A 136,921-nucleotide genomic window follows, 5' to 3' on the forward strand; every position below is an offset into this window, starting at 1 on the left:
TGAAACTCTGATTGCAAATTATTATAATTATAATTAAGGCATGATTAGTATAAAGAGGCGAGTTCAAATTTTCTGAACCCAAAACTATCTTCTTATGCTGCCGTCATATTGTGTGGTGTGTGGTGGTAGAGAAACTTATTTATTGTGACATTTTAAGTCAATAACGCACTAGAACAAGTCTAGACATACTTCCTATGGCGGTAGGTTCCATTTTCTACACACGCTCGCCAATATGCCTCTCTCCGCTTTTACTAGAGAAGATATATGTACTTATGAAGTGTTGAGGTCATTTTAAATAACTCATGCAATGTTATGTGTTATTGACTTAAGATCCAATCACAATAACCGTTCTGGAAGTTGTGAGATCAAATATTCTGGACCCAAAACATAGGTGTGGCCTCCCTATGACCCCAATCTTTTATTTATTGACGCATACTAAGTTTATGACAATAAAGTTAAAAAAAATTAAGTTTATAAACACGTATCAATTAATGATTGAAGGTTAAGAAGAAACCATACCAATTTTAGGTGCATAATATTTAGTCTCGCAAGTCGTACTTGTGGAGGTAGGTTTCCACTGTGGAGATCCCACTCGAGCGCCTAAAAGGGCGCATAGAAGTTGGAGCGTTGTTAATGGTTGTATGCTGTCTTTGGGCCAGACAAAGAGGAAGAGGAAGGCATGTTGGTAGGGTTTTGGCTTTTGCCTTTGGAATTTGAATTTCTTCTTTGTGTTTGGATTTGGCATCTCATTCGGTCAATCCCAAGTGCAGTTTGCATAACATGATAAACTTTTGCTTTACAACTATATATGTCATTTGTTTGGGACCCTAAAAAAAGCAACTTGGAGATTCCACATCCACAACAGTGTATGTTAATTTAAAGGATTTTTTTTAAGAAGCTGGGAAGACTCACATATGCATTTCAGCTTTCTCCTGACTATTATTGTGTGGAGCTGGGAAGACTCGCTGAGGCATTTAGCCTTCCTCTGGCTACTATCGTGCGATCCACGTACGCTAGAAATCGAACCCATAATATATCGTGTAAAATACGAGTCTGGAATTCGTTCAGAACTACGGAATAGCCAGTGGTTAATTTAAAGGATGATTTGTGCAAAATATAATGCATAAAGCAGTTCCATGGAAAGCAAATAACCATATCTGTATATTTTGGAACAAGACCAACTTTTGAACTTTTGACCAAGTTTATCTTAAAAGACGATTCCTTGAGATGTTGTGAACTTGTGATTATCCGTGAGGGTAGAACAATGCACCATCCCTTTACAGCCCTGTTGCTCTTCGTGAACCAAAGTAATATAAATTATCGTTTTGATACCAAATAATGTAAGGCTCGTTTGGAAATACTTTTAAAATAACTGAAAATATTTTTAAAAAAAGTTAAGAAATATTTCCAAAATCACTTGAAGTGTTTCATGCAAGAAACATATATTACATTATATGCTTCTTGCACGAATTTTTTCAAGTGTTTTTCTAGAATTTACTTGCATTTTTATTAATGATTGGTTTGAAAGAAAAAAAAAATCACTAAAACCGCTTTCAACCATTTTAAAAACACTTCCAAACGAACTTACAAAGTTTGTGGACATTTGGCATAATTAGCATATTAATGTTCTGGTGCTTCTTGCAGGAAGTATTTCAGGTGTTTTTCCATGATTCACTTGCATTTTTACAAATGATTGGTTCACAAAAACATTTTCACCAAAAACGTTTTCAAATACTTTAAAAACACTTCCAAACGAATCTGTAGAATTCTCGGACATTTGGCATGATTAGCAAATTAATGTGACTTTTGAGAAATGATTTGTCAATTTGTCACTACCTCCTCATACAACTAATCATATGCATATTAGTCCAAAGTAAAAAGACTTATTCCGTTCCATTTATGGGCACAAGGTGTGACAAAAACAATAATTATAATTACAAAAACAGTAAGGGAACTCACTTCATGTGAAGGTGAGGCAACAACAATTTTATTTATTTATTTTTAAGGAAAAATCCGCAAAAACCAAAAAAAGTATAATAATTAATGTGAAAATGATAGATTTTGAAAAGCACGAAGGGAAGACTAAGTGCCAAGACATTCAGGCAGGAGGGGGACCAGATTGGAAGCCATCGATGAACGGACGGAAGTGGCCACTATGCTCCCATACCCAATACAACCATACTAATCAACCCGAATTTTTTGTTTTTCTAGCATACACCGGAGCATTATATGCATTGGAATCTTTGATCGTTGGATTATTAGTTGTTGGATTTTTGACCACACATTCAAAGGTTGGTGACGTTTAGTCACATGAGCATATTATGACGTGGTTCATTCTAAACTTTTTGTAAATTTCATGCATCAATTGAATTGTAAGCCCATCTTCCCAAATGCTAAGGTAACACTGTTTTAAGTACATCATGCAATGCTATATGAAAAACTCAAAACATATGAAGTCGGATTATTGGTTCAACATGTCACGGTCGCATTCTAAATAATGTTGATAGAGGACTATCATAGCTCTACATTAGGGAAAGGGATCCTCTCTAGATCCCTTCCTCCTAATCCACAAAATCAGGAAATCCGTATTATTGAAATTTGATTTAACGACTACAAACAGGAGCCCACTTTAAAAGTTATAATAACTTTAACCGTTAGATCAAATTTTAATATCACAGATCCCCTGCTTTAGTGGATTAAGAGAAAGGGATCTGGCATTAGGAGAAGTTCTTGCATAGGACGCTCACATGGAACCCATGTGTGGGGGCCCACCTTACACATGGAAGTGCTGCAAACATACATTTGTATTCTTGAATTTATTCTCATTAGAATAATTTACATGACACGGGTACACTGCTATATAGCATCCCATGCTAATGAAATAAAAACATGTAAACAAAAATGTTACACGTCTTTATTTCTCGGCGCGGGACGTGACTGTGGTATTGTACCCGTACCATGTATAAACAGATGAAGTTGAAAACGAAATCCACGAAAGCATGCATTTTACATCAGAAAGCTCAAATGTAGTATGTTAGACATTTACAACTAAAAACTCTGCCAGCATAAGTCATAAACCAGTATTGGATCCTACATCCAAGAGCAAAGGATGCACCTTCTGTTTCTAAAACAATCATCATTCCTGACGCGTCTTCTCATCCGGCGGAGATTCCAGATAGGCGATTACAAGTTCAGCTGCTTTGCATCCAGAAGCTATTGCATTGTCAACTGAGAGTCCGCCCCGATGGTTCCCTGCAATATTCATAATTTGTACATCAACATATACCAAAGGAAAATAATTAACCAACATAAGGACACCATCACTCATCCAGATCTTGAGTTACTGCATCCGCAACACCCAGTTGGTGAGTAATTTACCTGCATAGAAGAACCCGGGGAGATTTTTCTCCATCTTCTCAATTGCTTCTATAACTGAATCATAGTTATGCCCATACAATGGACATGCTTTGCTCCAGTGGTAATGGCTGCCATTAAGTGTACTTCAAGCTATAAGATGACTATTCAAATTAATGGTAAATACGTAGGCTCTAAAAATATTCATTTCCATTATTTGATTTTCTTAAACCACTAGATCGAAAAGAGAGAGGATTACATACTTCACGGATGTAGGCTCGCCTTCTGCTCCTAGCCAGTGCCTAATGTCAGAGGTAACAATCTTCTTCAATTCATCCCTAGAGAAATAGTTAGAAGTAGAAGAGTATTAGCTGTGTAAAGTTATATCGTCCTTCTATGTGTATTAATGTGTGCATAAATAATATAGAACCAATCGCACAATATCAAGGACAGAGAACATGGCTGTTTTGAAAAATTATTGAGATTTCCCATACGTTGAAGCTTTTGCTAGTTCCTTGTTTTGACTTCCCCCAACAAAGGTAGTATACAGATGCAGGCCACTAGGTGCACGATCTGGAAACATCATGGATGAAAAAAGAGTGCCTGTGCAGCAGTAGTAAGCATATTAGGAGAATATATTAGTTACTCAGTGTGACCGGGCCATGCCAAGCATTACCAAGAGTTTTTAAGCCATTTTTCTGCTCTTTAGAGGGCACAAGAACTCCAAATCCCTCAAGGGGTCTCTTAACATCTTCCTTCTTGAAGGTCGTTATTATCACTGACACTGGTACATAAGTCACCTGCAATAGACAGCAAAAAATAAGATGTTGCTAATACTTCAACAACTTCTTTTTTGGGTAGAGAACCAAAATGTCACAAATACCTCAGGAAAAAAATCAAGAGGGAAGAGAGTTCCTCTTTTCGTGATATTCATTTCTTTGATGTTACACAGTGGAGCCTATGGCAGAGAAGAACCTTGTCAGTTAATATTAGTATTCCTTCCAATATAGTAAACAATATATGAAGTACGGGAGGGCAGGTGTGTGTATGCATAGACTAGACAGAAAGAGCAGTTACAGTTCAACTCGAATAAATGGTAAAGCTAAATTTCACTTGCATGTCAAAATGTAGAACACGGTGAACCATGCGAAATATATTTCTTCTATTGGTACCACTTGGTCATGGCACCTGTGCAAGCATCTAACAACTGCAATGAAGCAGTTGAAGGACATATGTTTCTTTTAATCTACTAGCTCTATCTTGATCTTCCCAAAACATAAACATTTTCGGACAGTAACCATGCTAGATGCAGAGAAGGCACACTTTGTGAAGCAAAACGATATGGTAACCACCAGGTGCCCCAATGAGAAAGTAAATAAACCACCAAAGCCATGTTTTTAGAGTACTAAAATATACTAACCGTCATGACTACAGCATCGACAGATAAACTTTGTGAATGCTTGTCATCCTTAGCAGCAGAGGAAACAGACCAATTTTCAAATGCAGACTTCCCATCATGACTATAAGATAACGACAAAACCCTTGAGTTCAGTTTAAGCTCATCTTTGCCAAGCTGGTTGCACAAGGTATCGGTGAGTGTCTGCACAGAAAACAGAACACAGGGTAAAACATTTAGTTTTGAAAATAGACTCTGCCTCTATGATCTGAACCAAATGTTATTGCAATTGAAGTTGTAAATTTAATAGGGAAAACATAACAGAATACGAGGAACATTCTACATAAGGTATCAAAAAGAAAACATGAACTACAAAAGTAGTCATGAGTCATGAACCATGAATAAGAAAAGCAACCAATAAATTGAAACCTGCATTCCACCATGAAAGGAAAATGAACCCCGCTGACGCTTCCCTTTTTCTACAGAACCCTTTGTTTGTCCACTTTTTTCCTTTTTGGCAGATAGTTTTGATTTAATTGCCCCAGATATAACGGAACCAAACCTGACAAAATAGCAAATGTGTTGCTTAACATCAAACATAGATCATGCGACAAGCATCAACTACACAAGAAAAGAAGTCAAACAGGCTAAATAAATTATGTCTTATTTGAAGGATAAGAAAACTTGACACAGAAGTTTCCTATTTAACCTTCAACTTTCAAAAACGCCAATCTTTTTTTTAGCTAGTAGCATAGGCTTGTGACTAAATAGGGCATTAAAGTGATTGGTTGATTGAAACCTAACCAGGTTGAATGTGGAGCTTGTTCTGTTCACTTCTGAAAATTCATTGAAAGCACGACTCTAAACCCTTGGGTTAGTACGGATTTCTATCCACAATGAGTGGGTAATGAAAACACCGGCCTATGTTCCAAATGAACATAAATTTATGAAAGAAAAAGGTGTCAACTAATCTAATTAAAAGAATCACAATGCCTATTCTAGTCCTAAGCAATAATTTGGAAAATTTCCCACAACCTACACTAAAAGTAGGATAGGCAAGGAAAATAATAAGCAAAAATGATCTTTGTTAACAAAGAAAAAAGAAAACTTGGATACCTTTTTTCCATGTTCCATAAATCCGGAAAAGAATGGCGCATCTTCAAACAGAATCACATGGCAACACAAAAGAATTATTGAAAACATAAGAAGATTCATGAGATAAATGCATGGAAAAGGTATAAATACAGATTCTGGGTAACAATTGACTAGTTAAGAAACAATCCCATTAGCCACTCAGTGTAAAATATGGACAAAGATTGAGACATTACTCACAGAAAGTGATTCGGGATATCCACACCTTGTGAAGGCAACAAAGGGGTCAATGAGATAATCAACAACCTTCCAAGCAAAAATGATAAGATAATATCAAGAACACACATAATATAAGGATATTCAAAAGATTTATTGTTTACTCTAATATTGCAATGCAGTATATACCTCTTGCCCAAAATGACGCTGAAAGAACCCACCCACGCTGCAAACGATAGGTTGAAAAGAAGAATTCTAAGGAAATCACTCCTTAAAAAGTTAACAAAGAAAGAGGAGACGGTTGTTGTCCTAAGACAGAGAAGACTACTACCTTTCTTGGGTGTCATCATCGGAAACTCCTTTTTTCTTCCATAAATATGGCTCCAGAATAATCAGAAGCTGCAATACAGAAATGCATATCAAAGTTGATGCCAATGTAAATGGTTTATGCACGTGCACAGACACGATATTTTGCATTGATACTGGTCATTACTAAATAGCATTGCAACATGATTAAATAACTAGGAAATTAACTTGTCCGACATGCCATGTGTTGTAGAAAACAAACCTTTGATTGTGCTGAAAGAAAATTGCTCTTGATCAGCGCGATTGGATTGGTAGGTAACTGATGTGAAAATGGAGCAAAAGTGATAGTCACAATCAGGAACATTCAACTACGTAAGGAAGTAAAAACCAAAAAGAAAAAACTGAAAACGAACGAAAATGTATTTCATATGCTTTCCTATATAACTATAACAAGATGCAACTGGCAAGACATACCAGCACAGGCGTCCCGTTCCTTACAATATAACGCTTGGTCTGTGAAATCGGCTGCAACATCGGAAAACAATGAATTCAATTATTACACTAAAAGAAGCATCAGCCACTTCCATCCATAAATTCCGAGCTAAGTTTGAAGTTAAAAGCACATTGCTTTATAACGGAAAGCACAGCCGACGCTAGCACAGCACAAAAAACTATAATACACATGAAACTATTACAAACGAAATCCTTACAAATTGTTGCTTTTCTCTTAGTCCAAGATTATCAAGCAAAGTTTGGACCTCCGTTTCGCTCTCGGTCTGCGAAAAAACCTTATGTCAGCATAAAATCATAACGAAAATTCAGAACTGCCCGGCATTGATTCAAACTATTTGGTTACAAAACTCACCATTAAGTTTGCTCCTTCATCCCAAATAAGATCATCACGCGAAACGCTTCTGAGGTTCCCTCCAGCTCTTCCCTCAGCTTCGAACACCGCGACGTCAAAACCATGTGATTTCAGCTTGTAGGCTGCAGCAAGCCCGCTTGAGCAATTGCAACACAAAATCAAAGTCAAATTCTCGGAAAAAAAATCAACCAAAAATAAACAGACAAATCACATCTGAGAATTAATCATGCTTAGCATAATCTGCATGCAAATGTTGAACAAGATTACCTTACACCACCACCAACAACAGCTACTCTTTTAACAGAGCCTGAAAAGTGAAAATTCCACAAAATAAATAAAAAATGCAAAGAAATTCCTAATAATTTTGCATTTATATATATACACACACATACAGATATATATATACACACACACAGGGAGAAAGGGAGAGGTTACTGACTCTGTTGATCTTGTTTGGTTGGTGAGCTCATTATTTGCGGTGATGCTCTCTGAGACTGAGGCTCCAGATCTGAAAGAAGAAGAAGAGTTGTGCACTTATCGTGGGATTTAAACACACTTAGCCGATCTCCAACTAAAGGAGTTAAACACAGTTACGTCCAGAATTATAGTTCTCTAAAAATTTATTTTTTTTAATGAACAGTATCACGCCACAATCATATACTAATCGCGAACCGAAAGGACTAAACATGGTCCCTCAATAATTTATTAGTTTAGATTTATTCTTTAGATTTCTTTGTTATATTAATTAAACTACTGCTATCGAAAGGACTAAAACTACAATTGTTCCCTCAAATAGTGTTAGGATTCTAATGGGATTACTAGTAAATAAGATGGTTGTGATTGTGCCCGATGGCATCATCTGAGCGATTGAGCTGTAATACTTGTAATAAGGTTGCTATATAGCTTGGTTTTGTAAGTAACAGAACAGTTATGAAATAATATTGGAATTCCTTTTGTTACTCTCTCTCTCTCTCTCTCTCTCTCTCTTCGAGTTCTCTCGTGGCTTGTCTGAGTTAAGGTCGATCGAGGATCTATCATTGGTATCGAGCCAGTCTTGTCTCCTTCATCCCTTCTCTGCTGCCGTACGACTCGTACGTCGACGAAGAAAGCTATGGAATCGAAGAATCAGCTTGATGCGATAAACAACACTCTCAACATGCTACTCCAAAGGTTTGACACCATGGAAGGGCATCAAGATTCATCAGATGCTCGAATCGAAAAGCTTCATCGCGATTTTCTGGAAAAATGTGTAATGGGTTGTCCGGGAGATTCATCGGAAGCAGCTCAATCTGACCCCAATTTGCGTGGCGATTCAAGAACTCAACATCTCAACCTCCATGAATTGGGATTTCAACCAAGACCCCATTTGGTTAAACTTGATTTTCCTCGCTTCCAGGAAGGGGATGATCATCTTGGGTGGATTTACAAGGCAGAGCATTACTTTGATATTCCGGCCGACGAGAAGGTTATTATGGCTTCCTTTCATATGGAAAATGAAGCACTTCAATGGTTTCAATGGGTGAACTGCGTCAAGAACTACCCTAAATGGGAAGACTTTACAAAGATTTTTTGCAAGGTATTCGGTTTTTCTGACCTTATGGATTGCACTGAAAATTCGGTGAAACTTCGCCAATCTGGATTGCTCAGGGACTACATCATGGAATTCCGACGGTTGGCAAATCGCACTATGGAAATGACCCTTGGACTCTTGAAAAGCTGTTTCATTGGAGGTTTGAAGCCAGAAATTTGCCACAATGTCAAAATTCTGAGACCATTCGATGTTCATGAAGCCATTGCTTATTCTCAACAAGTGGATGCCAAATTGGCTGAATTAAAGGTTCGATCTTTTCCAAGAAGCCTTCCCTCGGCATCTCAATTCAAGCCTACACAGTTATTTGATATCACCAACACGCAAAAGACTGAGCCTTCTTCAAGAAATGAAAGTTTTAGGCGCTTAACAGCAGCAGAAATTGAATTTCGAAGGAAGAACATGTTGTGTTTTAATTGTGATGAAATTTTTTCCAGAGAGCATGTGTGTGCGGGTCCAAAACGTCAAGTACTACTCATGGATTTGTACGAAAATGGAGACCTTATTGAGCATCATTCTAATGACAATGAAGAGCCTGAGGTAACTGCTTGTGCAGTTTATGGAATGCCTGCTCCAAAATCCATCAGAACAATGAAAGTCAGTGGGTTAGTACTCAATTGTCCTGCTATTTTTCTAACAGATTCATGTAGCTCACATAATTTCATTGACATCTTACTCGTCAAACAACTAAAGGGTCATTTAGATACCACACACCCATTAGCTGTGAAGATTGCAAATGGGGGATCCCTTATTAGTCCTGGATGTTTAGCTCATGTTTCTATTTGCCTACAAAATTATGCAACTGTGCCTGATTTCTATGCTCTTCCTTTGGGTGGATGTGATATTGTTTTGGGTATACAATGGTTAAGAACATTGGGACCAATAGTATGGGACTTTGACAAGATGATTATGCAGTTTGTAGTTGGCAACACCACTTTTTCCATATCAAGTCCTCAGTCTCAAGAACCTCAATCCATTTCTTCCTTACAAATGGATTAGTTGCTCAACCATGAACATTGCTTAGGGGCTGCTTTATTTGTTTTGCAAGTTAGTGCAGACAACACACCTCCATCTACTCATTCTCAGTTGGATTCTTATCAAGATAATGAGGCAACAACAATTTTATTTATTTATTTTTAAGGAAAATCCGCAAAAACCAAAAAAAAGTATAATAATTAATGTGAAAATGATAGATTTTGAAAAGCACGAATGGAAAACAAAGTGCCAAGACATTCAGGCAGGAGGGGGACCAGATTGGAAGCCATCGATGAACGGACGAAAGTGGCCACTATGCTCCCATACCCAATACAACCATACTAATCGACCCAAATTTCATGTTGTTTCTACCATACACCGGAGCATTAGATGCACCGAGATCTTTAATCGTTGGATTATTAGTTGTTGGATCTTTGACTGCACATTCAACAATTGATGGCGGTTAGTCACATGAGCATATTATGACGTGGTTCATTCTAAATTTTTGTAAATTTCATGCATCAATTGAATTGTAAGCTCATCTGCCTAGCTCCACTGCCTTATTTTTCAATTGATGAAATGCTACTGTTTCAAATACATCATGCAACGCTACATGAAAAAACTTAAAATACGTGAAGTTATGTTATTGGTTCGACATGTCACGGTTACATCCTAAAGAAAGTTGATAGAGGACTATCTTAGCTCTACACTAGGTGAAGTTCTTGCATAGGATGCTCGCATGGGACCCATGTGTGGGGGCCCACCTTACACGTGGAAGTGCTGCAAACATACATTTGTATGCTAGAATTTATTCTCATTAGAATAATTTACATGACATGGGTACACAATTATGTGGCATCCCGTGCTAATGAAATACAAACATGTAAACAAAAATGTTACACGTCTTTATTTCTGGGCGCAGGACATGACCATGGCATTGTACCCGTACCATGTAAGTCCTCGTACCTATATTATATGCCTAACATTAAAAGAAAGCCGAGTCTTGGTAGTCGCATGGACAGATGAAGTTGAAAACGAAATCCACGAAAGCATGCATTTTACATCAGAAAGCTCAAATGTAGTATGTTCGCCATTTACAACTAAAACTCTGCCAGCATAATTCATAAACCAGTATTGGATCCTACATCCAAGAGCAAAGGATACACCTTCTGTTTCTAAAACAATCATCATTCCTGACGCGTCTTCTCATCCGGCGGAGATTCCAGATAGGCGATTACAAGTTCAGCTGCTTTGCATCCAGAAGCTATTGCTTTGCCAACTGAGAGTCCGCCCCGATGGTTACCTGCAATATTCATAATTTGTACACCAACATATACCAAAGGAAAATAATTAACCACCATAAGGACACCATCATTCATCAAGATCTCGAGTTACTGCGTCCACAACACCCAGTTGGTGAGTAATTTACCTGCATAGAAGAACCCGGGGAGATTTTTCTCCATCTTCTCAATTGCTTCGATAACTGAATCATAGTTACGCCCGTACAATGGAAATGCTTTGCTCCAGTGGTAATGGCTGCCATTAAGTGTACTTCAAGCTATAAGATGACTATTCAAATCAACGGTAAATACGTAGGCTCTAAATATATTCGTTTCCATTATTTGCTTTGTTTAAACCACTAGATGCGAAAAGAGAGAGAATTACATACTTCACGGATGTAGGCTCGCCTTCTGCTCCTAGCAAGTGCCTAATGTCAGAGGTAACAATCTTCTTCAATTCATCCCTAGAGAAATAGTTAGAAGTAGAAGAGTATTAGCTGTGCAAAGTTATATCGTCCTTCCATGAGTATGAATGTGTGCATAAATAATAAGGAAAACTAACGAAAAATCCAAAAAAACTTCACTTTTAACGAAAAGCCCTTTTTAAAGGTATAGTGAATAGTGCCAGTTAAAGGTAAAAATATGGTTTTTCGTTAAAAGTGAACAGTACCAGAAGTGTTTTGTTAAAACTCCCATAATAATATAGAACCAATCGCACAATATCAAAGGACAGAGAACATGGCTGTTTTGAAAAATTATTAAGATTTCACATACGTTGAAGCTTTTGCTAGTTCCTTGTTTCGACTTCCCCCAACAAAGGTAGTATAAAGATGCAGGTCACTAGGTGCACGATCTGGAAACATCATGGATGAAAAGAGAGTGCCTGTGCAGCAGTAGTAAGCATATTAGGAGAATGTGTTAGTAACTCAATGTCACCGGGCCATGCCAAGCATTACCAAGAGTTTTTAAGCCATTTTTCTGCTCTTTAGAGGGCACAAGAACTCCAAATCCCTCAAGGGGTCTCTTAACATCTTCCTTCTTGAAGGTCGTTATTATCACTGATAGTGGTATATAAGTAACCTGCAATAGACAGCAAAAAATAAGATGATGCTAGTACTTCAGCAACTTCTTTTTCGGGTAGAGAACCAAAATGTCACAAATACCTCAGGAAAAAAATCAAGAGGGAAGAGAGTTCCTCTTTTCGTGATATTCATTTCTTTGACGTTACACAGTGGAGCCTATGGCAGAGAAGAACTTTGTCAGTTAATATTAGTATTCCTTCCAATATAGTAAACATTATATGAAGTACGGGAGGGCAGGTGTGTGTATGCATAGACTAGACAGAAAGAGCAGTTACAGTTCAACTCGAATAAATGGTAAAGCTAAAGTTCACTTGCATGTCAAAATGTAGAACACGGTGAACCATGCGAAATATATTTCTTCTATTGGTACCACTTGGTCATGGCACCTAACAATTGCAAGCATCTAACAATTGCAATGAAGCAGTTGAAGCATATATGTTTCTTTTAATCTACTAGTTCTATCTTGATCTTCCCAAAACATAACATTTTCGGACAGTAACCATGTCAGATGCAGAGAAGGCACACTTTGTGCAGCAAAACGACATGGTAACCACCAGGTGCCCCAATAAGAAAGTAAATAAACCACCAAAGCCATGTTTTTAGAGTACTAAAATATACTAACCGTCATGACTACAGCGTCGACAGATAAACTTTGTGAATGCTTGTCATCCTTAGCAGCAGAGGAAACAGACCAATTTTCAAACGCAGACTTCCCATCATGACTATAAGATAATGACAAAACCTTTGAGTTCAGTTTAACCTCATCTTTGCCAAGCTCATTGCATAAGGTATCGGTGAGTGTCTGCACAGAAAACAGAACACAAGGGTAAAACATTTAGTTTTGAAAATAGACTCTGCCTCTAAGATCTGAACCAAATGTTATTGCAACTGAAGTTGTAAATTTAATAGGGAAAACATAACAGAATACGAGGAACATTCTACATAAGGTATCAAAAAGAAAACATGAACTACAAAAGTAGTCATGAGTCATGAACCATGAATAAGAAAAGCAACCAATAAATTGAAACCTGCATTCCACCATGAAAGGAAAATGAACCCCGCTGACGCTTCCCTTTTTCTACAGAACCCTTTGTTTGTCCACTTTTTTCCTTTTTGGCAGATAATTTTGATTTAATTGCCCCAGATATAACGGAACCAAACCTGACATAATAGCATAGTGTTACTTAACATCAAACGTAGATCATGCAACAAGCATCAACTACACAAGAAAAGAAGTCAAACAGGCTAAACAAATTATGTCTTATTTGAAGGATGAGAAAACTTGACACAGAAGTTTCCTATTTAACCTTCAACTTTCAAAAACGCCAATCCTTTTTTTAGCTAGTGACATAGGCTTGTGACTAAACAGGGCATTAAAGTGATTCGTTGATTGAAGCCTAACCAGGTTGAATGTGGAGCTTTTTCTGTTCACTTCGGAAAAGTCATAGAAAGCACGACTCTAAACCCTTGGGTTAGTGTGGATTTCTATCCACAATGAGTAGATAACGAAAACACTGGCCTATTTTCCAAATGAACATAAACTTATGAAAGAAAAAGGTGTCAACTAATCTAATTAACAGAATCACAATGCCTATTCTAGTCCTAAGCAATAATTTGGAAAATTTCCCACAACCTACACTAAAAGTAGGATAGGCAAGGAAAATAATAAGCAAAAATGATCTTTGTTAACAAATGAAAAAAGAAAACTTAGATACCTTTTTTCCATGTTCCATAAATCCGGAAAAGAATGGCGCATCTTCAAACAGAATCACATGGCAACACAAAAGAATTATTGAAAACATAAGAAGATTCATGAGATAAATGCATGGAAAAGGCATAAATACAGATTTTGGGTAACAATTGACTAGTTAAGAAACAATCCCATTAGCCACTCAGTGTGAAATATGCACAAAGATTGAGACATTACTCACAGAAAGTGATTCGGGATCTCCACCACTTGTGCCGGCAACAAAGGGGTCAATGAGATAATCAACAACCTTCCAAGCAAAAATGATAAGATAATATCAAGAAAACGCATAATATAAGGATTTTGATATTCAAAAGATTTATTGTTTACTAGAATATTGCAATGCAATATATACCTCTGGCCCAAAATGACGCTGAAAGAACCCACCCACACTGCAAACGATAGGTTGAAAAGAAGAATTCTAAGGAAATCACTTCTTAAAAAGTTAACAAAGAAAGAGGAGACAGTGGTTGTCCTAAGACAGAGAAGACTACTACCTTTCTTGGGTGTCATCATCGGAAACTCCTTTTTTCTTCCATGAATATGGCTCCAGAATAATCTGAAGCTGCAATACAGAAATGCATATCAAAGTTGATGCCAATGTAAATGGTTTATGCACGTGCACAAACACGATATTTTGCATTGATACTGGTCATTACTAAATAGCATTGCAACATGATTAAATAACTAGGAAATTAACTCGTCAGACATGTAGAAAGCAAACCTTTGATTGTGCTGAAAGAAAATTGCTCGTGATCAGTGCGATTGGATTAGTAGGTAACTGATGTGAAAAATGGAGCAAAAGTGACAGTCACCACAATCAGAAACATTCAACTACGTAAGGAAGTAAAAACCAAAAAGAAAAAACAGAAAACGAACGAAAATGCATTTCATATGCTTTCCTATATAACTATAACAAGATGCAACTAGCAAGACATACCAGCACGGGCATCCCGTTCCTTACAATATAACGCTTGGTCTGTGAAATCGGCTGCAACATCGGAAAACAATCAATTCAATCATTACACTGATAGAAGCATCAGCCACTTCCATCCATTAAATTCCAAGCTAAATTTTGAAGCTAAAAGCACATTGCTTTATAACGGAAAGCACAGCCGACACTAGCACAGCACAAGAAAAACTAAAATACATGTGAAACTATTACAAATGAAATCCTTACAAATTGCTGTTTTTCTCTTAGTCCAAGATTATCAAGCAAAGTTTGGACCTCCGTTTCACTCTCAGTCTGCGAAAAAAACCTTATGTCAGCATCAAATCATAACGAAAATTCAGAATTGCCCGGCATTGATTCAAACTATTTGGTTACAAGACTCACCATTGTGTTTGCTCCTTCATCCCAAACAAGACCATCACGCGAAACGCTTCTGAGCTTCCCTCCAGCTCTTCCCTCAGCTTCGAACACCGCGACGTCGAAACCATGTGATTTCAGCTTGTAGGCCGCAGCAAGCCCGCTTGAGCAATTGCAACACAAAATCAAAGTCAAAATCTCGGAAAAAAAAAAATCAACCAAAAATAAACAAACAAATTATATATGAGAATCAATCATGCTTAGCAAAATCTGCATGCAAATATTGAACAAGATTACCTTACACCAGCACCAACAACAGCTACTCTTTTAACAGAGCCTGAAAAGTGATAATTCCACAAAATAAATAAAAAATGCAAAGAAATTCCGAATAATTCTGCATATATATATATATATATATATACAGATATATATATACGCACACAGAGAGGGAGAGAGGAAGAGGTTACTTACTCTGTTTATCTTGTTTGGTTGGTGAGCTCATTGTTTGGGGTGATGCTCTCTGAGACTGGCACTCCAGGAATGAAAGAAGAAGAGTTGGGCACTTATCGACGATCGTAGAGAGAGAAAATAAATGAACCGGACTGGGCTGGCTAATGGTTTTTTTTATTGAATAGAATATACCTGGACTGGGCTGGACTGGGCAAATCGCAGACCTGGACCGCTGACTCCTGCCGCCTCTCTGTTTCCACGAAATGAAGTGCTTTCTCAATTGCAGCCCAAAACCAATTTAAACACACTTAGCCTATCTCCAACCCTGGCCTATAACCTAAATTTCCACTTCTATTCCCAAACCCAATTTAAGTTAAATGTGTGACCTAAAACCTAAAACTCAAATGAAAGTCAAATAACGGCTTGTTTTTAGCCTAAGATTCGGTGTGGGCCACACTAGTGAGAGTGAAAACGGAGCTGTGAAGCCCACATGCCCAAAACAACTCGCCCAACGCACTAGGCCGAATTGCAACAAGACCCCACCCATGTGGGCTTGTCTCCCGCGTGTCAGGCTGAGCTGTTAGCCTAACGGCTACTTTTGATGATCCAACGGCCAGATTTAAATGGGCCGTTGGTTGATCCAATGGCCTAGATTCAAACCTTTTTTTTTTTAGTTTTATATTTATATATTTATTGAATCCAACTTTTGTATGTGCTTCATATGTGTTTTGTGTGTCTTATATGTTTCATGTATTTTGTGTTTATACATCTCTATCATGATTTTCATATTCTTCCATAGTGTTTCATGAGTTTCATTTATCGATTTAGTGATTTTTCAATATTTATCGGGATTTAAATATTTTTAGGTTAAAATGTTCGTAAAATTAATTTAGGATAGTCTGCATATTTTTTTTTAAATAGCCTAAATTCTTTCTTTAATAATCTGGGGCTTAAATTTTAGGCCATAAGGGAAAAACTATTAGAGATGGTCTAAAAGAGTTGAACACAGTTCCGTCCAGAATTATTGTCCTATAAAAAAATATTTTTTTAATGAATAATGTCATTCCACAATCATATACTAATCGCGAACCGAAAGAACTAAACATAGTCCCTTAATGATTTATTAGTTTTAAATTTATTCTTTAGATTTCTTTGTTAATTTAATTAAATTACTGCTATTGAGAGGACTAAAACCACAATTGTTCCCTCAAATAGTACTTAAAGCGAAAGCCCAGATCAAAAAGGAACAAATTCATATCAAAAACACGTGCTATGAAAAATCTGATAAGAATAGCATTTTTTTAATTTCAAAATTTGTACGTGGTTGTTGTATTGATTGTAGTAGTTGGCCAATGTATTTGTTGTGTGTTGATAGTACTAGTTGGCCAATGTGGTTGCTGTATTGATTTTGGTACTCTATATTCCTCTCACTTTCCGTGGTAGAAACCCATTATATCTTCCCATCCTCCACCATTGTCTTCTTTTTATCTCTCACTGTAAACTTTTGTTCCCTCACATCTCTTTCTCTCATCTTTCATCTTTCAGATCTCTTCAAACCCTAAACACGCTCTTACTACCGTTTAGCCAACAACATTTTGTTCTTCTCTCGACCCCTCTATATCGGCTCTCTTACTTTTGACACAAAAGAATTCTTTCTCTGTCAGCTACCACTATGGCAACCACCGTTGAAAATGACAACGAAGATGACGATGAAGACATATAGTGGCAAAATTTATCAGACACTCGACAATATATTGGCCTTGGTGGTTTTAAGAAATGGATTAACAGGTAAAAATATTAGTATGCTTATGTGCTTTTATTCTTCATTTGGTGGATACAAAATTTGTTGGAAAATATTATACCTTCGTCATATATAAGAAAGGTTAAATAATGTTTTGGAGATGTGTGGTTAGAGTTAGAGATAACTATAATTTCTTTCAAATACGCTAATGCATAACAGTTTGTGTGTTGGGACTGTTTGGATAAATCAGTGCTGGAACATTGGGGATTTTTTCGCAAGTATATGCAAGTATTATAGCCGAGTGGTATTATCAGCATGGAGAGATTAATGTCACATGGAATTTTGTGCGACAAAATGTGGCAGAAGTGCAAGCAATTTCGAAAACTGACATGCCTTAGATACGAAACGAATCGTCGCTGGAGACGTAATTTAATATTTTCGATGGGATACTCACAACTGCAAATTGAAATTCTGCGCAAACGACGACCAACAACCCTGTGCCAATCATGTCGTGTCACCACCAGTTGAAATTCTCCCCATCTAGATCCTCTAAACCCTATCGTCTGGATTGACAGGATTTTCAACCTGAAACCTATAAACTACATTTCTCGCATCGAGGTCACTTAACCAAAATTAATAACTATCATTTGACCTCAGGTCGCATTCCTTAGATAAGCATTCAGGGCATGTATGTTCCAGAGAAGCTTTTGTTTTACATGCACACGTGTACAACATTATTCTCTGCAAACGGCTCCATACTCGAAGGTTGAGCACCCATACTCGAAGGTTGAGCACGTGCTTGTAAAACGTGAGATCTTATGGAATATACAAGCCCTGAATGATTATCTAAGGAATGTGACATGAAAGCCAAATGATAGTCGACGCGAGAAACATAGTTCATAGGTTTCATGTTGACAATCCTGCCAATGGGTTTTAGAGGATTTAGATACGGACAATTTCAACAACTAGGTGGCAACACGAGACGATAGGTATGAGGTGTTGACCGAAGTTTGCGCACAATTTCAACGGTGGTACACCATCAATCCATATATCTGTCATTAATTCCTACTCTAGTACTCTCTGTTTTGCCCACCTCATTCGATCGAATAGAATTCAAGTTTATTTAGTCTGCAGTTTGCGAATATCGCATAGTTATCTTCAAACTCATTATCTTATCATGTAATTATCTATATCAAAGATAGGTTTCAATTTTGTAACACTCATAAATCATCGAATTGAACAAAGTTGTTTTTATGAAAAGCAGGTGGTTGAACTTGTTTTTATGAGAAGCAGGGTGGCCTAGTGTTTAAGGACAAATTATAGGCTCGAATTTTACACGGCACGTCCTAATTTATTCCTGACACTTAAGAACTACACGATGATGACTAGGGGAGGCTGGCCTCTAGAAGAGTGGATGCTATTCTTAACGCTGGTGAATCACACAATGATGACTAAGGAAGGTTGACTTCCAGAATGGATTGTCGTGACGAAACCACCAGCTTGTCTTCTTTTAAAAAAAAAAAAAAAGCATTATGAATATCTCCAAGTCAAAATGTTATTATTCTTTTCCTAGTTTTATTTAAGTTTTCTTGTTATTTCTTAAAGGATTGGTCTAACTTCCTTTTTTTGAATTAGGACACCTTTCTCACGTTGGATCACTTTCTTATTTGTATTCAGCACTCAAAGACTTGTTTGACAAAAGCGTATGTATGGTATTTCCGAATGAAAACCTTTTTAGCAGAGAATTGGCTTTCCATTTTAGGCTGACCCTCCCTTTTCCACCCTTTTATCCCTCAAAACGAACTACCTGTAGGCTGTATTTGCGACTTTGTGTTAGCCCCAAACTAATTAGCTTCCAATTTGCTAATGACGAATAATTAAACAAGCTTAAATATAAGACTTTGTATAATACAAGCTCGAGACTTGTTTAGCGGAAAATTGATACCAATTCTCTGCTATTTCGAGCTCGAGATTTGTTTAGCAGAGAAACGAGACCGATTCTCTGGTATCCTTAAGTTATCTGTCAAACCAACAAAGTCGAAGAAGTTTCCGCTCGACCACGCCTTCATTCGCCCCATCCGCAACGACACCATCGCCTAGCTTTCCTTATCTACTTAATATTCCAATATATCAATAGCATACATTTTAAGACTGATTTGGATGCGTACTGTTGTTGTCATCATTACAAGTTGAAAGAAAACTTGGAAGAGACGGAAATTGATATCATTGCGTTAGTATAGATGAAACGATTGCTACTTGGATGTTGCAATCAAACTTTAGTCACAGTAACATAAAAGTTTAATAAACGCTCGTCACATATTCAAAACGTTGCTACTCGTGCAATAGACAATTGACAGAATCTCTCCTTTATCAAACATTTTCCCCACCAAAACAATCATTATCCATTCATTCCCACTTTTTGGACCACTCATTAAGGATTTCGGCTCCTTCAAGCATCCCTTTTTGCTATTGCTTCTAAGATTGTGTATAGAAAACGATATGTGGGCCATAGAAAATAAACAAGCATGGTAATTCAATTAGTGAATGATTTGGTGGTAATTGGTCCCAATATTATTTTCTTAAAAGAAGACAAAGATGCTCTCCCGGAGATGATTACATTTGAGATTAGAAGTGAACTTTGAACCATAAGCAAAGCAAAGCAAAAGGACTTATAACATAATTTACATAGTTATGATTGATTAGTAATTAGAGACTTTAAGCAAATATATGTGGCTTCAAGACAACTCTTACTTATGAATCACATGATGTGGTTAGGCAGAGGATGAAAGGCATCTGTGAGTTTTTTTGGTCCTCATAAGAGTGGACTGCCGTAGTAAAACCACTAGCTGATCTCCCTTTTAGTTTTTTTTTTTTTTTTTTTTAACTCTTTCTTATGCAAAGTTGTAGGTGATTGTCGTTTCGTATTTAAATTGGATTGCGCCCTTTAGTTGATTCAAATTTTTTGCTTTTTTTTTTCTTTCCTTTGATCGATTTGATATATCAAAATTATAGTTCCTTGCAAATTGATTAATTATAACTCTAGGAAAGGGAAAAAGAAGCTGCATTTGGTGGCTTGCCATGGTGGATAGAATATTCATCTTCAATATACTGCATTTCAAGTTCAATATTTCCTCTTTGTAGTGTAGCACATCGTTTGTAATTGAAAAGGAAAAGCACAAACACTAAACTCGTTATTTGAAAGAGAAATTACTATAACAAACATTATTTGCTTCTCTTACATATTCATGTTTATTTATAGTTACTAAATTAAATAATTAAATGGAAACAACAGACAAAATTAAAGTGAATGTGTAAAAGAAAAGAATAGTGCTATTCACAAACTCATTTTTACATCTCACACACCCTTGTTAATTTTTTGTCATTGATATTCTCAAGTTCATTCGATAATGACAGTAAAAATTTGAGAGAGATGTGTGAAAAGTAAAAATAGGTGTGTTAGATAGCACTACCGAGAAAAAAATGTAGTTATCATTTGGCATTTTAAAAGGTCACAAAGAGTTTGTATTGTATGATATTTATTTGTGCCTTTTTGGCAAGTGAGATGATGTACACACCAAGAACAAAATGGTCCCCAAAAAGTTTGGCGCGATGATCTTTTGAAAACTAATGTTTTGAATTCAGAAATTGAATTGTTGTTAACACTCTAAAATTCTCATTCTACACTCCAAACTTTCTATATTTAGAAAAAAAAATACACTTGTGAGAAGTGTAGAATGAGATTTTTAGAGTGTTAATAACACTTCCCTTCAGAAATCCGCACTGAGAAAAATGTTAGATTAAGACTGATTTGTCCAGGTGGACAGTGGTTAGGCTTAATTAGGAAGAAAGAGAAATTAAAAAGGAGCAAAGCTAGGGATTATGAATTGGTAAAGAAGCAAAACATTAGTTGTCCCAATTGTGGAAGACAACTTGAATGATCTCCAGCCTCCACCACCAACACACTGGCCGGCCCAGGATTTTGAGGGCCGAAGCAAACTAGTGCAGAATTGAATTTTGAAAAGTTTCATGTTGTAATAACACAAAGTCATGACTCATTTGAAAATACTTTTAAAATGACTGAAATTATTTTTGGTGAAAGTCTTTTTGGTTTTCTAAAATTACTTAAAGTACTTCCTAAAAGAAACACTAGTTATGTGCTTCTTGAAGGAAGTACTTTAAGTGTTTTTTCATAATTTACTTACATAAGGAAGCACTTAAGTGTTTTTTCATGATTTACTTATATTTTTATTAAAGATTGGTTCAAAAAACATGATTTACTTGTATTTTTATTAAAGATTGGTTCCAAAAACACTCTCATAAAAAATGATTTCAGTTATTTTAAAAGTACTTCCAAATAAGGTGGTTGATTACCCCAGTAATTAGAACCTTTGTATTAATCCTACTTGAGTTTGAACACTTCTTCCTCCCGTTAGTGTGGTTTACATCGGAGTTGTCTCTTATGCCCAAATTCAATTAGCAAAGCTTAACATCTTAATCTCAAAATTGGCTTTGAATTAATTTACTCGAAAACTAAAAAGAAATACTTATTTGCAGACTTGGACAAAAATTGTAAGCTTATAGACGAGTCGATTAAAATATTGTAAGTTAGGGTTTCACCGTGAAAACAATTAGCAATATGCAGAGTAGTTTCATCATACTTATAAGCTCATGCAAAGTTTTTCCTTTTACTGATATGAGCTTTTTTACTTTCACAACTTTAAACTCCCCCTCAAGTGTGGAGAATTTTCGAGCCAAACACATGAACAACACGAATTGATTGACATAGAACATGTGTAGCCGTTGAGCTTCACACTTAGGTCAACTTGTTCTAATATCATGAAAAAAGTATAGGTTAAATCCTAAAACCAATTAGTAATATGAGAAATAACTCAACTTACTTATAAAATTTTGTAAAGTTTTTATTTTTACTGATGTGAGACTCTTTTACTTTTACACTCTTACACTCCATGCTCTGCACCCGAATTTCAAATTTCCGTTCTTTTAGTTTATCCATCGAATAAATAAAAGGTCTCTGCCTATTGAATAGCACTCAATGTGCATTTATAAGGTGGACAGAAAAGATTTGTTTTATTTATGCTACAGCTATTAAGTTGGCAGTCCATGCACGCAACAAGTATGTTATATAACATCCGTACGTCCCTTCGACGAAATTCGGAGGGAGAGAATTAAGGAGCCATTGATACGAGAGATTCTACAGTGTATTTGAAATATAGAACATCATGTCGTATATTATTATACAAGTACAAAAAAGTTTTTTTTTTTCAACGTTCTTCAACTTGTATAATGATGCAAGTTCAAGGAAACGTAGGTTCACGTGCATGAAAATCTATGGATATATGCACATAATCAGACCCGTTCTATACCCTATAGTTTAAGGAAATTGTAGTCATCCCTTGTTTGATTTTAGTTCAACAATAAGTGGTCATTTTAACTTTGATTTTGTACTTTCTTTTCCACCATTTGATTAAAATCGAATTGTAGTTGATCAAAATAGTTTTGGACCATAGTATTTAAGAAAAATTGAACTCGTAATGTGACAAAATTCGAACATATACAGGAAACTTCGTACTACCATTAATCCTTCCATCCACATGTATTATCACATATTTCAACTATCTGCGTCGATCTTCATAAAAGAATTAGTGCTTCACATTAATTAGTTCACGCTTAATTTTATAAATTTTGTTCATAAATTATGGAATATTCAAACTATTTTAATTTATTTATGTTTTTTATTTCATACCCTTCATCGAGGATTTAAAATATCTAGATCGAATCATGCGGCTGCATTGTTGCGTATTTGGAGACACGACCGCCCAAAAATTTAGATTTTATATTTACTCTTAGTAGTCAAATGTCCCACATATATTGCATATGGGTCGACTTTGTTAAATAATTAATTTACTGTTTTAGCATGCATGGGTCGACTATGTTAACCCATCCTTTTTATTGAACAAGCTTTATCTTATTCTCCGGACAAAGTAAAAAAAAAAACACTATCCTGTTCCAACTTCCAAGTAAAAAACACTACCCTTGTATAATTGTATTGAATAAAGAAATCTCTACAGTCCCTCACAGTGATAGATCCAAAATTCAAATTTTGGGTGATCTCGGTGTTAATGATATAAGTTTTTTACATATGAATAGAACGCGAACCATGCAAATGAATTTCAGTTTATTCACTGAGGTATTTCATCAAACACTTGATGAGTGATATGAGAGAATTTATCGAATGCTGCCCACGAAATATATCGAGTATATGCTTAACAGATATTACATCAAACACTTAATATGCACAAACGAATCCATACAAAACTTTTAAAGGGTCTTCAAAAGACGTTCATATTTTCTGAACTTTTAAGACAAATGCACACTAGCACTTAGGTGATACAAAATGAACCGAATTGGTAGTTTTGTGTGTAGCCATATAGACACGTGATTGTGCGATGGACGCTAGAATTTTATACGGAATGAGCCTTATGCTTTAATCTGCTTTGTCAGGGAATCAGGGTTAATTAGGTTAAGTTAATTCAAAGAGGTGTACGAGTGATTATTGCTATTATATTAGTGTGGTACTGCATGCCACGCGAGTGGGCTCGGTTTTTGCTGCTCTCAACGTGATCAGTTGCTCCCTTCGCCGCGCGCGCGACCCATAATCTAATTTCTTTCTTTTTTAATTAAGATTAATTAAAAAGAAATTTATTTAATTCTATATAGTTGGTAACTTGGTACTATATAGTAGATCAGCTCAGCCGTAGACTGTTTTGTAACTGTCACCAGTACCAAGGAGGAGCTATGATTAACAACTATATAAAGACATTGTTGGATTCATTCGTGGAAGCATCTCTTTATCATATTTCGAGACTAATTAGATTATACTAATTGATAAATAATAACTAATTAGATTATACTAATTGATAAATAATAAGTTAATTGTTCTCAATAAATCAAATAAGATCATATGAGAAAGAGAGAGGAAGCTAGACGACGGTCCAAATAAGTTAGATCTTATTTTGGTGTAAAAAGAGAATAAAATTACAAAGAAAAGCCACGACGGCAACTCTCACTAAAACAGTTAAATTGTCAGGCATGCAAAGCTTCACGAGGCAAAACATTAAAACTTGCAAAATATTTGTAGGATGTCCTCCGATTGCAGTTGCATCTGCCACGAAATTCGCTTCACGAAAGATATGCTTGAACTGAATATCGTCAAAAGAGGGAGCAAGCGAATATGTAATTGCCAAGATCGTTTTAATACGCCAGCTAAATTGCACACCTCCTCATGATTTGAATCAATGAGAACTTTAGAGTCTCCCTTGTACGTGAAATCTTCCACCTCCTCCGATCAAAGTTATACCTTGTTGGTAGTAAATTAGTACGTAATTGCAGATCCTGGAATGTCCACAAGCAGCTGCATGACAGCCACGTCTGGTCTCGGATTTTGATTAATTCTTTAATTAAAGTATAACGTGTGTCAAAGTTGTATTTCTATTTTCCGAGTCTCTAATCTCGCGAGCAGTTGTGTATGCGACAAGGCGTTGAACATATATATATATATACACACACACACACATAGAGGAAGTCTTGAAGGGAAGATATTTCTATTTTTAAATTAGTTGTGGGATTCACACTATATTGAATTTTAAGGATCCGAACCGTCTATTTTTTAGGTTGCACCTCATAGATCATTGTTGCAAAATATTAACCAAATCTGAAATATTTAAGACATCTAATTGAGTTAAAAGAAATTAACGAATACTTTGTTATATAAAAAACAATGAATTTTTTATCTTGATAATTAAATAGTCAAATGGTTTCAGATTGAATTGAATTTTTGTAAGGATGATCTATGAATCGAAACTTACAAAATAAACGATTTGGATCGTTGAAGTTCAATGTGGACAGGACCCCATAAATAATCTCCATTTAAAAAAAAATGAAAATCCCTTTGTATAAATGGTCTGAATATATATATACTGCACGTTGCTTCGCACGTGTGTATACATGGAAACTACAAATAAACCCTCCTCCCTCATGTATCAGATCAAAGATGCCTCCAACGAAATTATCAAATATATATTCACAGAATTTTATCTTATTTAGTTTTCTTAATTTGCAGTTTTGAGTTCATGTCCCTTATGGAGGCAGATTGTCTGCCCTCCTGTTTGGATGTCCTTCTTATCTTCTCTTATTTGTGTGGTCACAGTTAAGTCACGTCAACATTTTATATTCTTATTGCTTTTTGTCTTATTATCTCTATAAAAGAATTAATATAAAATATTGACATGACTCAATCGTGACCGTACAAAATAGGAGGGGATGAGAAGGGCACCCATACAGCAGGGCAGACAATCGGCCTCCATCCCTTATTGACCTAAAAAAGAAAGAGTAACTTTAGTTTGTCAGGATTAATTTACAGTGCTTTTCCACGTAGACATAGAATGTAGTTTTTCTAAATTAACTAATTGGATGGTCTTGTACAAGAGTACAATTTACGTTAATGTATGAAGAGGCTCTTGTATGTAGCAGGGTCACTATTATTGTGGTGTTTTAATTCAACATCATGCATGTAAAAGACTTTTATACGTACATGCATGTAAAAGACTTTTATACGTACATATATCGCTGACCTAAAACACCACACTGGAGATGAACGTTTTTGGTTTAAGTTCTTCTCTAATGCATGACACATACATATCGGTTAGAATTATGCTGAATAATTCTAATAAATGTGGTGGTGAGCCTTCAAGGTTGATAAAGTGAAAATGTGACTCCAAACATAGAGAGAGTGAGAGGGGTGAACTAGGATTATCACAGCTCCAAATCACCTTTTTTTCTCCTCCTCTTTCACTTTTTTCTGTCTTTTTTTCTCTATAAAAAGTCATCATAAAATATTGACATGACTTAATCGTACAAAGAGGAGAGGAAAATTTGGCGGGGAGACAATTTTAATTGAGAGAGGTGGCTTCTCCAGTACTCGTATTGAATTGACTGCATGGGAGACATGCAGAACCATGCAGGCAGTAACTTTATTCTGCACTTTTGCTTTCACTCTCTTTTATACATGGCTTCAGATACGCCAAATTAAGGGAACCAGATCCTCCTTCGGATCTAAAAAATCTAAGCCCAAAGATCAAATGATCCGGACCATAGAAATTTGATCTAACGGTTATAATTATTATAACATTGAGAGGGGCTTCCTGTTTGTAATTATTGAATCAAATTTCGATGGTTCAGATCATTTGATCCTTAAGCTCAGAATTTTTAGATCCGGAAGGTATCCGGTTCCCAAATTAAGACCTCTGACCAGCTCGTCAACTACTCGGATGAGGAACCCAAGACCATGGACTGTCCAGTACTGATGCTGTTAAAGATCTTCTGGACATTGCATGGGCTGCCTGTAATGTATATATATATGTATATCTCTTCGTGTCCCGTACATAACGGCGTTAGTATGGACTGTGTGCGCCTTTGTCCCCGTATTAGACGACACCGACTTGTATTTTTATATTTCATATTTTTGGCATGTATATATTTACATGTTCAATTTTGCATCGGATACTCATACAAGGCCATGCGACCACACCAGCGATTTTTGTTTTCTTCACAGTATACAGTTTATTAATAAATTTAAGAGAATAATATAAATGGATATTAAATGTATGGGATCTGCCCTTCATATCTAATATCTATGGTGTTAATGTAGTTATGATTAAAGTCAAATAGTGTATCCTTCAGGGGCGGAGTCATAAATTTCTTCTAGTGGGGGCAACCGAAAACAACTAAGAAAATCTTATTATAGTATGATTATACGCAATATGATATTAAGGATGGTTTCAAATGATGATGTATCACAATTCTAATGTTACAAAAATTTCAATATAGTAGTGGAAAGTGACAAAGTGATGAGAAAAATATAAGTACATGATAGGCGGAAAATGGTTCTTTCGGTTTGAATGACAGAACAAGAGCACTATTTCTCATATAATATTTAATATGGAGTATAAGTATAATGAATGTTGTTAGATATTGGATACATATATTTTCTTCAAAAATAATCCATATATATTATATAATTGTAGTCTGCAACTAAACAAACGAATTACTTGAGTGGGGGCATTTGCCTCCAATGAACCTTCATTGGCTCCGTCCATGCTTCAACCCTAATGTAATGAGTAAATCTTCGATAAGGCTGTTTGATCAGAGCTGCTTACCTACTGTAAAGAACGTTTACTTATATTTTTAAGGTATGAGGGTGATATGATAATGGTACACAATATTTCATGTATAACATAAAGACGTTCCCTTTTGATAATGATACATGGTTGAATTATTGAGAATGAAATGCGGATTTTAATGTGAGATTCACTTAGATATGTGTGAAAGAAAGATATTCCTACCCTATATTCTCAATCATTGTAAGTAAGCAAGCTATAGTGGGATCACTATGGGGTTGAATAGAACAAAATATACAGTCTCATACTTTTGTAAGATATGCCTACAATATCTTGACTAGGTATAAGCACCGAAGTTTTATTTCTAGTAGCACCGACACAGTTTAAGAAAAGCAATTTTGTAAAACACAGATACACTGTCACCGTGACAACTATTACCAATGAAACCACCTTATAAAAGAAAACATGCGTTGGAATTTTTAGGCACAAGTCACCAACTGTGACTTTGTAACTGCGCCATAAAAATCATTCCCAACTCAAGTCTAAGTCCAAGAAGATTGGAATGAGATCCGCTCTATATTTTTGTGTTCGGAACCCGTGGAACGAGACATCCTCACCATTCAAGAGAGAGATAGAAATCCAGTTCGTTCAAGTTTTTAGATTTTTAGTAGGCCAGTGGAATGTACTAATAGGGATCGCAATACTGCAGTAGTCTTCGGACCCCACGACCCTTGAGTTAAATAATTTAACCCATTTCCTAACCATGGTTAAATAAAAATTTAAAGTTAAAACGGTCCAGATAAATTTGCAACCTCCACCTTTTCCCTCTAGCGCTCACTTATTTCAAGTTTTCTGTTCTCTTTCTCTCTCCCTCTCGAAACTCGCGTCTTATTTAAACGCATGCGAGCTCTCATTCGAGTTTGCAGCACCAGAGAAGAAGACCGCCACTCTCCAAGCTCAAATACCGCCACGTGTTCGCCGGAAATGGTATTCTCCGGCAAACAGGTGTTCCCGGTGGACTACGAGGCCGAGGTTTCGCAGCGACTGCTCGAAGCCTCGCTCTCCGGCGATCTGAAATCGGCGCTGGAGTGCGTCGCCGATCCGTTCGTGGACGTTAACTTCGTCGGCGCTGTGCTCCTCAAAGCGAGGAAGTGTGAGTTGTTGCTGCGCGACGAGTCGGCGAGCGAAGTCCGCGTCCACTACCAGGAGTTCAAAACCGACGTCACGGCTCTATTCCTCGCCGTTCATGCTGGAAACGTCGCTTTGGTGAAGAAATTACTGGTAATGTGTACTTCAATCTTTGATTTTAAACCGTGTGATGCCAAATCACCGTGTTTGAAGTTGAGATTTGAATGTTTTTTTGCTCACATCGTTGATCTTTCACCGAATTTGAAAGCATGCTGTGCTTAATTTGAATTATTTTGAACTGTTTATGCTTTTTTTACGATTATATTGTTTGATTTGAAGCTGTTTCTGTTTTCTTAGAATTAGAACTGATTTTGAAGTTGTATTAATACTTAATTAAAGAAGATTGAAGTGCTTTCGGCTTAATCACATTGTCGAGTTTTGATGATCTGCGAAGCATTTTTGATGTGTTTAGAAAGTGAAATGTTATCTACGTTTTCAAATTAGTTCATGATCCAGCATTTGTGAATTTTTGTTTCAACTGTAACTCTGTTTTCAGTACATTGCGGGAAGAAATTCACCTCGTTTTGTTTTCGCTATGCTTAATTGCTCGCCAAAAGGGAAGAAACTCAAGAAATTACTGCTAAACCATATTTTTTGTATTTAGGATTTATACAGCCGATCCCACTTAGTGGGATAAGGCTTTGTTGCTGTTGTTGTATGTTATTTTTTAGTACTACTTTATGGATTTTAACTTTAAATCACTGCTGATCCTGGATGTTTGGAGTGACTATTCATTCTCTACGTTTTGGAACCGAAAGTTTGTGATTTTCTTACTTCGGGCCTTGCTTTGCTGAAAATATAGGGCTCGTTTGGAAGTCCTTTCAAAATGACTAAAAGCAATGTTTTTTAAACCAATCATAGCATTATTTGGTGCTTCTTCCAAAAAGAACTATATTAGTTGTAACACTTACTTTTACTAAGGAATAGTTAAAAAAACATTTTCACCAAAACCGCTTTCAGTCATTTTAAAAGCACTTCCAAGCAAGCTCATATACCTTTATACGATAGCTTCCATTAATGAATGGTCTGGAGATCCCACATCACTTGTCTCAAATTATATGTTCTGAGCCTGAAGTACATAACACTATGCTAAAATTAAACATCCCCCCTTCCCCCAAATTAGTGAACTGCTTGTTGAATGTTCCATGCTTCTATGCCTATCACGTCAGATTTGTTGCCCCATTTCGTCTGTATGTGTTTTCTGACCTTTTGTCTCCGACGAAAAAAACAATGTACCTGCTAGTGTACTAGCTTCAATCTTTTCTTCCTAGCCTTTACAAAGTTTATGTGGAAATTAAAGTGAAGAAAAGAAGTGGTTGGTTGAATAGTATTATGTCTGTTTGCGGAATTACCACTGTTTCTGGCTTTATAACATACTAAGGATTGGCGTTTTCTTGAATTACAGAGCATTGGTGCTGATGTAAATCAGAAACTCTTCAGGGGCTTCGCGACAACAGCAGCAGTGAGAGAGGGCCACCTTGAGATTCTAGAGATCCTACTGAAAGCTGGAGCATCTCAACCAGCCTGTGAGGAAGCTCTATTGGAGGCAAGTTGTCATGGACATGCTAGGCTTGTTGACCGGCTTATGGCCTCTGATTTGATTCGGCCCCATATTGCCGTGCATGCTATTGTCACGGCCAGCTGCAGGGGGTTTGCTGATGTGGTGGACACTCTCATGAAGGTAGAGCGTCGTATTCATTTTCCAATAAGATCTGTTCAACAACTTTCTGAATCCCGTAGCAGATAGCATTAGAGTAAAATATGATTCAACAGTTAATAATTGCTTGTACTTGACATCAGTAAAAAAAGATAATCTGCCTGTTTAAGCTCAATGTGAGAAATATCCCATCATATCTTAATAATCATGGATAAACAGATCTAATATCCTTCGGAGCGGTCTGGTGAAATACTGAATTAGTTAGTTTTATTAGCACAATAACATTGTTCGTGTTGCTCAATTGCAGTGTGGTGTGGATGCAAGTGCCGCTGATAGGATGCTGCTTCAATCGTCTAAGCCAGCTCTTCACACTAATGTTGACTGTAGTGCACTTGTGGCTGCAGTTGTGAGTAGGCAGGTCCCAATCATACGTTTGCTGCTACAGGTGATTCCCACATCACTTACAATTTTGCTTAGCTTAAATCAATGGTGATGCAGACATATGGACAAGTTTGGGGGGAGCCCGGTTATTTTACTGTCAATTACCCTGCATTCTTAAGCCTAAAATGTACCATTAGATTGATCAGATACGAACTGTCAATTACCCTGCATTCCTAAGCCTAAAATGTATCATTAGATTGATCAGATACGACCCCGAAAGCCATAATTTAGGAATAGTAGAGAAGTAAATTTCAACTGAGATTCCAACTGTAGGTCCCCTCTAAGAGGTGCATTAAGCTGGACAGCTGGATTTGTACCCTTCCATAGGGATAGAGTGGTACACATCTCTATGATTGCAGTAAGATCTAAACAGAAAATGATTCTGATTCTATCTTTCTGACAGGAAATAATACTGTTACTGTTTCATCTTCTGAATTACTACTCTCCTTGTATCCTTTTACTTTTCACTCCACATGACTAACAACCTTCGTTTGTTCTTTGTTCCAAAATTGAAAAATTAGGCCGGTGTGAGGACGGATGTCAATGTGAGGTTGGGAGCATGGTCATGGGACCCAGCTACAGGGGAAGAGTTTCGGGTTGGGGCAGGGTTGGCGGAGCCATATCCCATTACCTGGTGTGCTGTGGAGTATTTTGAAGCAAGCGGTTCTGTCTTGCACATGCTACTCCAAGGCCTTTCTCCGGATACCCCTCATTGTGGAAGAACTCTCCTGCACCACGCTATTCTATGCGGTAATGCAGGAGCTGTCCGTGTGCTCTTAAGTTGTGGTGCCAATGTAGAATCACCCGTTAAAGCAACTGGTGGTACCAGGTTTAATCCGATACACATGGCTGCCTGCCTTGGTTTGCCAACAATCGTTCAATGTTTAACTGAATCTGGATGTGATATGAACTCCAAGACTGATTCTGGCGAGACAGCTGTAATGATCTGCGCAAAATACAAGCATGAAGAATGTCTCAGAGTATTGGCGGCTGCTGGTGCTGATTTTGGCTTGGTTAATGCGGCTGGTCAGTCTGTTAGTTCGATTGCCAGGGCAGCTAGGTGGTCACTTGGTTTTCAGCAGGCGTTGATGTGTATAATGAGTGACGGAAAGATGCCCAAATCCAGCAACTTTTCTGTTTTCTCTCCCCTGATGTTTGCAGCTCAAGCCGGCGATATTGAGGCCTTGAAAGCCGTAGTTGGTTTAGGAGAATTTGACATCGATTATCAAGATGATAAAGGTTTCACGGCCGTTATGATCACTGCTTTGAAGGGGCACGTTGAAGCATTCAGGTTTCTGGTTTATGCAGGGGCTGATGTAAAACTGTGTAACGAGTCTGGTGAGACTGCAATTACTCTATCAGAAATAAGCCAAAACCGTGACCTATTTGAGAAGGTAATGCTCGAATATGCACTAGAAAAGGGCAATCGTTACGCTGGAGGGTTCTACGCTCTGCATTGTGCAGCACGCCGTGGGGATGTGGATGCAGTCAAATTGTTAACAAGTAGGGGATATGATGTGAATGTCCCTGACGGAGATGGTTACACTCCGCTCATGTTAGCGGCTAGGGAAGGTTACAGTCTCATGTGTGAACTCTTGATATCTCACGGGGCAAACTTGGATGTCAAGAATGCCAAAGGCGAAACACCGCTTTTGCTTGCGAGGAAAAGCGGCGGTGGTTTGAAAAATGAGGCAGAGCGGGTGATACTAGATGAGCTTGCTCGCAAGCTGGTGCTAGGTGGGGCGCGTGTCTGGAAGCATACGAAGGGAGGGAAAGGCAGCCCTCATGGGAAAGAGATGAGGATGGTGGGAACTGTAGGGGTGCTCTGCTGGGGGAAATCAAACCGGAGAAATGTGATATGCCGGGAGGCAGAGGCGGGGCCTAGTCCAGCCTTTAGGAGGAATCGGAGGAGCAAGAGCGATGCAGATGAACCCGGAGTGTTTAGGGTGGTGACTACCAAGAACAAGGAGGTGCATTTTTCGTGTGAAGGCGGGGTTGAAAGCGCCGAGCTTTGGGTGAGGGGTATAAAGCTTGTGACCAAGGAGGCTCTTTCAGTGATCGGAGCGTCATGAACGTAGGTGACCGACGAGAATAACGTCGATGAAGTAGGATGGTGTATAGAGAGGTTTCCGGGAATACTTCGTCTTGAAGTATTTAGAAGTAGAGTCGGTTTCTTTTCGTTGTAAAGGTTTTGATCCCGCAGTTGTAAATCTGTTATCGTCAAACGGGACAACAAAAATTGAGCATTCGATAGCTTGCTTTGTTCGCCATATGGATTCCAAATTTTCAAAACGAAAACCAAAAATTTAAAACGAAATGAAATGATTACCAAGCGGACCATTAGCTGATTTTAATTGAAATGAGCTCACTTTATAAATATTTCCAGAACGGAGAATTAAGTTGTAATAAATACGAAAAACTAACGGACTCTTTAACAAAAGGGAACTCCGATAGAGCTCTTCGGAAAGGAGTGGGATCGAGCGCCAACCAGATTCGAAACACCACCTTTTAGCCAGAACTGATCTCCTTCTCCTTTGCCTTGCACAAGTCCTCTGCTGTCTTGACAAATTTTTTAGTCAACTCATCAACCTGGAAGATGTAGCCATTCCAAACAACCAATGAGCAATACAAAAACTTGCATCGTATCAATTGGGGCACTTGGAACCGTTAGATCCAAGTTGTGAACTGAAACTAACTGGATCTAACGGCTCTAGGTGCCAGAGTATGCCATACTCCGGTGTAGTACTGTAGCGAAACTTCATATCAATTTAAGAGCGGTTAGTTCTTAAGTTAGAGCTCACCTCTTTCTCCCATCTCTTTAAGTCGTCCTTCGGGTAGTTTTTGGTCAACTTTTTTATCGTATCCATTGCCTGTAAAAGAAACCAACAGTCTAGTTAATCGTGGTGCAAAGCTACCAAACTTAGAATCCGTACTCACATATCAAGCCCGGTGGATCGTTCTACACCCCTTGTTGTTTTGGTCTTCAGTACTACTAATGATACATTTCTTCCTGAGACCACGAGACTAGAAACCAGGAAACTAAAGATTTAACTTATCGTCCAATAGTACTGGTAAAATTGATATCATTATAATGAATCATATCTTACAAAAAAAGTATTTTGAGTTTTACCATAAATAAACTTGCAATTGAAGCATGTGACGGTAAATGTTCAGAAGATCGTCTGGTAAATTTGTTAGACGGATATCGTGCAATGGTTAGGAGAATCAATGACCTGACCTTACGGTTTTTACGACTAAATATAGAGTAAGAACCGTGCGGTCTAAACTTCTCTGACTTGATGGGTGGTGATTATCAAAACTAACAAAGCACAATCTTGCAGTCGCCTCAATCTCGATCATATATGCATATATTAAAAAATTGTTCTAAAAATCCCTGCCTAGCACCGCCCAGAGGGCCTAGGTGCTAGGCAGTTGGCCACCTCCCCGATTAATCCACCTAGGCCCCACCTAGCTGCCTAGGCGCTAGGTCCCAACCCGCCGCCTGACTAGTGCCTAGCGTCTTTTAGAATCTTAAAAAAAACAAAACTGACTTCTGTTACCTTTTGGCGACCTCTTCGAATACTTTGTTTGCCATCTTCAGCGGACTTGGTAACCACTTTACAAATAGCCTGGTGGAAAATGTTCATTGATAAGGTATGGTAATTATCAGGCAAGGCAAAAACGAAGAGGGGAAAAGCAGTTGTACGTCACCTGAACATGCTCTTTCGTCAATCTGGACATCATAAAAATTAAAAATAGATAAAATTAGTCAAGTAATGAAACACACGGCTGAATCCAAGTTAGCTTGGCGAGTATTTTCGAGTTATTATTAAGAACTAAGAAGCTAAAAAACTATGAAAACCAAAAATTCATGACAGCATAAGTGACAATCAGATGCGTGCTTACGGAGGAATTGCTGTAATCAGTCGGTCCCCATCAACTTTAGGATTTAACCCCAATGGAGATTCAACAATGGCAGTCTCCAAGTTCGATAAGGCCTGCACAAGATCGTCACGTTATTGGAATATTTTTACCAGAATTGAGTTAGATATATCACTGCAGACGATAGGTATGGTAAGGATCTCGCTTAATCCAACCCGAAGAACAGAAAATGTACTTAAGATTTACCAAAATCAAAGGTCACTACATACAAATACAACACAATGTTACTGAAACGCGCTTGCATTGCTTCATTACCGTGGGATCGAAAGGGTTGATGGATAAAGTTTTCGAATCAATGACCGAAACAGCGGCTATCTGATGCAAGGGCAACTTCACACCGCCGGTTTCCACAATGATGTGATCAAGCATTCCTGCACAAACATTTCAGACAACTTAGAACAATAAGAACCAAAATTGAGCAAATGAACATCGATTTGGCACCGGAGAGACTGCGAGTGTACCAGGAGATGCTCTTCCGGTGCGCAGTTTGCTTAATTCCGCCGTTAGCGCTGCGATCGCCGCCTCCATATGCGAGGTGGCATTTGCCTTGATCGTCGGCCCCATGTTTGGCAAAATTTCAACTGTACTCGCAGCCGATTCATCTTCTTTTTCTTTTTCAGAAAATGTGCAAAAAATTTGAAAGATCGTATCAAACGAGTGCAATTTTAGAAGTTACATTTGAGAGAGAGAGAGAGAGAGAGAGAGAAAGAGTGAGAAGGTACTTTTATTGCGGCCTTTGGCGAAGCCTCTGCGGCTTTCTCTGACGAATTCAAGGGCGGGAAGAGATAAAACCCTGTGCGGTGACGCGGAGTTGCATTGCCGGAGCTCGCGACTGAGCAGCGCGGAGCTACGGAGGAGAAGGACGTTCCGGAATGAGAGCGTGCGTCTCAGAAAGATCGCCATGGGCGGAGCTCTCTAGGGTTTTAGATTTTTGATAAACCCCCGCGCGCAGCGAGGCCTGAGATTTGGGCCTCCAAGCCTGGGATTTGGGCCTTAGAATATAGTAAGTTCATCTCCAACCGACTCGGCCAAATGGCTAAAAATAGCTCGTTTTGATACGAAAATCGTCTCCAACCAAGGACTAGACCAAAGGGCTCGTGGTTCCCACCTGGAAAAAAATGGGAGAACCGGCAAAAGGGATGGCCAAGAGCAGCCAGCCCACTAGCCTTATAGCCCAGCCCTCAAGTGCCAGACTGTCAAGCTTGACATTTTGCCAGCTCTCCAGCTTAGCCCATTTGAATGCCAACGGCTACCTAGCATCAGCATGACGACAGCTAGTAACGGCTAGCTGATGTCTTGCTGTAGTTAAGTTACCGTTGGAATTTGATTTTTTTTATGACGAAATTTAAATAAAAACAATTCTATTTTTTTTCCTATAAATACCTAAGTCATTAATACACTATTTCTCACATATTTTTCACCATTCCATACTATCTTACCTCATTTTATTTCAATTCTTCACATTCTATTCTCTTACCTCTTCCAATAATCTTTCCTTTATTTTTTTTCAATAATTTTCAAATGGCCACATCTGCAATGAAAGGAAGGGCTTGAACCCGAAAAGAAAATGAAGCTCTTTGTAGGGCTTATAGATGGGTCTCAGAAGATAGTGTCAATGGTAGTTCTCAAACAAGTGAAGGTATTTGGAGGTGTGTGAATTCTACCACAATATCTAGCCAATTTATTAACATTGGAAGTTGAAGATAAGAAGTACCACATAAATACGAATCCTATCTAGAATTTATCCGAAAAATTATTAAGATTACATAAAGATAAGAAATCTGGAGAGTTACTCACTTTAGAGACACATGTCACTCGAAATCTTATCCGAAAAGTTATTGAGATTATATAATGATAAGAAATCTAGAGAGTTATTCACTATAGCGACATGTTTTACTCGAAATCCAATAAAAAAAAATATTGAGATTATATAAAGATAAGAAATCCAGAGGTTTATTCATTTGGCGACAAGTGACACTCAAAATATGTTCGAAAATTTTATTTTAATCTGGTAGTTTAATTTAAGTAACCATATTAATTAAATTAAAATAATAAATTACTTTTGGCCTATGATCCTTTGGTCATCTCGGTTGGAGATGATTTTTTGTCAAATGGCTATGTTTGGCTTATGGCCCTTTGGCCATCTCGGTTAGAAATGATATAAAATATGGTCTGATAATGTTTATTAACATATAATTTCTTGCAAGACTATCGGGCTAAAAGGAGTCTTTTGACCCTCATTCAGTTACGTAGACTAATACGCCCTTCCTTAAGAGAAATGGTAAAGCATCAATATCTAACTTCTAAAGGGCAAAACAGTAGAAGGCAGAAGCTTACCAACTATCTAAAGAAGCGTTCGGCATAAATTACCGAAACCTAACGAAAGACATTCGGAATTGTTCTTCGAATATTGAAAGCATCATGAGGCTCGAACAGCGTCATATTGGTGGTTCGGTATGTTTTATTTTTTGTTTGTTTGAATACATCGATATTTTTTTGTTTGTTTGAATACATCGATATTTTTAATTAGGAGAAGAGAGAGTTCAGCTAAGTCAGAGCAATCTAATTTAGTATTATATTCATCATTCACGAAATTTAAACCTAAAATATCTCGTTTCTAAATGAAAATGAATACTACCAGATCGTAGTATTAACTGAATAATCAGGTTTTGAAAGCAAATCAGAGCAGATTTTGCACGTGGCAACAACACACACTACTCTCACATCATATCCAAACAACAAGAGAGGCCGATAAATCCCCTCGCCCCTCTCTGCTTCTTCTCTTGAGCTCAAATCCTCTAAATTCAATAATTTTGGTGATTTTTTTGTTGGATTTAAGCTGAAAAATGGAAACTTTCTGCGCTATCCGCTTCGCCCACTTCACAGCTCCACTGAAAGTATCGTTCATCAGCACCAGGTTTTCACTCCACTATCCCTCAGCTTATTTATGCTTAAATTTTGTGAGGTTAAAGCTTACTTTTTTATCTTCTTTGGGTTAATAAAGCTTAAATATTTGTTGAATATGTGAATTCAAAGCCTTGTAATGGGAAATGGGGTGGTGGAAAATTTGAAAATTAGAGTGACTAATTGCATGTTAAGACATTTTTAAGTGGATTTTGTTATGGATGATTGTGGTAATAGTGTGGTTGAAGTAGGCACGGGTTCGATTCGTGGAAACAACCTCTTTACAAAATAAGGGTAAGGCTGCATATGATAGATGTTTCTCCCGACCCTCGCAAAGCGGGAGCCTTGTTTGCTTGGGTTCGCCTTTAGTGTGGTTGAAAGGAGGATTAGAGGGATGGTTAGTGATTCTCGCATCAGTGAAGTGTTGTAATAATGCTAGCTGAGGAGAGAAGGGGAAGAAAAAAAAAAGTGAAAGTTTATTGGTAATGTATTGCTCGTTGCCTTGGTGAATTGGCGCACTACCAACTTAGATGTGGTTGAATGGAGACTAAGGAGTAAAAGATTTCATTGTGATTGTGAATTGCTATAATTTTGTGATGGGGAAACTAGAAACTAAAAACGAAATGGTCATAAAACGAGTCCTAAAGCTTAATCTTTGTTCATATGTCAACTCAAAGTCTCAAACCCTTTGTTATAGGGAACTAGGATGATGTAAAAATTAAAGTTACCTACTTGCAGACAGATGTTTTCAAGTGGATTATATAACGGAGATTGGGATAATTGTATAGTTGAAAGTAGGACTTGGGGGATGGTTAGTATATTGGCACCAGTAGAAAGAGGTGTCAAAATGCAAGCTGAGGATAGAGAGGAAGAAAAATGAAGATATATTGGTCATAAGTTAACACTAATGTGTTTGTTATTGGTGCTCGGTACCAACTTGTATATGGTGGAAGATTTCGATATTTCCAGATTGCTTTCTGGAAGCATCCAATGTGATTAAGCAGGTCATGATAGGCGGGAATTACGGTGTTATTTGTTAGATTAAGTAGATTTTGGTCGGCCGGAGTTATGGTGTTTTTTGGATTATTTTCTCTGTTCTCTTAAATAATTGTCATGATGGATACTGATTTTATTTACTTTTTCTCCAGGACCAGACTTGCTTTCCCTCAGAAACTCTTTTTCTGTCAAGCGAGGTTTGGTAAGCAACTGTTTATACACTCCTCTAATGCAGCCTTTGTAGTAACAACCATATAAGCAACCAGTTCTGCACACAGTTTATCTAGTTCTGTTTTTAACCAATACATATCAACATTTGTACAGCTGACTCGGGTGTAGATGGCTCGTTTAGCTTAAAATTGGTATCTCCAGCTCTATTGGCAGCTGAAAAAGAAGAAGCTAGGGCTGTCCTAACCTTGTTCCTAAAGAAACAAGGGCTTAGCCCTACAGTTGCTGCGAGAACCATCAACAAGTCAGAGCATTTCGTTGACCACCTGGTCGATAGACTTCATTCTGTGCATAAATCCCGGTATCTAGTAGGTTCGAATTCAACATGTTACTTCTTCTCCCTTGATCCAGCTTACGTATATATTGTAAACTCTAAATTGTTTGATCAAATATTCTTGTAGGACGAGAGCTAACAACTCTTGAGATTAGGGAGGCCCTAATCCCTTACCTTGAAGCCCTTCTTGAGGAGCATGAAATGTTTTTGGTAGATGTGGTGGAAAGCTTTCCAAATGAACCTGTAAAAGAAAAGCCCATTGTACCAGTTACTAAATCTCAACCGTCTGTGGATTTGAACTTGAAGAAGCTAAAGGCCATTTCTCGAGTAAGTGAGATAGGCACAGCTGGGACGCTCCCACCTCACATTGTCTACCTTTTAGAGCTTGGCATGGATCTTGATCAAATCAAGGGAATTGCACGCAGATTTCCATCTTTTGCGTATTACAGTTTGGAGGGGAAAATAAAACCGATTGTTGAGTTTCTTCTCGAACTTGGGGTCCCAAAATCTGATATCCCATCAATCCTTAACAAGAGGCCACAGTTGTGTGGAATCAGTCTATCCGAGAATATTATACCTACCATGAGTTTCTTGGAAGGCCTGGGTGTAGACAAGAAACAATGGGCAAAAGTGATTTACCGCTTTCCAGCGCTTCTCACTTACAGTAGGCAGAAGGTGAAGACAACTATAGATTTCCTATATGAAATGGGACTTTCAGCTGAGATGATAGGTAAGGTTTTGACGCGCTGTCCGAATATTATAAGTTACAGTGTAGAGGACAAGTTACGGCCAATGGCTCAGTACATTGTCTCATTGGGGGTGGATGTTGGTGTTCTGCTCCATCGATCTCCCACGGTTTTTGGTCTTAGTATTGAGGCCAACTTGAAGCCTGTAACACAATTTTTCGTTGAGAGGGGATACAGTATGGATGAAATTGGGATCATGCTTTCAAGATACGGAGCTCTGTATACTTTCAGCTTGGCAGAGAATCTGGTACCGAAATGGGAGTTCTTTTTGACCATGGATTATTCGAAATCAGAGCTGGTTAAATTTCCTCAGTATTTCGGTTACAGTTTGGAAGACAGGATCAAACCAAGATATGCACTTATGAAGGATTGTGGAGTGATGCTGCTGCTGAACCAGTTGTTATCGCTGTCCGGTAGTAACTTTGATAAGGCTCTTGCAAAGAAGATAAAGAAATTTCATGCCGGGAAAGATCCAAATACAAGCAGCGATGAATCGGAGGTTGAAGAATGAAACTCCTGAGCATGATATGGTAACAACACAGGGTGCACACGCGCAATATGAACGCAGATGCAGTTCAGTTGCCACATCGAAGCTACAAATGGATGCTTTCACCGAGCAATACAATCAGTGCATTGTTTCTAAAGCCGGATAATCTATGTGATTCTTCTCAGCTGCGTCTGCAGACCGGAGTTATTCCGGTGTTGTCAACTTTACGTTAAACTTGAGAGCAGATCATGCGTTGCTGATTGACATCCTCCAAATGAACCATCTGCCGCTGTAAAACGTTTCCCTTGCTTGCATATTTTATGTACATTGTACCCAGCAATATCTGTAGGAAGGCTGGTTCTGCATTGATGTCAATACATTTTGTAGTAACAGACTAACAGTTGCGTCGACACAGTTTCAACGGTCGTTCTTTAGATTCTCGTTTCATAGCGGGATTATTAACATCTAAATACCATTGTGTGTTATAGTTAACCAAGTACTTACATGATACATATCTTAATGTTTTCACGATGTTTCGTGTTTACAATTGTCATTGTGACTTTCCGTGCTTATAATATTATGAAAGGTGATGTCACGATGTAATTGATGAAATGTGTAAGTTCTTATATACGGAGAAAATTTTCAGTGTGTCGGAACATGTTTGGTATACAAAGTATCATAATACAATTGGTTGGAAATTAAGTTTTCAATTAATTATATTTTTACACTTAATATACCGATTAGTGTTTTAACACATTAAATTTTTCTTATTTTTTGCACACTGAAAAATCTCTTCCGTACTTTTTGTATGTTACTCGCGCCAATTAAGTTTGCTTTTCAAAAGGTCAGCGCACAAAGTTGCAGTCCTTTCCGGATTGGTCTGGTTAAAGTTGAAGGTGGAAAGACACGAAGTGCATGAGTTGGCATTTTCTGTCGGTTAATTCGGAAAAGATTCTTTTCGGATTTCTCACAGCTCTGAATCAAGTAATCCGAACTTTTAAAATTAGTTATAAAGGTTAAAAATTATTATAGCTTTTAAAATTTTTATACTAACTTCTTTGTTTTTAATTATTGAATTAATAGGGCTGTATTCAATTAGGACTTTGAGAGATTTTAAGGGATTTATAAATTTATGAATTTTTATGGAGTTTAATTGATTTGTAGAGATCTTATATGGGGGTGTATTAAATTAGGATTTTGAGAGATTTTAATTCTTTTAATGAATTCAAGAGTATTCAATCATGATTTTAAGATAGTTTATTAATAGGGAGTTTTAACGAAATGTCCATTGTACTGTTCACTTTAAAGAAAAACCACATTTTTACACTAAAAAGTCAAATCTGGTACTATTTACTTTACTCTTTATTTTATCCTTATCGTTAAAACTCAAAATTTTCAAGCATTTTTCATTAGTTTTCCTTTATTAAAATACTTAGAAATCTAGATGTATTCAATTAGAATTTTAAAGAAATTTATAAAGATATATTCAATTAGAATTTAAATTTAAAGAATTTGGAAAAGTTGAGGAATTATAGGGAATTGGAGATGTTTTGTAGTGTATTTTAAGCATCCATAAATCTCATATCTCACCATGAGATTTCGAGAGAATTAAATCAAAAGTTTATATGGAATATCTACAAATCAGTTAAACTCCATTAAAATCTCTCAAATTCCTAATTAAATACACTCTCCTAAATTTTAAAGGGAAAAAATTATTATAGCTTTTAAATTTTTTTTACTAACTTCTTTATTTTTAATTATTGAATTAAATTTTTAAGGTGCGAATCATATGATATGGACTTTGAAGTCTCTTTCCAATTCAAACAACTCTATCTATTTATCGTCTTGGTCCTGGCATTGTTTTGTCTTTTCCCATTTTTGCATAACGTTTTAACTTTGGATTTACAAATTCAAATAATTTCCCTTTTTGTTTAAAATGTGTTATTACTTAGTACACCTTTTTACTCCAAAAAGAAAAGAATCTACGTTGAATTTTTTAATTCTAAATATGGTATTGTCTTATCTAATTTATTTTTCACTCCATCATTTACTAGTTTCTTGTCAACGCATACATACTTGTGTATTAATTGAAAATTAAACGATTTAGATATTATAAAAATTTCGTAATTTTTTTTTAGCCTTCACTCTATAATTTTTTTTTAAGGAAAATCATTTATGTATTTGGAATGTAATGGTGTATCATATAAATTTGGAATCCCACCAAACATGGGAATTAGATTGTCACCTACCCAATTTGGCATCCCACCAAACTAATTACCAATGTAAATTATTTATTTTGTACAAGATATAAATTATTTAAATCAATTCAAATTACGAACATAAAGATTCAAACTCACGCGTTTTGGAGTGAACACATACGTCTTAACCAATAACGCTACGTCCACTGCTACACCGACGATTTCACAAATACGAATCCTAAACACCCATTTTTTGTCCAATAACTAAATGGGTAAATGTAAACAAATGATTTTAGTAATTTAAAATTTAAATTTTGAAAAATACAAAAAAAAATCAGTAATTTTGTTTTCTTTTGATCTGAAGGAAAACTAATGAAAAAAATTTAAAAACTTTAAATTTTAACGATAAGAAAAAATAAAAAATAAAATAAATAGTATCAGAATTAATTTTTTAATAAAAACGTATAATTTTTCATTAAAATAAATAGTATTAGAAGCTTTTTGTAGGTTACTTAGCCTGAGGGTTTATAAGGCACACAACACCGCCAGTCGACCGTTTCTTCACTTTTTAACTCCCTCCCTCCCTTCCTCCCGTGGCCGGTACATACATTTGTCAGCAGTTTGCTGACATAACCGCTGTCCTCTGTTTTCTTTCTCCTTTCTCTCTCCGACTCTCAGAGAGAAGCAAGTACAACAACAAATCGCAGAGACTGAAAAGCTTGAAGCTTTTCAAAGGCGACGATGTTCTACTCGCAGTGCTTGCTGTCGAGAAAAGGGCCGTTGGGCGCCATTTGGGTTGCCGCCTACTCTTTCAAAAAGCTCAAGAAGTCGCAGGTCAACCAGACCGACATCTCCTCCTCCGTCGGTTCGTTTTCGTTTCGTTTCCTCTCTCTCTTATTTTTTCCGTTTCTTTTATCTTCCGTCGGTTGGCATTTGATAACAAATGAGGGAAATTTAGAATTTGAAATTTGAAAATTTAATTTAATTTATGTTCTTGAAAGGGTGTTTCCTGTTCATGGGTACTTATATTTTGTTGCTTAATTATGTGTATTTGCATTGACGTTGATCAATTTTGTTATCTTGCTTCTGGGTTTCCCATTAGCCACGTTATCAACCATCTGGGAAAATTTTATTGCTCTAGTAATTGTTGTTGGTTGAAGAAATTGTAAAAAGATGGCAGAAAATTTGGGAAATTTTTTGACCTTTTGGTGTGTTTTAAATTTGAAATTTGAATTTAATTCGAAAAGAAAAGGTTTTGTTGGCTTTTTTGTTGGGAAAGATATTGGGTGGCTAGGATTAGTAGAGAAAACCAAATCATATATACAGAAGAGTAGGATTGGTTCACTTATTGGGAAAAGAAAAATTCGAATTGCTTTTTACTTGCGTTTTTCGGGTTTTTGTAATGCCAGGGGGAAGTGGATATGATATCTGGAATTTTGAAACCGAACTTGGATGACTAACAGATTACATTTTCTAAAGTAAAGTATTATTTCAACTTTATCATGTTTATTTAGAGTGTTATTTTTCGGATCGGATGCTGTCCGGATGGTTTCATATCGTTTTATTAGGTTTAAACGTTCATAAGGGTTGAGGACATTTGCTTCGAATTTATTAGGTTTAGACCGTTTAGTGTTGGGAAATATCCTAAACCGTATTGTGTTGCTGCAGATAAAATTTTGCAGGATGAATGGGATGCTGTTGCTTACAGGGTGCTGGCCTACCTTCTTCTTGGCGTTGTTCGAATATACTCAAAGAAAGTTGAATATCTGTATGATGACTGCAATGAAGTGCTGGTTAAAATCAACAAATTTGTAGTCAGTACAAAAAAGAATGCAGGCCCAGATAAGCTGCGTGCACCTTATTACACTGTTACCCTACCTGATAGGTTTGAACTCGATGCTTTCGATCTGGGGATCCTTGAATTTGAAGAAGTCAGTGGGTAAGCTGTGTAACTCATAAAACTGTGAGGATATTCCTGTATTTAGTATTCATATTTAACATGTGTGATTCCCTTAATTCACAGAGGCAATGTGGTGTCTCATGAAGATATCACACTTAAAGGTATTGTGTCTATGATCCCGAATACTATTTTACTTAGTCTATTTGTATAAGTTTACTTGATTCAGCATGATATGAAACAGATAGTGCATATGGAAGAGGACAATTTTATTCAGGAATGGTACGTCACTTAAAGATTCTAATGCTTATCTTTTTCATGTCATTCATTTTCTTATATAAGAATTAGTTGTTAATGATTGCAAAATTTCCTCATACGCATTTTCAAAGGCTTGATTAATTTGTATTCCGAACATGCATTTGAGATTGTGTTTGTGTTTGTGTTTGTGCAGTATGATTATGAGGAATTTGATGCCTGCGACACCCCAGTCAAAGAGTATGTAAAATCATTCCAGATGCTGAAATTTTAGATTAGTTTTGCAATATTATCCTTTAATCGTATGTTTGATAAGTATATCTTATTTCAGTGTACTTTCATCTCACTGGTTGGACTTTGACATGGAGCTACGAGCATCGAGTAGTGGAGCCAAGTCAGCACCAGTTATGGAGGAGTTTCATGAGAATAGGCTCTCTCAAGAAGAATGCGTTGACCTAGAAAGATTTTGTGGAGTTGAGGATGAACCTCCAAGACAAGTTAAATCATCTGGTGAAGGTAAAGAAACTAATGGAGAGCAGTTAAAGGTTCCAGATATAGCACTTCTTGGAGATGCTATTCGAGAAGAAGCAAACCTGGCAGAAAAACTTGAAGACCATAGGTTGTCTCATGAAGGTTTGAACCTTGAGACATTCGATGGGACTGAGAGAGAACCTTCCCACCATGTTAGAACATCCAGTGAAGATCATCAGATTGATCGTGAGGAGGTTATGGAACCAGAGTTGGTACAACCAGAAAGTCAGACATGTCCGAGTATAGTACAAGACCATAATCTAATCACTGTAGAAGCTGGCATGGAAAAGTTGCAGAGTTGTACAGTATCTCAAGAAGACTACATGGACATTGATACATTTAATGGGGTGAAGCAACCTAGAGAACTTGTTTGTCCATTTGGTGAAGCAAATCATAATGATGGAGAGCCAAAAAAACTACCCGAGATGATTTCACCAGATAGTAAAGAACGTCAAATTATTATGCAAGAAGATCCAGATCCTCTCTCTGTTTCATGTGATGGAACTCCTGGTGTCAAAATCCCCGATGCAGGTACAACACAGTCAATAAGGGAATTTAATGTTATGTTTCTTATAACTTCTTAATCCTTCAATTCCTATAGTTGTTTTCGTACTGGTAAGGGGCTACTTTTGCACTATAACATACACAGTTGGACATTATTTGGCGTAGTCTGTCACTTTTCGAAGTTCTTTCTTATACTTTGCAATATCTGTGAAATTAAAACCTTCATGTGTTCTTTTGTCCTAAATAAATTTCTCCTAATGCAGGTGTTACTGTACCAAAGTTTATGGTTGTTCATACACCAGCCTCTAAGGAGTTCGCTCGATTTTCTAAGAAAAGAAAATGTGTCATGGATGATATGACAGTCCTGCCTAATGAGTACGTGACAATTTACTTCCCCTTTACATGTGTTAGTTGAAGTGTTTCTGTTTCGCGTATTGATAGAAACCTAGGCTATGAATCATTTCTATTTTGTCTAAGATGCCTGCTCAAATGTTAGGAAGAACAATGTGTCAGGGATGGTATGACAGTGCTGTCATTGATGATAAAATCGTTCAGGATGCTTTGGACTTTAATTATGTTTTAATGGATTATAAGTTGACCATGGACTGTAAATTTGAAACAAAAATTTTTACAGGATAATCAGGAAAAGCATAAATGATGCAAGTGACTTGGTTTCTAAAAGAAAAAAAGTTCCTCAAACTGCCCTTGCTGTCTGGAAAGCCAGTCGAATTGCAAATCTTTGCTGTGATTTCTCAGAGCCATTGATACCTGGTAATTTTCTATCATTATTTACTTTACGGTTCACCAGTTGTCAAATCGTTGCTAACTATATATTTTCAGCTGCTGTTTCACGAGAACTTATATCCCTCGTCTGCAAAAAGAAATTAAAGATTACAGTACCTGCCAAACCAGTTGCCCCTCCAGAAAAGTTAGACGCTCCCGAATCTCCAAGTGTTGTTAGGTCAGAGCAAATAGAAATTGCACCAGAAACCCCCATTCTTCGCTCACAAGCAATGAAATCATTTGGGAGTCCAAAGAGCCCTGATGCTGCTGATATGGATATCGTAACACCTGAGACATCTGGAAGGGTAGAGAAGGAGGAGCCACCCCTTGACAGTGAGCAAGCTGCACCATCTGGATATGCAGAAGAAGTACCATTTATGGACAGGGATCAGGAACATGATTTCAATTTGTTGAATGAGGTATAGTAATGATTATTGTGTTGTGTTAGTACACCGCATAGCCATCCACCAAACCTTTCTGTTTGTGGTCCTCAAACATCTTTAGTGCACGTAACAAGCTCGCACATACCAAATTAAAAGGGCGGAAACAAGCATGTAGGATATTGATGCTGCCACACGTTATTATGTTGCATCTCATTTGGTTCCAGAATAGAACCAGTTCGTATCTTTCGTTGTTCCCTATTTTTCCTAACTTTTTTAGTTGTATCTTGCCTCAGGACATTGATTCGTACGAAGGAGTTAACCCACAACTGGGTAAGAGCCTCAAATTGATTTCATTAAGCTAAACTTCTGTTTGAGTTGTATATTTTTCTCAATAATTGAACCTTGAAACTTATTTTTGTTGCAGAGGGATTGTCAGCGAGAACAAGGTATGGTGGATCGCCCCCCCGGGGTTAAATTATTCTTGTACAAATTTTTCTTCAACATGTTGAACTTTGTGTATACAGAATTGTCGCAAGGTACTTGCATAGACACTTTCCAAACTGTAAAAATCGAGAAGAGGAGGAAGTGAACTTGTTGGAGGTTTCGGATGGAAGAACTAAGAAAGAAAGTGCAAGGCTGTTTTATGAGCTACTGGTATGATCTCTCTGTACTACATGGTTTAGAATGTTCGTGTCCATAAGCCAGCTTCTTTTCAGTTCTTTTAGAATTCATGAACCGAAATTGTAACTTCCAAACATGCCGATGCAAAACCAAGCGTAGCACATCATCATCTTTTCTTTTTTTTTGCAGGTGTTGAAAACTCAAGGGTATGTGAATGTGAAGCAAGATGATGCCTATGGTGATATACTGATCTCAAAACGTCAGAAATGGGACCAAACGTGGGGAGACGACGATATGGACAACAGAGGCACCTCGGAAACTATGTACTTGTGTGCGTAGCATACGGAGTCCTGCATACATTGTATATGGTGCAAGTTTTTGTAGTTGTATAGTCCCCTTGCAGCAAGTTTTTAGTTGTAAATTTAGTGTTTTTCGAAGTTTTCGTTGCAAGAATTTTAGATAGAAAGGGTACAGTCGTTGTTGATTCAAGTTTTAAAGCCTTCTGGTGGACTCTCAGCACCCACCATTGAGCATAGTTTTGTTGAATCTCCAATTCTGTAAACCCATCACCAATTTTTCGGATTTTGACAAATAATTGTTAATTCAATAGTTATGTGAATGTGTTCTTAATTCAGCACCAAATTTACTCTGTAAATCACTGCTTGAAGATTGTAACCCAAATCGAAACGGCCTGAACCGTGCCCAGCTAGGAAAAATCTTGAATGATTGTAACAAAAATGGAACCGGTTCGAACCGTGCTTAATCTGAAAAAGATCTTGGGTAGCCGGTTTTTCACTCCATTTATGGAATGAGACCCACTCTCGATCTGTGTTCGGAGCTCGCGGAATAAGGAATCTAGACCATTCAGGGAGAAAAAGATTTGAATCGTTCAACATTTTCTGTTATTGTAAAGTAAGATTGAAATTGAATGATTCGAATCTTTTAATCCGTAGACTCTGAACACAGAGATTCGGAGTGGATCTCAATTCTATTTAGCCTTACACAAACCTTTGTATTAAATTGAATAAATCAAATAAAAACAAAGATGCGTGAGAAGAAAAAAAACCGGCTTTCATTTTGGGTCCTATGCATTGTCCATTTGTTTTTTATTTTTATTTTTTTGAGTACATCGATATATTTTTACACTAGGGGAAAAGGGTATTCGGCTAAGTCATACAATATGCAATTTTATTTGGTATCGAATTCGCCATTCACGATATTCAAACCTAAAGCCTCTCACCTCCAAGTAAGGAAGAATACCACCAAACAGTAGTACTGAATGACAACGTACATTTGTTTTAAACTGGATGTATAATAAACCGTCAGATCAATCCAACGGCTGATATTAAGCTCCAGCAGCAATAGAGAAAAACCCGGTCGAAGCAACCCAACACCTTGTATTCATTTGCCCAAACCCTATACCTCCGCAGGGTTTTACAGGTCCATCTCTTTCTTTTCTTCTGAGAATTTGAAGTGATTAGATCTTCTCGAGCTTTCTGCTTGTTTGCTTAAATCTTTGATCTGCTTTCCCAGGTGGATGATTCGCGTTTGAAAAAAAGCCCCAATCGGAGAAAACGAAGGAGAGAAATGGCGGGCCAAGCAGCTGCCGCGTTTAGTGGCAACATGAAGGCAATGTTTTCTTCTAATTACGTTGATTAATCGTGTTTAAGTTGTGTTTAATTGTTATTTTCTTCTTAATATGTTGATTTTGTAACCTCGTCAGATTGTGAATTAGTATATCAATGAATGCCCGCCAACTGTTTGTGGAATGTCCTGAGAGAGACCTTGTGTTTAACGGAGTTTGTGCTTTGATTTTCATACAGAGAGCTCTTGCTGGCCTGAGACGCATTGATCTTGACGGTCTGCGGTGGAAAGTTTTCGATGCGAAGGGCCAGGTTGGTGGTTGATGTTTGTAGTTATTTCGATTTTTATGGTAGCATTACTTGTAGGCGTGGGATATAGTGTTGCATTTTTGTTTACGGAATTAATTTTGGTGAATTTTTCATTCAGTTTTTAATGAATTTGAATCAAATACTTGAAGTAATAGCCTTTGCAGCGGATAATGATAACGTAAGCGTACTTTTAGGTTCTTGGAAGACTAGCAGCTCAAATATCTACAGTGATTCAAGGAAAGGATAAACCAACATACGCTCCAAACCGAGATGATGGCGATATGTGCATTGTGCTTAACGCGAAGGATGTTTGTGTCACGGGGAGAAAAATGACCGATAAGGTTTATTATTGGCATACTGGGTAAGTGCCACTGTTTTAGCATTACCATTACTTATTGTGAAAATTTTTGGTTGCTAAAACTATGGAGGGACTTCATGGGATTAACGTCATTCAATTCTTGTGCACGGTCGATCGATCTGTCCTTCAATATGATAAATATATGTCTTCATTGTAGTTGTAAATTTATCACCAAAACAACCTTGAAATAAAAAATTTAGCCTTTTTAATTCTGTTCTGAGAATCTTCGAATCTACTCAGTTTTTCTATGAACGAGCGAAGGATATCAGTAGAATTGATTCCTGATGTTTCCTGAGACCCTCTAAATAAAGTCATATCCGTTGGTTTTGATACTGAATCATTTATGGCCTGTATAGGTATGTGGGTCACCTCAAGCAAAGGAATTTGAAGGATCAGTTTGCTAAAGATCCTACAGAAGTCATTCGCAAAGCTGTTATGCGCATGCTGCCGAGGAACAAACTGCGCGATGTGAGTTTTATAGTAGTAGATTTTCTTGTCTGTTATATTTAACTTTTATCATAGAATTCGTTGCTGGTGTACTGAATTCTCTCTCAATGATGCTTCAAATGGATGTAGGATAGAGATAGGAAGCTGAGGATATTTGCTGGCGATGAACATCCCTTCGCTGACAGGCCCCTTGAACCATACCTGATGCCCCCTCGGAATGTAAGGGAAATGCGACCCCGTGCAAGACGAGCCATGGTCCGTGCTCAGAAAAAGGCTGAACAGCAACAACTGGATGCCGGTGATCCACGGAGGGGGAGGAAGAAAGATAGAGCGGAAGTAACCGCATGAAGAGGTATTTGAGCTTATTTCCTGTTTCGAAAGCTGCCGGTGTATAGCTACCATATATGGGGCTTGATTCACGACTTATTTGGAGCACTTTTACTATAACTATGTTTGATGATCATTGTCTGGTCAGAATTTTAATTTTTGGTTAGAGCTGTCAAAAGTTTAGTTGTCTTGTGGAAATTGGCCGGCATTTTTCCAGTAATAATGTTTTTAGGTGATTCTTCGGATGCAGTTTCGAATTCTAATGATAAACGGTTCAGTTATTCGCCACGAATTTGTTGTCTCTTTGAAGCTTATTCTTTGATTTGTGCTCTGTCGTTGGATGAGTTTGATTTAATCTACCTGCTTAACGATTCTTAAAAATCAAATTCATTCAATTCTTCCACTCAAGTTAACACATCAGAATCATAACCTTTCACAAACAATGCAACCAAACACGCCGTACACGAACAAGAAAGAAGCACAAACGAGTGTCATCTGATTCACTTCTAAACTCAAAAACTCTTACAGAAACCAATTCAAAAAGTTCTAAACCAAAACTAGTACACAAACCAATATAAAGTTACTGGGGTTCTAATCGCTCGAGGACCCATCATCAACGTCTTCATGCTCTGTCACAACCTTCTCTATAAACCTCCTGCGAACTCCATCGATCACAGCTTGCCTCGACCGATCATTTCCACTCAGGCCATCATTAAGTACAGGATCTGATTGGCACAGAAGTAATGCCACACCTGATATATCAGCACAGCACAGAAAACTTCATCAAAAAGAGTTTTAAGCATTGCAATACAACAACGGTTCACATCAAGAGCCTCAACATACTAATCATGTACAGCAAAAGGCCACAACTTCCAGCGTATCTGCTCCAGTCACCCAAGTTCCAATCCCCCTCCCCGTAGATTAGAACAACACAAAGCCTTATCCCACTAGGCAGGGTTGGCTAGGCAGGGTTGGCTCTATGAATCCTAGAACGCCACTGCGCTCTTTTGCGCCAAGGATTTCTGTTGGCACCAAGTACTCAAACCAAAAATGTCCACTTCCTCACAGTCCATGTCATCTTGAATCCATTTCTCACAGTAATTCGTGTTCTAAACAACACATTATGTTAACTTAATCAAGTTAAAAGCTTAAAATTTCATCGCAGACATGAGCGTAACTACATAATATGTTTCTCTACGCACTCGAGTCCGAACTCTATCCTGCTGTTTAGATTGGTTTAAAGTAAATATCACTTGTATAAAGAAAAGAAATGTGAAATACCTTCAGGTGTGCATCTGCGGCCAAAGCTCTGCAAGCCGACGTAGTTAGCTTTGACATTCCCACTGTTGTATACTAAAACAGTCGGAACATTCCGATCAGGGTAGTTCGGAATGCAGTCCGTCGATATTATCTTGACGAATTTTGTAGCGGGATATTTCGTCGCCAAATCTTCCATACACTGCATCAAAACCCCGCACTCGGCGATTCCTTCTTTGTACAAAATCACAACCACCCAGACATCCGGCGGCGCCTGAGACACCTCCCGCACGAAATCCGATCCCGAAATCGGCACCACCGATCCGAACCTTGCAACTTTGGCTGCTTCTCTCAGCTCCGCCAGCCTCTTCTTCCTGTCCAACCCGCCAAATTTTTCACATTTACGGTCTCAATTTCAAGTAAATAAAGCAGTAATTCGGTAGAAAAACAAATTGAACTGTAAGGACCTGTATTCTTCGAGGAAGCGATCGTCGTCGAGATCGGGATTGTCCTCGAGGTCTTCGAGGTCCTGCTCGGATTTCTCATCGATCCAGGACTTGTCTTTGGGAAGGGAGGCTTCGTCCTGAGCCGGTGTGAACTTCGGCGGCTTGAACGGCGGTGGCTTCTCGGGAAGGTTCCCGAGCTTTCTCTGTATGTCGTCCCACTGAGTCGATGCTCCCTCCAAGTCCTTGTACACAAAGTGATAGTCCGCCATTTCTCTCTCTCACTCTCCGGTATTCGTCACCAAACAAGTAGATGAGAAAAACTCGAAATTGATATCTGTGGTTGTCAATGGCGTCGACCAATTTGGGAGTGAATTTCGAATTGGGGTTCAAATTCGAAGACAGAGAGAGAGCAAAACTATGAGGAGAGAAATAGGAGAGACAGCGAGAAGAGAAGGATCCAGTTCTTCCCAGTAAGAGAAAAAGAGAGAGATATCCCTTCACTTTGGGCCTACTTTTATTTTTAGGCCCCGAACAAATGGGCATTTTTTAATTACTGGGCTCTATTGAATGGGCTTAGTTTGGTAGGTGGTTTTTATAGGCTCAATTAAAGTGAGATAATCCGCCCTACTCTCTTGACTATATTTTGCGTCTCACTTTACGATAGCATGTGAATAACTTCTTTAAAACGTGACTCTAAGGCCTTGTTTGATAGGGGAGGATTAACTTGAATAGGAATATTCACTACATCGAAGATATTTTGAAAACATAAATGGATGAGAACTTCTATATTTTGTACAGCTTGAAGTTTAGTCATGAAGAAAATATATCTCTTTAGCTCCCACAAAAACTGATAGGATTAAAAGGGACAGTTTTTGTTTCCATGAGTAATCTTCAATTTGGACAAAGTAGAAAAGTTATCGGCCATTTCTGATTTCAAAATGTCTTCAATACAGTGAATCATAAATTTATGTCCACTTGAAGAGGGCAATGCGGGTTTTCTGTTGATAAGCAATGTAGTCTTTGAATATGAGTGGCGCCAATCAATGCAATCATTTTGTTAAAGTTCTGTCAAACTTCTATTCATGTGTTGACGTGTCATATATATGGACTCACAAGTCGGCTTTTTAGCCAAAATAGTCCATGAGATTTGCATAACTCCTCGCTTTGGTCCCTAAGATTTGAAATTAATAAAAGTGGTATATGAGAATGTCTATCATCAATCATTTCGGAAAAAAATTATGTTAAATAAGAATCAAAATGATAAATATATCCTCAATTTAATAAACAATAGGCCAAAAAAATTTGACAAAAAAAATAATTTAGGGTATTTTTGTTATTTTATGTTTATTTTATAGAGATTTTTCATGGAATGACCAAAATGATTGATTGTAGACAAACTCGGGACCAATTCTATTGATTTCAAGAACCAAAGTGAAGAGTTATGCAAACCTTATGAACCATTTTGGCTAAAAAACCCTCACAAGTCTAATCAAAATTTACCACGTCAACCTATTAACAGAAATTTTGACAAAATTTTAACATAAACGTATTAATTTGCGACATTCATGTTCAAATATTACATTGATAATTTCAATTTCAAATATCGGAGTAGCTCAATTTCAGGACCATTTGTCATAAAACTCCACCTTTCCTTTATTCAACCGAGTTTTACTTATCGAACCGCCCCCACTCAATTCAGCTAAATGGGCGAATCGATCCCCGTGTTTCATTGATCGTGTTTCGAATCGAATCGTACACTAAAAACACACACACGGGGAAACCGAGACCGAGCTCCCGAAGCTTTCTCTCTCGTCTCCGCTCCCGGGTCCTCAGCAATCGGAAACTCGACCGGAAACCATGGAGCCCGTGCAAGCTCTGGTGGCGAACACCCAAGGGCTTTCGAGCTCAGGCGACATCCTGCACCTTCACGCCCTTCTGAAGCAAGCGCAGGAGTTGCTCTACGCCGAGTCGACTCGGTTGCTTCCCGTTCTCGACCAGCTCGACCCTGCCAAGCACTCTCTCGGATACCTCTACATCCTGTGAGCCTCTTCGTCACTCTAACACTTCTGGTTTTCGAATTTTATTCGTGTATTTTTCGTTTTCGGTATTGGATGCAATATTATTGGGGTAGAGAGAGCGGGAACTGTGTGACCTAATCCACTGTTTGGTGATTGAGTAAACGATTTTGGATGCATCTTTTAATAAATTCTACGAACTCTGAATTAAGAACTCTGTCAGTGCTTGAAATTGCATTTGAGATCACAAGTTTGATTGTCGAAAGCATGTATAGCGTGTGAATCATTTGTTTATAATTCCGCGTGGTTACTAGTTACCAGCATTTGAAAATCGGTGAAACTGACTGTATCATGGGTTTGTGAATGCGGTGGCAGGGAGGCATGCTCATCTGGTTCGATTTCAAAGGAGCAGGCGAGTGCGTTGGTCTTGCCCATTGCCAGATTTATCAATTCCTGTGCTGCAGAGCAGATTCGTTTGCAGCCTGATAAATGTATGTATTCACTATTCATCTTTACTTATTTATTCGACTTGCCTAAATGCTGTTAAACTGCACCTGTCGTTTCTCTTTCCGTTGATTTGTTTGGTTTGCAGTCATATCTGTTTGCAAGAGGTTCAAAGATCAAGTTATGCTAATTGAAGCACCATTGCGAGGTGTGGCACCGATGCTGACAGCCATTCGGAAAATTCAGGCCTCCTCGGAACACTTGACTTCTTTGCATCCAGAGTTTCTTCTTCTTTGTTTGTTGTCAAAATCCTATAAAGCTGGATATTCTATTTTAGATGATGACATATTTGAGGTTGATCAGCCAAGGGATCTTTTTCTCTATTGCTATTACGGGTCGGTTGCTCTTTCTTCACAGTGTTTTCTTTGTTTCAGTTTGCTTTCACTTAAGTTAGCTGTTTTTAATTCTTGAGGAAATTACTTTCATTTTCTTCTTGGAAGTATCCTTGCTTTGTTAACATGTTTCACTTTGGGGATTTTGTGTTGCTCAGGAAATTTCTGACTCTATTTCATGTTTGACATCATTGTAGGGGGATGATATGCATAGGACAAAAGCGTTTTCGCAAAGCGTTGGAGCTTCTTCACAATGTCTGTGATCTATATTCAGTTTACCTTCTTATATATTTAAGTTATCTTCTATAAGAAGTTTGATTTACTTGTCCATTCTAATCGCAAATCATATTTCCCAGGTTGTAACGTCTCCAATGACTGTTGTTAATGCTATAGCTGTCGAAGCGTACAAAAAGCATATATTGGTTTCACTCATTCACAATTGGAATGTATGCCTTTTCTTCTCATAGATCCATCTACCTTTAGATTTAATTTGACATCATTTTGACTTGACGAGTTCATCTGTTTGCACTGTAAATTTATATGAGGAAAATTTGATGATTGTTCTTTTCCTGGTGACAGTTCTCTACCAGTCTTCCTAAATACACCTCTTCAGTAGCTCAGAGGAATCTAAAGAACTTTTGTCAGGTAATGCAAAAGTTGAGCGCTGCTCTTTGCTACATGTATTTTCATAAATGGATTGCTTTATTTAAATCCTGATATAATCGGTCATTCCATAGTGGGCTAGCATTTAAACTTACATGCTCTAATGACTTTATTTGGCTTTTAACTCCCTTTCGAGCAGCCCTACATTGAATTTGCAAACTGCTATGTCAGTGGAAAAATTGTAGATTTGGAGGCATTGGTTGACAAATACAGGGAAAAGTATGAAAATGTGAGTTTTTTATGATGATTTCATCCTGTTGTTTTTCACTTTAGTTGTTTGTTGAATCCATGGTGTCAAAGAAAAAAGATGATGCAACATGATCTCTCTGTAACCTACGAGTCTCTGACTCAAATTCTTCAGTCTTCTTAATTAGGCTTTGGAATTGTGTTTTTCCCTAGGACAACAATCTTGGACTGGTGAAGCAGGTTATATCTTCCATGTATAAGCGAAACATTCAGAGACTGACTCAGACATACTTGACTCTTTCCCTTCAAGACATAGCCAACAGCGTTCAACTAAACAGCGCTAAGGAAGCAGAAATGCATGTGCTACGAATGGTAAATCAAAAGTATTAGCAATAAAGTATTGGAATCGCAAATCTTTGTATTGTACCCTAATGTTATCTTTTATCAAAGTATAGATTGAAGATGGTGAGATATTCGCAACAATTAACCAGAAGGATGGAATGGTTAGATTTCTTGAGGATCCTGAGCAATATAAAACCTGTCACATGATTGAACATATTGACTCATCAATACAGAGGTAAATTGTTTGGATATCAATAACATTTTGCATTATTCTTTTCTTTTGTCTGTGGGAGAGGCGGTGGCACATCGTTTTTACCATTTTATTTTTCTCTCCACTCCATCCAGGATAATGGCACTATCAAGGAAGCTGACTGCTATTGATGAAACCATCACATCCGATCCTTTGTTCCTGTCAAAGGTGAGTGAACTGTTTCCGTTGTGTTACTAAACTAGTTAGTAGTTAATCAGACTAATACCTGCATACATGTTCAGACTGGAAGAGAGCGGCATAGATTTGACTTCGATGATTTTGATGGCGTCCCCCAGAAGTTTAACATATGAATCAAGCAGTATCACTCAACATATCGACTTGAAGTTGAGAATGGCGATGGACAAAGATGCTGCAGCACCGAAATTGTTATTTTTGGCTACTTATTGTGCAAAGAGACGGAAAGTTATGAGTCATTTTCTCCCAAACGAGTAGTAGATGTCTCTGGCTACCGTCTATTTATGGAACCAATTTTGAACATGCTTTATGTTAGCTTTTCTTTTGATGAGTTTTGAGCGAAGGCCGAAATTATGCATGTGCAGTGGCAAGGAAATCAACAGATTACATTTTACTCAAAAGGTATGCATATTCTGAACTCAGTAATGTACATTGAACGCAACTGGACTAAGAGACTGGTCATCCCAATTCGCATATACAGAGAATGACCAAGATTACATCTGCTACCAAAATCATCAAGGCATGCATCCTTCATACCATTTCCATTTCTCTTTGTTCTTTTTCCGTTCACAAGGCGGTTCTCAGTTGGCACCGCATTCATCTGAAGGGAGGAAGAAAATGAAATCGGGGGAATAGACGATGGGGGACTGTCGGGTGGAATCATATTGTATGCTGACAAGCAAGCGGAAAGGAATTTACAGGTTACTGAATACAAATATGCCTGATTCTCTCCTCGTTGATGCCTGATGGAGCGACGGACAAATATTACGGTTCTCCTTCGATCTATCTGCAAAAATAAATGGTTTTGGAAAGGAACTTAGTAGGCTGCAATCAGAAATTAACGTTAAAGCAAACGCAATAAGGGTAAAACTTCAGAAATCCCCTAACGACAACGGATTCAAACAGACAAACGCAGTAAAATATTGTCGAGGAAACTAACACAAGTAATGATCAGTTCTCAAGGAAACAAGACATCATATGTTGTGTACCAGAAAGATACGGATAAATAGAGTTCGAATAGTTTTTTAGCTTCCCCACGCTCGGTTGCAGATTATTCACTATGTTTGGATGAGGGAAATAAACTTGGAATTTGGGTAAAAGTCAGTAACATTTGTTCCCACGCGCACTCTCTTTGCCCGTATCCCAGCATTCACAAAATTCCGTCAACTTAACCGCGTTACGTTCTCCCACTTGAACTAATAAATCACGTAGTGCACAGAAGCTCCATAGTCTTGCACAAAAAAGAAACTAGTGGTTTTTGCACGCAGTTCGTCCATATCAAATATGGTTAGTTGCAAATGACAAATACATAAGCAACGTGCACACCTTTTTACTTCAAAGAAGGGGCATAAGGTGCCGGGCATGGTGATACAGTGTCATCTGGTAACCGGTCTATCAAATCAACTACCACCTTCAGGCATGCATGGAGCATTTTCTTTTCGAGTCTGATAAGCTGTGTAGCAACTCGCTTCTTTGGATTCAAATTCGCGTCTTCCAACTGCGCAAGAGTGAGGATATTAATTTGGATTCACCTAGCAATAACCTGGTATCGCAACGAATTTGACAGAGCCAAGATTACCAAAGACTCATCTTCACTCAATGTAGTTGGATAGCCAGCCAGCCGCGTTCTAAAATAATCAGCAAGTTGGTCCAACACTGCTCGTTCCATACAAGGACTCACCTACAAGTTTATAACATCCAGCAGTGCATGTCATTTATCACCATAAAATTTTTGGCCTCGTTAAAGACGAAAGACATAAATGTTAACTTACCGGACAAATTGGACCTTGAGAAGAGATAACAGACTGCATCTCTGAAGGATCTGAAACATAGCCCAGTCGCAGATAGGGAAGCATATCGAAGACTGTTTCCTTTTCCTTTCCCGCGTATACCTGAAAGCAATGAGGCAGATTAAAGAACTAATGCAGAAAATCATGTTATAACTTTCTTAAGGGAAATAGTTTGAAGTACACACCTGAAAAGTTTGTACCGATAGTTTTCCATTTCCTTGTGCAACCATTCTTTTATCTTGGTATTGTGGATCCTCGGTATTCAAAGCTGCCTGGAACACATAGGAAATATGGGATGCTTCAAACAAACACACATTTGACATAAACAGAACCGGCAAGTTATGAAATTGTGCAGAATTTACCTCAACCACCAAACGGTCATAAGAATTATCTTCATCAACAAAACCATAGTTTATAAGCAACTTTGAATTGGGCTGTGGTCCACACCTGCAATATCTTACCAAATTACATTTTAATGACTTCTACACGGCAGTAACATGATAAGGCCACGCTACAGCTACATAATCTTGAAAAATTCAAATAACATACCAAACAGCAATAGACTCCCCTGCTTTATATGGCCTATCGACCACTAGTTGAACAGCGCCATCAATAGCTGTCAACATTGCCCTACAGTTGCTTCCATAAGCTAACAATGGGGGCCCAAGAGGAACCAAAGCAAATCTTTGAGCCAAACTAACTTTCTGTGTCGGAAAGGGGAAAAATATGTAAGCAATCCAGAGGGCTTGATTTAGAAATGCACGGCACCAAGAGGGATGTGGAGCACTTAAGAAACTATTTATACCCTTTTTCTTATTTTTGTGTAAGTTAATTGTAACAAGAAAATATATTACCAATGGAATGAAGAACTTACCTGCAAATGCACCACACAAGACTGAACCGCAACAAAAGCTTGTTTGAATATCTCAAAAGGGAAGGCATCCGTAGGAATGTCATATGGGTATTGCTGAAAAATGAAGTAAATTTAAGTCCATATCATTGGCTACAACAACCTGGTGCCAGTCAAAGACACTCGAGTAATACCTGAAATAGGGAACCAGCCATAAACCAGACCGTGTCAAGCTCGTTATATTCCCTTTTAATTCCTTTGGCCCTTGCATGAACATCAGCCTGATTCATCACCACAAGAAGGTAAGGTAGAACATTTTGAATTACTGAAGAATTCCATAACTTACTTTAACAGAAGCATGTACAGCGATCGTAGCATAAGATACCTTTGTGGGGCTTCCTGTAAGATAAGCCAGTTCCGCCTCTGACCATAAAAGGGGTGACTCCACCGCTAACTGACCCCTCCCTCGCTGACGATCAAGCTCTCTTATATAGGGATACCAAAATGACTTCTTTCCTTGTTTCTTCTCATACATCAGATACAATGCCAAGCATGCCAATTCCGATAATTTGTTCGTAGTTAATAATTCGGCTGCAAAATAAAACAAGCAAAATACACATTAATGTATGCCCCCCATATCCCATTGACTACGAACATTCATTTAGAAAGGTCGAGAAATCGAACAATAAACAACGCACATTACCAAGTGTTTCGTTCCCTAACACTCTCTTCAGAGTCACAACTAAGGAATCCGGCACCGAAAATGCAACATCACCAACCTAGCAATTACAACAATTCAAAGAACAAAAAAAATAAAAACCCATCACCAAGAAACTCAAAGTACTAAAACCCAATGAACTTATGAATTAAATTAATCAGTCCATCACCTCAAGATCTTCGCTTGCAGCAACGTAATGAATGGGCCGGAGCTTCTCGTCGTAGGAAGGTTTCTCCTTGAGCACGACCTTGCAAGGAGGCAGCCCGTTCTTGTGCATCCAAGATTTCAAGTCTTCCTCCTCGTCTTTCTTGCTCACGACCTGACGGTGCTTGCCGCCGTCCTCCTTCCGCGACCCAACCAACGTCTCGGAGCTGGAGGCGGAGCACAGATTTCTCCGGCGAATCGATCTGAGAGAAGGTACGGACCAGAGGAGCCTGGTCTTCCGAGGCGAAATTGAAACGAGTAGAGGGCGGTGAGAGGAGGAGGACGAGCGAACAGTCTCCAAGCAAATGCACCGGTGGTGCGGAGGACTGAGCTCCATGGCGGAGTGGTGGGATTTGAACAATTCACAGAGAGAGAGAGAGGGAGTGAGGGGGAATTGGAGGGATACCAGCGCGGAATTTGGCACCGTTGTGTGGACTCACACTCACAGCTGGGAACTTGCCAGAGGATGATTTCATGAACAAACAATTTAATTTTTGTTATTTGATATTTCGAGAGATTTTTGTCTAAACACATAACGATAAGTCATATGTTATTATATTAGTAAAAAAAAATATTATATAATAATATATGGCGTGTGCTCGTTTTCGAACATGCTCAACAATCTCTATGATATTTCAGTGTTGTATTTATTTGTCTCAAGATCTTAAATATTGTCTTATTTGAGCTTGATTAATTAGAATGATTAGAGGAGGTAAATGTTTTATCTTCCCTAAATAAAAGTTCTTCAAATACCATTAGCACTACTAAAATTCACTTTTTAGGTGACTAAGCATTCGGGTCGTGTGATTATTGGACTTCACACGGGTATTACATACTCTAATACTTAAAAGTTCTAATTTTAAAGGGCTTTATCCAAAATAGTTTTTGAGACTAACATAGCTCTTCATTTTAATCTCTAACAATGAAAATCGATAAAAGTGGTCCATGAGTTTGCCCATCGTAAATTATTTTGATCATTTCGTAAAAAATATGTCCATAACCTCTCGTTAACTGTCACATGAACGACCACATGACCACATTTTAAAGGGTATTTTTGTCAAATCAACTCATCCCTTAATGAGAATATTGACAAATTTTCATATAAAGACCAAAATGATTTACTTTGCATAAACTCATAAACCATTTTTATCAATATTCATTATCAAAACCGAAATAGAAAGTTATGTCAATCTTAAAAATCACTTTAAATAAAAAGCCAATCTCAAGTCAAACAGGATGAGATAGCACACATATAACTCTTGATAAACCTATGCAAAGTGCCATAAGGCCCATAACTATAAACACAATGTCCAACGAGCCCAAGTCCTCGAACTTCTCTTATCCTAAAATTGCACATTCCTTTTGCTTAACTTTGCAAAATAACTCTAAACCAATATAATTATAAAAAAAAATAGAGATAAATGGAGCCATTGTCTTTTAATTTATCAATTTTAGAAATTTGATTTCTGAATTAAAAATTTACGATTCCCTGAACTTGTAATAATGTTGAGCAATAATCATTTTGACTAACTTTGTTAGAATTTTTATCCATTTTTCACCTCTTTAAAATCTTTATTTTGGACGAAAACTCTAATGAAATTAGCCAAAAAAACCTATTGATCCACATTATAACAAGTTCAAGAACTAGTACTCACGAATTTTTAGTTCAGAAGCCAAAACTCAAATTGAACCAAAATTCAAGATCATTGCTTCAATTTTCTCTAAAAAAATAAATACATAAATAGCCAATACATTGTAAATGCGATTGTCATAGCTACTCAAATGAAAAATGAAAGGCAAATTTGATTACTCACAGTTTTCGTATATAATTGTGTACACAAGTTCGAAAGTAACATCTATCGATCAACGATCTAGGTAGAGAAAAAAAATCAACAAAAATGATCCGATTAGCAACCAAGGAGGTGCGAATGGTTGAGGTGACAAAATTGGACTACAAATGCAACTTGGCCCTAAACATATCTCCAAGGACCTGCCTAGGCTGTGGATTATCCGGTCCCCTGTCCCGCTGTCCAGACGTGAAATACAAGTAACCGTTCCAGAAACCGGTGCACGTGGTTTTTATCCGGTAGGGAAGCCTTCCGATCACTGACCAAGTCTGCAACATATAAGTAGACAGAAATTTTCAGCACAATGAATGATTTCTGATGTAAAGTTTCTAGTGATGGGAGAAGAATAGTACCATGTTGTCCAAGCGAAATTGGAAGACCTCGCCTACGAGGATCATCCTTTTGGTCACCGGGTTCTTTTCTGTTGTCCCGCCGGTGATGATGATAGAATTGTTGACAAGAACCCAAGAGCTCTCTATGTGAGAGTCTGGTTTTGGCATAGGAGGTAAAACTTTCCATTTCATTTCGTCATCCAGCATATAAACATCGCCGTAAACCACCTGAAACAGTAAGAATCGAGGCTATAAGGAGGATAGTAGCAGGGATAAGTCATGAACATCATGGCTAGCTGATAAAATCCAAGGACGGTAGATAGTCTAATGAACACGCGATAATACCTCGTGCCTGCGTGAACATTTGAAAATTGGTGACCCAGGCTTGGGCATAAAATCACCCTCTTGACCACCAATTACGAAAAGGCGATCATTGTACACTACGCAAGCCCTGTTAGAAGATTGATTATCACGATTAGAAAACAGTAAAACGAACTCACAGGATTCAAGTTTTTCTGAGAGGAAAATTTTGAGGTCATTAAAATTGATGTCAATACAAATATCAGGGGTAGAGTCAAGAAACCTGTGAGGTCCCCCGCGTGGTATGGGTACTTCTTTCCGCCACACTTTCTCCAATGCTTTTCCATCCTTCACACCAAGACTCCAGTGCTCTGTGCCGGGAGTATGGCGGTTTTCCTTGCTGCCACCCATCACGTGGAGTCTGCCTCTCCACAGTTGAGTTGCTGGAGCATACCTGCAAATTCTCTGTTAAATTAACCATATGTATTTTGACAGAGTATGGCATAGCATGATTGACACAAGACTTAACCAAAATATATACCTAGGTGAAGGTAATGGGGGCAAACTGCTCCATTTCTTTGTCTCCGTGTCCAGCACAAATGTACGAGCTGTAGGCCCTCGGCATTGAGGACCATATTGGCCTGATACCACAAATATGTATCTTCCATCAGTGATCACTCCCAAATGGGAATGCGCCATCTCTTTCGGAGTATCCAACCTTCCCACCCATGTGTTGTCAGTGAAATTGAATATATCGACATGAGAGTGCACCTATAACGCGAAGGCGTGTAACATGAACAACAAAACCAACAATTTGAAAGGAACATCACATTGCACTATTGAATCGGTTTAAATTCATCAGGCATTCGAACAGAAAAGCGCAAGATAGATAAAGATCCTCACATAGTCAATGGTTCCATATCCCGCAAACACGTAAAAGAGATTCTTAATCTGTGCTGAAGCTCCGTCTAGACGAGGCACGGGTGCTGGTGGCATAGGCTCCCATGGTAATTCAGGTGCAGCTATATCAGCAAAAGTTCCAGACAATAATCTCTGCGGAGCACGTTCCTTTCTTTCTTTCACAACTCCTTTCTGCATATCAGAAAAAAATTCATAACCATCCAGCAACTACAAAAATACAAAACCAGAAAACCCATTTGTATATGGGAAACAGTAAAATTTCAGATATTTACCAACTACCCAAATTCCAAAACAACATAAATTACATGTCTCAAGCAAAAATTTCCCATCTTTTTCTTCTAAATTCCCAGAACCCCAGATTCAATTTGAAACAATGTGGCTGAAAATTCAATTCAATTAAAAAAAATCCAAATTGGTATCAGAAAAATGGGCATTTGATGCAATTGGCTCACCACATTAGCTTCATTGGCGGTGGCATCTGGTACAACAAAGGTCCCAGCTTTATCAAGCACCAAATTAGAAGCAATCAAGGAATACGCAGAGGAAGAATAGGAAGAAGAAGCCCAGAGGAAATCTGCAGCGAGCGCCACTCCGAGCAGAACCGCGCAAGATGTGAGAACTGCCCATTTGGCCGCGTAAAAAGGAGAATGATGAGTTTGATCTGGGGCCGTAAATCTTGTCATTTTTCATCGGAAGCCATGAATGCGCAGGAAAATATTTATAGAGAGAAAAGAGAGTGATTGGAAGAGGAGAAAATCGTCGAAGAGGAATTCAGACGAGCAAAAGAGTTGGGCGCCAATGGTTTCCATTCACTTTCGCATGTGCCTGCCGCCCCTTGGCTAATTGTTTTTTCTTTCTTTCTGGTTTTCCTTTTTCGAATTAAAATTAGCCTATTCTTTTATTTCTTCGATAGATAATCTTATATGTGTTTATACCATATTTAGGATCTCGTATTTAAATCTCGTACAAATATTCGGGGGACTTAAATGTAATTATGTGATAAAGAAATTGGCAAATATGTAATAAATGAGGAGCCTTTATTCTATAAAAGGACTCATCACCCTCACAATTAGGGGAGGCCAACTTCTAGGCCTGAAGCCCCCTCACCCTCTCACATTACAGAGGTTCTCTCCCTCACAATCCTCTCAGAAATACAATATCAGTGTAGATGTAGCCCAAACCTTGGGGTGAACTACGATACATCTTGTGTTATTTACATTTCATACAGATTCACGGTCGGATTTAAGTTGTACCAAGACCTCCGGTTTTGTACATCAACAGAATGTATCTAAAAAAAATTAAATAAATAATTAAGAATGAGCATAAAAGCAATTTCGTGTACAAAGTTCATTTCTTTATTTACTGTTTAGGAACCGGATTCCTTCCAGACCTAAATAAATTGAGTCTAAGGATCAAAGAATCCGGGTCATTGAAATTTGATCAAACGGCTACAATTATTATAACTTTTAGAGATGCCTTTTGTTTGTAGCCGTTGGATCAAATTTTAACAGTCCGAATCCTTTGCTTAGGAAGCACAGTTTATTTAGGTTCGGATGGGATCTGGTTCTGACTATTTATATCTCATATTTTGAAGAGAGACGGCTACGAACTGAAGCATCCCTACACAAGTTTTTCTCTTCTCATGATTGGTCTATATTGTGTTTTACTCCTTACAAGCGACGTCCAGGGCCCTAACAAGCCATCCATAATAAGCCCACTCTATACCATAGGCATAGGTCCAGTCCATATTCGACATTGACGAAGCTCAACATTTGGAAATGAGAGCACAATTATAAGGAAATGAGATTCTGGAGCCCGTAAATCGAGAAAATTAGACTGTTCAAGAGAAAGAAAAAGATATGAGTTATTCAAGTTTTTAGATCATTGTACAAGTAGCCAGTAAAATAGGTTAATAAGGAGTGTAAAATTGAAATTAAATGATCCGAATCTCTCAATCTGCGAATTCCGAACTCTGAACACAAAACCCGGAATAGATGTCAATAACAACAACAACAACAAAGCATTTTCCCACTAAGTGGGATCAGCTATATGAATCCTAGAACACCATTGCACGCGGTTTTGTGTTATATCCTCCGTTAGATCCAAGTACTCTAAGTCTTTTCTTAGGGTCTCTTCCAAAGTTTTCCTAGGTCTACCTCTACCCCTTCGGCCCTGAACCTCTATCCTGTAGTCCCATCTTCGAACCAGAGCGTCAGTAGGCCTTCTTTGTACATGTCCAAACTCATTTTGTGTACGTGTTGATGCTTCACCGCCCAACATTCTTTGCCATACAGCATCGCCGGCCTTATTGTCGTCCTATAAAATTTTCCCTTGAGCTTTAGTGGCCTACAACGGTTACACAACACGCCGGAAGCACTCTTCCACTTCATCCATCCAGCTTGTATTCTATGGTTGAGATCTCCATCTAATTCTCCGTTCTTTTGCAAGATAGATCCTAGGTAGCGAAAACGGTCGCTCTTTGGTATTTCCTGATCTCCGATCCTCACCCCTAACTCATTTTGGCCTCCATTTGCAATGAACTTGCACTCCATATATTCTGTCTTTTATCGGCTTAGGCGAAGACCTTTAGATTCCAACACTTCTCTCCAAAAGTTAAGCTTCACATTTACCCCTCCTGAGTTTCATCTATCAACACTATATCATCTGCGAAAAGCATACACCAAGGAATATCATCTTGAATATGTCATGTTAACTCATCCATTACCAACGCAAAAAGGTAAGGACTTAAGGATTGTTGATGCCCAAAATCAGTGAGGACTTTGGTACAACAGAGAGTATTAAGTTTGTGATCTTCGCTAGATTACTCTGGTCATTAGTGTGGATAAGTATGTAAATGGATAGAGACAGGAAAGCAAACACAAGATGTACGTGGTTCACCCAGATTGGCTACGTCCACGGAGTAGAGGAGTTCTCATTAATTGTGAAGGGTTTACGCAAGTACATAGGTTCAAGCTCTCCTTTAGTGAGTACAAGTGAATGATTTAGTACAAATGACATAGGTGCAGGCTCTCGTCTTCACTTGCCTTAACTGTCTCATAGGTAGATGTGGCGTCTTTTCTGGAAGTACGCTTTCTCCATCCAGGGGTGGTATCTTTAACTGGTGGAGATGCACAAGGTAATGTATCAATTTCACTTGAAGCTTACTTGTAGTTTCAGGCTTGGTCAAGCGCGATACAAACCATGTAGTAGGAGTCCCCCCAAGTCGCCGAGCTAGGGGATCTGCTGAAAGAGGTGACAGACAAGGTAAGCAATCAGAGCTCCAAGCAATCAGTCCCAGATCAGAAGTTTGATTTCGAGTTCCGGCTGATTGTTCTCATTCTCCCTATCTTGCAGGCAGCATGAAGGATAAAGAGAAGAAAATGAGAATAGATGATATGAGATACTTTTGCTTTTGAAGAAGTAACTTTCCACAGGCTTATTCTTGAACTGGGCTGGAGGATTTTCTGGTTTCCTCCAGAGTATAAGGCCGACTGAAGAATTTGAGGGTCAAAACACGTCCATCAAATCTAGAGTACGTTCGACCCTGCTGATATGGGATGCTTTTGCTGTTGACAAAGTAGTGGATGTATCGGCACGTGTTCTGTTACGCTTGTCTCCACATGCTTCCTTGTATCATTCTCACTTTCTCTATCTGTTACTCAGGCAAATGTGGTATCTTCTCTGGAAGCATAAGATGTTGAAGATGGGTACTCGAGAGCAATGCCAGGTAAGTAATCAGATAAGGGGTTCCAGGCAGTCAGTTCCTGACTAGAAGCTTGATTCCAAGTGGTGATTGATTGCTCTTTTTCTCCTTGTCTTGCAGGTAAGAACAAGGTCAAAGGAAAAGACAGGGAAAAAGCATGATATGGGATACTCTTGCTTTTAACCCTGATGATATGAGATATTCTTGCTCTTGTGTAGCTTGTTTGCAGAGGTATTATCGGGGGGAAAGAAAGCTGAGTATTTCGAGAGGCTTCGTTGGGAGTTCCCTCTCATATATGAGGAAGGGTTGGGCATTTTTGCATGTCTGCCTGTCCGTTGAGGATGGAGGTCGACATATATAGGAGTTTCCCTAACAACAAGTAGTAATGCTATTCCTTTACCCTGCTTGGTTATAGCACGGTAGTAGGAGCTGTCAGCTTCACGTGTGTCAAAGCACTTTGAAAAAATGGTCTGTGGTATCTGGAAAGCTGATGTTGCATGTGAAGATTACAAACAAGTTTTATCTAAGGAGATATGGCTCTCGAAGTTGAGAAAGCGGTGCCTCTTCGGTTTTCGTACAAGCAATCATGTCAGAGATCTGGCTCTTGAGATTCGGAAAACGGTGCCTCTTTGATTTTTGATAAAGCAATCCTGCTGAGAGTCTAGCTCTCGAGATTCGGAGAGCGGTGTCTCTTCGATTTTTAAGAAAGTAATCATGTTGGGAGTCTGGCTTTCAAGATTCGGAGGACGGTGCCCTTTCGATTTTGGAGCAAGCAATCTTGTTGGGAGTGTTTTCTCGAATGTAAGTAAAGGTTGGGCATGTTTGCTAGTCTACCTTACCACAGAGCACAGAGGTTGACACACAAGGACTTTCCAATTATCCAGCAGCGGTGCTGTTCCTTTACCCTTGTAGGTAATAATATGGTAGCTAGACCTTCAAAATTTATGTATCTAAACTTTGTTAGTGCTGTTTCTTTGCTATTCTTTTACCCTTCTTGGTCATAGCGATGTAGTGAGAGCTGCAAGCTTCACGTGTCTAAACTTTGTCAGAGATCTTTGGCAAAGTTATATATGGTACCCATGAGCTGATGGTGCGTGTGGAAAGTGGATGATTGAACAGTAAGATTCACGTGCTTTCTACTTCACCAGAAATCTTCAACAGAATGCCCGTAATTTCAGCAAAGCTGAGTGTGCATGTGACAGATGCTGACAAGGCTGAAAAAAGCATGTGCCTATTCGATTTCTGAGATCGGCCCTCGTGGTCTCTGAGCAGCCCAGCTTTTGAGAAAGCAAACGCCTCTTCGATTTCTGAGATCGGCCTTCGTGGTCTTTGAGCAGCCCAGCTTTTGAGAAAGCAAACGCCTCTTCGATTTCTGAGATCGGCCCTCGTGGTCTCTGAGCAGCCCAGCTTTTGAGAAAGCAAACGCCTCTTCGATTTCTGGGCAGGCGCCTCTTCGATTTCTGAAGCTCCGTCGAGTGCAGATTTTTATAGAGGCTGACATTAAGTTCCAAAGCACACTTGAATCTTCACCAGTAGAAGCTTCATTCTTGCACTTCTAAGATCTTGATTTGTCCGACCTCTTCTCTCTTCAACACCTTTGAAAATGTTTGGCCCATCCGACCGTCGTTTTGACTTGAACCTCGTTGAAGAGGCAGCCACGCCTTCTCCAGAAAACATATGGCGCCCATCATTCTTATCCCCTACTGGTCCGCTTACCGTTGGGGATTCCGTGATGAATAATGATATGACTGCTGCGGTGGTGGCCAGGAACCTTCTCACTCCCAAAGATAACAGACTACTTTCCAAATGGTCTGATGAGTTGGCTGTTAAGGATTCTCTGGCTCTAAGTGTTCAGTGTGCAGGTTCTGTGTCTAATATGGCCCAACGACTATTTGCTTGAACCCGACAAGTTGAATCATTAGCGGCTGAAGTGATGAGTCTCAAACAAGAGATTATAGGGCTCAAGCATGAGAATAAACAGTCGCACCGGCTCGCACATGACTATGCTACAAACATGAAGATGAAGCTTGACCAGATGAAGGAATCTGATGGTCAGGTTTTACTTGATCATCAGCAGTTTGTAGGTTTGTTCCAAAGGCATTTATTATCTTCGTCTTCTAGGGCTGTACCGCGTACTGAAGCTCCAAATGATCAACCTTCGATGCCTCCTCCTTCTAGGGTTCTGTCCAGTACTGAGGCTCTGAATGATCCCCCTCCGATGCCTTTTCTTTCTGGGGCTCTACCGACTGCTGAGACTTCTCCTAAGCAACCTTTGTGAAGGCTCCCTCTTGTTTGTTTATTTTGACTCATGTATATGTACATATTTGTAACTTATCGGAGATATTAATAAATAAGTTTTGCTTCATTTCAACGTATTGTGTTAAATACACCAAAGCCTTCTTCACTGAGTGGGGTCGACTATATGAATCTTAGAACGCCATTATGCTGGGTCATGTGTCATGTCCTCCGTTAGATCCAAATACTCTAAGTCTTTTCTTATAGTCTCTTCCAAAGTTTTCCTAGGTCTTTCTCTACCCCTCCGGCCCTAAACCTCTGTCCCGTAGTCGCATCTTCTAACCTGAGCGTCAGTAGGCCTTCTTTGCACATGTCCAAACCACCGTAACTGATTTTCTCTCAATTTTCTTACAATTTCGGCTACTCCTACTTTACCTCGGATATCCTCATTCCTAATCTTATCCTTTCTCGTGTGCCCACACATCCAACAAAGCATCCTCATCTCCGTTACACCCATTTTGTGTACGTGTTGATGCTTCACCGCCCAACATTCTGTGCCATACAGCATCGCCGTCCTTATTGATGTCCTATAAAATTTTCCCTTGAGCTTCAGTGGCGTACGGCGGTCACACAACACGCCGGATACACTCTTCCACTTCATCCATCCAGCTTGTATTCTATGGTTAAGATCTCCATCTAATTCTCCGTTCTTTTGAAAGATAGATCATAAGTAGCGAAAACGATCGCTCTTTGGTATTTCTTGATCTTTGATCCTCACCCCTAACTCATTTTGGCCTCCATTTGCACTGAACTTGCACTCCATATATTCTGTCTTTGATCGGCTTAGGTGAAGACCTTTAGATTCCAGCACTTCTCTCCAAAGGTTAAGCTTCGCATTTACCTATTCCTAAGTTTCATCTATCAACACTATATCGTCTGCGAAAGGCATACACCAAGGAATATCATCTTGAATATGTCATGTTAACTCATCCATTACCAACGCAAAAAGGTAAGGACTTAAGGATGAGCCTTGATGTAATCCTACAGTTATGGGGAAGCTTTCGGTTTGTCCTTCATGAGTTCTTACGGCAGTCTTTGCTCCTTCATACATATCCTTTATAGCTTGGATATATGCTACTCGTACTCCTTTTTTCTCTAAAATCCTCCAAATAATGTCTCTTGGGACCCTATCATACGCTTTTTCCAAATCTATAAAAACCATGTGTAAATCTTTTTCCCATCTCTATATCTTTCCATCAATCTTTGTAAGAGATAGATTGCCTCCATGGTTGAGCGCCCTGACATGAACCCGAATTGGTTGTCTGAAACCCGTGTCTCTTGCCTTAATCTATGCTCAATGACTCTCTCCCAGAGCTTCATTGTATGACTCATTAGCTTAATACCCCTATAGTTCATGCAATTTTGTACGTTGCCCTTATTCTTGTAGATAGGCACCAAAGTGCTCTTTCGCCACTCAGTTGGCATCTTCTTCGTTTTCAAAATCCTATTGAAAGGGTCAGTGAGCCATGCTATAACTGTCTCTCCCAAGACTTTCCACACTTCGATCAGTATATCGTCTGGGCCCACTGCTTTTCTATGTTTCATCTTCTTCAAAGCTACAACCACTTCTTCCTTCCTGATTCGACGATAAAAGGAGTAGTTTCTACACTCTTCTGAGTTACTCAACTCCCCTAAAGAAGTACTCCTTTCATGTCCTTCATTGAAAAGATTATGAAAATAACATCTCCATCTATCTTTGACCGCATTCTCTATAGCAAGAACCTTTCCACCCTCATCCTTGATGCACCTCACTTGGTTTAGGTCCATTGTCTTCTTTTCCCTTGCTCTAGCTAGTTTATAGATATCCAACTCTCATTCTTTGGTATCTAGTCGCTTATACATGTCGTCATAAGCCGCTAACTTAGCTTCTCTCATAGCTTTCTTCGCCTCTTGCTTCGCTCTTCTATACCTTTCACCATTTTCATCGGTCATGTCCTTGTATAAGGCTTTACAACATTCCTTCTTAGCCTTCACCTTTGTTTGTACCTCCTCATTCTACCACCAAGATTCCTTTTGGTGTGGGGCAAAGCCCTTGGACTCTCCTAATACCTCTTTTGCTACTTTTCGGATACAACTAGCCATGGAATCCCACATTTGGCTAGCTTTCCCCTCTCTATCCCACCCACACTGGGTGATTACTTTCTCTTTGAAAATTGCTTGTTTTTCTCCTTTTAGATTCCACCATCTAGTCCTTGGGCACTTCCAAGTCTTGTTCTTTTTTCTCACTCTTTTGATATGTACATCCATCACCAACAAGCGATGTTGATTAGCCAAGCTCTCTCCCGGTATAACTTTGCAATCCTTACAAGTTATACGATCCCCTTTCCTCATTAGAAGAAAAATCTATTTGTGTTTTTGACGACCCACTCTTGTAGGTGATCACATGTTCTTCTCTCTTCTTAAAGAAGGTGTTGGCTAAGAAGAGATCATATGTCATTGCAAAATCCAAGATAGCTTCCCCATCCTCATTTTTCTCCCCAAAACCATGGCTACCATGAAAACCTCTATAGTTGCCTGTCTCCCTGCCCACGTGTCCATTTAAATCTCCTCCTATAAATAACTTATCCGTCTGGGCAATTCCTTGCACCAAGTCTCCAAGGTCTTCCCAAAATTTCTCCTTCGAACTCGTATCCAACCCTACTTGAGGTGCGTACGCACTAATGACATTGATGAGTTCTTGTCCTATTACAATATTGATTGTCATGATTCTATATCCTACCATCTTGACATCTACAACATCTTGTGTCAAGGTCTTGTCCACGATGATGCCAACACCGTTTCTTGTTCTACTTGTACCCGAATACCAAAGTTTAAACCCTGAGTTTTCTAGATCCTTTGCCTTAAGACCAACCCACTTAGTTTCTTGTAGGCACATAATATTTATCCTTCTCCTCACAATAACTTCCACTACTTCCATAGATTTTCCCGTTAAGGTTCCTATATTCCACGTTCCTAAACGCATTCTACTCTCTTGAACTCTACCCTTCTGTCCTAGCTTCTTCACCCTCCCTCGTCCAATAGGATCAAAGTACTTCTTTTGTGTGTCATGTGTAAAGTTGATAGGAGCATATGCTCCCAAACAACTTTGAGTTGAGTCGTTCGAAAAGAAGTTTCTATGGCCCCCTTGCTCATTTAACACTGCATCCGGGTGCCGATGGAGATACAGCGACCCTTGCTCACTTATCACTGTGCTCGGACCACACAGCGCGCCACTTACGGGTGACGCCCTATCTTTAGCACGATTTCGTTCTGGATTCATTTTCATAAGGATTCGACGTAACTGTAGAGTGCCGGATATCGACTACCTGACGTCCTCCCCCTCCTCCTTTACTCGGACTTGGGACCGGCCATGTAAGTGTCAATCCCAATTATAATTCGAAAATGACCGTCTCTCAAGTGAAACGAAGGCTTGTGGCCGAAAAACAGGAAACCGTGGCGCGGAATTAACCAACCATTACGAAAAAAGCCCAGCCCAAAAACAGAACCCTCCGGGTCCCACAAATGGGCCAATCAGCCCACCAGAACCAATCACGCTACAACGAAAGAGATTAGAGAGAGAGAGAGAGAGAGGGCGTGTGGTAAAAAGGCGTCGTTCCCCATTTTCTTAAGGTCTTCAGCTGCTTCTTCCTCTCCTTCTTCCTTTGGATCTCCGAGCTCCGGCAGCTCCTTGACCTTCCCATCCCGGAACCCAATCGCCGTCCGACTGTGAGTTCGTTCAATCTCTCCCTCTCTTTCTCTTTCATTTTTCTGATTCCCTCAACCCTCCTCAGATCTGCGCAATCCTTTCGACTTAGGGTTCGTATCTGTTTGTATTTATGCTTTGATATCTGTTGCGCCGGTCAAATTTTTTAACTTTTGTGATTGTTCCAATCGAGAAATGGTAGTCGATTACGAGTATCAGTAAGATAAGCTTACGATTGAAAATTTGATTTCCGTTTTGCGCCGGGATTCTGTTTCGATGATTGATCTTATGGTTGTTTTATTCATATTAATGATTTGAATTATTTTGTAGACTTGTTTTTGTTTTCGTAATTTGGCTAGTATGTATGGTCAGTTGAGAAAGAGTAAGACTTTTGTGCCTCCCATTGCTCGCTCAGGATTTTCCCGGAACATGGGGCGGAACACCACATGTCATTATACATTTGGAGGGACAACACGGGATGAAACACAACATGTCAATATACAATTGGAGGGACACTTGAAAAGCTTTCCTCTAATTTTATAATGACATGTGGTGTTCCGCTCATGTTCTGGGCACACTGAAAAATCTTTCACTTAATTGGATGCTTTAAACGGATGAGTTGTGAGTTCTTTTTTTTTTCTTTTTTTTTTTTGAATTTATTTGGTTTTGGTAACTGGCAGGAATATTGACTAAAATGGCTGGAGGAGCGATCCGCCAGTTATTGAGGAGGAAGCTTCAGTCTCAATCTACTGTAAGAACCTTCGTCCCGCCTCGTTTTCCTTTTTGTTTTCTTTGACATTCAACATTTCCAGTCCTTTTTGTTTGCTTAATTGGAACTTTATGATAACATCCAGAAACTTTTGGGGTTATGTTAGTATATCTTTCATTTGTGATTGTGAGTTATGTTTGCTTCTTTGAGTAAATGACATTCACATTTAATGAAGAGAAGGAAAACAATCATTTAAGTATCTCTTTACCTTTTCTTTTGTGGAAATATCGTAAATTTCTGTTCGAGATTATCATGATAATGGTTGTTGTATGCTACTTGATTGCAGGCCTCTCCATTATTGGCTTCCCTAGCACATAAGAAAGATGATGCTGGGTCTGCTGGGGCAAGGTCTCTCAGAGCACTTGCGCTCCTTGGAGCTGGTGTTTCAGGACTGTTAAGTTTTGCAACTACTGTTGCATCTGCGGATGAGGCTGAACACGGATTAGATAGCCCACACTACCCCTGGCCTCACGCGGGAATCCTTAGCTCATATGATCATGCTTCGTAAGTTCAAACAGAATCCATGACACGTGTGTGTGTGTGTGTGTTTTCAATTATTTATTTCTTGTGAATACAAGTTTTTTACAGGATGCAACTAAAGCTTAATGGTGTCAAATCTTATAATATATTGAGCTTCGTTGGTTTTTGCAAAATGTTTTGGGTTATATCCGTAGCCCTGCACTCTGGTGTCCCCCCAAGCAAGAATCCCGTACTTATTTTCTATCTGAAATGTTGTATCATAATGTGGGTTGTTGATGGTTCAAGTTCAATTCTACTTGCAGGATTCGTCGTGGTCATCAGGTTTACACACAAGTCTGTGCATCCTGCCATTCCATGTCTTTAATATCTTACCGTGATCTGGTGGGTGTTGCTTATACCGAAGAGGAGACAAAGGCTATGGCAGCTGAGATTGAGGTAACTGATGGGCCTAACGATGAGGGTGAGATGTTTACTCGCCCTGGTAAACTTAGTGATCGATTCCCGCAGCCATATGCAAATGAGCAGGCAGCTAGGTTTGCTAATGGTGGAGCATATCCTCCTGATTTGAGTCTTATTACAAAGGTACTTGCAGTCTTCCGCTAATGAATTCTTAGTGATTTGTATTTTTTATCTCCCGTGGAAATATCTCACCCATGTCCTTTCAGGCTCGTCACAATGGTCAGAATTATGTATTTTCCCTTCTCACCGGTTACCGTGATCCTCCAGCTGGTGTTCAGGTAATTTCTATTCATATATTTATTCTGAAAAAAATTGTGGATGTCATGAAAAAAAAAAAAAGCTTACATGTTTATATGAATTTGCACTACTATTGCAAAGTGTATATTTAGCCTTTTACGGACCCAACTATTATCCCATCTAATTTTGAGTTTTGTCTAAAATGGAAATACCATTTCGTATGCTTGTCAGCCCTCTGGTCCCTGTTGTGCTGTTGTCATTGCTAATTTGTTGTTCGGCTGTGAGTGTTTGGTATTTGCATCAATGTCAGTGTTGTAATTCATTAGATTTTTTTTTTTTTTGAGGGAGTTAATTAGATTAGATTAGATTTGAACGGTGAACATCAATTTGGTGTTTAGCTCCATGTTGCTGAGAATTATGTTTGTGTATGGAGTTCGTGTATTTGTGGTTCTATGAAATGGAGGTGATGTCATGTAATTCTTATCAACTGCAAAATGTTCTTTGGTCTTTGTAGATCCGAGAGGGCCTGCACTATAATCCATACTTTCCTGGGGGAGCAATTGCTATGCCTAAAATGCTTAATGATGGTGCTGTTGAGTACGAAGATGGTACTCCTGCAACTGAGGCTCAGGTTGGTTTACGATAGAATTAACTGTATATGTAGCGTGTGAGTCTTATTTTCTGAATGGTTGCTCAAACTAATCGAATACTGCTACGTTGCAGATGGGGAAAGATGTTGTATCATTCTTGACTTGGGCTGCAGAACCAGAAATGGAAGAGAGGAAACTCGTAAGTTTCATTATGCAATCTCCCTTGTTGACATTGCTGAAAGCCGGAAACTATTTTGTATCCTGACACGATGAGTCTTGAAAATGCAGATGGGATTCAAATGGATCTTTGTTCTCTCGCTGGCGCTACTTCAAGCTGCATACTACCGGCGCTTGAAGTGGTCAGTTCTCAAGTCCCGCAAGCTGGTTCTTGATGTTGTGAACTAAGCCAACCCGCCATACTTTGGTTTCTTTCAATGTTTTGCTTCCGGGGAGGACCTATTTTGGAAATAATTTTTTCACATTGTAATCATAGGCTTTCTTTTCTTTCCTTGTCAAATTGGCTCGAATCCGAAATTGGTGATGGAGTTGTGACCCTAGGAGTGTCATTTTAAGAGAGATAATAAAGCTACTCCATACAGATGGAATATTTATGTTTTTTCCTTGGGCATGTGAATTTTGATCAAATTTTCTCTTAGTAACAAAACTCATTTTGTCAACCGAAAGAGCGTAGACCCTCTCTATTCACAATTCAATACAGATATCGGAAGAAAAAAAATGATGGGCATAAATGTAACTTTGGACAATTTTTTTCGTTTTTGTTACGGTGTTTTCTTTTCTTGCTCACATTTGCATGGACTGAAAAAAACGTGGACCATCCATTCTGCATTGATCCTTATTAGATAGTAGACATTGAACTCGATGACGTTGATAGTATCTCACTCATCACGAGATTTGAATCTTGATATATGTATCTTTGTCCTTTCATACTAATTGGCGGAGTTACCCCGGTCTTCTCCCTTTTGTTCTAGATGGCTAATAGTGCATTGGAAATCAAGGTCACGGCAAGTCCCACATTTAACATAAAATTAATAGTAAAATTAGCCGACAGACCTGGTTGCAATTACATTAGTTATAATGGTTATAATTTGATCGTACCCAAAAAAACAATAAAACCAGTGGTTTGGCGAAAATGGGCTCCCTACTTACAAAGATGTTAGCGTCCGTTTGATGAGTTAAACGAGATTAGGTTTTTAAAATGTGATTGGATTGATATGGACATGCATAACTTTGTTAGGCCTTTAGTCTCTATATATCCCAATTCAATATTCAAAAGTTTGGTACCATGTTGAACAAAAGTTAGTGTGAGATGAGATGAGATGGTGGTTATTCACAAGCAAGAGATTAATGACTAAGTGATGAGTTTGTTAAACATAATCGAGTTAAGTGGTATTTAGATCAACTAAATCTTGCAATTGACTCATTGCCCTTATCAGTCATAGGACCCACATGGCAACGTTATTTACTAGAATTTTTTTTACAAAATAACTAAAATAATTAATGGTGGACAAATTCAGAAATCACTTCTATCGATTTCAAATTTTCAGAGACCAAAATGAGAAGTTAAACCAATCTTAGAAGCCATTTTAGATATAAAAAAAAAACCTTGTTTGTGAGTGGCGAAATATCATATGTGAAAGAGGCATTACTTTGACTGCAGTTATCGTAAGACAAGGAAACTTTCTGTATTGTTTTCTTATTCAATACTAAGATAGTCAATAAGAGCGAAAAACACGTTAAATTACTCGATACGTCGTTAAATAATAAGACATGTAGCATTTTTGTAGATACTCCTTCGCAGTTCGAAGTCGAACAAACAAGAAAAAAACAACCACTCATTCTTGGTAGAAAAGTAAGAGACGATACGACCAATCAAAATGCACATTGACTAATAAAAACGAGTATGAGGAGGGATCTTTCAGTGTAATCGTTAAACGAGGTAATACATCATGTGTTTTTATATAAATGGTGAATTATATGTGTTAAAAAGTTAATAACTTAAAAATTAAAAATTTTCACCATTTTCATAAAAACATGTAATTTACTATCCGTATTCCTATCACAACTAAAAATTTGCCAATGATGAGAATAGCAACTACCTAACATTTACTAAAATTTTGAAACTTGGTATGTAAAAGGCGATGCGTTTGTCTGTGACTGAGACAGGGGCGCCTCTCATAACATTACACGCGTCGATACATCATGAATTCATGGAAAAGGCACGTGGTCCAGTCCGACCACCCCTCCAATCAAGTCGTACGGTTTAACCAACATCTTGGGCCGCAACCTCACGCGCTGCCGGCCCACAGTGCCACCCACATTCCTCAACTATTATGAAAGGCCGATTCACTTGTTTTGGCTAATCTGGTTGGTACACGTGTGCACATTCCCCAACCTTTCTCAATCACAAAGTAGGAAACCCCAATTTCCACTTCAGTCGGAGAAAATGCGCCGCCGATTTGTTGTTATCGTTTTTGTGTGTCTCCTTTTTAATTGTATGTGTCCATCCACTTAAATCGAAATTTAACATGCTTAAGTTTAAATATATGAAGATGTGGTGGAGACCGACGAGGAGGTGGTGATGTTCGAAGAAGAATTCGATTCTTGCCGGATTTTATTTGTGAGGATTTCAGAGATTTATAAATTATGTCCGTTTATTGTACGTTGTGCAGTTAGAAATCATTTTAAATTAATTTATTTAAAATTAAACATAAATAATACCTGATAAAAACTGATCGCATGATATATGATGAACAGACACGATTTACGAATCCTGTTGGGTTGAATAAAAGGTAGACAGCAGAATGGGGGTTGAAAGTGGCTCATGTGATGGTTGGGCTTCGGTGACGAAGAAGGTGTAGTGGACGACAAAAGTGTGGTGGCCATGGCTACCAGAGTCGTATGAGGGATTTGGGTGGCTCCTATGTTCCCCAATCTTCTATTTTTAGTTTTGATTATTATTTTATTTATTAACAATGTTACTTTCTTAGTTAATCAGTGGAACACGTGTTAAACAATTAGAAATTAGACAAAAAAGAAACACAAAAAGAAAGATAGCGTAACCTTAATCAAGAAAATTATACTTTCACCAAACTTGACTCCACGTGTCCCTCATTGGCCAACATGTAGGTCCAACTCCAGAACTCAGAAATCAATTACACCGCTAGTATCGAAAGAAGCTTATGTATGAACAAGTTCACCGCTACGTGAAGTTTTAATCTAATAATATATTGTCATGTTAAAAAAAATAAATTTACACATGATATAATTTGGATTATGAACCTATAATGACGATAAATTTGTTCCATATCATCTTTCTTCTTGTTTATGAGCAAATTTTCACTGTATATTATATATTTGGTGATACTATTGAGATCATTTACTTAAACTTTATTTTGTTGATCACATGATGTGAATGTTTGATTGTATTTCTTCTTTATTAAATCATTAAAAAGGAATCTAACAATTAATCGCTCGTCATGTGTCTACATAATATATTTTAAAAATATAATATCTGACACATCCCGACTGAGATCAAGGCATGTTGGGCGTCACGTGAGAGTGACGTAGCCATGTGCACAGTGCGGAAGCGATAAAGATAGCAAATATACGAATAATTAAAAAAACACATTTCTAGAGTGCACTATTAGCAGGAAGTGATAGGATTTAGTTACAACTGTAAACACTCCTAATCAGAGCATAATAAGTCTAGGTGCAGTCCAGTAAGACAAGTACTAGTTACACAGTACCAAGAATGTCCTACTATTAATCAATTAGGTCAGAACTGCCGACGATCTCCAGCCACCAACAACAAGCTTACTTAGACCCTAGAGGGGCGCAAAACAGAAAACGTGAGTGGTCAAAAACAAATATATTACAAAATCATTTCATTTATCAATATATTAACCCCTCGCTGTAAAAAATGTATAATTTTCTCATAATCAAGATATAAGCATATATATATATATATATATATATATATCTGAAATCATATCAATTCAGTTCATGCTTCACATAATCATAGTCATATGTATGCCATGTCAAAATATAACAAGGTAAACAATCCAGGTAAGAATAATTTCATAGAAATATGATATGTTAGCCAGAACTCCTGTGGTAGTCTGTACGGCTGAATTCATAGCTTAAACTCAATCTAGCTGGAGTCACTACTATGACCTATACGACAATATACTGCACATAAGTCGGAACCATTGAAAATGGATATGTACGACAAGATCAGGTGAAATATAATTATGCTCAATTCTATTATCTCATAATAGCCGGGCAATAAATTGCTAGTCACCTACGAGTCGAAACCATAATTAAGGTCTATATTACAAGACTGTGCACTTAAGTTGGATCCAATATGAGCATATAGTGCGGGAGGCAACGTAAATAAACAGGCATGTACTTCACATCTCTGTCTAAATCACAATCACCTTATGTGCAGTTTTATGAGCTCAACATTATTCAGTCACATATCATATCATCGATGATTCATATAACCAAACATAATTTACCTGAACTTACATGTGCCTCCACAACACCACATTTATATATATATGCAACCATGAAATGCATATTCAGAATATAAAAGCATTTGGCATATTATTTCAAAGCATACTTTCCTAAAAATGCATTTCTAGGAAATATATCAAGTATATAAATATATACTGAAAACAAAAGCCCACTCACTAATATGTCGACGAGTCGCCCCTGGATACGCTCGTTATCGGGATAAGTCTCACCTATATACGAATTAACTATAAAAACGTTATTTTAAAGCATATAGATAAAACTAGTTAATAACTTCTCATACATTGCTCAAAATGGGTATATGAATATACCACAATGATCTACACAACCTCAGGATCATCCCCATATTTTTAGAAATATTTTTGGACCTCCCACGCGCCACCAATCGCCGGCGGGTGCACGGCAAGACACGCCACCACGCGCAGGGAATCCTGACGGATTCCCTAACTGTCGTTAGGAATATTCCTCTGAGTATTCTATTAAAACCCAACAGAAACCGTCCAAACTAACTGACGTCATGAGAATATTCCGTCAAACTTGACGGAATATTATTCCATCTCCTACCTCCAGCTTCGGCAACCGTCGCCGGCGCTGGAAACTGGGCAATTTTTTCAAACTCCTTAATCTCGCTCATTTCTTCACCATTTTTCATGCAATTTATACCAAAATGAAGCTAGGGACATCTACAATCACGTTATACCATTTTAAAGCTCTAAAAGTCACGGGATCTCACCGGAGAATTCCAAGAAAAACCGGTTAAACTTCGTCCACACGATCCCGACGTCTAAAACCTTCAAACAAAGCACTCCGAGCTTCCTTGGGACTTCACTAAGCTTCATACAAGCTTGAAATTTCTAAAAACACGAGATTTAACGTTTGCATAACAGTACCCCCAATCGGGGTTATGGTTTCGACGTGAAAACGAAGTTGTCCTTACCTGAAAATGGTCTAGATGTGTTCCTGAGTTTGCAAGGAACACAATGGTACCTTCAACGTCCTTGATCCGTCACCATTCAACGGGTTTTGGTGTTGTCCGTACATAATGCCGAGAGGGAGAGAGAGAGTGAAACTGAGAGAAAGAATAGAGAGAGCACGGGAGAGTGAGAGAGAGAAATGTATGGATGTGTGTGGTCCAAACATGCACACCAATCACAATTCTTTAATCTTTTAGTTCTAATTGGGTAGAATTAGTTAGAAATAGAACCAATTGACCCAATTTCTTAATCCAAAACACAAACACACATCCAATGCTCGAGGGTAAATCCGTTTTTTCACAACCACGATAATTAATCCTCGGGACGGCCTATGACAATATCTCTAACTTATTTCTTTATATTGTATGTATTAACATATGTACTTGTTTTTAATTTAACTTATAAAGAGTTTTGATCACAAATGGTCATTGAAATTGATCAACCCCCATCAAGCTGGTCTATAAAATTGAAAATCAATCAATGTAGTCCTTGAAAATTGATGCTGCATATCAACGTGGTCCTTTCGTTACAATTCTGTTAAAATTTATGTTATGTGCTTATGTGTCACATAAATGGGTTCCACAAGTCTAATTAAATATTATTATAAAATTAAAAAATAATTTTTTATGTCAAAATAAAAAAAAAGTAAAAAAAAAATCTCGATCATCTTCGTTGAGCAAGTTTGGTTGCCATGGCAGCCCTGCCCACCAATTCTCCATTTTTGGCACTCAATCCATTCAAACATAATATACCACGATAGAAATCGAGTCGAACCAAACAATTTTATTTGTTTCTGACTCCAGCGTCGCTGACACCCACCTTCTCCCTACCATATCCTAGGATCTACCGCCGCACCCGAGGCCTAGATTGACGGCCCCACACCAATCTTTCCAACGAGTACCACAAGATTTGGGCAAAAACCTGCCGCACCCATGGGATTTTTTGCTTTGGCTGGTAGTGGGAAGGGCTGCCATGGTAGCCAAACCTGCGCGAGGAAGACAACGGAAGAAAAATATATATTTATTTTTATTTTTATTTTGACATAAAAAAATATTATTTATTATTATCTAAATATTTTTAATATAGATGTTAATATTTAATTAGATTTGTGGGATCCACTTATGTGACACATAAGTACATAACAGAAATTTTAACGGAATTGTAATGGAATGATCACATTGATTTGCAACATCCATTTTCAGGGACTATATTGATTGATTTTCAATTTCAGGGACCATCTTGATGGGATGGTTCAGTTTCAGAGCTCATTTGTAATAAAAACCCAACTTATAAATAAGACATACCAATTGTTTTATGGTTAACACTGATTAAACACGTAGAATAATATATACTACACGTGTTATGAGTTATAAAAAAAAGTAAAATACGTTACATTACGCGGTACATTACACGATACGTCTTTAAATTATAAGACATGTGGCATTTCTGTAGGTACTCCTTCGCGGTTCGAAGTCGAACAAACAAGAAAAAAACAACCACTCATTCTTTGTAGGATAGCAACATCCTAACATTTACTAAAATTTTGAAACTTGGTATATAAAGGGCGATGCGTTTGTCTGGGAATGAGACCGGGGCACCTCTCATAACATTACACGCGTCGATACATCATGAATTCATGGAAAAGGCACGTGGTCCACTCCGACCACCCCTCCAATCACGTCGTACGGTTTAACCAACGTCTTGGGCAGCAACCTCACGCGCTGCCGGCCCACAGTGCCACCCACATTCCTCAACTATTCTGACACGCCATTTTACTTGTTTTGGCTAATCTGGTTGGTACACGTGTGCACATTCCCCAACCTTTCTCAATCACAAAGTAGGATGGAAACCCCAATTTCCACTTCAGTTGGAGAAAATGCGCCGCCGGTCTCTTGTTATCGTTTTTGTGTCTCCTTTTTAATTGTATGTGTCCATCCACTTAGATCGAAACTTAACATCCTTAAGTTTAAATATATGAGGATGTGTTGGAGACGGACGAGGAGATGGTCGTGGTTGAAGAAGAATTCGAATCCTCGTCGGATTCTCTTTAATTTTAGAGGTTTATAAATTGTATCTGTTCATCGTACATCGTGCAGTTAGAAATCATTTTAAATTTATTTATTTAAAATTAAATACAAATAGTATATGACAAAAACTGATCGCACGATGTATGATGAATAAACACGATTCACAGATCCTCTAGGTTGAAGAAAAGGTAGACAGCAGAATGGGGGTTGAAAGTGGCTCATGTGATGGTTGGACTTCGGTGACAAGACGAAGGGGTAATGGACGAAAAAAGTGTGGTGGCCACCAGAGTTGTGTGAGGAATTTGGGTGGCTCCTATGTTCCCCAGTCTTCTATTTTTAGTTTTTATTATTTTATTTATTAACCGTGTTACCTTCGTAGTTAATGAGTGAAACACGCGTTAAACAATTAGAAAAGAGATACAAAAGAAACACAAAAATGAGGATAGCGTAACCTTAATCGAGAAAATGATAGTTTCACCAAACCTGACTCCACGTGTCCCTCCTTGGCCAACATGTGGGTCCAACTCCAGAACACAGAAATCAATTACACCTCTAGTATCGAAAGAAGCTTATGTATGAACAAGTTCACCGCCACGTTGAATTTTAATCTAATAATATATTGTTATGTTACAAAAATAAATTTACACTTGGATTAGGAACCTATAGTGACAATAAATTTGTTCCATATCGTCTTTCTTCTAGTATATGAGCAAGTTTTCACTGTATATTATATATTGGATGATACTATTGAGATCATTTACGTAAATTTTATTTCGTTGATCACATAATGTGAATGTTTGGTTGTATTTCTTCTTTATTAAATCATTAAAAAAAGAATCTAAATCATTAACCGCTCGTCATGTGTCTACATAATATAGTTTTAAAATATAGTATCTCTAACTTATTTCTTTATATTGTATGTATTAACATGTGTATTTGTTTCTAAGGTAACTTATAAATAAGACATACCAATTGTTTCTAGTCAACACTGATTATAACACGTAGAATAGTATAGTACGTATATTATGCTTTTCTTATAAAAATGTCTTCCTAGATAAGCCAAACTTTAGGCGGGCCCTACAGGCAAACGAATCAGCCAATGGGTTGTCAACACACTTGGAGTGGTGCCCTAGACAAGTGGGGGTTCCTCACCCAGCCACCACTCTCCTTCCTGCTATGATTATCCCTTCTGCCATCCGGAGAGAGAGATATTGAGAGAAAGGAGGAGAGCGAAAGACAGACAGAAATCTGGCATCCGCGGGAGGGGAGAGGAAGATCGTGCGTGGAGGGTGGATGGACGCCAGAGATGGATGGCACGTGCCATATGGTGAGACCGGTGCTCTGGATAAAGCGATAATCAACCGGACAATGATCAGATTCCGGCCGATCGCTCCGAAACCGGCGGATGGCGGCTCTTCCTCCGGTACGACTTCGGCGGATGGTAAAACCGTTCTTAGTGCAAGCAAGAGAGTCAAGAGGAAGTACATTAGGGTTGCAAAGAACCCTAAAAATAATAACGGCGCCAGAAAAATAATCAACAGTAGATCTTCCACAGTAGATAATCCGACGGCTGTCGTCACTCTTCAGCTGATGCCGGAAAAAACAGACTCGAGAGATTTTTCAGGTAGTGGATCTTGGTGTACTTCTGTTGATCCTACGGTTGTTAAAACATCGGATAACAGGGAGTTGCCTACGTGGATGAACCTAAACCCTAAGATGAACTGGTCCGTCTGGAACGCGGACACCCGATCCGGCACAGATCTTACGGCGGTGGTGCCTCGGGTGGCGGCGGTGGACTCGTGGGTGACGGTGGAAAGCGTGACAGACACGTGCATGGATGTACGAGGTTTAGGTTGTACGGACGTGGAGAAACTGAAGAGTTTGGATAAAGACACGTGTCCGGGGTTTACATCGGACGGTTTTAGCAGAGTGCAGTGGGTGAACGAGGCCTACAAGAGGATGGTGAACTACGTGGAGGGGCAGTCGCCGCCGGCGGAGGTTGTGGTGCGGCTGGCTACGAAAGAGAGCCTGCCGTATACTCACCCAGCGTTCAGTTGCCGGGTGAGGCTGCAGTACTACACGAGGCAGAAGGAGAAGTGCTCGAAGATGGTGCCGTGCGATGTGTGGAGGATGGAGTGCGGGTTGGCTTGGAGGCTGGACATCAAGGCGGCGCTTAGTTTGGGTCTTTGAACCAGAAGCAAAGCTGGAGTGGACAAATACGGATCAGGTATATGTTTATTAATACTTGTTTCTATAAAGCAAACTACCAAAACAATGGAAAGAAATGAGAGGAAAGAAGTTCAAACAAAGAAATAATAAGCAGAGAGAAAGAAAAACGCGGCTCCTCTCGTTAAGCCATGCATTTTCGGTCGCAGGTGTGCTTTCCAAACTTCGTGTCTCTTTCGTGTTTTTTTTTTTTTTTTTCAAATTTGCTTAACAAGTGTCTTTCAACTACTAAAGGGTTAATACTGTTAACTTCGTTAGTTTTCATTAAAAGTAGAGTTCCCAAAAATTCTTTGTGCACACCCATCTAAACCCTGTCGGCAAAACATCCTCTCTCTCACACACACACTACAGTGCAATATTTCGGCCAATGATATAGACACAACTTCTATTCACAAAACGCAAGCGTTATACCTCTGTGCACGTCTATACCTGGACAAAATCAAGATGAGAAAAATCGAGAGCAACGATACATGCGGATTTCCATCGTTTTAGAAATGGAACTGAGTCGGCCGGTGATTGAAAGCGAATTGATTCATAGCCTGCGAAGGCTTCGATCTGAATCGGAGCCAGACAATTAGAATTGGGGCTGATGAGGTTGGAGAAACAACAATCTTGTTTCTATAAGAGCAACGGATGTGTCTTCGATGGTTGAATCCATACGAAATCCAGAGAGAGAGGCTTGGTCGGTGTTGACGAAGATAAGAAGAAGTTGTCGGCGTGATGGGCTGTTTGTGGGTTTGGGCGAACCACAAGAATGGATGTGTCTTTGATGGAGGCAGATTGTCTGCCCTCCTGTTTGGATACCATTTTCATTTCCTCCTAAGTTATGTCAACATTTTATATTTTTATTATTTTTTGTCTTATTATCTCTATAAAAAAATTAATATAAAATGTTGACATAGCTTAACTGTGACGGTTAAGTCACATCAATATTTTATATTCTTATTATTTTTAGTCTTATTATCTCTATAAAAAAATTAATATAAAATGTTGACATAACTTAATTGTGACAGCACAAAATAGGAGGGTATGAGAATGACACCCAAACAGGAGGGCAGACAATTTGCCTCTATCTTTGATAGTTGAACCCACCTCGCCGACGACTTCTCCTTTTGTTTTTTAATTTCCAATACAAAATAATAAATTTAAAATGTTAACTTTTTAATAAGTTGAAAGACACGTGTCAAGCAATTAGATAAGAGACGTAAGAGACAAAAAATTTAGGGACAACAGACCTGTGAACTACATTTTCTTATTATGAAAAGTTTTTATTTAGAACCCCACCTATTATTAAGTAGTAATTTTCTTTTCTACCAAGGCATTTATGTCGATTGGAAAACTGAACTTGATTCTAGTTTTCTAAAAATCAAATTTTTACAGTGGGTTAGAAAATTTGAGTTCAATGTGAGTAATTCAAACTTATATGTTCAATATATAAGTTTGTGGCCACTTAATATTATGGTATAATAATATTTTTCTTTACTTGTAAGTGAAATCGTCTAGGCATTGCCCATGACTTTTAGATGGTCCAACAGCTTATAAAGTAATGCCATACACCCTGATCTACCAAACATAGGCATCTCTCCAAACTTAGTAAATTAATCTTACATAAATAAAATACAATATTCTCACTTCATCATGTCCGTTCGCCTGTCATCCTTTGCCATAAATCTTTTGAAATTTTATATTTAAAATTGAACACAAATAGTGATGAGAACTGGCTGCACGATGTACGATGAACGGACATGATGAAGTGATCTCCAGGATCCTCACAAAGAGAATCCTTCACCACCCCCCCCACCCGACCCCACCTCGGAACTTATAATTATATTTGAACAATAAATAAAATAAAACATGAGTATTATTTGGAATTATTTTTAAAATGTCTGAACGCATTTTTATAAAAATATTTTTGGAATCAACTTTTAATAAAAATGCAAGTGAATCTTATAAAAACTCTTAAAGTGCTTCTTAGAAGAAGCACATAACTAGTGCTTCTTACAAGAAGCACTTTAAGTGCTTTTGAAACTCAATTTTTTTTCTTTCTAAAAGCACTTCTTCATTCATTTTAAAAACACTTCCAAAAAGTCTGTAACGTGGTAAACCCTCAAACCTCAACCTTCAATTACAGAATAATATGTAACATGTAGATATGATAGTTATGAACCTTTTCTTCCAAATCTTATATTTTCATTGCCATGTCTAGTGCTTACATACAATCTTAGCAACTATTAAATAATGAAGCTAGTTTTAGATTTTACGAAAAAATTGTAGCAATGATCCCTCAACTTGAACCCATTTGGAGCTACAGTCTCTCAACTAAAAATTCATGACCATTAGTCTCTTAACTCATTAAAACGTACAGATTTAATAGTTGCTATGTGCGTGCAGATTTAATGATCCCTCGATTCAGTTACATGTGCGTGGGACGTGACTCACTTTCACGAAAATTCTAACGGAGTTGAAGAAAATGACCATAGCTGCATGTTTTGAAAAGTTAATGGACCAACAGTTACGGATTTTTAGTTGAATGACCATTATTATAATTAAGTTAAAGTTAAGAGACCATTGCTACATTTTTCTCGTATTGTAAATGTATATTTTATTTTGAAAAAAAATATTATTACAGCAAGGATACTATTTGAATATAATTCACAAAATATTGTCATACATTCATAGTATAATCTTTTGCTCTATCCTGGAGTCGCATAAGAACAAGAAGTCTTTAAATAATTAATTGAAACATTGAAGTTATATATGTTGGGTTAAGATCCTCTCCGGATCTTAATTGTCCGAATCATGTGGATCAACCAGCAAGCAGCAGCCCCAACGAAGTTGTCCATTTCGTTCTCCCCCTTCCCAGCTGCCGAAGATCCATTTGTTTGACGTGAATTAAGACTTGGACATCGACTTTGCTCGAAGCTTCTCCATCTTGCGACAGTACTAGACGACGATCTTCGCCGGAGAAGCAGCTGGGCATCTCCGAGAGCCGTCGTCGACCCAATTTTGCAGTGTGGCCCTGAGGTTCCGTAGTGAAGGGTTGCTGCTTATTGTTGATTCCTGGACGCACAATCTTCTTTCGGACGGCCATGATTGTTTAACCCACAGAATCCGAATGGTTAAAATCCGAAGAGCATCTTAACCCTATATTTATATTTGTTTTCATATATTGGAAAGTCGTACAATTAAATAAACCTCTACACTCAGAACTAGTAGATCAAGCTATGGATTTAAGGAAGGAAATTTTAACGAAAAACTTCCAATACAGTTTATTTTAACTAAAAATTATATTTTTACACTAAAAATTTTTAGTACTGTTCACTTTATTTTGTTTTTATCTTTAAAACTTAAAGTTTTCAAACAATTTTAATTAGTTTTCATTTCTAAGAGAAAATGGATCATCTTTAGATCTCTTCCACCTAATCTTCCTCATTAAACAATTCGGGCTCTTAAGATTTGATCTAACAGCTAAAAACATGGGCCGTTTTAAAGGTTATAATAATTTTAGTTGTTTGATCAAATTTAAAGAACCTGAATTATTTGATAAAGATGATTAGGTAGAAGAGATTTGGAGATGATCCCTTTTCATGGATTTACAACAATGTTGGCCAAACATTTTAAAGAAAACTAATAAAAATGGTTTGAAAATTAAAATAAAAAATTCTAATTTCTTAGTATAAAAATATAAATTTTCATTGTTTTTTCGTTAAAATTCTCAACATTTTAATGTTGTTAAAAGAAGAAGTATTTTGTCGGTCCAATGGGTTGTCGGTCCAATGTAGTTCCTGACCACGTGGCAGCGAATGAGGAAAGGCATTCCATAATAGAAAATTTTCCCTTCTGTAAATAGAAAAAATAAGAACTTTAATGAAAATCTTCTAATATTATTTACTTTAACAAAAATTTACATTTTTACATTAAAAAATTAATTTTAGTACTATTAATTTTATCATTTATTTTATCGATTAAAACTCAAAAATTTATAAATTATTTTCATTAATTTTTCTAAAAATAAACATTAAAATGTCGCTTTTGTCGTATGACGTCGAATATCTTGCCCTAAGATTCACTTGCACATCCGACCAACCACGCGTCCATATCATAAAGCACCAAATTTATCTCTTTCACTCGCACAGAGCTCTCGTCGTTCCCCTTCCCTTCGAATTGTTGCCGTGCGCGAGGAGGCGTTGGTGGGAGAGTGCGACTCACGCGGCATGTGTCGCGTACAAACTTTCAGCGTTACTGTTTTCCAACCGAATTTTGATGATCTGCGGCAAATGAAAGGCGACCACGTATTTGATATCTCGAACCTCCCCAAAAGGCAACATTACTACGCTAACCCCGAGCTCTGCCCCACGTGTACGTCTCCTTTCGGCAGTGTCTGACACATAACGCTCTGTGATTGGGTAAGACAGTTGGACAATGAATTCGAGTGGGCCCCACTGGGGGAAAAGATTTAACCAATGAGATCCCGCGCGTCGTTGTTTTGGAGCTGTGACTAGGAGAACTTTTCTAATATGTCAGAAACACGTTACTATACATTAAGTTTTATAATACAATAGTTCAATTGTTTCAGCGTTTTGGGTTCTGGGGGTTGCTGATTTCAAATCGGCAAGATAAAGAAAGAATATTATAACCCCATTTTTATTAATACCAGCTCTTTGTGGTAACATTCATACTTGTCGAATTGTGCATGTAGTAATTAATTAGTTGAAAGCAATATCAATGTTGTTGAATGTCGATCTTTGACCCGTTTGTCTAATAATTTGACTTGATATTAGAGCCAAAGAGTGAGCCTTACTGCCAAATGATGGGTGGATCTCCTTGGCTCTGCCCGATAATGGTGGGTCCATGTGGCCACATGTGTTGAGTGTGTCCACTTACTCCACGTGGCTGCTGAGTGTGAATTTTTCACGTGTGATAAGCTAATTGGATCTCACATGAGGAGCTTCTTGAATATCCCATATCGACAAAAAAATATATTTAAATTTCTTAACTTTAATTAATATTAATGTCTTTTGAGATAACCACACATGTTGGATTATTTAAAATGTTAATTAACAAGTTAAAGACAATATAAATGTTCTCGCAGTTGATCTTTCGCATGTCTCTCTAATAATTTGAAATGCGTTCTAACCAATTTATATTAAGACATTTCATGTCTGAAGCATTAAAAAATCTCTCCTGGTGCAGGTGGGGGAAGTGCACTGTTTGTTCACGCGCGCTTCCTCTCACGCTTCACGGTTAGTACTTCTGGCCGCCTCCTCTACTAATAGAATCATCACCTGCTTGAGCTACCACTCCGACGAGAGGGAGAAAGAAAGCAAGAGGGAGAAAGATGGTGTAAAGCCGGTTGATATGGAAGGCGGAGAAGGGCGGCGCATGCTAAGATGCGCTGGGGGTGAGCAGGATAAGCATGCAATCATGAACCGGAACATGCTCAGATTCCGGCCGATTGCACCGAAACCGGTGGCCAACGGTGCCGGAGAGGTTGGTAACAAAAACTCGGGTTTGAGTGTTTTGACAAGTGCAAGAAGAAAGAGAAAGTACGTTAGGATTTCCAAGAATAATGTATGTAGGGCGAAGAATAAGGATCCTAAGCGCGTGGTGACGACGCTGCAGCTCTTGCCGGAGAAGAACGATATAGAGAGCTCGTCGGACAGTGGATCCCGGCGTCCTTTAGATCCTACGGTGACGGAAAGTAATAACGATAGAAATAATCAAAATAGTTATCCTGCTGGAAAAGAAGATGAGGGCTTACGCCTAGGAATTCCCATGTGGTTGAGGAATTACATGGGTGGTGGAGGAGGATCAGATCCGACGGTGGGTATGCGGCAGATGGTGGCGATGCAGTCTTGGGTGACGGTGGAGTGCGTGACAGGCACATGCATGAATGCGCACGGTACGTTTGGAAGTGTTAGGACTAGGGACGTGGAGGGGATGAGGAGTGATCTGGAGAGGGACACGTGTCCGGGGCTTATATCGGACGGTCAGAACAGGGTGCAGTGGCTGAACGAGGCTTTTAAGAAGATGGTGAGCCAGCAGAAGTGCGCGGCGGAGATAGCGGTGTGGTTGGTGGTGAAAGAGAAGCTGCCGTACGCGGACGCTTTAGCGTTAACGTGCCAAGTAAAGCTGCAGTACGCGGTGGGTAAGGAGAGGTGCTCTCGAATTGTGCCCTGTGATTTGTGGAGAATGGACGGTGGAGGATTTGCATGGAGGCTCGACGTCAAGGCTGCTCTAACTCTAGGCCGTTGATTTGAAGCCGTTTAAAATTTATATGGATTATCAGTAGATGGAATGGAAGGCTGAAGATCTCAGGTATACACATTTGCATTTGTTTGTATATCTATACATGTATATTATATACATTTGAGTGAGTTTGGTGCAGTCTGTCTTAATTAAGTTCACAAGTAAGATAAACACGGATTAATGGAAAAAATTTATTAATATTTGTGGTGTTGGTAGACAAAGTTAGCTAACAATTTAACTCTAATTTTTGTATCAATATTATACAACATTTTACTAATAAGTCAGTAGAGAGTCCGTAGACAATCCCACTTTTGAGAAACATTGCTCTTTGTACAATTATCTGCTTTTTTAATACAATATTGTTACATTTGTGATCATCCAGTGCCCTAATTATTCAGATTAACAAAAACTAATATTTAAACACCAGGTTAATTAAACTCCATGTCTCTTATACATTTCTTGTTTTAGTTAATTTTAATTTCCTATTCATTCCGTCCTGTCTAGTAATGCAACTTTTAGTCACAGTCATCTACATCTAACCCTTTAAATTAATTGGATCCATCTATAAATAACCATCTGGCTGGTTGTCTTAGATATATATTCTTAGCCAGGAACATGATGTTTATACCAAAAACAGATTAAAAAACAGATTTATATACCAATAGGAGGGAAAACGAAGCGATTAACAAAATACACACACACACACACACACACACACACATATATATATATATATATCTGAAAATATCATCTCTAATTAATCATGGGAAATTCAATTAGTATAAATTGAACTTTTGAACCCTAGCTAGATGTATGATTTATTGTCAATACTTGAAAAAATAGTTTTTATATATGCACATATATAAGAGGAATAACTCCTGTTCCTAGTTTTGCATTTAACAGAAGTAATAAGAAACTATTGTTGCATAATAAACCTAATTGGGAAGAGTACATATACTGTTATACAAATAAGAGACTGACATGAAACGGGGCATAAAAAATGTGGTTGTGACATACTCGTATCTATGTAATTTAAATTATTCTATTCTTTTTTCTGATACATGCATCGACAATTTAAGGATCTCGTTTCCAATAAGTTATTCTTTACATAAAATTTGTATTAGATGGTGAGTATACAATCATTTGTTTTTTTTTTTTTCACTCTTTTTCTTTTTCTTTTATTTTATTTTATTTGGGGGTTGGGGGATTGGCTGGGTGTTATAAAAATAGAATTTCCCCATTCAAGATCAAATCCCCATTCGTTTGCTGATGGGAAATGAAGAACTTACGTTGGTGTCGTTAAACTAACCCCAGTTACTATGATCTTTGAGGGACTTTTTTGGGTGCTCTAGAGTATTCGAATTTCTTCAGGTGTTTTAACCGTTAAATTTTACAATTAAAATATTCGAAATACTGGGTACTTTGGAACACTCAAATTTTTTTTTTGTTCTTTTGGTCTGATAAGTACTTAACTTATGAAGAGAGTTATAGTGTTGCATGTGATTACCAAAAAAAGAAGGGTAACAACTACATTGCAATATTATTACCCATTTGAATTTCCCTTCTTCCGCTTGTTGTTTTATCTGATAATTAACTTCAGTCTTTTCATTCATCACTTTATATTACATGCGTGCATGCCCTGTTAAGGTGAAATAATTGGTTCAAAAGAAAAAGGCCGAAATATATGGATTAGTGGAACCAGCAGGAAGGAAAAACATATATAATATAAATGTTAAAATATTTTTACGTATACTGTATACTTGATGTGATCTCAATTATACAGTTTTAAAAGTGCCAAAAGTTTGAGAAAAAGACATCATATCAGCTAAAACTGTAGCTTATATTCGGATATTTGTCTTACGAAATTGTTTAAGATAGATAGAGTGGACTACCAACAATATATCTACTTAATTAACATAATTAGCAGACATATATGTATATATATATAGACAAACTTTGAAAGTAAGGAGATGGAAGCGAAACTGCTCGAATGAAGGCTCTAGCGAGGAGGGAAGCGAAGCTGCTCGATGACAATGGATCGAAAGAGAGTAGACGACCGACTCGTGTAAGTCACTACAGAAAAATAGACTTTTTGAAGAAATGACAATAAGAAAGAGCGCTTGCACTTGAAGAATATTGAATATAAAAATCATATCTTCTGCATTATTCTTTTAACTCTAAATTAAACGACAATAGAGAACTCACCATAAAAGGCTAATTGTACATCCTCGAATCTCCTAGCTATCCAACCATATGTAGATATAGACTATTTTCTTCTTCCTTCTGTTTGTTTTCTTATATATTTAACTATCCACTGGAAATAGCTAGACATTGTTTTCGTTTCTTGTTATATAATTATTATTATTGTTATTATTATGTAACAGGGTTTAGCTATCCACTGGCATATAATAGTTAATAATGTTTAAATTTTGTTGCTAAACGATAATTAAGTACATTCATTATTGTAACAGGCTTTGATCTTTTCTGAGGAGGTAGCTGGCTTCTCTGGAACTCCGAAGAAGAGTTGAACAGTAGTCTTGAAAGTGTACATACTAGTAAGCTCGAAGCAACCGCGATGAAATCATATATATATATATAATAGAGAAGTGGAGTACGCACTCTTGATTTAGCAGCAAAGCAGCTGCTGATAAAATCCTCAAAGGTTTGAGTACGTACATGCAGAGGAGAGACTGTACTTATTAATGCAGTAATGCATGAAGCTAGCAAGCTATGAAAAAACCCGCTGGTATGTTTATATATATTTTTCATATGCAGTAATGCACACCTTCATATCATCAGAGTGATAGCTGTCCAATAACATATATATTGCCTGTCGATCTGTCTCTGAAGTTTCAATTATTTTCTTAATTAATTTTTCAATTTTTGGTGGATAAGTAGTTTCCTCATCAGCATGCACTAATTAAATGAAAAATTTATAAAATACACACTGATTTGAAACGAAGGGGACAATACAATCTGCTTAGCTAGATAAACAAACAAAACATGAATATACAGTCTGCTTAAGGGATAATTATTATTATTATTATTATTTTTAGGTTTTAGTTTTTACTTTTTGTGCTTGAGATATGGAGAAAGTATATAGGAAAATGGATGAATGAAGAAGGTTGGTGGGAGGGAGATTGAAGAACAACTAAAGAAGAATGAATGAAAACAAAATTTTGAATGTGAAAACAACTTAAAATAATTTTGTGGTTCTTAGTAATTTTATTTTGTGCGTAAATTTTCTTATACATGTCTTCAACATCTATCATTCATGCATCCTTCCTTCATTTTTCTCCCACTTAGTTTTTCAAAATCTCAAACACAAAGGTTAAAAACTAAAAGCTAATTAAATACTAGTTAAAAACAAAATGATTACAAAAAAAATAAGTCACTAATATCTCCAAATAACAAAAGGATAATACTTGTATTTCCCCTTTAGGGAATAAGTTCATTACCCTACTTGCAAATAACTTCTCTTCAGTGTAGAAATTTTATTGGAACTGTCAATATTTTAAATTTGAAGATCATCTTTACAGAAAATCATTCGAATCGGTGATTGTTTAATTGTCCAAATGTATCAAACAATTCAAAGTTGTAGGTACCAAGTAGCATATTCATGATAAACCGTTGAGTTATTTGATTCATTTGGATGACTAAACGATCACCGATTCAAATGATTTTTAGTAGGGATGATCTTCAAAGAAAGATTAAGAGATTGAATGTACCAATTATAAAAAGTTTACAGTGAAAATACATTATTTGCAAGTGAGAAAATGAGCTCATTCCCAAAAGAGAACGCAAGAATTATCCACAGGAAAATATGCCCCATTTTTTCTTCCTTTATTCTCTCTTGCTTGATATTTTTAGTGATCATCACTTCTCAATATTTTCTCCATTCCGTCACATACATCACCCTCCATAACTGACCATCAAGGCTGCATGCAGCCATTGGCTTTCTTCCTTCAGAATCACATCATAATTAAACTTGAAGGCCATTCATTTACCAAAACTTCTTGCATATATGTTGCTCCAAACATTCTTCTCGACTTGTGCTCCAATCTTCTGAATGTATGTGTTCTTAAAACTATATATTATCCATAATTTAAGTACTTTGAGAAGGTGTAATAATTACGAAAGATACAGCGGCTAATTAAATCCTTAACATGTATTACAGAACTTTTAAATGCACCTAATTACTATGTTCAGTTTTTCCATAATTTTGGCCCGTCGATGGAGCTTGCATTTTCACCATATGAAGTTTCTCATTCTCTTGAAACTCTTTCTGATCATTCAAGCTAGGAGATTGTCTGATGTGTCAACTCTCCTTTTGCGTCTCTCTCACTCTCTTGATCGAACATTAACTACTATTTCTTTTTATTCACTTGGGGTGGTGCTATTTACACTCATTTTTACCTTCCACAAACCCCTTGTTAGTTTAACTAATCCTTTGATCTTTGTTTCATTCGTCCCAACCGCCAGAAATTAAAAGGCGTGTGTGAGTGGTAAAGGGGGTGTATGGATAGCACCACCATTCACTTAATTAGTGAAGTGTTTTGTTTAGTTTTTAGGATTGGATTGGAACAAACAATTCATTATATTCAATTCAAGGTTTGTAAATGGAAGAAATGAAAAAATAAATCAATTGTGTTTAGCTTGAAGATAGAATATGGACTACTCATTATAGAACTTATATGTTCAATTCCCTTGAAATAGATTGAAAGCGATAAGTTATTCACCTTCTTTCTAATCTCATTCGAAGTCCCTTAAAATATACGTCGTTGTGTACTTTACATATTGTAAATTATCTATTCTAATCCAATCCTAAACATCAAGCTGATGCCTTAAGCGTTTTGGGGAACCTTGCTAATTAATTGATTTCTTCAATTATTCTCCTTTCGAAGGAGGGAATATATATATTCGAACAATTAACAATACAAAGAAAACATGAGAATATGCGACGATTAAATTAGTCAACTTAATATTTAATCGGAGGAATATCTTCACTGCGTAAATTAATTAAGTGAGGCCACCAAAGCTCTGGTAATTAGAAAAATATACAGATTCCTCCAAAAGCTGTATGATCTATAAAACCTTGACACATGATCTATAAAGTGTATTCAGATACCTCATAAAAAATCTAACCTATAGAACTACGGCACGAGGATAATGCGTTTGGTTGGTGAGAATAATATTTAGAAAGAGAAATTTACTTTTCTTATGTTTGGTCCATCGAACTTGAGTTTCAAGTAACATAATTAACCATTTATTTATCTAATACATTCTTTGATTATGATTATATAATTTGTATTAAAAAAGGCTTCCACAGCCACCGACCCTAGCCTTTGACTATAGGGTCGGTGGCAGCCTCCAGATTTTTGTGATTTATTCTTCTCTTCCTCCCTATTTCTTCATCTATGCTTCCTTCTGAGCTTGTCGCAGTTGTCTGAGCCTTAATTTGTCTCAGCCATTTGAGCCTTGGTCTCAGCTTTCCTACCTCTCCCTCGCTCCCACTCATCTTTTACAACCTATAATCATAAATTAGATCTCGGATTGTTGGGCTTTATCTTGACACCAGACGCAACACTCACAATCCACTGTCGAACTGATTTGCCGAAAAAATTGAACGAAGTGTGGAACAATTAACGTCGGAACAAGGATGTTTTACACACCCCTTTGCCCTCCCCCCTCCTGTTACGTTTTGTGACCTCCCTCGCTTGTGTGGCTATGGATGTTGTGGTTCTTGGTGGATTGATTCTGCACAACATTCACAAATCTAATTTTTGGTTCGGGCGCTCTTTTCAGTTAGGGACGATGTCTTCCTTCGCGGAGCAAGCCTCGGTTACAAATTACAACCCTCGCAAATTCCTGACGCAGGGCTTGGGGCCTCATACATATACATCACCATGTATCCTGTCACTTGTCATGCCATATGTTGAGGTAGAACTGCCAAGACTACAATCAAATTCATTCAAAAGAACTCGCAATCTCGTCTATTTTAGTGAAAAAAAACAATTACGATACATTAATAGTCATGGACAACCACAAACGAAGTACTGAATCCGCGAAACTAAGAAAGACTTTTACCACAGATCCCGCTTTTCGCTGTTGATGGAGTAAACAACACTGAATCAACTCTTTTAGCACGAGAGTAAAATAGTCATACAATCCGAGATGAAATAAGCAGCATTCGACCTTCCACAGATACTAGCGTCTTGCCCTTTCCGGGGAAGAGAAAATTTAACCAGACCAGAGACAAGAGAGGGGTTTCCCTTCTTGGCATGTTTTTACACAATCGAGTACCATCTTTTGCAACTGTTCCTCAACTTCCTCCATGGATGAACAAGCATCTATGATCTGCATCAAGCCAAAACAAATTTAACCTCGGCATAGTATCCACGTAATTCAACTCACCTAAGAATGGTATAATTCGAGAATAACAGTTGCAAACCAAACAATTTAGCAGTGTCGCAGGGTTAGTTGTTTTTGAACAGCTAATGCGATGAGCCTCCGTACTATACAAAAAATTACCAACTTGCAGCATCACTCCAAGATAAACTGTGTACTCAATAATCAGATAATGGTAGCCCAGCCAGCATCTATATAATATATTAGGAACAGATTTCACATCAGTGTTTGTTGGAAAACAAAAGAAAACTTGGGCATGAGAAAATGAAGTTGGAGGAATACGTTTGGCATCACAACCCCACCTATGCTCTTGGTGAGAGTGAAATCTTTTTCCATTTCCGTTCATTCTGTTCCTCTAAATACTTGTTTTAATGGACAACCGTTGATTCAATGTATTCTTTACAGTACAAAAATTAAAAGTTTGAGTAAAAAATTGCATATAGGATGATATGGTCAAGATAGCATCACAACCAGAAGCAAATATCCAAGGTTCTTTAGTGAACTACATGAATGAATCAACAAACTACCTTCCAAGTGGGACCGCGGAGGACCTGATAGTTCTGACCAACCTTCTTCTGAAACTCAAGCTGCTCGTATCTCTCACCTCCATAGCCTCCTCTTTCTGCAGCTTTCTGACAATTATAAATTCATACTTCATATCAACAAGGGGGAAAAATCACTGTGTCGATCTGATTTGCAGAGTAACCATCCAGGCTAATTTGTCAACATCATGCCAGGCTAAATGTAACTAACAGCTCTATTTTCCTCAACAATAAAAGTCAGCATAGAATGAGGACCCTAAGATATCAGTAGTTAGCCATGAAGGGCCAAAAATATACACCCATTATCTATTTTAAGAACCTATTGACTGCAAAATCAATTTGCATACCTAGGAAACTTCTTATGAGGGGCTGTTTGTGCATCTCGGAAGATATGTAAGACCACATAGGTAGCAAGGAATCACCTTAACCATGTTCAATATTAGATATGCAATCACACAGAAAATTAACCGACATACCAAAATCCAGAATTACAAAATATGGGCCAAATCTTCATGTTGTTCTTCCCTAGAATTCAGTGTGAAGATGAAAATGACTACATACCTCAGGTGGTATGTCAAGGTACACTACAAGATCTGGAGCCAATAACCCAATCTCCGGAGCCTGCAAAAGAAACCTCATCTTTTTAATATCCTTATGTACAGAATTTAAAGATCATCAGGGGTAAAACATAAAGCATTTCCCCACCTTACACCATTCAATATCAAGTCCTTTGGCAGATGAAAATGCCACCCCTGAATAGGAATAACGGTCAACGACAAGGGTGGTTCCACTTTTCAATTTGCTCTCCATCAATGATCTACAGGGAAATTATAGATTACTTAGAAAAATGATTTGACCATCTCATTCTTCACCCTAAGAGTGAACTTCAGCTAAAATTGAAGTGCACACACTCTTATAGTAATCAAAATAATTATTAAACAAACTAAAAAAGCCAACGACTATGTCATACAAAATGGGACATGGACTGTTCCTTCCCCTCTTAAACTATTCCTTCCACATTATGCATAACACCAACTAAGTTAAAAATAACAAGGAAAAACTTCTAACTTTACTAAAGTCTGCACAGTCGAAATAATACCCAACACATTTTGTAACCAAACATTGTTCTCATCTTGATCAATTTTAGCCAGGTTCCTGAGAAACCTAAATGCGAAATACACGAGGTCATTACAGATTTTATGTAAATGAGCACTGGGACCTAGAAAAACAGTGCATTTGGATGCCCATGAAGACTAGAAGAATCCTGTAAACATATACAGAAACACTCAATAACTTGTTTCCTCACTATCAGCCATACAACTGAAGTAACTTTTGCTGCTTATGAGTTCATTGTGTATTTTACCGTTACATTGGTTTCTAAACTCATCAGAAACTAAACTCGAACAATGAAAGATTAGGTCATTAAACAAGATTGTCACACAACTCGGTAATCAAAAGAAAAAAAATATATATCTCACTGTGTATTGTCCTGGCATCAGTTAGAAACAAAAACAACAATCAGAAGAAGTGCAATATATAGGAAACCTCACAACAAAGAATAGCATAACCAACCTCTTCTCCCAACGGTTGGCACTAAAGAGTAGATGGATTGTATGATCATCCAGTTGTGATTCGTTGGAAAGATACGAAGATATCATTTTCCCAACACTTGTAGTTCTGTCAGGAAACCGCCACAACTCAGCTGAATACCCTACCCTCTCCAAGTTTTTGACTAGTCTAGTTGATTGTGTTGTCTTCCCACAACGATCCAAGCCTTCAAGAACAACCAAGGCACCTCTTGAATCCTCCTTGCCACCTCTTAGGCTACAGTTCTGATTATTACTCTCCATCCGAATCCGCCTGATAAAATCCTTGTGGGGAAAGTTTGAGTGAAAACCCAACGACCTTCGTACCGCCCTGGCTCCAAATTTCCTAGAGAAGCAAATGCAATCTGTTAGATAAAGCCCTCAACTTCAACCAATTTCGAACAATTTCTGAAATCTATCATCAACATCCATCCTAATCTACTCAAGTTCAAATTTTTCAAAAATGGGTATCAATTTCTAAACATGGCTAGCTGGGAAATGAACCAAAAACACAATAATTTGCAAGCTCAAATTCTTACAAAGCCTTGCAAACAGTAGGATAAGAAGCATGGATCATGTCCCTCTCAACCTACAAACTGGAGATTTAATATTAAAAAGGAAAACAATTCACCAAAATTTGTATGATAACTGTGAACAGAACGTGATCTTGGCTAAAGAAAGAAAAAGGAAAGATTACCTTGAACGATTTGCGCTTCTGGGTAATCAGACTGTCAAAGCAAATGTCAGACAGAAAAGAAAATAACAGTAAAGTAGGAACTTGGGGACCTGTGTGATTTCGCCGGCCAGTACGGTATCCGCCGGGTGGGGAAAGGCGGCAAGTGGGGTTGAGTCGGAGGAGAGTTGCGGCAAGAGGGCTTTGAGTAGGAGGAGAATGGCGGCAAGAGGGGTTTGAGTGGTGGTCTTGATAGAAAGGGTTTTGACTTTTAAAAGCTAACGATACTTTACTAATTTACTTTGGGCTCTTTTTGTGAATGAGAAATTTTTCTTTGTGTCGAGAACATGGTTCATTACTAAGTTTTATAATATAATTAGGTTTTTTTTTTTGAAGTTTTATTCAATTATGTTATTATACTTGATATACCGTATCCATCTCATTCCCAAAATGCAACCATGTCCATCGATCATCTCTACAAAAATCATACATATCCGAAATAATTAAACTATTGTATTAAATGATAGCCTTAGTATTTATATGAAAAGCCGTATTTGTTTATTTTTCCAATGCAATTGGATGTCTTAATAATTTTATATTTGTCCAATTTTTTACAAAAATAATTTATGAACAATATACTAAAATAAAAATAATTTAAATCGTTGAAGAAAATTACAAAAAGAGTAGGATAAAGTCTCTTTGAGATAAGCTTGTTAAGTAACTGCATTTATCAAGCTCTGTAGTAAAAGATCAGCTAAGATCCAGTGTAGGGTCAGCAGAAAACGCATGAGACTCTATCTGGTTTCCCAACCTTGCAAATTCCTTTGCTGGCCATCCTAGCCTTTGCTCTGATCTGTAGACTCTGAGCAGAATATGGTTGCCAGATTTATTTCCCTCCCTCCATGTCCCCTCCCCAAACGGCTTGCCATATTTCCATCGAGGCCTGTCCTTCATCTTGCTTCTGCAACAGAATCAAGGGTTGCTAGGTGGGACTTTGGTGGCGGCTGATTTATTGCTTTTTGTGTACATTTTGGTTTTTTGTATTTTAATTTTAGGGCTTTTTGATGTAGCTACCTCATTTTTTAGATTCTTAGACTATACATCTGTTTCTTTTAAGAATATGATTGAACATTTTCCTAAAATTTTGGTGTCATGTGTATTTCAATTAGCCCATACATTGTACCTAAATTACTAGGCTTGCCATAGGGTTTCCAGTTTATATACCCCAAAAAATAAAGAGTTCCTACATTCTTGCTAACTGATATCTTAGAGTTTGAATCGAAGCAAAAGACTAACGGCTCAAGATAAGAAGAGTTGTTTGTTTTTTTTTTTCCAACGGCACATTCTTCCCATAGTTGAATGTAGCGCAAGTTTTAGATGTTGTACCATGGTCGACGTTGCTATTGAAGTTCCAGGTATTGCTTCTTTAGTTCAAATTATTAGTTGGTTGCGTTGGTTTTGATTGTCTTTTGAAGTCGAGTAGGTAGGTTTTAATTTTTACTGTAGACTGACATCCTCAATCATTTTTTTTTGGTACCACTGTTGAAGTTCAAATGAATTTTTTAATTTGTTTTCATGTATATATTTGATTTTTGAGTCCTCTGATCGGTACGTTTGTTCTTGCTCAGTACTTTGTTTAAATTTTGCTTTATTTCAATTAAATGATTAGATTATAGTTGAAATGGAAGGATTGGTACGCTTTGATTCACTTTGTTAGTATTTAATATGGTAACAATTGGTACGTAGGTTTATCGAGGAGAGAAAACTAACATTTCTTTATAAGAAAATTAATAAAGATGATTTCAAAATTTTGAATTTTAACCAAAAATCATATACTAACTTTATTTAATGGTTAACTCTGAACCAATCCAAATAAAATAGTCAAAAATTAAGTTTCTAATTTTACCCCTGACAACAACACAACACATCGGGCTGGTTTGGTATTGTTGTGCTTTAAAAAAAAACTGCTGTGAGAATAAGCGGTTGTGCTGTGAGAATAAGCGGCTGTGAAATAAATCAGCAGAGTGTTTGATAAACTTTTTTGTAAAAGTGCTTTTGGAAAAGAAAAAAAACAGTCTGATAGTGGGTCTTTTTATTAAAGGAGCACTGTAACTCCGTGTGCTTTGAAAAAAAGCCAGTTTTCCAAAGCTGCAAATAGCAGCTTCAGCTTTTTCCTTTGATTTCAGCTTATTCTCACAGCAGCTTCCAAAATAAGCTTTTTTTTTCAGTTTACCAAACACCTAAAACCCTCACAGCTTTTTTTCATAGATACTTTTTTTTTAAGCACCTCACTCCCAACTCATCCCGTCGTCTGTCCCTCCTCGTACCTCCTCTGGATTTCCTCCATTCATATAAAAAAGACAAAAGTTGATTTTTCCTACCTCTGTTGCATTTCCTCCATTCATATAAAAATGACAAAAGTTGATTGTTTTTTGTTATGTCCTTTAACGCTATTTTGACGGGTATTGATTATTTTGGTGTATGGAAATATTATTAATTAGCAAGTACAAATCATTAGGTACGTAAGGGAGAAGAAAATACTGGAGTCTTGTTCTGAGAGGTAGATTGTCTGCCCTTCTAGTTGTGGTGTCCATCCATGCCCTTCTATCTGTACGGTCACGGTTAAGCCATGTTAATATTTTATATTTTCTTTATTTTTATCTTATTATCTCTAATATAAAATGTTGACGTGACTTAATCGTGACCGCACAAAATAGAAGGGCATGGAAGGGCACCACAACTAAGAGGGCAGACAATCTGCCTCCCTTGTTATGTGTCATTAGTCAATATAATGAAATTTTTAATAAATTTGGTCATTGTAAAAATATGCTGAGGCAATCGCTCCAAGTAAAAACATGCTCTGGAGTAGCTTACATAATGAACCCAAATCCAAAAAATAAAGGGGAGTTCTTCCAAAGAAATACAACTCTAACAAATCAAACAAACAAAAACCGATAGACATCACTAATTAATCAGCAAACAAGAAAATTGTTTCCCTACGAAAAAAGGACACATAAAAAAGGAGCAAATCTTAATCCCGTAAATAGAAAGAGAGACGAAATAGAGAATATGAGAGGAAGAGATGAAAGGGAATGGAAAGAGGAGGGGAGAGATTTTTAATACCGTAAAAAAAATCTACACATTAGGAATTCAATAATTCATATTTTAATTTAAAAAATATCAATAATGAAATGTAATTTAAATTCATCTGGACCGCACAAATTGAATTCAATAGTCCCCATTAACTTATTTTCCTGGCCCACCACACAAAACCAACAGCTCTGATTTCTTTTACACGCTAATCTGCAATCAAAATATTAGCTTTTAAAGGTAGATAATGTAGTAAAATACATTGACGCGTCCGATTTAAAGTAACACTTTGGGATTCAGATTCATTCGACAAAGACAGATATGGTCATTTTCAATTTGCTAGCATTTAAAGCAACACCGGCAATTTGTAATAAAGTGATGTTATCCATATATTCATTTTTAATTTTTATATTTTTTTTAGTTTTTAGTTGTCCAAATAAATGAGTTAAAGAAAATTAAATTACAAAAATTAACAAAAAATGTGTAAAAGATAGAAGATAGTGTGATGATAGCATCCCTTAGAGCAGGTCAATTCCCCTAAGACAATAATTGTCCCGTCAATTGGGCAAAGAGAATTATTACTTAGTACATAGTTTGTGCCCAAGTACATCTCCATCCAACATAAATTGCCTAGACAGTTAATATTAAAATTATTCCTAGAAAAATTAGTAAAAATACAATATTATTTTATATTGTTATATATTTCTACGTTGTCTATGAACTTCTCCATCTCCTCCCTCCTTTTTCTCCGTCAACCTTCAACTTAACACCAATTTAACAACGTTAACTTGAAAGAAAAAAAACCTAGAAACTTAAAGAAAAACAACAGCATCCCCCAAACTATCCGACAACCATCTACCCTAACAAGTCCCACTCGTCGTCGCAAAGCACCTCATCGGCGGCGAAGGTTATCTCTTCGCCCTTTCTGTCTCTTCCTCTCTCTCCAAATCAGAGAAGTGGGAAGGCCAATAATTAGAATCATCTAACTCATATCTCCGCAGACATAACCGGCAACGTTGTTGCCAAAAACCTTATCTGATTGATCTAGCCCACCAACAAATTTATGGGTATTTTGGAACAATTTTTTCTTCTTCTGGGATTTGAGGATAGCCAGTTATTTTTTTTCCTTGGGTTTTTTGGGTTCTTTCTGGAATTTGGGGATTGCCACAATTCCTAAAAAACCATAGAAAACCCAAGATTTCAATTCATTAAAACGTATTGTGCTTTAATTTTTACATAATGTTTTTTATATTAATGATTCTAACCATGCGCAGAAAGTTTCGTGGATCAGCCACGAACCACTCGTTTTTACTAATAACCACAAGTAATTAATTAAGTGTCATATATCTCAGTGATAATTGAGTTTGAAGTATTATTCTAGTGTGTTGTTTTTAAGAATTTTTATGTAGAAAACTCTTAAATTAATGTGTTTATTATTAATTTTGATATTCATTTACGTTCAATGCATGTTTTTTTCAGACTAAATGCATTTTATACTGTTGAGGTTTAAAATCAGTTTTGAAATGATTCACAAGATTTCGATTTTTCTTATTAGACCTCAACATTTGACATTAAATCAATTTTCATATTTTTTCAGACTTGTGAGAAAGTAGGAAAGTGGTCATTCAGTAATGTGACAAAGTGATGCAAAATCGACCCCTATGATATAGGTTGTTAATTTAGTCATAGCTTCGACGCTGCGATAGTGTGTATCTTGATAAGTTACTTCATAAACATTTGAACGTATCCACAATTATTTTAAAGAAAAACTAACGAAAAGTTCAAAAAAACTTCATTTTTAATGAAAAACCCGTTTTAAAGGTATAATGAATAGTGCAAGGGAAATGTATAAATGTGATTTTTCGTTAAAAGTGAACATTACCGGGAGTGTTTTGTTAAAACTCCCTTATTTTAAAGCAACTGACATGATTTTAACTCCTCACAAACCTCTTTATTTTTCAAGTCATCGGACTAACTTAATCAAACAGATAGCTTATAAAATTAAACTTAGCCTTCTTATTTTAAATTACACACATCATCAGTGAGTATTCATGACAAAACCAAACTAGTTTATGGAAGTTGCACGTTGGTAAACAAGGAAACAACAATGTCCATCACAACGTGACTCAAAGTCGGAGGCAAGAAGTGCAGAACTGAAACACCAGTAGGCAGTAGCCGGCGTCGACACAAGGACATACGGCTAATGGAATTTCTTAATGAAGTTGTGAATGTGTTTGCTAATTTCATCAGGCTTTTCTTGTTGCAGAAAATGGGCAACTCCTTCCAACACAATTACTTCTTCCAGAAGCGGCACAAATTTCTTGAACCCGCCTTTGTGTATGAAGTCCTGAGCACCTAGAGAGTTGTAAACTAGGTCCTGGTCTCCCACAACAAACTTCACCGGAACTTTCACTTGAGCCCCAGTCCATGGTGCAGTCAGTTCCCAATTTCTGCATTGTTAAAGCGAATGAAATTAATTAAAACAACGATTACCTTTAGAGTCATCGACACTCGACAGCATAAGTTCGAAAAAAATTACGTACATGTCCAAATTCCGGTAGTAGTTTATGCCGCCGGTGAAGCCCGTCTTGTCAAATTTGGCGGCGTAGTAGTTCACTTCATCCTCAGACAACCAACTTGGCAAGACAATAGGAGTATCTGTGGGATGTCCAAATCCTTTGCCTTTAGGCAGGAAAAGTGGACCAGGATTCCTATATGTTAGAAACTCCTTGATAACTCTTGTAGTGCCCATCTGAGCAAACTCAGCTTCTATCACTCCTGGCTCCTACAAATATGAGTAAGTTGTCCAGTCATAACTCATAAGCAAAGATTGCAATTGATATCCGCGGGTATGCGATTTCAGAATTACATACTAATGTTTTCTTGTTAAACAAACAGTAATATTTTTTAGTAGAATGATAGGGTTAGCAGGTTAGACTTAGATAGTTAGTTGTTATGAGGAGAAGAATCAGTGGAGATCAAATCCGCACCATAATGCAGATGCATGACTGCTTTCACAATATGATAAGACCCATCTACAACAACAATATTTTCGAATAAACCCAATTGGATTATTAGTTCAAATTCGCAGTCTAGTTAGCGACAGAAATATTCATAGCAACTTCAACCTAAAAGAAAAAAATCACAATCAATTACATTACAATAAAATGTTCATATATCTATTTTTATTTTTCACTCATTTTTATTTTTGGCCGTCGGATTAAATGAATTGACGATCAATATACAAAATTTAACAAAAATGAGAGATTAAAAAAGAAATGTGTAAATAGAACTGCTCTTTAAAATATTTACTTTTGAAAGGTAGAAAATGTAATAAAAAAATAATATTATCACATCCTATTTAATATAAAATAACACTTTGGGATTCAGATTGATTACAAAGAGCGACAGATGGTCGTTTTCAATCTGCCAAGATGGTGTAGAAAGTTAGCTCTTTAAAATAAAGAAAAACTAAAGAAAATTGCTTGAAAATTTTGAGTTTTAAAAAGGTAAAGTGAATAGTACTAGGTTTAACTTTTTAGTGTAAAAATATAATTTTTCGTTGCAGTAAACAATATCGGAGACTTTTCATTAAAACTCTCTTAAAATAATCACTTCCAAAGTGAAGATGTCCACACACACTTTTATTTTTCATATTTCTTTATAATTTTGATTGTCAAATGAAATAATTAAAGAAAATTACATGACAAAAATTAACCCTTTAAAAAGTGTGTTAAAGATTAAAAAAAAAACATGTGTGAAATAGCTATACGATATGTTATAGCTTGTATTTAGAGATTAAATTAATAAGCAAAAGCAAACCTCAAGACCTTTTATTACAGTAAAAGAAAGAAATTGAACATTTGCATAACTGCGTGAGTTCGAATTCTGTCGGTAATTAATCTAACATTTATTCTAACTAAATTTGTCAGTTGACAATAAAAAAAACTAAAAAAAACTCAAGGATAATTAAAAATAAAAAAGATCGATTATCCCAAAGTGTATCTTTTTAGTTTTGCGAATCTGTTCCTCACCATTAAAATCTGTGAATTCTTATGTCGATTATTTCCTTTATTCCGGACAAAGAAAAAAGAGTGAGAAGCTTGATGTTCGAATTTATTGTTCTAAATTGAAAGTCGAAAATGCAAATCGGAAGCACAATATGTACCTCACAACTAATTTGAGTAAGGATGATTAAATGTTAATCAAATTGACAATTAGTGACTGATGTGGAATTTTAGGGGCTAAAAAATTCCCCAAAAAAATAAAAAAATAAAAAGGTACAGAACCTGAAATCTGCACATGTAGTAGTCATCGCCATAAGCAGCTTGAAACGATTCGATGAACTTCCTCTGAGGGTTTCGTGGGATGAACTGCACGCTCAAGCTGACCAAGGCTTTGACCCGGTCGGGCCGGAACAGGTAGAGGTACCAAGCGATGACGGCGCCCCAGTCGTGGGCCACCACGAACACCTGCTCCTGGTCGGGTGCAATGGCGTCCAGGAGCGCCACGAGGTCTCCGACCATGTGGAGGCAGGTGTAGCTGGAAGGGGAGGCGGGGGCATCGGTGTCGCCGTACCCTCGGAGGTCGGGGGCTACGACGCGGTAGCCGAGGTCGGAGAGGGCTAGGATTTGGTGGCGCCAGGAGTACCAGAGCTCAGGAAAGCCGTGGACGAAGAGGATGAGTGGGCCATTCCCTTTCTCGGCGACGTGCATGTTGATGCCGTTCACTTGGACTGTTCGGTGCTCTATTCCCTGCGACTCCATGATCGGCGTTTTTTTTTTTTGTAATGGTTATCAGCGAGTGAAGGTGTTTGGGTGATTTTGTGTCATTTTATAGATGGAATCCGGCGGTAACGAATTTTTCGTCGTTTGGAGATAAACAACCTGTTACAACTTACGTGTAATAATGCAATTGACAAATATATATATATATATATATATATATATATATATATATATATATATATTTAATTTCCAATCAATGGGACTGCGGTGCCGACTGCCGACCTGCCGTCCACTAAATAGTGTCCATCTTATCTTTTACTTTATCTTTTTATGTGTCATACCACTTAATTTTAATTTAACTTTGCCAATTTTTTTACATAGTATTATGATGTTGTGATATTCTTCTTCATTTATAAGTAAAGGATTTTAAGTTTTATTCTCGCTAAAGGTAAATTTAAACCACATTGTTGATAACCCATTGAAAAGCTTAACCCACACTTTTAACCCTTAATGTCGTTTGTTTAAAAAAAAAACCAATGAAAAATTAAAGAGAGAATTAGAATTTCTTGCATATTTTTAATATGTTTTAGATTACATTGATTTCATTTTGAAATTTGATTAAGGTGTTTTAAACAATAACCACGTCAACATATTTCTATTCATTTAAATTACATTTCATTATTGATATTTTGTAAGTTAAAAATTAATTATAATATGTAGATATTTTTTTACATGTGGTTTTTTGTACGGAAACAGTTTTATGTTTTGCTGATTAATTAGTGATGTCTATCGTTATTTGTTTGTTTGATTTGTTAGAGTTGTATTTCTTTGGAAGAACTCCCCCTTATTTTTTGGATATTGGTTCATTATGTAAGCTCATCCAGAGCATGTTTTTACCTGGAGAGATTGCCTCAGCATATTTTTACAATGACCAAATTTATCAAAAATTTCATTATACTGATTAATGACTAGAGTCGAAGGCCACAGAACAAGACTCCAATATTTTCTTCTCCATTATGTACCTAGTCGAAGGCCACCAAATCTTCACCCTCTCCGCCCTCGATTATAGCGTTGTCGCCCCCGACTTCCGAGGGTATGGCGACACCGATGCCCCCACCTCCCCTTCAGCTACACCTGCTTCCACATGGTTGGAGACCTCGTGGCAGTCCTGGACGCCATCGCACCTGATCAGGAGTAGGTGTTCGTGGTGTCCCATGACTGGGGCACCATCATCGCTTGGTACCTCTGCCTGTTCCGGCCCGACTGGGTCAAAGCCTTGGTCAGCTTGAGTGTGCAGTTCCGACCGCGAAACCCTCAGAAGAAGTTCATCGAAATGGTTCAAGCTGTTTATGGCGACGACTATTACATGTGCAGCTTTCAGGTTTAGTACTTTCTATTTATTTTTTTTTTGGAATTTTTTAGCCCCACAAAATTCCATAATATTGGAAATCAATTTATCTTTTTTTAAAGACTAATATAACAAATAAAAAGAAACAAATTAAAGACAAACAAATGGAGACAAACTCTCCACCTACCCGATAACCACCTACCAAACCACATACAACCTAGGGGTGGGCACGGGCAGGGCCGGGCCCAAAATTGAAGGAACCGAACCATACCTGTTTGTAAATAAAACGGGGCGGGGCGAGGCGGGTTTTGGATTTTTCCAAATGGGATCCGGACCTAACCCGGCCATTTTGAAACGGGCCGGTTCCTACGGGTCCCCGTGGGTTCAAATCTTCACTCACACCTTTGCTTCTCCTCACCTCCCCGCCACCGCCGCAACTCCTCTGACACACCATCCACAGCAGAAACGAGCAGATTACGACTACCACGAACCCACCCACGCTCGCTGCGATTATCTTAACCAGTTTTTCAGAACTGCTTCACAAGGGATTAACCAATATAATTCATAGAATAAAAGTGGAGGGTTCGTATTTCAGAACTGTTTAACAAGAGATCATATAATTATGTGGGCCCTACATCATATATATTGAACCTCAATCCTCCATCCATCAGACTGCAATTATGATCTATATATGAAACCAGACGGTAAAAAGTAACTTACTGATCGACGATGGAAACTCGATTGTCTGGTGCTGTTGCTTGACTGAAGTGTTGTAACATGACCGTGCACTAAGTTGATCTCCTTTGATGTAACTGTAGACATCGAAATTTCGGTAAATAAATGTTGACCGATAAATCAAAGTGTCAACGCTCATGTATTACATAAATTTTACACGTAACGTGTGACTCAACGAAAATTGAAATGAGTTGGAAAAGTCATCAAATAGGACACGTGTCAACACCTGGCAGAAACGACTTATTTCATCTGGGATATTATATTCAAAATTAGGCTTTGGAAAATTCTATAAATACAAGCCCATTTCATTCATTTGGGGGAACCAATTCATATTACACCTTGAAGCTCTGAAGCTCTGAAACTCCGAAGCTCTCAAGCATCCAGGTTCCCGAAGAATCAAGAAAGCCTTCTTCGTTCTTCGTTCATCGTTCTTCCAAGATCAAGCCCCGACGGCCCTTGAAGAAAGTGTTCTTCGTTCATAGTTCTTCCAAGATCAAGCCCCAACGGCCCTTTGGATCAACAATCATCCACCAATTCAAGATCAAGCCCCGACGGCCCTTGAAGAAAGTGTTCTTCGTTCTTCGTTCATCGTTCTTCCAAGATCAAGCCCCGACGGCCCTTGGATCAACCATCCACCAATTCAAGATCAAGCCCCGATGGCCCTTGAAGAAAGCACCATCGTTCATCATCCGTTCATCCAAGATCAAGCCCCAACGGCCCTTTGGATCAAGGAACGTCGACAAATCCATACATCCAACCATTCTTCAAGATCAAGCCCAAAAGCCCTTGAAGACCCGTTCATCACTGTTCTTCAAGATCAAGCCCAAAAGCCCTTGGAGATCTGTTCATCACTGTTCTTCAAAGATCAAGCCCAAAAGCCCCTTTGAAGATCCGCTCAAATCCACATTCAAGATCAAGTCCACAGCCCTTGAAGAAACGTTCATCCTTAGATCAAGCCCAACGGCCCTTTGGATCAATCACACATCCACAAATACACACCTTACGGAGATCGAATCAGAGGATCAAAATAGAGAGAGATTGTAACCCAAATCATCATCAAAAACACAAATATTTGTTTGTGCGCGTTGTTCTTGTCTCTTTCGTTTCAGGAATTTTCCGTGTTCACAAATTGGCACGCCCGGTGGGACCATCTCTGCCTCTCATCTCTTTCTCCGAAATTCAAGCGCACTTCGAAAATTAATGGCATCAAGGAAGGCTCAAACTGTTCCCGCAACCGGCGCAAAGAACAAGAGCGTCCTCGTCGCAAGTGGTGTCACTTTGGGCATCACGACTCGAAGCATGGCAAGAGCTACTTCTGCCACCTCTTTCACCTCTGCATCAACTCTGCCAAAGGGACAAGAGTACCCCAGGCGCGAGCCTATGATCACCTTAGCCTCACTAAGGGCACCAATGGGGGAAAGACCAAGGGAATACTCTGAATCCATGCTCTCCGATGACGATTCAAGCGGCAGTTCAGCCATGCAAGTCATGACCATTGGAGCAACTTCAATCGATGAGCAGCTGGCTCAGATGAATGAAGCAATCGCAAGGCTAACCCGAACTGTGGAAGAAAAAGACTTGCAAATTGCAGCACTCGTCAATCGACTAGAGGCGCAGGACGGCGATAAACCCGACCCAGAGAATGATCCACTAAAGAGAAGAGAGGACGAAGAAGAGGAGCCTCAGGTGGAGAAAAACGATGCGAAGCCGGAGCCAGACCAAGCAGCGGCACTCATGGGATCTCTTTCTATCCAGCAGCTGCAAGAGATGATCACCAACACCATCAAGGCACAGTACGAAGGGAGCTCATATACCTCCGGGTTGTACTCAAAGCCGTATTCAAAGAAGATCGACGCTTTAAGGATGCCGAAGGGTTATCAACCACCAAAGTTCATGCAATTTGATGGAAAGGGAAACCCGAAACAGCACGTTGCCCACTTCGTTGAAACTTGCAACAACGCAGGAACCGAAGGGGATTACCTCGCCAAGCAGTTTGTGCGCTCGCTGAAAGGAAATGCCTTTGAGTGGTACACGGACCTAGAGCCTGAGTCCATCAACAGCTGGGAGCAATTGGAAAGGGAATTCCTCAACCGCTTCTACAGCACCCGCCGCACTGTGAGCATGCTAGAGCTAACAAGCACGAAGCAGTGGAAGTTTGAACCAGTCATTGACTACATCAACAGATGGCGCACTCTAAGCCTCGACTGTAAAGATAGGCTCTCGGAAACCTCTTCAATCGAGATGTGCATCCAAGGCATGCAATGGGGTTTGCAATACATCCTTCAAGGCATTAAACCACGGACCTTCGAGGAATTGGCCACTCGCGCCCATGACATGGAGTTGAGCATCGCCCATCATGGGAAGAAAGAACCGATCGCCGACTACAAGAACGACAAAGTTCTTGGGACAAAGGTGGAAAAGGGTGCATGGAAACCCACCAAGGAAGCGATGACGGTCAACACATCTCCCATCAAAATATCCACACGAGGCAAGGCGATTCAAACCGAAGCTTTTCGTGATCAAGAGATGCGTAGACGCACTTTGAAGGAGCTTGAGGAGAAGACTTATCCATTCCCCGACTCTGATGTGGTTGCCATGCTAGATGACCTGTTGGATAAGAAGGTGATCAGTTTGCCTGAGTGCAGACGGCCGGAAGAGATGAATCGTACCGACAGTCCAAGATACTGTAAATTCCACCGCTTCATCAGTCATCCGACAGAAAAATGTTTCGTGCTGAAAGATCTCATCATGAAGCTGGCTCAGAAAGGAATCATCGAGCTAGATCTTGACAATGTGGGGGAGTCAAACTGTACCATCTTCACTTCTGGCTCTTCCGACTCAAAGTTTTCACCTCAACCGCTGGGGGCATCCTCCAAGACAAGCAAAGTAGAAGGATGGACTCAAGTCACTCCTAAGAAATTGCACAAGAAGCATACGTCTCCTTCACAAGTCCGCCAATCGGAAAGGGGGCAAAGCAGCTCTTGTCAACCTTCAAAGCAACGTGAACTTGTTGAAGATGATGAAATTTCGACACATAGATCGTCCATCCCCATCACGATGCGCGATTTCTTGCCCGAAGACTTCTTCAATCACGCGGTCAAAGCTCCTTGATATGAGAATTGTGAGGAACGCCTCTCCCGGATTGCTTGACAAAATTCACAAATTCTCCTCGCCCGCACGAGTCTAAACTGCATGGCACAAAGCTCCTTGTCTGTAAGAGCCTAAACTGCAAGACACAATGCTCCTTGTTCGCACGAGCCTAAACTGCACGAACCAAAGCTCCTTGCCTACACGAGCCTAAACTGCATGGCACAACGCTCCTGGCCCGCACGAGCATAAAAGGCGACACCAACGCTCCTGGTCTGCACGAGCATAAAAGGCAACACCAAACGCTCCTGGCCCACAAGAGCATAAACTGTGTACGGCAAAATCATCATCAAAATCACTGCTAAATTCATTGCTCATTTGAACTACGTTATGACTTGATCCCTCCTCAACAGAGGGTACGTAGGCAACTTGAAACGTCAAAACTTCAAGTACAGTCACACCATCTAAAAAAAAAAAAAACACTTTGAAGAATGAAAAGCAAATTCAAAAATGTGAATACTTTATTTCTTTAAAGGAAGGGCAGCTACATGACGGTCTTTCCAAGCGGAGGCAAGAGGCACATCGACGTCACCACTAAGGAAAGTTGTTATGCAGCGAAATCTCGCTGCAGGCTCTTGCACAGCTCCACACGGCAGCGCACCACCGAAGGAAAAAGACTATGAACAAAAGGCACTACACAACGAAACCCCATTGCAGTCTCTTGCACAAGCACTACCACGTATCTGGAAGCTTCGTGAGGTCTTGGCATCATGTTTTATCTTCTCAAAATTAAAGATTCCTTTCATCACATCAAAATAAAAAATAAAAAAATAGGGTTTGATTAAGGGAGTCCATTTTTATTACGATTTATTTGTATTAATTAATACATATGTTATTAAAAAAAAAAAAAAAAGGAAATATATACGTATGTGTGTGTGCATATACAAATATAGGCCAATCCACACTTAACTCCAAACTATGCCAAGGGAGAGACCAAGGCCGGCCCCCTGCCTAAATCATGGCCCAAGCCCAGCTCTCGAAGTCTAGCCTCCAACCTCAGCAGGCTTAGGTCCATCTCTCTCCTCCTCTCACTCTCCCATTTTTCCTAAAATCCTTTCCGCGCCCTGTTCTCTCTTATCGCCACGATGCTGCCCACGAAATCTCGGCGGAAAGTGGCTCCGTCCGCCGCGGAAAACGGCGACTCGGCTGAAAAGCTCGACCAGCTGCTCCTCTCCTCCGCCATCTGCAACGGGGAGGATGTGGGCCCCTTCGTCCGCAAGGCTTTCACTGCCGGGAAGCCCGCGATGCTGCTCCAGCACCTTCGCCACTTCTCCCGATCCAAGGAGTCCGAAATCGATGAGGTGTGCAAGGCCCACTACTACCAAGACTTCATCCTCGCCGTTGACGACCTTCGATCTCTCCTCTCCGACGTTGATTCTCTCAAGTCCTCCCTCTCCGATTCCAACGCCAAGCTCCACCAACCACCGACCTTAAATTCGATATTTACAATAAAACCCTCATCTTAACCGACAAGACAATTGGGGTTTCTCAGAAAATGGTGCTTTGTAATAAAGGTTTGGTCTTGGTTGCTCTTGCTTTGGTTGTTGGGCTCTGTTCGGATCTGAGTTTTGTTTCTGGCTTCCCTGCATCTGCCGCTCACGAACCAACCCCAGTGTTCTTCCTGATGAATCAGTGAATCCAAGGTTAGCAAAGATTTTGGAGAAGGTTGCTGTTAACAGAGAGCTTATAGTTGCTTTTGCAAACTCAAATGTGAAGGAAATGTTGGATTTGTGGTTCACTAATATTAAGAGGAGAAGAGAGATGAGCAGCCAAGTGGGTGTGAGGCGGACCAGTCTCAGCCAAAGACGGGGACTCTCCACCAGCGAAGAGCTGGAGCATCCACAGCTGACCCGAAATCATCGAAAAGTACAAGATCCTGGAGCGGGTCGGATCCAGAGCCTACTCCGATGTCTACAAAGCCATCCGCCTCTCCAACAACCTCTCCGCCAAATTCGCTGCTCTCAAGTCTTCACCATCAGTCGACCTTTCGATCATCTCGGCTCAAAGTCATGGCCTGTTCCAGCTTAGCAAAGCGCGGCGTCGTTTCAATGGATCGGACAGCAGTCATTCACTCAGCGTCCTGGATGGTTGACTAGCCTCGCTACTCGCCGAGTCGTCGTCCCGATCCGACCCAAAGCCTACACCGACGAACTCGTCCTAGCCACTGCGTCAACAGATCACACTTCGATGATTCTGACAGCAGCGAACATCGGAAGCGGCAGGGGAAGCTCATACGACGACAACGTCGGCTGCAGAGACTAAGAAGCAGCAGGCTCGTCAAGAAGAGCACAGGTTCGATGCGGAAGAGTAAGGCCTAAGCTTGAAGGATTATTTCGAGCAAGCCAAGAATTTCATCAGTTCTGACAATGGACCGCCTCGCTGGTTCTCTCCTTTGGGCGGCGGGTCCCGCTTGGTTAATTCTCCTCTGTCTCTCTTTTTGCCTGGAATTGATGGCACTGGACTTGAAGGTTGTAACTTAGATTGGTGTCTCTGACTCGGCTTGAGGTTGTGACTTGGGTTGGTGCTGCAGGATCCATGCTTTCCATCTTCATGACTCGGTCATTGGACTCGCAAATGATCCTGAAGCTTTTGCTGAACTAAGAGAGCGAAGATTGGCGCTGTTGACGGTGGCGAAGAAGCTTCGGAAGCGCTGTCAATCTGTCTCTCCCCATGCAGAGGTGATGCAGCAGTAGTGCGAGGAAGGCAGTGGTGGTGCAGTAAAGGTACAGTGGTGCAGCAGCAAGCGAGATAGGGCAACGTAGTTTTGTGCAATGCTTTGTGCAGTAAGGACGACAAGGCTGTGCAGCAAGGAAACAGCGCAGTGAAGATGCAAAACAGTGTGCGGTGCAGAAGCAATGGGGATGGTGCAGTGGAGATGCAGTGGACAGTGCAATGGCAAAGGCTATGCTGTGACGGTGCGACGGCGATGCTGTGCAGCAAGGAAACAGTGCAAGGACGACAAGGCAGTGCAGCAAGTTCAACAGGCAGTATAGATGGTAGTGCAGTGAAGATGCTGGCAGTGCGATGGGTGTACGGTGGCTGTGCTCAGTGGCAGTACAACGGGTGTGCAGTGGCTGTGCTCTGTGGTTGGGCTTAGTGGCTGTGCTCTGGATTCTAGCTGGATCCGACATCAAGGTCACCTTCGTGCTCTCCATGCGCCTTCATCCTTCCCTGCAAATTCCCCAGCCCATCATCGAAATTTATAAAAAAAAAATAATAATAGAAAATGGGATGGTGGATCAAAGATGGGGAACAGCCCATGACAGATCAAAAGTTTCTGGTGGTGCATGGGCACCATGTGCAGAAAGAAAAAAAATTGCAAAAAATAAAAAAATGAAAAGTTTGATCTTTGGTGCGTCTGGCACCATGATTAAAGAAAAAATTGTTTGATATTTGGTGCTCTGGCACCATGTGCAAAAAAAATAAAACAGGAAAAAAAAAAGGAAAATATAAAAAAAATGGATGGTGCATCTGGCATCATGTGCACAAAAAAAAAAAAAAAAAAAAAGCATTAAGAGAAATAAAAGTCCATTTTTTTTATTTTTTCTGGAAATTTTACATAAAATTGCATTCTACATACTTAAAAAAAAAATAAAATAATAATAATAATAATCAAATTTACAAGAGGGGATCTTCAAGGACGATCAGGTGCCGCCTCACCACTCGGCAGAGCTCCAGAAATGAGAGGCGCCGGAGGTTGACTGTTTGAAGCCACACCACTAGGCGGAACTCCAGGAAGAAGAGGAGCCAAAGGTTGATCATTTGGAGCTTCATTACGCGGTACAGCCCCAGAAGACGAAGGCAAATGCTGCTGGAACAAACCCACAAACCTCTGATGATTAAGTAAAATCTGACCATCAGATTCTTGCATCTGGTCAATCTTCCTCTTCATGTTTGTCGCATAGCTATGTGCGAGCTTATGCAACTGTTTGTTCTCCTGCTTGAGCCCTCTAATCTCCTGTTTGAGACTCATCACTTCCGCCGCCAATGATTCAACTTGACGGGTTCGAGTAAATAGGCGTTGGGCCATATTAGACACAGAACCTGCACACTGCACACTGAGAGTCAAAGAATCCTTAACAGCCAACTCATCAGACCGTTTGGAAAGTAGTCTGTTATCTCTGGGAGTGACAAGGTTTCGGGCCACCACCGCAGCGGTCATATCATTCTTCACCACCGAATCCCCAACGGTAAGAGGACCAGTAGGGGATATGAAGGATGGGCGCCATATGTTGTCTGGAGAAGGCGGGACTGCCTCTTCACCAAGATTCAAGTCAAAACGACGGTCGGAAGGTCCAGACATTTTCAAAGGTGTTGAAGAAAGAAGAGGTCAGACATATCAAGATCTTAGAAGTGCAAGAAGGGAGTTTTCACAAGCAAAAAATTCAAGTGTGCTTTGAAACGAACAGCGTGCCTCTATAAAAAATCAGCACTCGACGGGATTTCAGAGATCGAAGAGGCGAGCTCAGAATTCGAAGAGGCCATTCAAAAATCGAAGAGGCAAGCTCAGAAATCGGAGAAGCATCTTGCTTTTCCAGACGCGTCGGCACCCGTCACACGCAAACTCAGCTTTGCGAAAATCACGGGCAATTTGTCGAAGCGCCGATCCCAGATATCGAAGAGGCGCCAGTCTTTTTCAGCCACGTCAGCACCCATCACACGCAAACTCAGCTTTGCGGAAATCACGGGTAATTTGTTGAAGCACCGATCCCAGTTATCGAAAAGGCGCCAGTCTTTTTCAGCCTCGTCAACACCTGTCACATGCACACTCAGCTTGGCGGAAATTACAGACAATTTGTTGAAGATTTCTGATAAAGAAGAAAGCACGTGAAGCCATATAGATCAATCACGCATTGGTTGCCGACACGAGTGAAAGAATAGTACCTCTACAGGTATCAAAGAACTTCCTATAATTGTCTACCTTCGCCTTCCATAGCAAGGCAGACATACAGAGCCTTTCTTCATCTCCAAAAAATGCTTTCCCAACGAAGCCTCTCGAGTCATTCAATGTTCCTTATTCCTTGGGGTACCTCTGCAAGCCAATGACTCCAAAGCAAAAGTATCTCATATCACCAGGGTAGAAAGCAAGAGTATCTCATATCATGCGTTCTCCATGTCCTTTCCTTTGTCCTTGTTCTTACCTACAAAGACAAGGATAAAGAAAACAATATGCCGGAACTTCCACTCAAACTCGGGTAAGGAACCGACTGCTTGGAACCCTTCCCTGATTGCCTACCTAGCACTGCTCTCGAGTACTCGTTTCCCACTGCTGCTGTACTTCCAAAGAAGCTGCCACATCTGCCTGGAGAACAGATAAGGCAAATGAAAATGATACCTTGCAGCATGTGGAGACAAGGTGCAAAAGGAACAAGCAGAGAAGAATGCAGTCTGCACAGTCAACTCAGCAGAAAGAGTCTGAGATGAAGAACTCGAGAAGCTGCCATATCTGCCTGAAGAAACAATCAGAGAAGAATGCAGCATGTTCAGTCAACTCGGCAGAAAGAGTCTGAGATGAAGAACTCGAGAAGATGCCACATCTGCCTGAGGAACAGATAAAGGAAATGAAGATGATACCTTGAAGCATGTGGAGACAAGTGCAACCAAGCACGTGCTGATTCATCCGCTACTTCTTCAAAAGCAAGAGTATCTCATATCATCAAAGTTGCATTCACTCTGACGGTGAATTCGTTTTGACCCTCAAATTCTTGGCTCGGTTTATTAGGCGTTGTGGGCTGCACGTGCCGATTCACCACCCTTGAATCAAATCCTTAAAAGATCAAGTCACCAACTGGAAGAATAGCCCGTCAATCTTGAAGATCATACCGTTGACCAAACTGCTCAGGTGTGAATTAGAAAGATTGAACAGAGCAATAAGTCGTCACCTTCACCTCGTGCCTGCTTGCCATGTGTTCGAGTTAACCTTCAAGAATCAAGCCTCAACGGCCCTTGAAGAAGCTTCCAGCCAAATTCAAAATCAAGCCTTGACGGCCCTGGAAGAAATCACAAGTCCGATTCAAGATCAAGTGTCTACCACTCTTGAATCAAAATCTAGTTCAAGAATAAGCTGTGGAAAATCAACAATTGGAGGAATCCAGAAAACCCTCCAACCCAGTTCAAGATCAAAGCTGTGGAAAGTCAACAAGCGCAACAAAATACGTGCCGATTCACCCACTACCAAAGCCAAAGATCATCTACCACATGAAACTCCTTGTGGTCCAATTTCAACCTTCAAGATCAAGTCTCGACGGCCCTTGAAGAAATTTCAAACAAAAGTTCAAGAACAAGCCTCAACGGCCCTTGAAGAATTCTCAAGCCCAATTCAAGATCAAGCCTCAACGGCCCTTGAAGAAATCTCCAGCCCAATTCAAGATCAAGCCTCGACGGCCCTTGGATCGACATCTACAGTAAGGGACTTCAAAACGCATCTCTTACACGTGACAAGCACATGTATACGACGCGCCTTGAAGTGGGGGCATTTGTAGACATCGAAATTTCGGTAAATAAATGTTGACCGATAAATCAAAGTGTCAACGCTCATGTATTACATAAATTTTACACGTAACGTGTGACTCAACGAAAATTGAAATGAGTTGGAAAAGTCATCAAATAGGACACGTGTCAACACCTGGCAGAAACGACTTATTTCATCTGAGATATTATATTCAAAATTAGACTTTGGAAAATTCTATAAATACAAGCCCATTTCATTCATTTGGGGGAACCAATTCATATTACACCTTGAAGCTCTGAAGCTCTGAAACTCCGAAGCTCTCAAGCATCCAGGTTCCCGAAGAATCAAGAAAGCCTTCTTCGTTCTTCGTTCATCGTTCTTCCAAGATCAAGCCCCGACGGCCCTTGAAGAAAGTGTTCTTCGTTCATAGTTCTTCCAAGATCAAGCCCCAACGGCCCTTTGGATCAACAATCATCCACCAATTCAAGATCAAGCCCCGACGGCCCTTGAAGAAAGTGTTCTTCGTTCTTCGTTCATCGTTCTTCCAAGATCAAGCCCCGACGGCCCTTGGATCAAGCCCCGACGGCCCTTGGATCAACCATCCACCAATTCAAGATCAAGCCCCGACGGCCCTTGAAGAAAGCACCATCGTTCATCATCCGTTCATCCAAGATCAAGCCCCAACGGCCCTTTGGATCAACGAACGTCGACAAATCCATACATCCAACCGTTCTTCAAGATCAAGCCCAAAAGCCCTTGAAGACCCGTTCATCACTGTTCTTCAAGATCAAGCCCAAAAGCCCTTGGAGATCTGTTCATCACTGTTCTTCAAAGATCAAGCCCAAAAGCCCCTTTGAAGATCCGCTCAAATCCACATTCAAGATCAAGTCCACAGCCCTTGAAGAAACGTTCATCCTTAGATCAAGCCCAACGGCCCTTTGGATCAATCACACATCCACAAATACACACCTTACGGAGATCGAATCAGAGGATCAAAATAGAGAGAGATTGTAACCCAAATCATCATCAAAAACACAAATATTTGTTTGTGCGCGTTGTTCTTGTCTCTTTCGTTTCAGGAATTTTCCGTGTTCACAGTAACCATTGCCATAGAGGGTTGGAAATTTCATCAACAACATATGTGTGGATACCATGGCCTTGAGATCATTAATGCTTGTGCGTCCAAATATGACATTGTATGCCGTTGGGCAATCAACCACCAGACAGTTAGTGGTAATGGTAGCTGTGTAAGGGCCTGTACCAATGGTGAAAGGTAAGTGTATGCTCTCTAAAGGTTGCACGATATCACCGGAGAAGCTTATTAGAGGAGAAATCGAGCGATCGAGTAAGTGTTCAGCTACATTAAGTGCCCTGAAAGCTTCAACAAACATGATATTGACGAAGCCCCCGTGTCTACCAGGATTCGTCGTACTTCAAAGTTGGCTATGTGAGCTTCCACGATCAGTGGGTCATTGTGAGGGTAGATGATACCTCTTTCTTCCTCAAGGTAGAAACATATTGAATCCCAGTTAGGCTTTTGATACTTGCCTCGCCTGATGTCTTCCACGTGAAACACTTGGTGACCAGGCCTTAAAGCTTGTTCGCTGTTTTTCATGGCTCTGTTGGAAGATTCAGATATGGGTGTGCCGCCGCTTATGGAATAAATCACATTCACTTGGCGTTGGTTACGGTTATCCCTTGAAGGATGAAGAAGGAATTGATCAATTTTTCCTTCACGCGCCAAAGCTTCAATATGATCACGAAGGGTGATACACTTCTCACCGTCATGGCCGTTATGCTCGTGGTAGCAGCAAAACGTGCCCGTGTTCTTCGTGGGCTTGTAACCCGACTGCCTCGGCATTGGCTTCGGTATCAGGTGTGCTATGTGGGGTAAATGGCCACGCATGTGGCGTTCAAATGTGTGTATGTCTCATACCTCGGGGTAGGGCCTGTCCTGACACGTGCTTGGCCCACTGTGTTGACTACCTGGGGACGGGCATTACCGTGGTGATACCTTTAGTTATCGCGATAGTGTCCCTTACTCATTTTACTAAAATTAGACTGGTGAGGATGGAAATCTTTCCTTTTGCCCCAAGGTTGATATGTCTGTTGACTTGGCGAAATATTAAGTAAGGCAGGGGGAGGCACTGCTACTGTTTGGAAGGTCGAGGTATTCTCATTTGGTTGGATCTAGCTTCCACTCCCTACTTGCTGATAAGGGGTGGCTATAGGGGGTTTCCCTTGATATGTCCTTGCCTCGACGGAGGCATAGTTGTAAGCATGTGCCATCACCTCAGAGTAAGTCTTACAAGTGTTGGTATTAATCATGTACTTAAAGAAATAGTCACGTAGTCCTGCCGTGAGGGCTTTAAGGGCAGTCTTATCGTCTGCCTCGGCACGACGGGAATACTCATGGCTGAAGCGGCCAGCATACATACGTAATGACTCGTCTGACTTCTGATGAATAGTGTACAAGTCATCCGCAGAGTGCAAGTGATAGGTCTGGAAAATGTGTTGAGAAACAAACAGTTTGCTCAATTCCTCAAATGAGTCTACCGTCTCAAGTGGAAGACGACAATACCAGTTTAGAGCTCCGCCAGAGAGGGTGGAGGGGAAGAGAAGACATCGCTCTTCGTCGGTGTGCATCCGGTATGCCATGGTGGACTCAAAGAGGTTAAGGTGTTCAATCGGGTCCTCATTTCCAATTTAGAGTTGCAAGCCAAGTTTCTGCTTTGTCTTTGCTTGGAGGGGGTGTCGAAGATCCTCCTTGTAAGAGGGCCAGACCTAGGTTGGTTCCAATCAGGTATCTCAGCTTGTCATTCGACCTTCAACTTGTTTACTTTCTTAAGGAGTTGTAGGACAAGAGGGTACTGAGTGAAGTCATGTACCACTGGAGCTTTCTTTCGTAAGTCTCCATCTTCTCTTGTAAGTAGGAAGGTTTGATCAAAAGCATGTGATTTTTCCCTGGACTCGCCGCACTGATTTCCAAGGTATGTCTGTTGGAACATCTCTGAGTCCCCTATACCTTCGTGTTTCTCTATGACTTGTTGCCCCTTCCTCAAATTGGTAGCCAGCCTGGGATATGGGAGAGGACCGAGTCTTTCAGAGACCCTTGGGTCATTGATCTTCGAACTTACATGGATGACATTGTATCGACGTTGCTTTAAGAAGTCTCGACAGTCGAAAAAGACGGTTTTCTATCATTCCACTCTTTCTGTAAGGAGATATCTTCCTCCACTTCTCCTGCTTCGGGTCGAAGCAGCTGGGTTGAGAGAAGTCTCATGTTGATCAATGTTTTGATGATTAGCTCGCTCCTCATCAGGGATACCCATGTCCAAGGAAGGTGACCCTTCGTGTTGGGGGGCACCCAGACGATGGTTAATGTCCATAGGGGTAACGAGCTCGCGTGTTTGAGTACGCCTAGTTTCGTGGAGCGTCTCAAAGAGCTTCCCATACTGCTCCTGGAGGACCTCATTCTTCATTGCTATCTTGTTGTTCTGAACTTCTAGCTCATCGACTTTAGCTTGAAGAGCAACCTTCTTTCCTTCATTCTTTCGTTGCCTCGCACCAGGTGCAAGAAGGGTGTCATTCTGCGTGCTGTGGCTTCCTTCGCTCCCCATGTTGTAGAGGGATGTCTGGTCAAAAGATAGTGTCCGAATAGTGGAAACCACCTTGACAAAGCTGAAAAGAGTGGGAATAAGTGTCGTTCCCACAGACGGCGCCAAATGTTGATGCACAAAATCAGTGAGGACTTTGGTACAACAGAAAGTGTCAAGTTTGTGACCTTCGCTAGATTGCTCCGGTCACTAGTGTGGATAAGTATGTAAATAGATAGAGACAGGGAAGCAAACACAAGATGTATGTGGTTCACCCATATTGGCTACGTCCACGGAGTATAGGAGTTCTCATTAATTGTGAAGGGTTTACACAAGTACATAGGTTCAATCTCTCCTTTAGTGAGTATAAGTGAATGATTTAGTACAAATGACATTAGGCAATATTGTGGGAGAATGATCTCCTTTTATAGAAGAGAGTTTCTAGCTTTGTTCTGACATTGACACGTGTCGTGTTGTAATTGGCTTCCGATTTTGACAAATGTCGCGCTATTATTGGCTTCTGATGTTGACACATGTCGCGCTGTGATTGGCTCCTGGTTAGAGGGAAACTCTTATGGGTCCTTGACGGTATAACGTTGACCAGTGCTCGGTAGTTTCGGGATTAGTCAAGTATGGTACAAACAAGTTTATTTAATTGGACTGGGCTTTTATGTATCTGTTCCCCCAATGTATTTGGATTACTTTGACTTCCTTTGTGTTGACCTGTAACCTTCTATCAGACTAATTAAATTATCATTTCAGACCAAAAAAAATTATAACTGCATTTACCAATCAGTAATAAGTACAATATTTCCAACTTCCATTGATTATAGTGAGCAGAGTAATTTAAAGCATAATTTTGCTATAAAAAAAACGCGCTTAATCAGATCCAACGGTTGAAATACCAAATTTTCTGAATAGTAGGTTTCATCCAAGGGTCGACACGGCGACACCTGTTTTAATAGATAATTAAATCAGAAGGCTTAACAGTCAGGGCAGTCGATATTCTCCCTGTAACTTTTCTTTTTGGTCCTATTATTTTCTTAATTCGTGCGCTTTGCTCTGCGGGAAAGAAAGAAACCTTGCATTCTTCAAGCTCGTCTTCTTCTTCGTCGCCTCGGGCGGGTACGGGTCGCGATCCGGTCACTGTTCAATTCGGGCTTTCTAGGGTTTCACCTCACTCAGCACGCTCCACCCCTCGCAGTTTCTCAGTCTCGTTGCTCTGAAGTTCTCGACCTCGATTTGTGATCGCGCAGAAGATTTCTTGTTTGATCGCAAGAGAGCTTTGGAATTCTAGTGGGCAGCTCAGCGATAGCTACAGGTATTTTTCTAGGGTTTGGGATAACCTTCAATCATGGGAATTTGTGCTTTATATAGTTCAATTTTGTCGAATTAGTTGCTGTTCAAGTTTTTAGGGTTTATATTCAATTTTGTCGAATTCTCACTTCTAGATGTAAAAATTGAGCTCTGGAACTTACCCAAGAATTAATGTTACTGTTGTAAACTTTTTGATGAATGCTTCTTCTTCTTCTTCGGATTTATCGTTCTATTTTTTTATTTTTTTTAAGGTAATTTAAAATGAAGCTCTTCTAAGTTGTGTTCTTCGTATGTGTTTTTTCGTATCGAAAAGTAATCATTTTGGCGGTTAAATTGGAGACGAACTTGAATTATTGCTCCTTCCTATGCAACCTAACGGACCCCTTTTTGTTTAACTGGAAAATCACTGTTCTGGTATAAAGAATAGTGCTAGGAGATTGTTTGGGATATTTGGTGATGGCCAAGAAGAACAAGAACCCGGGAAGGGGAGGGTACTATGGCGGTGCATTTGAGCAGGCTGGTGAATGCTCGGGTAGCTCAGGGAGAATCGACGCAGAAGTTACTGGCTCGGAGGATTCAAGTGCTCCTACGAGGAAAAGTATTAGTTTGAATTCTAGTAACCGCGACAGTTTTCGTGTGCCCATACAAATTCTTCCCTTGTCAAACATGTTGTCATCAGAGAGGAAGGATTTGATACATAGGTTGAGAATGGAACTTGAACAGATACGAATACTTCAGAAAAAAGTTGAAATGCATAAAACCAATGGTGTTGCAGTGTCCTCTTCTAGTGATATCATCAGCAATGGCCAGAATGGGCCGCATGTCGATAGTTTTAGAAAGTCGTCGACATTGACTTCTGTGTCGGGGAAAAAACTGAATCTTGGGGCTCCAAAAGCACAGACACGGAATCCGGAACCTTCTGGGAGGTTTGACTCTACCACTGCTAGTGCGATTCTTATGAAACAATGCGAGGCACTATTGAAACGGTTGATGGCCCATCAATCCAGTTGGCTTTTCAAGGAACCTGTTGATGTGGTGAAGTTGAACATTCCAGATTATTTCACTGTTATCAAACATCCAATGGACTTGGGTACAATAAAGAGCAAGATAGCTTCGGGATCTTATTCATCCCCGTTGGAGTTTGCTGCTGATGTAAGGATGACCTTCACCAATGCTATGACCTACAATCCACCACAAAATAAGGTCTATGCCATGGCTGATACTCTTAGTAAATTTTTTGAAGTCAGGTGGAAAACCATTGAGAAAAAACTGCCCAAGGCTGATTCCCAACCACCGCCAACTAAATCTGGTCCTCGCGAAGGCATGGAAACTTCTAAACCATTGCCCCCCTCAAAAAAGAGGACTATCACGTCAGTGCACAATGAAGTCAAGTCTGAGCCTCCTAAGCGAGTAATGACAACAGAGGAGAAGCTCAATCTGAGCAGAGAACTGGAGTCTTTGCTTGGAGAGATGCCGTTACACATCATTGATTTCTTGAAGGAGCACAGTTCAAATGGAAAGGACACTGGAGAGGATGAGATTGAGATTGATATCGATGTTCTAAGTGATGATACTTTGTTCACCTTACGGAGGCTTTTAAATGAGTATTTGCAAGAGAAACGAAAGAACCATGCAAAGGCTGAACCTTGTTCAATGGAGGTATTAGCTCGACCTCACCTTTTTCCTATTCCTGGAATCAAAGTAGATTAATATATGCCTGAAACATACATTGTTGTCACTATATTGCAGCTTGTCAATGAATCAGGGTTGAGCAATTCATCCATGCAGCCATGTAAAGGTCATATTCTTCTTTATCTACTTTTGCATATATAAGTGCCGACTTCAGTTTTAGAATGTTTGAAACACTTGGTTCCCCCTTTCACTATATGCATTTGTAGGGAATGATCCGGCTGATGAAGATGTTGATATTGGTGGAAATGAGCCTCCTGTCTCAAGCTATCCTCCTGTGGAGATAGAAATGGATACTGGCCATAAAAGTAGTAAAGCCATCAACTCAAGCAGCTCCAGTGGTAAGTTGAGTTTGTCAACTTTTTATTTCTCCAATTTCATGCATTAAATTGTATAATTTTTTAGTTTTAATTAGATGGAGAGGAGAAAAAAAAAAAAAATAGAGTAGGGCTTGTTGGAGCAAATATTTTGTTTCTCAAATTCATGCACTAAATTATTTAGTGTTCAAGTTTTGACTTAACTTGAGGCCAACAAATAAATAATTAAATAAAGACTGCATGCTTGCAAAAGAGTCATGATTTTATTTCCTGAGTTTCAAAAACACTAAATAATTTTTTATCTTGTGTATGTTTTACAGATTCAGATTCTAGCAGTTCTTCTGAGAGTGAATGTGATGATGTGAAGGCTGCAAGTCTGGTAAATGAGCATAAGCTGTCTGAAATTTTATGTTAAATACATCAAATCAATTTTTCTGCACCTCTCATGATGGATGGTTTGTGAACTATTGAGTTTGTTTGGTAAAATAGTGTATGGGTACTGGGTAGTGGTTTGACTGACGGACCTGACATCATACTTAATTCTTCTTCAGGTACCAGAAACTGTGAGTTCTGGAGCTCATTTAGATGTAAAGACAACAATTGATAATCCCCTCGAAGGAAATCGTGAGTAATTTTTTTAATAAAATCACATTCCTGTTTTCATTCTCTTGGTGTTGCATGAAGTATTTTTGATATACAGTTTCCAGTCCATAAATGAGAAACACAGGGTGGGTCGAAAATATAATACGTAGTTATAGAAGATAATAGGGAATCTTTTGACAATGTCTTGGGCAAGAAATCTAATTTAAACAGGATCATGAATAGAGAGGAAGTACCTTCATGCTTAAATAGAGGCGTGTTTGGAAGAGCGTATCATGTTTTGTGTTGCAGATGCATAACATCTGATCATCTATTTTTTAAGAGACATCTGATCATCTATTATTTATAATAAACATGGTTTTTTTATTTTTTATTTTTTTTATCTATAATAAACATGATCTCTTATATGCCGCCCTTCGATCATCTATTACAATATTCAGCTTAATGATGGGGATTGAATTTAGTCCGTTTGGGACTCTCAATCATTTTAATAACCATCTTGGTTGTACTCTAACTAGTGACATGGTTTAGACTTCTCTGAGGTGTGATTGTATTTATGGATTTTGAATTACTTGTTGATGATTAAATTTTCTTATCCATGGGATCTTACAGAGTCTGATAGTGGGTTGGATCAAGTTGAACAAAGTTCCCAGCAGAAGCCAAGTCCTGTTGAGTCAGATTGTTGCCAGCATGGTAAGCCGAAGAGTTTATTTCATTTAAAAGAAAATTAAGTTTAAAAAAAAAAAAAAAAAAAAAAAAAGTAGCTGTGCTGTTGGTTTTGTGGTAGCATCTCATAGTTCATCTCTAAAAAAAATGTAGGAGACAGTGCTCCCCAAGAGAGGCCAGTCTCCCCCGAGAAGCAGTACAGGGCTGCTCTATTGAAGAATCGTTTTGCTGATACCATTTTAAGGGCACGTGAGAAAACACTTAATCAGGTGGGTTACAAAGTCACGCTACTTGTGTACTTAGTGTGTTTGTATGAAACCATTTTGCAAGTATTTTCTACTCTGGATGTGATCCGGTGCAATTTGATCTGGCTGAGATCAGGGTGATAAAGGAGATCCGGAGAAATTGCGGCGCCAGAGGGAGGAACTTGAACTGCAACGGAAGAAAGGTGGAGATCTTTACGCTTAAACTTTTACTTTTCTGCTTGCATCAATTCCTTTTTTGTGTGCATGTTTTGTATGGGTTTGGTGGCATAAAATTTTGCAACGATCATTTGATTGCAAACCATGTTCATACATCTCCTATAGTTTAGTAAACTGAAATGTCTGTTCGTATGTATTTGTGTATTTTGTTGCAAAATATGAGCAGAGAAAGCACGGTTACAAGCGGAAGCTAAGGCTGCTGAGGATGCTCGAAGGCGAGCGGAAGCAGAAGCTGCAGCTGAGGCTAAACGGAAGAGGGAGCTTGAGAGAGAAGCAGCAAGGCAGGCATTGCTGCAGGTAAATCGCCAAACCTCCTCATATGTTGCATACATACTACCCCTCTAGTATCTGTGGATCTTTATGGGGAAATTGTTTGCGTTGTGTACAGATGGAAAAGACTGTTGAAATCAACGAGAACTCTCGGTTTCTTAAAGATCTGGAGATGCTTAGAACTGCCCCTGCAGAGCAGCTACCGAGCTCTGTAGACGAAACGAGCCCCGATCACTCGCAGGATGGCTTAGGCGGCTTTAACTTTGGAGGGAGTAACCCGTTGGAACAACTTGGCTTGTACATGAAAGACGATGATGAGGAGGAAGACGCCGAGCCTGTTAGTGTTCCTCCAGGTACTGTAAATGCTTCTCCGAGTCCTGTAAATGATATAGAAGAGGGAGAAATTGATTAAATCGTTTGCTGCTTTTGTACTCATGGACGAAACAAAGAAGTACGAAATAGAATATTTTGATATGAAAAGAGGATTAAAAAAGAAGAAATGTCTGCGTACTTTTGTCGTTGATGCTTTTTTGGGTACTTTACCATCCATCCCTTGATGCCATCCAAAGGCCAGAAAGAACCTTTTTTTTTTTTTTTTTTTTCCGGTGACCGTTTCAACGAGGAATTCTACCGGAATTCTACCGTTCGCCGGATCGGATAACAGAGGTGCATGTAAGACTATTTTAGACTCATTGGTATGAGAAATTGAACCCGAATTTGAATTCCCGTTCACATGAGGCCGGTGCTCGACCCTCGCACTTAAAACTATCTCCAAAGACAAAATTTACAAGTTAAAAATACACGTATTTGATTACAGATGTTGTGGTGCAAGTTATAACATCTCTAATGCAAAATTGCAAAGAAAATCAAATTTGACTTTTAAGTATCGAGAACGGTAATTTTGTAGATTGCATAATGTGATGATTGATGATTAGATGCATCTATTTAAATATGATAGATCACGTGATCTGGCGTTTAATGATCTGACATTTTATGGTTAGATACATTTTGTAATGATATAAACAAAGAATTCAACTATCAATTACCACATCATCCGATTTACAAAATATAACTCAAGTTGATGTGTCTTTAACATCACCACTATGAATTGGAGAGGCACTAAGTCAAACAAAGTTTAAAAGCCCCCAATCGTCCTCGTGAACATAACGATTTACCAAATCGCTTCGTACAAATAAACAATAAAATAGAGTTAGCGGTTCAACACCGCACCGAATTTTTATGAACTTTCTCGAACTCGAACGCAGTCAGTCAGTCTCAGGAGTCGCACTGACACACCCACACCACACCAGTCGTTGTCCCACTCGCCATCCCAAACAACGCAATTCTCTATAAATCAAACCCTCTCTCCGTTTCCCGTAATCTTCGTCAAAGCCCTTTGATTTCGTTTCCATCTCAGATGGAAACCCAAAACCCAATCCACTCCCCGCCGTCGCCGTCGCTGTCGCCGTCGTCATCTCTCCAATTCCCATGCCTCCCCATCTTCTTCCTCATGTTCTCCATCGTCTACCTCATTGCCTACTTCATCGTCTTCCGAACTTGGAGCCCTAAGATCCGACCCGAAGCCTCCAGCTGCCTAATCTCCCTCGCCCACGGCACCCCCGCCGTCGTTCTCTCCACGTACGCCATCCTCTCCGACCCCGCCACCGGATTCGCCGCCCCCAACACCCTTTTCCAGAACTCCGTCCTCGATTACAGCGTCGCCTACTTCCTCACCGATCTCCTCCACTACCTCGTCTTCTTCCCCAGCGACGTCCTCTTCATCGGCCACCACCTCGCCACGCTCTTCGTCTTCCTAACCTGCCGCTACGTCGCCTCCCACGGTGCATTCGCCATTCTCTCCCTCCTGATCCTCGCCGAGGTCACCAGCCTCTGCCAGAACGTCTGGACGCTCGCCAACGCCAGGAGAAGCGACTTGAAGTTTGCAGCTAAGCTGTATGATCTATTGTCTCCTCCTTTTTACATTCTGTATTCGATTGTTCGTGGCTTTGTGGGTCCGTATTTCGTGTACCGAATGGGGGCCTTTTACATCAGCGGCGCCGCCGACGGATTGATTCCGCGGTGGGTTTGGGGTTCCTGGATTGTGGTAGTGATGGCCGCCATTTCTGTCAGCATTTTGTGGATTTCGAATCTCTGGGTCGAATTGTTTAGAGCCAGGAGTGGCGAATTGGAAAAGAAAGCTAGATAAAACCCAAGATTTTGGGTTTTGGGGTTTTGTTTTTCACCAATTAGAAATTTGAAATTGAAGATTTGAGCTGTTTCTCAAAGCTTAATAACAATTTGGGTTGTTCTTATTAGTGGTTATATATGTAACAATTTGCAACATGTATTCTTAATCACAGTTTCATAGTCCTTTAATTAAAATGTTTGTTACAATTTGCTGAGCGCAGTGACGTTCTAGGATTTATAGAGCCGTTTATTTGGAACATGTATTCTTAATCATAGTTTCATAGTCTCTTCTTTCAAATTTTTGTTACAATTTGCTGGTTTCTGTATAGGTTTGCTTGAATTCACTTCACAAAACGACGTTCTAATCTACTCTAACTTACGAGAAGGGTTTTGAACAAGGGGCGAGCACACTATTGTGCCTAACAGACATAACCCACGTCTACGTATGCATCAATTATTAGGAAGGAAATGAATAAGTTGATACCCTTATCTTCTAGTTGAAGCAGGCCAACCACCAAACCTATTGAATAGGTTGAAGCGTTGAAGCAACCCAAAATTTTGACTTTCTTTCTTCAGCAATATTCTTATTCCTCCCAACTGCTTTGGTTATGGTCGAACTTTCGGGCCCTGTTTCGCTGTCATGCTGCATTTTGGTGAGATCGTCGACATTCAACCATGCCAGTACTTGGTTGGCTGTCGACATACCAAAGAAAGAGAGGTGGAAAACCCGATTTTCATATCTTTCGTGGTACTTATTCCTCACAAACTGTACTGGTTTGAGTGCCAAAAGTTTGTTAATTGTAGAAGTGGCAGTCCTTGGCCTGAAGTATGATATTCCGTAAACCTCCGATAGGCGATAGGATCATCAGTAGGACGCCGAGTGTAATGCAAATCTGAAATCGAGGACACCAAATATTATGGAGGTCTGGTTTTACCACCATTGAACGAAAGAAGTTGCGTACGTACCCAGTTAATAAACCGAGATAGGCTAAACTTGCGCGGTTTCTTGATGGCAAGCCATATGACACACGGGGAGCTTGAAGAGAGAAATCAAACGGAGACTGAGTGAGTGAGATTTGAACTTGGATTTGACTGCAATTTAAGAGACGGACTTAGGACTTCCATAGTGTGATGCTGGGGAATAAGCAAATCCTCCGAGCAATCCCATGAGACCACCGAAGAAGGGAAAGGTCATTCCGACGACCATTGTGAACGCTGAAATGCAACACACGAAGAACATCGATTCAGATGATGTAATACACTCAGTAATCACATAACGCCGTCCCAAGAGTGTAGGTCAGTCCGTTATCAAACTTACCAACGTATATATTCCTGGTAACGACCAACACCGCGGTTTCTATCATGTCAAATGCTGGCATTGCAAATAACTGCAATGCAACAAGATTTGTTTAAAATCCGATTGAATGACCAAGTTTACCAAGAGCTGTCGACACCAACTTTGCATACGCGCTGCTGAGGCACCGCAATTCAGAAGCCAAGCTTTATGCCAAGGCGTGTTGCCCTAGTTCTTGGTTCCTATCGAACCGCTTTCCAGGAACCCTTTCATGTATCTAAACAATTTGCCATTACGTGAATAAAGCGATCACCTCTGAGAACACCATTACAATTTACAACACATCCAGGACGCCACAGATGAATGAAACAAGCAATTAAAAATTTGTCCGAGGTTTAGTATAGTTGGTTAAGGCAGTGTGCTTGCTGAATGTACCATCCGAGATAAGGACACAGGCTGAACGTACCATCCGAGATTGGACATGGCAAAGGGAAGACTTAGGACACCAGCTCCAACCATGGAGTTGACATTGTGGAAAGTTGAGTACGTACCACCATTTTGCGTTCCTTGAAGAAGTAATTGGAAGCCAATCATATATTGCCTTCCGCCTCCTTATCTTTTCCTCATCAATGATTGCTTCTCTCGTTTCTCGTCCACCAGCGATTGAGTACACAATTCCTAAACAAAATTGATTCACAAGCCAAATGTATGTCACCCAAATGAATCAAAATCAGAGAGAGAGAGAGAGAGAGAGAGACTTACATTGCTGGGGATGGAAGAATTTTAGGGTCGGAGCTTGAACTCCCATTGCTGCAGAGAACAGATAAGGCTTTGGCTTCGAGTCTAGCAGGAATTGAAGAATTTTTGTTTGCTAGTTTTGTCCAACGAATAAGCCATTCGGCCATAGTTGATTTGTTTGAGCTCACTTGATGTTGATATTTTTTTTTTGTTTGCTTTGGTGCCGGAAATTATTCTTGGGCAAAAAAGATAGTTCAATTGATGTGTGTGTATTGTACGATGCCATTGTTGATTGAATGCTATAAGAAAACCTGACTAGTTATAACCACGGCTATTAATTGCACAGAATAAAGTACAATGTAGGCCTATCGCAGAAGATTGAGAGACTCGAGAACATAATGGCGGAAAAATGCAAGTTTCTTTGCATGCTTTTGGGTTTAAGGTTTGGATAGATTTTAGTTTTATATGGCTGAAAGTTTATATATATTAGCTTTCAAGATGTCACAAGAGTCATGTCCCAATGTAACATTGTTCTTCTCACCAGTGTCCAGCAAATATATGCAATCCACTAAAGTGATATCTCTATTCATTGGTGCTGAATATAAATGAATCAAGGTTCTGAGTTTATGCATACACATACTGACATACAACACAAAAATACACACCGAGATGACTTGTTACATAAGTTTTTCTTTTGGTACTTATTCGTAACTTATGCTTGCATTTCCATATCTACTGCATTGAACTTCAGGGCAAAGTACTTGTGTTTGTGCCAAGTTTGTTACTTATTTGTAGAATTTGTAGGTACTGGCTTGAATTATGATACTCCTCAACCCTCCAATAGGTGATAGAGTCATCAGCATGACGCCGAGAGTAATGCAAATCTGCAATTTAAGGAAGCCGATTTAGAAATGAAGATGGTTATGGAAAGAGTGATGTTATTAGCACTCCGAAAAAACATGTAAGAATAGAATATGAACAAACACACGTACCCAGTTAATAATCCAAGATAGGCTCCACCTGCGCGGTTTCTTGATGGCAAGCCACATAACGCAAGGGAGCTAAAGAATGAAATCAGATGGAGATCGTGAATCAGTGAATGAATAGGTTAGGTTAGACTATACTATCGCTTGAACAAAGGAAAAGTAAAACTTTTTGACTGCAAAGAAAGAGATTAAGGACTTACAAAGTATGTTGTCGGGGAAAATGCAAATCCTCCAAAGAATCCTAGAAGACCACCGAAGAAGGGGAAAGTAATGGCGACGAACATTGTGAAGGCTGAAAACAATCACACACGATCAAATCATATATTCAATATTGTTTGGGAAACGACAAACGTAACACCTTTTCCCCCTTTTGCACGCCATGTATATCACTTTTTCCTTATTCTCCTTTAATTTGTTCAATCTAAAGATCATAAATAAATAAATACGGTGTGCATGGAGAGAAAAGAGTCAAGTTATGGCGGTCACTCTACTCGATGAGGACCTGAACTACTTACCAACATAGATATTCCGGGAAACAAAGCGGAGGATTAGGGTAGGCCTGAAGTGCAGTTTCTTCACCAACAAGGTCTCTATCATGTCAAATACTGGCATTGCATATAGCTGCATTGCAATATGGTAACACAGCAAAACCAAGAATATTTGATTAAAATCCAATTGAAATTTACCAAGATCAAATATTCTAGTAAAAATTTACCTGATAACTTCCAATGACATGGACGACAACAAACATGTTTGCAGTTATGATGAGCCACTCAGGTTTCTCTAACGAGATGAGGATATTGTCCTCCACTGCGTTCCCAAAAGTGTAATATCCAATGAGAGCCACTGGAAAGTAGCACAAGGCCACGACGAGGTAGGCGAACACAACTCCTCTCCACATAGGCTTCTTCGATGGCTTTTCGGGCGTCGAAGGGATTGTTGCTTGGATCTCCAAAACCACATTGTGGCCTGCATAGGCAAAAGCTACGTCCCCCAAGGCAGTGAAGAAGTTGAAGACTGTTCCTGGAGTGCTACTGGCTTTATACCCGTATGCTACATCCGGCTGAACACCCTTGTGGAGGGAAGCAGTCCATGCAATAGTAGAGTAACTGAAATCAAAATCAAGAGAGAATGAGTTTAAGAATCTCTGTGCTTCCCATAGTTCTACTTTCATTGTTGTATACTCAATTACATGCGCGGAACATGGGAGGATAGACAAATTCGTGTTGAGAATACTGATTTGCATTCCAAAGTACTTGCCCAGCGCGTACGTGACACTATTTGACAGAAAATTCAGCTAACTCAATACTTTTTAAATTAATGATGTACCTTAATGACATGACTGCTGCAGCTAACGAAACGCCGGAGATGGAGTTGAAGTTGGGGAGATGGGCGAGGACAAAATGACAGGAGGCAAAGATCATTATGAAGTAGGTGAGTTTGATCGGATCCTTGTCTTTCTTCACCGTCTTGTAAACTTTCTGCAGCGAGTTTCCCCCCGTGACCATATACACAATGTCCACACCAACTTCACATATGAGCTGTTGGGGCACCACAATCCAAAGCCCTAGCTTTTCACCAAAGGCATGTTGCCCTAGCTCATGGTACCTATCAAACCTCTTTCCGGGAACCATCTCATGCATCTCAACCATTTGCCATAAAGTGAATAGAGTGATCACCCAAGATAGTACAAGAATCACACAACCAGGACCCCTGAAAAATTAAATAAGCAATTAAAACCTTATCAGTCAGTTAGGCTAGTTGGCCAGGACAGTGTGTGCCTACTCTTGCATCTGAATTTGAAATTCTTTCCCGTAGATTATAATAGTTTGAAATATCATTAAAAAACAAGGCCAATGACTTTAAAACTCATATTTTAGCTTCCTGCAGCACTTCTGTAAGCAAAGATAAAATTATAAAGTATTTAGTTCGAAGTGCACTAGACTAAAAGGGGAATGAGAAAAGTTGACATACCATCCGAGATTGGACATGGCAAAGGGAAGACTTAAGACGCCGGCT

General features: G+C 38.9%; 19 protein-coding genes across 29 annotated transcripts in view; 10 read left to right on the top strand and 9 right to left on the bottom strand.

Annotated features, from left to right (window-relative positions):
* Window positions 1-2,976: 2,976 nt before the first annotated feature.
* LOC103404203 (protoporphyrinogen oxidase, mitochondrial-like) lies at window positions 2,977-8,094 on the bottom strand. Of its 2 annotated transcripts, none has more exons than XR_011577743.1 (18): window positions 7,669-8,094; window positions 7,497-7,536; window positions 7,230-7,365; window positions 7,075-7,140; window positions 6,839-6,889; window positions 6,627-6,683; window positions 6,390-6,457; window positions 6,248-6,284; window positions 6,083-6,148; window positions 5,867-5,907; window positions 5,180-5,312; window positions 4,775-4,954; window positions 4,238-4,312; window positions 4,031-4,154; window positions 3,849-3,957; window positions 3,618-3,692; window positions 3,379-3,518; window positions 2,977-3,252 (listed from the first exon to the last, which is right to left on the bottom strand). XR_011577743.1 is itself a non-coding variant. In XM_008343090.4 (18 exons), exons 1-18 carry the CDS (start codon window positions 7,697-7,699, stop codon window positions 3,137-3,139), a joined length of 1,512 nt encoding a protein of 503 aa, XP_008341312.3. In that variant the 5' UTR covers window positions 7,700-8,094; the 3' UTR covers window positions 2,977-3,136. The 2 variants fall into 2 exon arrangements, 1 of the variants encoding a protein (XP_008341312.3); XM_008343090.4 differs by having other exon boundaries at window positions 3,379-3,485.
* A 2,726-nt stretch (window positions 8,095-10,820) lies between these two features.
* LOC103404531 (protoporphyrinogen oxidase, mitochondrial) lies at window positions 10,821-15,803 on the bottom strand. Of its 2 annotated transcripts, XM_029096999.2 has the most exons (18): window positions 15,682-15,803; window positions 15,508-15,547; window positions 15,238-15,373; window positions 15,082-15,147; window positions 14,842-14,892; window positions 14,626-14,682; window positions 14,399-14,466; window positions 14,257-14,293; window positions 14,086-14,151; window positions 13,870-13,910; window positions 13,183-13,315; window positions 12,777-12,956; window positions 12,236-12,310; window positions 12,029-12,152; window positions 11,847-11,955; window positions 11,462-11,536; window positions 11,222-11,328; window positions 10,821-11,095 (listed from the first exon to the last, which is right to left on the bottom strand). In XM_029096999.2, exons 1-18 carry the CDS (start codon window positions 15,710-15,712, stop codon window positions 10,980-10,982), a joined length of 1,512 nt encoding a protein of 503 aa, XP_028952832.2. In that variant the 5' UTR covers window positions 15,713-15,803; the 3' UTR covers window positions 10,821-10,979. The 2 variants fall into 2 exon arrangements, with proteins under 2 accessions (XP_028952832.2, XP_070672751.1); XM_070816650.1 differs by lacking the exon at window positions 10,821-11,095 and having other exon boundaries at window positions 11,257-11,361.
* A 12,627-nt stretch (window positions 15,804-28,430) lies between these two features.
* On the top strand, window positions 28,431-33,153 carry LOC103425789 (uncharacterized). Its single transcript, XM_008363889.4, has 4 exons — window positions 28,431-28,878; window positions 30,191-30,466; window positions 30,750-30,887; window positions 31,405-33,153. Exons 1-4 carry the CDS (start codon window positions 28,498-28,500, stop codon window positions 32,953-32,955), a joined length of 2,346 nt encoding a protein of 781 aa, XP_008362111.3. The 5' UTR covers window positions 28,431-28,497; the 3' UTR covers window positions 32,956-33,153.
* A 78-nt stretch (window positions 33,154-33,231) lies between these two features.
* On the bottom strand, window positions 33,232-35,796 carry LOC103425790 (uncharacterized). Its single transcript, XM_008363890.4, has 8 exons — window positions 35,548-35,796; window positions 35,287-35,436; window positions 35,081-35,196; window positions 34,790-34,881; window positions 34,595-34,616; window positions 34,444-34,512; window positions 33,685-33,753; window positions 33,232-33,472 (listed from the first exon to the last, which is right to left on the bottom strand). Exons 1-8 carry the CDS (start codon window positions 35,726-35,728, stop codon window positions 33,392-33,394), a joined length of 780 nt encoding a protein of 259 aa, XP_008362112.3. The 5' UTR covers window positions 35,729-35,796; the 3' UTR covers window positions 33,232-33,391.
* Window positions 35,797-37,519: 1,723 nt separating this feature from the next.
* LOC103404532 (transcription termination factor MTERF5, chloroplastic) lies at window positions 37,520-40,952 on the top strand. Its single transcript, XM_029097642.2, has 4 exons — window positions 37,520-37,742; window positions 38,878-38,927; window positions 39,050-39,265; window positions 39,355-40,952. Exons 1-4 carry the CDS (start codon window positions 37,672-37,674, stop codon window positions 40,482-40,484), a joined length of 1,467 nt encoding a protein of 488 aa, XP_028953475.2. The 5' UTR covers window positions 37,520-37,671; the 3' UTR covers window positions 40,485-40,952.
* Window positions 40,953-43,187: 2,235 nt separating this feature from the next.
* LOC103404218 (sister chromatid cohesion 1 protein 2) lies at window positions 43,188-48,245 on the top strand. The gene is made up of 13 exons (XM_008343108.4): window positions 43,188-43,523; window positions 44,327-44,597; window positions 44,682-44,719; window positions 44,800-44,837; window positions 45,007-45,050; window positions 45,142-45,872; window positions 46,109-46,220; window positions 46,480-46,616; window positions 46,686-47,047; window positions 47,305-47,341; window positions 47,436-47,457; window positions 47,536-47,665; window positions 47,822-48,245. The coding sequence occupies exons 1-13, from the start codon at window positions 43,400-43,402 to the stop codon at window positions 47,969-47,971; spliced, it is 2,196 nt and encodes a 731-aa protein (XP_008341330.3). The 5' UTR covers window positions 43,188-43,399; the 3' UTR covers window positions 47,972-48,245.
* Window positions 48,246-48,850: 605 nt separating this feature from the next.
* On the top strand, window positions 48,851-50,948 carry LOC103404217 (uncharacterized). The gene is made up of 6 exons (XM_008343107.4): window positions 48,851-49,072; window positions 49,166-49,261; window positions 49,456-49,527; window positions 49,719-49,885; window positions 50,239-50,350; window positions 50,459-50,948. Exons 2-6 carry the CDS (start codon window positions 49,220-49,222, stop codon window positions 50,675-50,677), a joined length of 612 nt encoding a protein of 203 aa, XP_008341329.1. The 5' UTR covers window positions 48,851-49,072; window positions 49,166-49,219; the 3' UTR covers window positions 50,678-50,948.
* A 79-nt stretch (window positions 50,949-51,027) lies between these two features.
* On the bottom strand, window positions 51,028-52,845 carry LOC103404216 (uncharacterized). The gene is made up of 3 exons (XM_008343106.4): window positions 52,381-52,845; window positions 51,938-52,287; window positions 51,028-51,408 (listed from the first exon to the last, which is right to left on the bottom strand). Exons 1-3 carry the CDS (start codon window positions 52,626-52,628, stop codon window positions 51,248-51,250), a joined length of 759 nt encoding a protein of 252 aa, XP_008341328.1. The 5' UTR covers window positions 52,629-52,845; the 3' UTR covers window positions 51,028-51,247.
* Window positions 52,846-53,961: 1,116 nt separating this feature from the next.
* On the top strand, window positions 53,962-57,247 carry LOC103404215 (COP9 signalosome complex subunit 3). The gene is made up of 11 exons (XM_008343105.4): window positions 53,962-54,398; window positions 54,750-54,865; window positions 54,967-55,213; window positions 55,408-55,465; window positions 55,567-55,656; window positions 55,790-55,855; window positions 56,013-56,102; window positions 56,273-56,431; window positions 56,515-56,636; window positions 56,747-56,819; window positions 56,894-57,247. The coding sequence occupies exons 1-11, from the start codon at window positions 54,217-54,219 to the stop codon at window positions 56,960-56,962; spliced, it is 1,272 nt and encodes a 423-aa protein (XP_008341327.3). The 5' UTR covers window positions 53,962-54,216; the 3' UTR covers window positions 56,963-57,247.
* LOC103404214 (uncharacterized) lies at window positions 57,212-60,889 on the bottom strand. Of its 3 annotated transcripts, XR_011577674.1 has the most exons (13): window positions 60,374-60,889; window positions 60,190-60,265; window positions 59,872-60,077; window positions 59,681-59,767; window positions 59,511-59,603; window positions 59,186-59,340; window positions 58,999-59,083; window positions 58,822-58,908; window positions 58,619-58,738; window positions 58,426-58,527; window positions 58,173-58,344; window positions 57,847-58,077; window positions 57,212-57,671 (listed from the first exon to the last, which is right to left on the bottom strand). XR_011577674.1 is itself a non-coding variant. In XM_029097120.2 (12 exons), the coding sequence occupies exons 1-11, from the start codon at window positions 60,743-60,745 to the stop codon at window positions 58,177-58,179; spliced, it is 1,551 nt and encodes a 516-aa protein (XP_028952953.2). In that variant the 5' UTR covers window positions 60,746-60,889; the 3' UTR covers window positions 57,212-57,633; window positions 58,173-58,176. The 3 variants fall into 3 exon arrangements, 2 of the variants coding, with proteins under 2 accessions (XP_028952953.2, XP_070672373.1); XM_029097120.2 differs by lacking the exon at window positions 57,847-58,077 and having other exon boundaries at window positions 57,212-57,633; XM_070816272.1 differs by lacking the exon at window positions 57,212-57,671 and having other exon boundaries at window positions 57,836-58,077.
* A 1,302-nt stretch (window positions 60,890-62,191) lies between these two features.
* Window positions 62,192-64,695, bottom strand: LOC103404213 (kelch repeat-containing protein At3g27220-like). The gene is made up of 7 exons (XM_008343103.4): window positions 64,261-64,695; window positions 63,791-63,979; window positions 63,429-63,658; window positions 63,171-63,341; window positions 62,933-63,038; window positions 62,609-62,815; window positions 62,192-62,524 (listed from the first exon to the last, which is right to left on the bottom strand). The coding sequence occupies exons 1-7, from the start codon at window positions 64,489-64,491 to the stop codon at window positions 62,360-62,362; spliced, it is 1,299 nt and encodes a 432-aa protein (XP_008341325.3). The 5' UTR covers window positions 64,492-64,695; the 3' UTR covers window positions 62,192-62,359.
* Window positions 64,696-73,309: 8,614 nt separating this feature from the next.
* LOC103416945 (cytochrome c1-2, heme protein, mitochondrial) lies at window positions 73,310-76,639 on the top strand. Its single transcript, XM_008355156.4, has 8 exons — window positions 73,310-73,511; window positions 74,169-74,239; window positions 74,544-74,761; window positions 75,040-75,319; window positions 75,403-75,474; window positions 75,948-76,064; window positions 76,157-76,222; window positions 76,312-76,639. The coding sequence occupies exons 2-8, from the start codon at window positions 74,183-74,185 to the stop codon at window positions 76,426-76,428; spliced, it is 927 nt and encodes a 308-aa protein (XP_008353378.3). The 5' UTR covers window positions 73,310-73,511; window positions 74,169-74,182; the 3' UTR covers window positions 76,429-76,639.
* A 7,864-nt stretch (window positions 76,640-84,503) lies between these two features.
* On the top strand, window positions 84,504-88,488 carry LOC103425791 (uncharacterized). The gene is made up of 2 exons (XM_008363891.4): window positions 84,504-85,805; window positions 88,196-88,488. Exon 1 carries the CDS (start codon window positions 84,872-84,874, stop codon window positions 85,766-85,768), a length of 897 nt encoding a protein of 298 aa, XP_008362113.3. The 5' UTR covers window positions 84,504-84,871; the 3' UTR covers window positions 85,769-85,805; window positions 88,196-88,488.
* Window positions 88,489-90,904: 2,416 nt separating this feature from the next.
* Window positions 90,905-94,888, top strand: LOC103404222 (uncharacterized). 2 transcript variants are annotated; one of them, XM_008343117.4, is made up of 3 exons: window positions 90,905-92,122; window positions 93,981-94,118; window positions 94,525-94,888. In XM_008343117.4, exon 1 carries the CDS (start codon window positions 91,163-91,165, stop codon window positions 92,057-92,059), a length of 897 nt encoding a protein of 298 aa, XP_008341339.3. In that variant the 5' UTR covers window positions 90,905-91,162; the 3' UTR covers window positions 92,060-92,122; window positions 93,981-94,118; window positions 94,525-94,888. The 2 variants fall into 2 exon arrangements, with proteins under 2 accessions (XP_008341339.3, XP_008341335.3); XM_008343113.4 differs by lacking the exon at window positions 93,981-94,118.
* Window positions 94,889-98,019: 3,131 nt separating this feature from the next.
* On the bottom strand, window positions 98,020-101,621 carry LOC103404221 (thymidylate kinase). 5 transcript variants are annotated; one of them, XM_008343110.4, is made up of 7 exons: window positions 101,287-101,548; window positions 101,129-101,185; window positions 100,576-100,935; window positions 99,709-99,820; window positions 99,565-99,624; window positions 98,989-99,093; window positions 98,020-98,410 (listed from the first exon to the last, which is right to left on the bottom strand). In XM_008343110.4, exons 2-7 carry the CDS (start codon window positions 101,164-101,166, stop codon window positions 98,294-98,296), a joined length of 792 nt encoding a protein of 263 aa, XP_008341332.3. In that variant the 5' UTR covers window positions 101,167-101,185; window positions 101,287-101,548; the 3' UTR covers window positions 98,020-98,293. The 5 variants fall into 5 exon arrangements, with proteins under 5 accessions (XP_008341332.3, XP_008341333.3, XP_070672860.1 ...); XM_008343111.4 differs by having other exon boundaries at window positions 101,129-101,178; window positions 101,287-101,539; XM_070816759.1 differs by having other exon boundaries at window positions 101,129-101,178; window positions 101,376-101,522.
* A 4,724-nt stretch (window positions 101,622-106,345) lies between these two features.
* LOC103404219 (epoxide hydrolase 2-like) lies at window positions 106,346-109,331 on the bottom strand. Its single transcript, XM_008343109.4, has 3 exons — window positions 108,642-109,331; window positions 106,896-107,137; window positions 106,346-106,802 (listed from the first exon to the last, which is right to left on the bottom strand). The coding sequence occupies exons 1-3, from the start codon at window positions 109,116-109,118 to the stop codon at window positions 106,553-106,555; spliced, it is 969 nt and encodes a 322-aa protein (XP_008341331.3). The 5' UTR covers window positions 109,119-109,331; the 3' UTR covers window positions 106,346-106,552.
* A 16,013-nt stretch (window positions 109,332-125,344) lies between these two features.
* On the top strand, window positions 125,345-130,197 carry LOC103404223 (transcription factor GTE8). 2 transcript variants are annotated; one of them, XM_008343119.4, is made up of 11 exons: window positions 125,345-125,677; window positions 126,096-127,332; window positions 127,423-127,471; window positions 127,572-127,703; window positions 128,000-128,058; window positions 128,231-128,303; window positions 128,892-128,972; window positions 129,099-129,214; window positions 129,327-129,393; window positions 129,594-129,724; window positions 129,816-130,197. In XM_008343119.4, exons 2-11 carry the CDS (start codon window positions 126,130-126,132, stop codon window positions 130,107-130,109), a joined length of 2,205 nt encoding a protein of 734 aa, XP_008341341.3. In that variant the 5' UTR covers window positions 125,345-125,677; window positions 126,096-126,129; the 3' UTR covers window positions 130,110-130,197. The 2 variants fall into 2 exon arrangements, with proteins under 2 accessions (XP_008341341.3, XP_008341342.3); XM_008343120.4 differs by having other exon boundaries at window positions 125,358-125,677; window positions 126,101-127,332.
* A 525-nt stretch (window positions 130,198-130,722) lies between these two features.
* LOC103404224 (TLC domain-containing protein At5g14285) lies at window positions 130,723-132,182 on the top strand. The gene has a single exon (XM_008343121.4). It carries the CDS (start codon window positions 131,115-131,117, stop codon window positions 131,901-131,903), a length of 789 nt encoding a protein of 262 aa, XP_008341343.3. The 5' UTR covers window positions 130,723-131,114; the 3' UTR covers window positions 131,904-132,182.
* Window positions 132,183-134,475: 2,293 nt separating this feature from the next.
* Window positions 134,476-136,921, bottom strand: part of LOC103404225 (lysine histidine transporter 1-like) — a 3,079-nt gene continuing 633 nt past the window's right edge. The window contains exons 2-8 of the mRNA XM_008343122.4: window positions 136,877-136,921; window positions 136,232-136,615; window positions 135,618-136,011; window positions 135,418-135,523; window positions 135,103-135,194; window positions 134,909-134,977; window positions 134,476-134,800 (exon numbers count right to left, since the gene is read on the bottom strand). The exon at window positions 136,877-136,921 is cut by the window's right edge and continues 149 nt beyond it. Coding sequence (XP_008341344.3) covers window positions 134,702-134,800; window positions 134,909-134,977; window positions 135,103-135,194; window positions 135,418-135,523; window positions 135,618-136,011; window positions 136,232-136,615; window positions 136,877-136,921 — 1,189 coding nt within the window. The 3' untranslated portion in view covers window positions 134,476-134,701. The remainder of the gene's footprint in view (window positions 134,801-134,908; window positions 134,978-135,102; window positions 135,195-135,417; window positions 135,524-135,617; window positions 136,012-136,231; window positions 136,616-136,876) is intronic.

The sequence above is a fragment of the Malus domestica genome, chromosome 17 (genome assembly GCF_042453785.1).
Source record: "Malus domestica chromosome 17, GDT2T_hap1".
Classification (NCBI taxonomy): Eukaryota; Viridiplantae; Streptophyta; class Magnoliopsida; order Rosales; family Rosaceae; genus Malus; species Malus domestica.

Coding starts and splice junctions, on each gene's coding strand:
- LOC103404203 (XM_008343090.4), bottom strand. CDS start 7,699: ATGAGCTCACCAACCAAACAAGATCAACAGA. Junction 6,684..6,838: donor GGAACGGGACGCCTGTGCTG/GTATGTCTTGCC, acceptor TTTTCACATCAG/TTACCTACCAATCCAATCGC. Junction 4,155..4,237: donor CTCTTGATTTTTTTCCTGAG/GTATTTGTGACA, acceptor TGTCTATTGCAG/GTGACTTATGTACCAGTGTC.
- LOC103404531 (XM_029096999.2), bottom strand. CDS start 15,712: ATGAGCTCACCAACCAAACAAGATAAACAGA. Junction 15,548..15,681: donor AACCAAACAAGATAAACAGA/GTAAGTAACCTC, acceptor ATCACTTTTCAG/GCTCTGTTAAAAGAGTAGCT. Junction 11,096..11,221: donor CCCCGGGTTCTTCTATGCAG/GTAAATTACTCA, acceptor TGAATATTGCAG/GTAACCATCGGGGCGGACTC.
- LOC103425789 (XM_008363889.4), top strand. CDS start 28,498: ATGCGAGCTCTCATTCGAGTTTGCAGCACCAGAGAAGAAGACCGCCAC. Junction 28,879..30,190: donor CTTTGGTGAAGAAATTACTG/GTAATGTGTACT, acceptor CTTGAATTACAG/AGCATTGGTGCTGATGTAAA. Junction 30,888..31,404: donor TCATACGTTTGCTGCTACAG/GTGATTCCCACA, acceptor TTGAAAAATTAG/GCCGGTGTGAGGACGGATGT.
- LOC103425790 (XM_008363890.4), bottom strand. CDS start 35,728: ATGGCGATCTTTCTGAGACGCACGCTCTCATTCCGGAACGTCCTTCTC. Junction 34,882..35,080: donor TCAACCCTTTCGATCCCACG/GTAATGAAGCAA, acceptor GATCTTGTGCAG/GCCTTATCGAACTTGGAGAC. Junction 34,513..34,594: donor TGACGAAAGAGCATGTTCAG/GTGACGTACAAC, acceptor ATTTTCCACCAG/GCTATTTGTAAAGTGGTTAC.
- LOC103404532 (XM_029097642.2), top strand. CDS start 37,672: ATGGAAACTTTCTGCGCTATCCGCTTCGCCCACTTCACAGCTCCACTG. Junction 38,928..39,049: donor TTTCTGTCAAGCGAGGTTTG/GTAAGCAACTGT, acceptor ACATTTGTACAG/CTGACTCGGGTGTAGATGGC. Junction 39,266..39,354: donor TAAATCCCGGTATCTAGTAG/GTTCGAATTCAA, acceptor ATATTCTTGTAG/GACGAGAGCTAACAACTCTT.
- LOC103404218 (XM_008343108.4), top strand. CDS start 43,400: ATGTTCTACTCGCAGTGCTTGCTGTCGAGAAAAGGGCCGTTGGGCGCC. Junction 43,524..44,326: donor CGACATCTCCTCCTCCGTCG/GTTCGTTTTCGT, acceptor GTGTTGCTGCAG/ATAAAATTTTGCAGGATGAA. Junction 45,051..45,141: donor TGCGACACCCCAGTCAAAGA/GTATGTAAAATC, acceptor ATCTTATTTCAG/TGTACTTTCATCTCACTGGT.
- LOC103404217 (XM_008343107.4), top strand. CDS start 49,220: ATGGCGGGCCAAGCAGCTGCCGCGTTTAGTGGCAACATGAAG. Junction 49,262..49,455: donor CGTTTAGTGGCAACATGAAG/GCAATGTTTTCT, acceptor ATTTTCATACAG/AGAGCTCTTGCTGGCCTGAG. Junction 49,528..49,718: donor TTTTCGATGCGAAGGGCCAG/GTTGGTGGTTGA, acceptor GCGTACTTTTAG/GTTCTTGGAAGACTAGCAGC.
- LOC103404216 (XM_008343106.4), bottom strand. CDS start 52,628: ATGGCGGACTATCACTTTGTGTACAAGGACTTGGAGGGAGCATCGACT. Junction 52,288..52,380: donor CGCTTCCTCGAAGAATACAG/GTCCTTACAGTT, acceptor CGGGTTGGACAG/GAAGAAGAGGCTGGCGGAGC. Junction 51,409..51,937: donor CCGCAGATGCACACCTGAAG/GTATTTCACATT, acceptor CTGATATATCAG/GTGTGGCATTACTTCTGTGC.
- LOC103404215 (XM_008343105.4), top strand. CDS start 54,217: ATGGAGCCCGTGCAAGCTCTGGTGGCGAACACCCAAGGGCTTTCGAGC. Junction 55,657..55,789: donor CACTCATTCACAATTGGAAT/GTATGCCTTTTC, acceptor TCCTGGTGACAG/TTCTCTACCAGTCTTCCTAA. Junction 55,856..56,012: donor ATCTAAAGAACTTTTGTCAG/GTAATGCAAAAG, acceptor CCTTTCGAGCAG/CCCTACATTGAATTTGCAAA.
- LOC103404214 (XM_029097120.2), bottom strand. CDS start 60,745: ATGGAGCTCAGTCCTCCGCACCACCGGTGCATTTGCTTGGAGACTGTT. Junction 59,604..59,680: donor TGGCTGGTTCCCTATTTCAG/GTATTACTCGAG, acceptor TTCATTTTTCAG/CAATACCCATATGACATTCC. Junction 59,341..59,510: donor CTTGTGTGGTGCATTTGCAG/GTAAGTTCTTCA, acceptor TTTCCGACACAG/AAAGTTAGTTTGGCTCAAAG.
- LOC103404213 (XM_008343103.4), bottom strand. CDS start 64,491: ATGACAAGATTTACGGCCCCAGATCAAACTCATCATTCTCCTTTTTAC. Junction 63,980..64,260: donor CCGCCAATGAAGCTAATGTG/GTGAGCCAATTG, acceptor TCTGATATGCAG/AAAGGAGTTGTGAAAGAAAG. Junction 63,342..63,428: donor CCCCCATTACCTTCACCTAG/GTATATATTTTG, acceptor GAGAATTTGCAG/GTATGCTCCAGCAACTCAAC.
- LOC103416945 (XM_008355156.4), top strand. CDS start 74,183: ATGGCTGGAGGAGCGATCCGCCAGTTATTGAGGAGGAAGCTTCAGTCT. Junction 74,240..74,543: donor AGCTTCAGTCTCAATCTACT/GTAAGAACCTTC, acceptor ACTTGATTGCAG/GCCTCTCCATTATTGGCTTC. Junction 75,475..75,947: donor ATCCTCCAGCTGGTGTTCAG/GTAATTTCTATT, acceptor TGGTCTTTGTAG/ATCCGAGAGGGCCTGCACTA.
- LOC103425791 (XM_008363891.4), top strand. CDS start 84,872: ATGGACGCCAGAGATGGATGGCACGTGCCATATGGTGAGACCGGTGCT.
- LOC103404222 (XM_008343117.4), top strand. CDS start 91,163: ATGGAAGGCGGAGAAGGGCGGCGCATGCTAAGATGCGCTGGGGGTGAG.
- LOC103404221 (XM_008343110.4), bottom strand. CDS start 101,166: ATGATCCATGCTTCTTATCCTACTGTTTGCAAGGCTTT. Junction 100,936..101,128: donor CCTACTGTTTGCAAGGCTTT/GTAAGAATTTGA, acceptor TTGCTTCTCTAG/GAAATTTGGAGCCAGGGCGG. Junction 99,821..100,575: donor GCCAACCGTTGGGAGAAGAG/GTTGGTTATGCT, acceptor ATTTCCCTGTAG/ATCATTGATGGAGAGCAAAT.
- LOC103404219 (XM_008343109.4), bottom strand. CDS start 109,118: ATGGAGTCGCAGGGAATAGAGCACCGAACAGTCCAAGTGAACGGCATC. Junction 107,138..108,641: donor ACTACATGTGCAGATTTCAG/GTTCTGTACCTT, acceptor TCATATTTGTAG/GAGCCAGGAGTGATAGAAGC. Junction 106,803..106,895: donor TACTACCGGAATTTGGACAT/GTACGTAATTTT, acceptor TTAACAATGCAG/AAATTGGGAACTGACTGCAC.
- LOC103404223 (XM_008343119.4), top strand. CDS start 126,130: ATGGCCAAGAAGAACAAGAACCCGGGAAGGGGAGGGTACTATGGCGGT. Junction 127,472..127,571: donor ATCCATGCAGCCATGTAAAG/GTCATATTCTTC, acceptor ATGCATTTGTAG/GGAATGATCCGGCTGATGAA. Junction 129,394..129,593: donor TGAACTGCAACGGAAGAAAG/GTGGAGATCTTT, acceptor AAATATGAGCAG/AGAAAGCACGGTTACAAGCG.
- LOC103404224 (XM_008343121.4), top strand. CDS start 131,115: ATGGAAACCCAAAACCCAATCCACTCCCCGCCGTCGCCGTCGCTGTCG.